The sequence below is a fragment of the Chanodichthys erythropterus genome, chromosome 10 (assembly GCF_024489055.1).
Source record: "Chanodichthys erythropterus isolate Z2021 chromosome 10, ASM2448905v1, whole genome shotgun sequence".
Taxonomy (NCBI): Eukaryota; Metazoa; Chordata; class Actinopteri; order Cypriniformes; family Xenocyprididae; genus Chanodichthys; species Chanodichthys erythropterus.
In genome coordinates this window covers 17917533-18040000 of record NC_090230.1, presented here as the reverse complement: position 1 = coordinate 18040000, position 122468 = coordinate 17917533, and the positions used below count along the sequence as shown (strand labels likewise).

The following is a 122468-nucleotide window of genomic DNA, read 5'->3' as shown; positions in this document are numbered from 1 at the left end:
TGTAAAATCATTCCACTCCAATCATGCCACTATTTGAGGTAAAATCATTCCATATATATTGTATTGTCATATATTATGTTGACAAATCATCTTCCATCTTATATTCTGCATAATTGTGTGTTTTAACCCTTTGATGCGCAAGCTACGAAAACCCTTTCTAATGCGCAACATGGGTCAAAAAGGACCCGTATTCATTTCCTATGTAATTTCAATCATGGTTGAGTGTTTCTTTGCTGAATCTTTGAAATAAATGTATTTTATCATTAATTTATTCCAGGTATTCTTTAAATATCTTGTTTTTGATTGTCAAAAATCATTATGTTCATTTTTTCTTTTTTACTTTATTAACAAACAGTTTTTGTATGTCTACATCAATTTTACACACATGGGTCAAAAATATTTTCAATCATGACTGAGTGTTTCTTCGCTGAATCTTTGAAAGAAATGTAATTTGTCATTTATTTATTCCAGGTATTCCTTAAATATCTTGTTTTTGATTTTCACAAATCATAGCTTTTGTATAGATATTTAATGAATACCTGGAATAAATAAATGAGAGAATACATTTCTTTCAAAGATTCAGCGAAGAAACACTTCATAGGAAATGAATACGGGTCATTTTTGACCCTTGTGTGTAAAATTGATGTAGACATACAAAAACTGTGTTTGTTAATAAAGTAAAAAAGAAAAAAATGAACAATAATTTTTGACAATCAAAAACAAGATATTTAAGGAATACCTGGAATAAATGAATGATAAAATACATTTCTTTCTGAAGGAGCGTGCTTTCGGCGGGAAAGTGACGTCGATGCATACCCTCGCGCCGCGCTGAAACGTGTGTCGCAGGCTATGACGCAAATCTTCGTTGACAGAAATGTTGAAATGTAATATTATACACATTTTTACAGCATTGGAAAACGCTAAGAATGTGTCATGTTTGTCCTCTTACAGATGTGAAAACAAAAAATATTTTTCCATTTTCATACATTTTTGAAAAAGCTCCAGGGCATAGCTGTCATTGAACACTGAAAATAAGTGAGATTTCCCGGAATCCATCCCCCACATAAGGGATTTGTTAGCTGATTGGCTGGTTCAGGTGTGTTTGATTAGGGTTGGAGCTAAACTCTGCTGGACACTGGCCCTCCAGGACCGGAGTTGTCCATCCCTGGTCTAAAGAGTCTATAACTAACGTTACACAATATAAAGAATGACCAATGGATATGTTTAAAGGGCTTTTTATGAACAAAGTAAACATTACTTACACATTTTCATTTGCTACACTGTGTTTTAGCTTAATGTTGGGGGTAGGAGTGAGAAAGAGACAGACAGACAGACATAAATGTGTGTAAGAGGCAGTTAAACAAATGGATAGAGACAGTAAAGACAACCTTGTCACCCTTCCTGGTGTGAAGCATGAGCCCTATTACATAATGTGGCTGATTTTGCATTTCTTAACACTTTCTGTGAGCGAGTGTAAACTAGGTGAACCGCTACTTTTTCCCTCTTGCTCCCGCCCGCCGCTGCAAATGTCTTCTTCTTTGATAGTAGCCTAAGCTACTGTCTGTATACTGCCACCTGCTTGCCTGGAGGTCTAGCAACCCAAGTGCAAGCCACTTCACAGACACAGAAAGTTGCGTGTTCTGAGGTAACACAGTCAGAGCGTAAAAATACGGGATATTTTACGGGAAAATACTAAAACGGGAAGACAGCGGGAAAAGAGCCAAATACGTGAGAAACCCGGAAAAACGGGAGGGTTGACAGCTATGCTCCAGGGAGCCACTAGGGGGGCGCTAAAGAGCAGCGGGTTGCCGACCTCCGATCCAGAGGAAGGACCAAACTAAAGGTAAATTGGCTAAATTGTCATGAAAACCCAATTACAACACCTAACGTTATGTTTAACAACTGAGAAAAATAAATGATGTTCTCATTGGAGAACTTAGTGAAATGCTGCCTGAAACTGTTCAAATGAACTAAGTAATTTTAGTCTGCTATTTACAATATGTTTTCAACATTAAAGCGGTTTTATATTATAGTCTCATTGACTGCTACTTGTTATCAACGTACATAACCATTGTATTATCGCGGTCTTGTGGTTCAATCTGGTGATGCTTCAATGAGTGAAAGCAGTAGATTCTGGCCAGCAGGGCGGCGCTCTGACACATCGACGGTTTAACCCTCTATGGTACGGTGTTGCCTCCAGGCAACATGGTCTATTTTAATTTGTTTTTATTAAATAAGGCACCAAATGATTGATCAAGCATATCTCAGGACAGAATAACTCAAATACTAATCAATAAAAGTGCAAAAAAGACCAAAACATGACCAACAGGGGGCCATTTTGTGTCCTGTTTCAGCACATGTCACATGACTCCATATTCTCCATTGAAAAGTGCTTTTTGCACTTTTTTGTAACCATTTAATCATCCACAAAAATATAAGTCACCTTCACTGGCAAGTAAAGAAGTATTTTTAAGAACTTTGCATTATATATCATCAAATGTTTTAGAGAAAATATCAAAAAACTGTATGTTGCCTCAAGGCAACATTGTACCATAATGGAATCACATATGGCCATACAGCCATAATAGGTTTGAATACAAATGTATCATATTTGTAAGGAAAAGAGTTAGAAATATCTAAATATGTTGGCATTTTCATATGATTTTGTAATGTACTTATAAGAATAGTGATTCACATACTCTATCTGCATATATCATGATCTGCACATTTTTATAGCACTTCAAAAAGGTATAAAACACAGGTAGAAAAGCCAGTTGATGAGGGTGGGATTAGGGGTCATACTGTGATGAGGAAGACAAAATCATAGTGACAGTCCTTCAGGGAGAGAGTGAGGGTGAGAGAGAAGATGGAGATGAAGATGGATAAGATAACTTGATATAATAACATAATAATATGATTGTTTAGTAATAAATGTGTTCCACTATGGTACAGTGTTGCCTGAGGGCAACAGCTGGATATAAAATGTTACTTTTTATTAAATATGAAACTTTTAATACATTAAAAAACTAGATAAATTAGTTAGTTAAAGAAATTGATGTTTTCAATAAATATATTTATTTTTTTGTACATGAAAATGGCAAGTTTAAATTTTTCCATTGTGGTACAATGTTGCCTCGAGGCAACAAACTTATAAAAATTAAAAAAATTAAAAAATTAAAAACGCTTTAACAATATCAATAAACATTTTTATACGCAGGAAAAACAATACAAATATTTTTTTTTCATTGATATCATATTGCATACCATAGAGGGTTAAAAGCATTTACTCGTGAATTCATCCAGACAACGAGCAAAACTAAAAGTAATATGGTTACTGAAAGAAAGAAAGAAAGAAAGAAAGAAAGAAAGAAAGAAAGAAAGAAAGAAAGAGCAATTTATTGATAATGACTAAAAACATATTGACACATTTTACTGTTTTGAATTTAAAAGTTTTAAAGGCAGGCAAAGTGTAGCCTACCCATGAAGCAGAAAAATAATTAAGTGTTTAGGCACAATTTAATTCCAATACACATTTCTTCCAATATTTTCAGGTTTTTTATTTTTATTTACTCTTAATTTAAAAGAATCGTGAAGCAGATCTGGGGAAGTCGGAATTATGGTTATGCGCATCTTATTTGCATATCTTTAGAAGTCAATATTTTGGTTGCAGGGTTAATACTATACATATAGCCTATATTTATATATATCAGATGTATTAATTTATACAAAAATAAGTTGAAAATGGAATTCATACGTATAATGACTTGGATACACCACTTTAAATTTGAGCATTTCATTTTTAAATTACATTTTTTTTTTTTAAGGGAGTATAAAGACAAACATATCAGGGTGATATTTTTGTCACATTTTGCCAGAACTCTATTATCTGCTTCGGTGACCTTGCAATTGTTGTAATGACCTTGGAAAGGTTGTGACTTTTAGAATCCTTCATAAAGGTCCGAAACTGAGAAGGATCTGGTGCACGTGAGGGTTTAATGCCCAAACGTTTCAGACAAACACCCACAAATGCATCTTCCATGTTAAAGGGCTTCAAGTCCTTGGAAGCCTCAACTATTTTTTCTGGCAGGTCGTTGGAGAAAACATATCCCATTCCCAGCAGGTACGTGGGGTAGTTCGGTTCGGGGTACAGCTCCTCTGACACGTACCATTTTGAGTTTTGGTTTCTGACGACAGGCCGGTTCCACATCACCATTCCAGTGATGTAGTTCTGTCTGGGTGTGTTGGGTGCCAATAGGAGGGTCATCAGGTTTTCCAGGTTTAAGAACATGTCAGAATCAACTTTCATACTGAAAGTCGCTTGAGGGCAACGAGTGGCCAGCCAGTCCATGATCACCATCGTCTTTATGGTCAGGTTGAAGTACGAGTCCACAAAGTTGCTCTGCAGTAAGTCTCTGTATTGTCGGCTCTCTTCCTCCAGCTGCTGTTGAACTTTTTCAGAGTCGGATCCTCCAGTCAAACCCACCAAGAACAGAGTAATCACTGCTTTTCCCTGGACTGTGCTCTCATTCCCCCACGTGCTCCGGATGGCGTTACGAGCTGCTAACTGATTGGGCGCCACAGGGACCATCAAGACCAGGAACGGACTCTGCTTACATTTATCAGGTTCATCCAGGATGAAATTATAGTTGCTTGGATGAGCTACATAGTGAAGAACTAATATGGGTTTTGTGCTAATGGATGCTGTGAGTTTTTTCAGTGCTCTAGGTGTTTGCATGATCTTCCAGACAAAATTTTTGTCAGACAAGCCTTCAGTATAGGACTGAGTATGATTTACAACATTAAACTTGGTGTGATGGTGCATAACTGGCTTGAGAGAGAAATAGACATAAGCAATGGTAGACAATGATAATGTCAATGTGAGCATCAGAGCGAATCTTGTTTTAATGTGACACATTAAAACATTATCCGGAGTCAAACCACATCTGAAGAAGGAGAAAGAGAAATGTTAAAAGATTAAGTCATCTCCCTTGAACTAGTCCTAATTATTTCTGAATATATAAATCTTTAATTTCCCATGCGTTTTCGCTAGTTGTATTCATTATTTCGCTCGTTGTAGGCCTAATCATCATTTGTCAAGTCACCTAGCTAAATAAACAAATGTACAAGTTATCTGTTTGTCTGGCAACATTTAAATATAAAGGTGAACATCTTGAGACTTTAAAACAAATGTAAGTTTAAGAGCCAGACACACACAGCCAGTGAGAATAACACCATCATTCTCATAAATATACCAAAGACCAAAACAAACCAATGACCATTATGTGTGCAGTTTTTGTGGGTATTTGACATTCAAATATGTTTATCTGATCCATCTTCTGATAAGGTGTACATTCATTGCCAAAAGTGACCGTGCTGGTTTTCCCTGTCTTTCACTAAAACTTCTTTCACAATGTGTGCCGAAATATTTAATTATAGTATTCTACAGAACAACATACATTTTCAAAACAAAGACATTTTTTTTTTTTTTATTTTGGGAATCATACACAGCAAAAACTGCAGTGTTAAATTAATTCTCCTGGGAGTATATGTGAGACCATACTACACCACACCAAATAAGAGTGTTAAATGAATTAGGGTTAGGGTTATTCTTGATGTCTGATAATTGATGTCTGTGTGTGCCTAAAATAACTTTTTTTTTTTTTTTTTTTTTTTTTAAATCAGAACAATTTATGATAAATCCTTCAGATTATATTGATAAAGCTGATCTTGTGCTGTAGGATCACAGTGCTGCTGTAATCAATTATGTCAATCTAACTCAGAGATTGGGCTTTAAATGAGTTCAGTGATTCAGATCAAATAATGATTATGTAAAAACATAACCAACACCTGATTATCTTTTCCATTTGTTTGTCTGGATGTTATTACTCAGTTAAAACCAAATTTTATTTTAAAAAGTCAAGGGTCAAGAGTCCAACTAAAGCAAACGCTGATCTCCATGATGGTAACTTAAAAATTGTGATTTTCTCCTTTGGTGATTCTGCTTGTTATCATCAGGTATCTTCAATAATGCTCAATCATCACTGTTAATCACTTAATTAACTCGTTAAATTTAACACCACTTCAGTGTTCATTTAACACTCTTATTTTAACACTTTAACACTCTTGAGTATGGTCTCACATGTACTCCCAGGAGAGTTAATTTAACACTGCAGTTTTTGCTGTATAGTTAATCTTTACAATATTTTAAGCACTTTGTCCAGTTGTTTCCACTGTTGTTATTGTTAACTATAATTGAAATTATTAAAATTCATTTTTGTGATTGTGATAAAATATAATATGGACATTTTAGTTGAAGTACTAAAATTACTACACCTAAAACTGAACTAAAACAATAATATATATACACACTATATATATATATATATATATATATATATATATATATATATATATATATATATATATATATATACACACACACAACTAAAAGCAGGGGTGAACATACCTTTTCCTTATGCTTCCAAATGCCATGACTGCGTTCTTGACTTTTTATATGTAAATGAACTACTCTAACATGAATCAATTATTTTGTTTGTCTTAACTGGGGGTGGAGCTGTGCATGAAAATGACTGCATTTGTGATGCAAAGCAATTGCACAGCCAGCTGAAACTCCTTCCAATACTATTATAAGAGGAACTTTCCACAAATTCATTGTTTTATGGAGAATATTTGCTGTTTGATTACTTATTACTTAACATAAAACTGCAAAATTACTAGGCTCATATAGAATTGTTCTCACATATTTGCCAGTTTCACAGTATATGATGGGGTTATTAAATTGAAACAGTATCAAATCATCACTAGAACCAGATATTCTGGTTGAAAAAACATTTGGCAGATCTTGAACTCTTGGGTTACTGTGATGACAAAATGAAAAACAAAAGAAAAATGCTGCTCTGCCACTTTTCTATGCCACTTTTCAACATGTCTCTCCCTCACAGAGGTGCACTTCTAATTAACATGCAAGAATGTATTTTCCTTGAGACACAGACGAGACCAAGACTTTGAGCAACAGCACTTCATTAATTCATCTAAATGATCCACATTTACTGCCTGAGAAATTTCATATTTAATTAATAAATATAATTCGAATTAAAGCTGAAAGCAGCGATGAAAGGGCCCTTGCACCCGGGCTCACCACCACCCGTGGATTAGGAAAACAGTGAACAGTGGGTGACATACAGGAGAATTATGGCAAAGTCATTTTGACGTGCCACACTTCCTGCTGCCAACAGGTGGCGCTTTGACTATTATTGAATATTGCCATGTAGATGTCTTTATGCCAGGACTATTATCAAACATGTGAAGTTTGGGGCAGATCAGACATTGTATGCCTGAGTTACAACAACTTCCTGAAGCAGTGTTTTGAAATCGGCCATCACTAAATAAGTCGTTATTCAGTTTTTTTTTTTGGCGCTCCAAAAATATTCTCGTCACTTTATAATATTAATATTGAACATGAACCGATTTAAATATGTTTTTAGTACCTTTTTGGATCTTGAGAGAGGAAATGTCATTGATGCCTATGCAGGCCTCACGGAGTCATCGGATTTCAACAAAAATATCTTCATTTGTGTTCCGAAGATGAACGGGGTCTTACGGGTGTGGAACAACATGAGGGTAAGTAATAAATGACAGAATTTTCATTTTTGGGTGAACTAACCCTTTAAGCGAGGTGAGAATTCAGTGTGTCTGGTGTCTATCGGATGTGCGCGTGCATGGTGTCTGTGACAGCAACCTATAAATACCTGCCATGTAAATCAAACAATAAAACACAGCTTTAACAAAGATTAATCTATATTAAATTTATACAGTGAACAGTGCCATTTTATATGTAAATATTACATTTCTATACATGAAAATTAATACTACAGTTAGACCTTATACTTTATTTGTAACTTTATGTTGTATTTATCTATGCTTGTACTTGGTGTACAGTATTTGTTCCTTGTATAGTATGTTCACTTGCCTTTAATAATGTATTAGTTAGGCTAGTAGTTTCTGCTGTGGTATTGGAGTAGTTGAAGTGGACTAAATAATAAATGGAAAGTTACCCCCCACCCCACAAATTTTTTTCATATGTCATACACACAATGCACATTAAAACTCAATTGAAATATCACAGACGAGTCAATGAAAACAGCAGCGTAGAAGTGCAACTCAGCAGGAAAACACTGAGAGTAGACTATGTCTATAAAGTGTCAGGAGAATTTCAATGAGGAATTTGAGGTGATTTCAGTTTGTATATAGGCATCAGTTTGTAGTGCGAGTCTTTAAAGCATTTTTTCTCCCTCTGTTGACTGAATACTGTGATTCTCTGATGAAGGATAATAGAAGATTCGCTCTGACAAAATGAACAAAGATAAATGCAATAATCATGTATGCAATAAATCAGACAGACACATTAGATAGTCTGAATCATGTATTCATTTTTTTTTTTTTTTTTTTTTGTATTTACAAATTTTACAGAGCCATTTCTTTAATTCAAAAACATTCTCTTGAACCAAACCTACTACATAAAGTGTACCCCAAACAGAGGAATAATTTAATATTTAATACTATATATATTTTATTTTGATATATGTCCTACCCTTTTAAAACAAAGGAACAGGATCATAAAATATCCTCATTTTTAAGGATGCATATCCATTGTGGTGTGCTGGTCCTATGTGTCAATGATTATCCAACATTAGTCTGTTCAGGATGCATTTCTGATTTTGTTGTGAGCAAATTCTTCAGCCCACTGCAGGATCTCTGTAACATCTGCATCTTTGGCTGGATTTCCCACACCTTTAGCAACCTCGTTTGAGCCATCTGCGTTTCCACCCAAGCGTGTGCAAACATGAAGAGCCCATTCGATCGCTGAACCACCAGTGGAGCCCTAAGAAGAGAGTACGAAAGCAATCTCAAACCTGTGTGATTACAGTGCACAGCATAAATTAGTACACCCCCTCTGAAACTTCTGAAAGTCAGCAATTACTCAAGTACTTTGAAGACATGTTAGGGTTCTTTAGAGATATAATGTTCCAGCAAGTCTGCCTAATCACTTACCAAAGAAGAATGTCAAAATTATTCAGGAAAATAAGATTTTCTTATCAAGGTGATTAAATGTTGTATAGCAAAAATGAGTACACCCTCCTAAAAGTTACAAATAATACAAAATAAAAATTTTCTGGTGTAAGTTTAAGGCAATGTTTGATCAACAGGTAAGTATGATGAACCAAAACATTTAAAGAGAAGTAATTTCTTAAAAATTAAGTGTTATATAGCCCACTGAATCATTCTCAGATGTAATGCTGACAACAATGGAAGCACATGGGAGAGAAATGTCAGGAGACTTATTTCCTCAAAAGAGGACAGTGGTACAAGAGGATGACCAAATCATTGTTTTAAGTGTGAAAATATAGCAAAAGTAACACAGAAATTCAAAAACAATGGACTTGTGACAAGGCCCTTGAAATAATCAGGCCTTCCTTTTAAGCTTTCATTTAGTGATGAGGGATTTTTTTGCTAGACAAAGAGCAGGAGAAATGCCAAGCGAGTGTCTCAGAGCCAGCAAAAGCTATGAAAAGAGTGACTGTTGATCTCACAGAGTAAGATGCAGCCTGCGGAAATGACATGCATGGTTATTGTTCTCACTGGAACTACCTACTGTAGCCAAAGCACAATAAAGTCAGTTAGCCATTTCCAAAGCCCATATTTACAAAATATAGATTCTGGGAATCAAAACTCTGGTCTCATGAGACCAAATCAATCATTTTGGATCTAACAGCATCCAAAATGTTATAGTGTTGCTAGAGGAGGAGTACAGTGAGAAGTGCCTGGTTCCCACAGTAAAGTTCAGTGGTAGTAAAGGTCTTATATACTGTAGGGATGTATGAGTACTGAAGGTGTAAGGGAGTTGTGAGTTAATGCTGTCATGAATTCCCACACCACTGTGTAATTTAATATACATGCTTGAAACAGAAGTTGTTACCCTTTCCTCATTCCTTGCATTGTTGGGCATTCTTTCAACATGACAATGAGGATATGCATTCTCCCAAGGTAAAAAACCTTCTGTGGACATGTACTGCACTCAGTCTTAACACTCTTGAGCACCTGTGGGGGATTCTGTAGAGACGAGTTGAGCAACACTCCCCATTAAAGATCAGGGCATTTAAAGAGCTCATCATCCAGGAGTTAAACAGGACAGATGTGACAAATTTGTCATGAACTTGTACACTCCGTGCCAAGAAGGGTTAGAGCAGTATATTACAAATTATGGAGGGCATACTAGGTGCTAGAATATTATACATTTGTTGAATTAAATCTAGGGTGTACTCATTTCTGCAATCCTTAATTTAAACAAAATTGGCTAATTCAATTATTTTAATGGAAATTAATGTAATATATTTCTCTGCTTTTATTATGTATATGTTTAATACATTTTAATTTTGCTATCTTTCCATGAATTGTATTAGTGATCATAAAGAAAATACATCTTTTATATTTGTTCAGAGAGGGTGTACTCATTTATGCTGTGCACTGTATATTATAGTTGTGTGATTTTGTGCGTGCTGTACCTTGGGTACTTGACAGGCAAAAATCAGCTTCCCTGATAGCTGCAGTTGAGAAAACAACATGACCAGGGAATCTGGAGTGCTCTTGCTCAGCTTGAGCACAGTCTTCATCAGCACCTAAACATGATCACATGTATACCAATTGTGTACATTTAATAAAAATATAATCATCAAAGATCATCACAAAACATACTAATTACCGACATCGAGTCCGTCTGGATCAAGTCCACCAGCACAGTTTTATTGGAGTGTTTGTTCAGCAGCTCTTTGGCTTTCAAGTTAGCCTGAAGCAGAAGAAACAATAAGCCATAACAGATAACATATCAACAAATGCCTCAGAGAGCAGATGTGACATACATTACTACCCAGTGAACTAAGACAACTTATAGACATGTCTACCTCATTGATCTCCAATTTTCTGATGGCGGTGTTGCTACTCTTCTGCATCGCTTTCAGGCGAGTCTGCAACCCTCTTCTGTGCCACTGTGGTATAGGGGTGTTATCAACCACCTAAAACACATCACACATGATATAGACAAGTGAAATTCATACATCATGAACTGACTTGCCAATGACGTTTTGAAGAGCTACATACATTCATAAGGAGGCCAATCTCTTTGGAGAGCCTCTGAGCTGCTGGAATAGATGGGACGCTTGGAACTCCTACCCGTACTGCCAAAGACTCCAACTCCTCCTCCATGGCTTGGCCCGCCTCACGAGCCTGGGTCACAGGAACAGTTAGCATTACAGAAACTGGACTGCTACCCAATGGTAGATTTCGATTTTCAAACCTTTTTGGCTTCATCTCCAGTAACAGCAATGATACGGCTAATGCCTTTCACCATCTGTCGCTCAGACACAATGACGAAGTCTCCAATTGCTCCCGTCCTTAATAAATGCCTGAAAAAAGCAACAACATACTGATCAGCTTGGCTTAGAGGTGGGTGATATGCCAAAATATCATATATGACAATTTTTTCAGATTTTATCATGATTCTTTTTTTTTATGTCGGCATTTAAGACTATTTTGCAAGTTACTTGGCAATACTGTCAAACTAATTTCCATATTAAAACATATAACCCTACAAGGTAAGAAAACATGAAAAAATAAGGTATACTACGAAAAGAATAAGGTATATTAGGCTGCTGTCACTTTAAGACCTAATGCACAGATACAATTTACTGATCTAAATGCGATTTCTTTCCCAGCTGTTTACATTCACTTAACACATAACTGATTGTGTTTATGTGGACCTTGTGTGTTTTTGGCAGCATAATAAGACACAAAAGTGACCGGCTGCATTCCTTTTCGTCAAAGACCGGCAAAGTGACATGAGAATAATCACAATAGAGTTGATTATCAAAAATCTGCAACTGCAACTAATAGAATGTGCAGTGTAGCAAGATATGCAAGATCTCTCTCTACTGGCAGATCGTGAAGACATTTTAATCATTCACGATCTAATACTGTCTTATCGCACACCCCTACCATGGCTGCATCTTGGAAAATGGTCAGATGTATAATTAGTGGTTCGCCCAAAGCAAAGATAACCAACCCAGCTCCTGGAGGGCTATCCTGCAGAGTTTAGCACCAACCCTAAGCAAACACATCTGTACTAGCCAATTAAGGTGTTCAAGAATATTTGAAAATTACATGCAGATGCAAAACTGGAATTGAAATCTGCAGGAAGTAGCAGTCCTCCAGGAGCAGGGTTGGCAACCTCTGGTCCAAAGAGTTCCAGCAGTTTCAGAAGAACCTTACGTGCCACAGCAAAGCTCCACTGAAGATTGCCCGCCGGTGTTTGAGGTAAGCAGATCCGAAATAGGTACAGCCACAGATACCACTCGCACTGGATCTGGATACACCTGAAACAAACAACATGGTCAACACCTTACATATACCCGTTTCCACCAACAAGGTGTGTTCTGGCCACGTTACCCCCAAAGAATTGGAAGTTCTAGGGTGCAAAGTCAGTCATTTCAACCTACATCTGGGTTGTACAATCCTGCTCCTTGAAGGCCACTCTGCTGCGGTGTTTATCTCCAATTCTACTTGAACACACCTGAACCAGGTAATCAAGATCTTCAGGATCACTAGGAGTTTCACGTCGACTGTTTTAACAATGTCTTTAGTACCTTTCTGGACCTTGAAAGTGTCCGTTAAATTGGATGTCTATGAACGTGTCATATACATCTCGGATTTCATTAAAAAAATCGTAATTTGTGTTCTGAAGATGAACGAAGGTCTTACGGGTGTAGAACGACATGAGAGTGAGTAATTGACCCTTCGCCGTGAGATTGATTGACAAGCGATCTAACCAATCAGAATGCCGATTCCGCCATTTTGTCCGACAAAGCAGCCAGTAGTTAGAAGATAATCTCGGTGGAGTTAAACTTGAAAAATTGAAAAAGTTTTTTATTGTTTGAATTTCTTTAATAACTAAACAGTTTGAAAGCTTGGACTTTGTTTAATATCATGAGTAACCTGCTCTGTCTTGTCTATTGACGTGTTCTCAGTGTCCTCTTTGCTCCACGATGTATTTTTCACTGCGTGTGGCATGACAGCGCCACGGCTTGTCGGACAAAGCAACAGTAACTAAAGGGGGCGGGTCTTTGCAAAGGGTCAATTAATGACAGAATTTTCATTTTTGGGTGAACTAACACTTTTACTCAAGGTTCTGGTTCAGAAATAAAAAAGTGGTATCAAGTCATCCTCATTTACCTCATCTACAGTTCTCAGACCTGGAATCTGTTTAGCTCTGGACAGAGGGACCTCCTCTATGTGCACCTCTGCATTTTGACGGATGATGTTCTGGACCAACCCCTCAACTTGCTGTAGCTCAGATACACTCAGGGAGCCCTTTACACAAGCACATACACATATTAGCCATTTTGGAAATGATTAAATCACTGAGGCAGCCACACAGTCATCGTACCTTCACACTGAAGTCAAAGCGGAGGCGACTGGCAGTGCAGTGAGACCCTCGCTGGCTAACAGAGGGTCCTAGCAGCTCTCGCAGGGCGAAGTTTAGGACATGTGTGGCAGTGTGCTTAACCATGCAGCCCAGACGCTGAGCCTACATTTGGAAAAGCAACACTTACCAAAAGGTATCTGCATGATGTGTTACTATGCTACTTTTACTCCTACTACACCCACCTCATCCACATGAAGATGCACTTGGTCTCCAGTTCTCAAAGTCTCTGCTGCCGTGACTTGATGTACCACGTAACCCCCAGCCAGACGGACACAATTCACAGGGAACAGCACATCCTGAAAAGCATAACCACAAATGGTGACTTACTCTTTTATGCTTATCAAATACATAAAAATAAGATGAGATGGGACATGATCAATAACCTGTAATCCATCCTTGGTGAAGTAACCCTGGTCGTGCGCCTGTCCGCCCTGCTCTGCATAAAAGCAGGTCCGGTCCAGAATCACACCACAGCGCTGACCTTCACGCACCTCTGAAACCAAAGACCCCTCATGGTAGAGTGCCAGGACTGATGCTCTGCAAGGCTCAAAATCTGAGAGAGGAAAAGAGTCAGTATCCTTGTTCAGTCTTGTACCGTGTCCCAACCTGGCATGATGCAATAAAGCGACAAGCAATAAATCCTATTACTTCCATATTAACTAGAGTTTTTGTCCAAATCAACTGAAATGAGATGTCGTGAGTGTTCAGAGTGGTATTTGGTGTTTTCAGTGTTCTTTAGAATGTGGGTTTTTTTAGTGTGTTGCTGTGCGGTTACGAAGGTGTTCTGAGTGTTGTTTAACATGTTGCGATGCAGTTACTGAGGTGTTCTGAGTATTTTTAGCTTGTTACTATGTGTTTACTAAGGTCTTTTAACTTGTTTTACTAAGATCTTTTAACTTGTGTATTGCTGTCTGGTTATTGAGGTGTTCTGAGTGTTGTTTAACATGTTTCTATGCAGTTGCTAAGGTGTTTTGGTGTTCTTTAGAATGTTACTATGTGGTTACTCAGGTGTTCTGAGTGTTTTTAGAATGCTGATATTGGTTGCTAAAGTGTTCAGAGTGTTTCTGAGTGTTCTTTAGAATGTTGTTTTTTTTTTTAGTGTGTTGCTATGCGGTTACTAAAGTGTTGTTTTTCATGTTACTATCATAGACTGTAAAAAACTATGGACGTAGTGTCCGTGACGTCACCCATAGAGTTCTGAACAGCAGTTTTGACGCGAAAATGAGGCCGCTGCCATCTTAGCAGCACGTGAGCGCACGTCACTCCCGGATAAGTGAAAATGGGCAAAGAGGCGGGACGAAGTTGGAGCCCATGCGACTTGTTGCTGAAACCACGCCCGCCCTAGCTATCCATCTTAGCAGAGCCGAAATGTTATGGTGTTGCTAGAGGAGGAGTACAGTGAGAAGTGCCTGGTTCCCACAGTAAAGTTCAGTGATAGTAAAGCTCTTATATAGGTATGTATGAGTGCTGAAAGTGTGAGGGAGTTGTGCTTTATCAATGCTGTCATGAATTCCCACACCACTGTGTAATTTAATACACAAACTTGAAACAGAAGTTGTTACCCTTTCCTCAATCCCTGCATTGTTGGGCATTTTTTCAATATGACAATGAGGACATGCATTCTCCCAAGGTGAAAAACCTTCTGTGGACACGTACTGCACTCAATCTTAACACTCTTGAGCACCTGTGGGGGATTCTGTAGAGACAACTCTTTAATGGGCAACACTCCCCATTAAAGATCAAGGCATTTAAGGAGCTCATCATCCAGGAGTTAAACAGGACAGATGTGACAATTTGTCATGAACTTGTAAACTCTGTGCCAAGAAGGGTTAGAGCAGTATATTAAAAATTATGGAGGGCATAATATTATTAGAATATTATACATTTGTTGAATTAAATCTAGGGTGTACTCATTTCAAGTTAAACAACATTGGCTAATTTACTTATTTTATGGCTATTAATGACATTTCTCAGTTTTTATTATGTATATGTTTAATACATTTTAATTTTGCCATCTTTCCATGAATTGTATTAATGTTCATAAAGAAAATACATCTTTTGTATTTGTTAAGAGGGGATGTACTCATTTATGCTGTCCACTGTAATAGTTGCGTTGGATCTCTATGGAAGGACAGTAATCTCTCAGACTTCATCAAAAAAATCTTAATTTATGTTCTGAAGATGAACGAAGGTCTTACGGATGTGGAATGACACAAGAGTGAGTAATAAATGACAGAATTGTCATTTATTGGTTACCAAGGTATTCTGAGTTCATTTTTAGCATGTTGCTATGTAGTTGCTGAGATGTTCTGAGTGTTTTTAGAATGTTAATATTCAGTTGCCAAAGTCATCAGAGTGTTTTTTTAGTATTCCGAGTGTTCTTTAGAATGTGAGGTACTTTATTTTTAGTGTGTTGCTGTGCAGTTACTAAGGTGTTCTGAGAGTTACTCATGTTGCTATGCAGTTACTGAGGTGTTCTGAGTGTTTTTAGAATGTTACTATGTGGTTACTAAGGGCTTTTAACTTTTGTTTTAGTGTGTTGTTATTGAGATGTTCTTGGTGTTCTTTAGAATGTTGCTATGTGGTTAAAGTGTTCTGAGTATTTATTAGTTGCTATGAGGTAGCTAAGGTATTCTGGGTAATTTTGGTGTTCCGAGTGTTCTTTAGTGTGTTGCTTACTTCATGATATAAACTTTTAGTGTCACGTCTGGTCAGGACAGATTTAACAATTAAACTGCTTCACAAACTCATGCACAAATGATCTTTTCACTCTACTGTACCATACTGTCCATCAGACCCCAGACTGTAACAGTATTTCAGCGAGTCATCAGTGTGAGGAACTCCTCGGCTTTGTAGCTCCGCCAGACTATGAAGATCCAGCTGGTCCACCCTATCTCCATCATCCTCCTCTGACTGAAACCTCAACTGAGAAAAGAAAAAAAAACAAGTTAGTCCATATACCCACAATAACAGAGATCTTATTAATAATGAGCAAATCAGATGCTGGATTAAGAAAAATCACATGCTAATACCAGTACCTTCTCATATTCATCTTCAAGCACCTCTATTTCTTTTTTATCAACCATCTTGCCCCTCTCCTCCAGCATCAGGTCAATGAGATCGAGAGGGAAGCCTAGGTTACGATGTAGCGACCAGGCAACCGAGGCTGATTAATAGATACAACACAATGGACACAAGACGGTAGAACAAATCAAACACACAAAAAGAAATATTCATGCAGGTGCGATTCACTGAACTGGGGTAGTGTAGTGTGGTGTGGTAGTTAAAGATCAGGGCTAGTCAATGAAAGGTTGCTGGTTTGAATCCTACAGGAGACATTCCAATTATCATTATGCCCCAAACAAGTTTCTTGGGATAAAAATGTCAATGAAATGCACTTAACATATAGAATAAAGAAAAGTGAACTGCACCGCTTGTTGGGTTTTACCTGGAAAAACAGCTGAGTCTTCATCCATATTGCTGAGAGTCCTGTCAATCACCCTCCTGCCCTGCTTCAGCGAGGACAGAAACTGGGCTTCATTTTGATTAATGAGATCCATGATCTACAGAAGAAGAACGCAAATGTTTCACAAAATTAATAATTGAGTTCCTGGACTTTGTTCATGGCAGGTTTTGAAAAAAAAATTCACGGTACACTGATATATACCATAATCCCCAGTTTTCAATATTCAATTTTAAAATTTAAGCTAATGCAGAAAAACCATGAACTATTTTTTATATTAAGGCCGATAACTGATGTTAAAATTCCAATATTAAAATGATGAAAATAAAACATTAAATATACTGTCTGAAATGCATGTAATTTTAAGCTTAATTTTGAGATTTGCTAAATATTACATTTAACAGTGTTATTAAATTATTAGTATTTTTAAAGATTCACTTTAATTGCTTTTTTTTTTTTTGAAAATGGTAGTACACTACTACCGTTCAAAAGTTTAGGGTTGGTACATTTTTTATGATTTCAAAGAGGCTGCAAGACTGCATTTATTTGATCAAAAAAAAAAACAGCAAAAACAGTAATACTGTGAAATATTATTACTATTCAAAAACTTTTCTATTTTAATGTATTTTAAAATGTAAATAATTCCTGTGATGTTAAAGCTGGATTTTCAGCATCATTACTCCAGTCTTCATTGTCACATGATCCTTCAGAAATCATTCTAATGTGCTGATTTGGAAACATTTCTTATTTATATTAATGTTGAAATCAGTTTTGTGCTGCTTAATAGTTTTTGTGGAAACTGTGATACATTTTTCTGGATTTTTGATGGATAGAAAGTTAAAAAGAACAGCTTTTATTAAAACAAAAATAATTCGCAACAAAGTAAAAAGTCTTTACTGTCACTTTTGAACAATTTAATTCATCCTTGCTAAATAATAATAAAAAGTATCAAAGTAGTGTATCTTTTTGTAATAAATGTAATACTAAGGTGTTTTGTAACATGCTTACCCTCTGAGACTCTGTTTTCAGCTCAGGATAGGCATCACCCTGAGAAAAGGGAAAAGTATTTATATCATTTATATCATTATCAGTATTTATATCATTTTTTACCTCTAATACACCACTATGTCCAACAGCCTTGAGCATCCGGTGTGTGAGGTCTGAAAATGTGCTCTGATGTCAGAAGTGATCTCTCATGCTTATACTTCAATGAGTGCAAGACATCACTTCTGGCGTCAGAGTGCATTTAGACCTCAAACACCAGATGCTCAAGGCAGTTGGACATAGTGGTGTATTAGAGGTAAAAAATGATATAAATACTGTTCGGTTTCTCGCACAAACTGATTGTTTTGTGTCTTAGGACATCAATGTGTCGTCATGAGCCGCAGGGTTTAATTTGGATTTGTCTGTGCATGTTTTTTTTAACTCTTATAGATTGTGTTGCCATTGACACGCATTATACGACTGACAGACCGCAACGGTTGGAGTTAAAAATCATCATTTGTTCTACTGAAGAAACAAAGTCAACTTCAAATTTTCATTTTTGGGTGAACTATCCCTTTAAGACACAATGCAGTGATTACAGTAATAAACTGATGGACATCTCACCAGTATATGAGCGACAGTAGGCACCAGGCTTGCCAGCGCACCCTCAGGGGCTTGCAGCACTTCTGTAGAAAACCTTACGGCACGTCTCAAGATACGTCTTAACACCAGTCTATCAGAAAGAGGCCATATTTCAGGAATTTTATGTTTTAAATTACTCTGCATACTTTGATAAAGTCAAACTCACTCAGCGCCTGTCATGCCTGGATAAACGCCATCAGCGATACACACGCAGATTGTGCGAATATGGTCCGCCACGACCCGATAGGCCATGTCTACCTGACCCGCATCGGCCTCTCCAGCCTTGCCCTGATATGCAGGAGCCTTAGAGCACTGCAGAACAAACAATAGAGAAAATGGGGCTTAATTTGTATTGAACCTGGAATATTATTCTTTTAAAAGGTTGAATGAAGGTTAGAGACCTGGTGGATGGCGGACAACAGAGGTGTGAAAAGATCTGTGTCATAGTTGGAGCGCTTTCCCTGCAGTACGGTCACCAGTCGCTCTAAACCCATCCCAGTGTCCACGCTGCACTGGGGCAGAGCTCGCAGGCTACCACTGCCCTCCCTGTAACACAAAGAGAGTCCATGGACATATTCAAATCCTCATAGTGTGTGTTAGTGTATTATTCCACAAACACATGCAGGCACCAGGAAGGTTATTACGGTTAACTAAAACTATTTAAAACATTTTTGTTAACTGAAATAGAGCTGAAATAAATTCCATTTGGAAATATTGCCTTGTTAAAGGTGCAATATGTAAGAATTTTGCAGTAAAATATCCAAAAACCACTAGGCCAGTGTTATATATTTTGTTCACTTGAGTACTTACAACATCCCAAATGTTTGGGACTATTTACAACTATTTGTAAATCGTGAGAAAATTGCAATTTTAACCAAAGCTCTGGGACGTGTGAGGAGTCGCCTGTCAAATACCCGCATTTTCTCCATCATACAATATGTTTTAAAATTAATTGCATGCCATTTATCAACACAAGAAATCCAATATTTCATATGATATTCTTAAAATCGATCTAGCTTACTGCAGTGAGCAACAGTGCAGCCACCAAACGAACACACAGAGTAATGTTATCACACAATTTTTAACACATTCAAATGTATCTAATATGATAAACAGAGCTGTGTTACCTCATACTCATGACCGGAAAAGCAGAAGCGGCGCCTGCTCGTGAGGCGTGTGTTGTGCAATCGCTCCGGCAGCCTGGTTCAGCTCCCACAACACTCGCCCTGCTCTGCTTCATACTACAGTAACGTTAATAATCGCATCCATGAACATGATTTGTTCCCGAGTCCTATCCCTATTCTTTTGCACTGACCGTTGAGATGAAGACCACATGTCCCAAGATTCCGTGCTTAAACTTGGCGTCATCAAGCTATGCCTTTGTTTTGAATAGGCCTCTAGTGACCTCTGGCAGCAGAGAATATTACATAGTGCACCTTTAACTAACTGAAATAAGTTTAAGCTGAAGCACTAAAATTACTAACAGGAAATAAATAAAAACTAAAACTTGAATTAAAATAAAATAAAATAAATGTAAAAATAAAATGAAAAAAAATATTTTTTAAAGTCTTTTTATTATAATTTTGGTAATATCTACAGAGTGAACAATTCCATCCCCACAGAACAAGCTTCCACTGCACATTTAAATAAATAAATAAATAACAATAAATCTGAAAATCATATTTCATTAAATTACAAAAAAAAAATGAAAAAGAAAAGTGAAAATATAAAAGTAAAAGCCAATTCAAAATATATAAGGGATAGCTCATCCAAAAATGAAAATTCTGTCATAAATTACTCACCTTCATGTCATTACAAAACTGTAAGACTTTCATTCATCTTCAGAACACAAATTAAGATATTTTTGATAAAATGAAAAAAAAAAAAGAAGATGAATGAAAGTCTTATGGCTGTGGTCATTTCTGGATGGACTATCCCTTTAATAAAGACTACAATAATATATATAAAACAATGAAAAATAACACTAGAAGTAACTTTTCTAACCTGTTATACTGCATAAAAACTAGATTCCAGATTTCCACCACATCCGGACTGTCTGCATTGACCAGCGAGGCGGCGTTCCGATTCCCAACATGATCATAGTGAATCTCCGTGCAGGGGCCACATGGACCTGTCTCCCCCATTTCCCAGAAATTATCCTTCATTCCAAACGGCAACAGGTGATCCGGCTGCACTCTGCATGGGAATGTCACAACAATCCAGTGAATCTCCGACAGAAAACGAATCAATTTTGCTTTGCACTGCTTTGAACGTACCCTATGCTGAGCCAGATTTGCCGCGTTTCCTCATCAGCAGGGAGACCATTTGCCAGATCTCCAGAGAAGTACGAGACGTACAAGCGCTCCGCAGGAATGCCGTACTCTTCCGTTAAAAGACGCCAGGCCATTGCACAGGCTTCCACCTGGATTTTGAATCATACATTTATTCAAGAATACATTCAGATGCTACAGAGCCCCTAAATGGACATAGTGATGGGAAAATTGACAAATAAGGTGGGAGAAAAAAAATTATATTTCAATGCTTTTGCAGTCACTCTACAAACATTTGCGTCCCCTCAGAAAAATTGCATTTGCTTGCAAAACTTTTGTGGTGAAAAAAATATGAGGTGGGGGGAAAACTATGTTAGTGCTTTTGTTTTTCTCTGGAAATGCATTACTTTTGCAAAAAAAACAAAGGGGACCTCAATACTTTTGTGAGAGAACGCGAATGTTTTGCGAAAGTATGCCAAGTTTCTCTGGGGACCTCAATACTTCTGCAAGAGAACGCAAATGTTTTTAGAAAGTGAACATCAAGTTTCTCTAAGGAACGCAATACTTTTGCGAGAAAACAAATTTTTTGCAAGAGAACACCAAGTTTCTCTGAGGAATGCAAGGAAACTCTAAGTTATCCCTCTCTCTCATATTTATAATTTTTTAGGGTCATAAAGTGTCCTGATGTCACAATGAAGAAAAAAAAGCCTCATTAAAAGAATTAAATTATCGACCAAACCTTGAAGTAATCACCAAACGACCAGTTCCCCAGCATCTCGAAGAAGGTGTGATGGTACATGTCCTTCCCCACATCCTCCAGGTCATTGTGTTTGCCTCCGGCACGGACACACTTCTGACTGTTTACCACCCGCCTGTATGATGCCATCTCACTGCGGGGGTCCACACAGCCCAGGAGAATTGGCTTAAACTATGAGACCACACAGACCATGACAATCTAACATCAAAATGATCATTACAGAGGACAGTGGGCCCCCAAAAAAACACTTAAATCACACTTAAAAAAATAAAATAATAGGGGTTACTGTAAATAGAAGCATCTCAATTTCCATTTTCTACTATTAATTCAATTGTATTAATCTTTTAAATATAAATAATAAGAATACGATGGCCTACTATTACTCTAGCTAAAGAGGTAAACATTATATATATACTATAATAAAAAAAAAGAATTTATAACTTCAACTTTAAAGTTACTCATCTATTGTTTGCTTTTTTTTCTTTTTTTTTTGTTAATTATACTCTTTTAAAGTGTAAATCCTACATTTTCCTTACAGTATTACCACGGTACGTGTCCCAAAACATAGCAGTACCACTGCAATTTGACATGGCTGTTCGTTGTTATATATTTAATATCTTGCATGTGTCATTATTGTTTACCTGGTTCATTCCTGCATTGACGAACAGAAGACTCGGGTCTCCTCTCGGACGCACGGAGGAGGACGGCACCACTCGGTGTTCATAACCTTCCTTGAAAAAGTCGATAAACTTCCGCCGTACTCTTTTAGATGTGAATTCTTCATGAGATCTTGAGTAGGACAGGGCCCAACAGCTTCTTATTCCCGTCAAAAAAGTGCTTAATTTTGCATTTAAAAGTGCACAGTGGAGCTGCTTCTGCAGCACTATGCGCGCAGCCATCTTGCCGAGTCACAGCGTCAAACAGCAGCGTCCAATCAGCAACGAGAATGAAATGAAACTGAAGCGATATATTCCAAATATATTTAGATTTAATTTATATATGAATATTATGTAAATAAATATTGTTATATAATGTGTAAGTATTATACATCATACACATATTAATCTAAAATATCTTAAAATCTATAAAAATGTATATTTACATAGAATTTCTATAATGTATTGATAAGTACATTAAGCACTTGTTACTAATGTAATGTAAATGAAGCACTCCAACAACCAAACAGGTTGCTTAATATCTTGTGGTAACCATATGAGACCCCAGGCAACAAAATGTATTTTTTTAACTAAATAAAAAAAAATTAACAAATGTAATTTTACTCTGTTTATTAATGTTTTTACTCCACATTTGTGCAGTCTTTGGAGGATTTATCATATTTTTTAAATTTATATAAATAAAAAAAAATATTTTGTTGAGTTGAGTTTCATACAAAAACAGTTTATGTCAAATTCACTTTATAAAAGACCCAAATTTCTAACTTTCATTCATGGGGATAACATGGATCATTTGAAATGGTTCAGTGTAAGATTTTTGCCCATTTTTGGAAAATGCAGTTTTAAAAGTAAAAAAAACTATCACTTTTACCAGTAAATGGCTGCAGGGATCCACTATTTGCTATTCGACTATCTGAAAGACATCTTTTCACAAGTATTTTTCAGTTGGATTCATATCTAAATATTATGAAATCACTATTATAACAATAAAAGTTCATTTTTGTCAAAGTTTAGCATTTTTTGTAATGAAAAAAAAAAAAAAAAAAAATCAGTTTTTCAATATTGTTACATTATGATGAGACCCCACTTAGAAAAAGGACAAAATTCATCCTCAAAATCAACATTGAAAAACTTATTTTCAGTACATTTAAAAAAAAAAAAAAAAAAAAAAAAAAATCTAAACTTTGACAAAAAGTAATTTGTCATAATTATGATTTCATAATATGTATATATGAATCCAACTGAAAAATACTTGTGAAAAGAGGTCTTTCAGTTAGTCGAATAGCACATAGCAAATAGTGGAGCTCGGCAGCCATCTACTGGTAAAAGTGATTTTTTTTATTTTTTTTATTTATTTATTTTTTTAAATTAGCCATGTTATCCCCATGAATCAAAGTTAGAAATGTGGGTCTTTCATAAAGTGAGTTTTACATAACCTGTTTTTGTATAAAAACCTATTCAACAAAATATTTTTGTTATTTATATAAATTTAAACGATATGATAAATCCTCCAAAAACTGCACAAATATGAAGTAAAAACATTAATAAACAGTGAAATTACATTTGTTTTAAAAAAAATTATTTTGTTACAAAATTACATTTTGTTGCCTGGGGTCTCTGGAGACCCAAAAGACCCCAAGTGTGACTTTTTTTTCTTTTTAAACTAACATAAAAAGATATCACTCCATTTCCATTTTCCATCCATCATCATGTTAACCACTGTACAAAGTTTCATGTCATTTGGACAAAGAGAACTTTTATTTTAGCAAACGTCGTTTGGGATCCAAAAAGACCCCAAAGACCCTATAAGGGTTAAGTAAAGAAGACCAAACCCACAAGTCAAAGTACATATTTTATTATTATATCATCACCTTTGTTAAAAGGCAACTACAAGTGTAGTAGCTTGTACTGCATTTCTGCAACATGAAATGTTCCTTCCTTTGACTCTTATGAGAACATGCAAACAAAAGATAAAAAGAGTGATTGCACAAATGATCATGTGCTTTATCTTCCACTCAACCACTTCTCCCTTTTCAACACTGACTGGTTCTGTGATACCTTTAGGAGGTGTTCAGTCACCTAATAATGGCTCCAACAAAATGTAAAAAATATATTAGGCTTCCTCCCTTAAAAATCCTCACTGGCTAATAACAGTCGGCACATTTAATACAGTAGCAGAGAATACAAAAGCAAATAATGCATAAGAATAATTAAGGCACAAGGTTGTTGGATTTATTCTGTCAAACAGATGTTCCTTCTTTTGACTCTTCAGTTTCCTGTAGAGAAAATAAAACGGATTAGACATTACACAATCAATCTCCATTTAAAGTCACCATGAGATCAAAATTGACAATTCTTGTTTTTTTGGGGGAATATTGCATTATTTATTTATTATAAATGATTGATTTGTGTACAATATTTTTTAAAATTCATATGCCCTCATAATTTTTAATCAAAATAACATCCCCTCCCTCTTCTCTGATGAAGTGTTTACTGGCGCGAGGGCGGGGCAACCTGTCACTCACATGAGATCACCAATAGCAAACCACAAGAATCCAACCCATTCCCCATGGACAAAATCAAGTCCTGCCCTACATTTGTTCTTGTTCAAGAAGGCGTTTAACTCAGATATTCATCACAATAGGAAAGAAAAGACTAAATCGCATTCATGCCAGCTTTAAATTTTACATATAATATACATACGTTTAGCATAGTAGGCCTTATATTTTTGGTGTTTTACTCTTGTGATTGTATGGAGAGTGTTTACCTTGTCCTGTAACTGTTCCTGCAGGTTCTTCACACTCTCTTTCTCTTTGTCCAGCTCTTCCTGAGAGCTCTTCAGGAGTTCAGAGGTGGCCTGGGCGAGGTCTTGCGTCAGCTTCTTCTCTTTCTCCAGTCTCTCCTGACATAGACACACACAAAACACACTGTCAGAGAGCGTGGTTCATGTGTATGCTGGTTTAAACCTGAGATTGTGAAGGTGTTGTAGGAACCTTTAGCTCTTCAGTTGGTCCTTCTCCAGCAGCTTTCAACTCTTCTAGCTGAGCCTCGAGATCCCTGACGCACATCTGCGCCTGAGCGGAAAAACATGTGTGAACACCCCAAGAATCTCTATATATAAACTCTATATATGCTATATATAAACAGTTAATATTCTAATTAAAACATAATATTTTAGTTTTTATTTAATATTAATTTTTAATTACATTTCTTTTTAAATATATTATATTATATTATTTTTTTAATTAAACAAAAAAGAACAACAAAAACTAAAATTCAACTTGTACTTTAAAATAAAATGAATCCAAAATAAATTGAAATCAACTGAAATTGAATGAAGTGAAAATTAAATTCAAAAATATAAAAAAAATAAAATAAAAAAAAATCAAACCACAAACCCAAATAAATAAAAATCAATCAACACAAAATGAAAAATCAAAATAAGGCTTTTTTTTTTTTTAAACAAAATCAACTCAAACTTAATCAGATAAAACAAATAATATAAACAAAAACAAAAAAATTCAGTTGTGTAAAAATAAAATATTAAAAGTAAAAATAAATTAAGTGTAAATGGAATGAAGTTAAAAAAACAATATATTTTTTTTTATTTAAAATAAAAATTTAAATATAAAATTAAAATAAATAAAATACCCCCACAAAAAAAAAAATCAATTAAAACATAAAAATTAATTCAATTGATAAATGTAAATAAAATAAAACCAAATTAATAATGGAAGAAAGGCCAAAAAGGGCCTAAAAAAAATTTAATTAATTAATATAAACAAAAAAAAAGTAAAATAAAAAAGATAAAATACAAATTTTATTTAAAATAAAAATCACTTAATGGAATTAAGAATAAATGGAAATGAAATTCAAAAGAAATCTCAGCATTTTAAAATAAAATAAAAATAAAATTAACCAAATTTAAAAAAAACTAAAATTAATAAAACAGTTTAAATCAAAATAGATTAAATTTAATCCTTTAAATAAAATATATAACAATAATACATTTTAATTTAAAATGAAATTATTAAATTAAATTAAAAGCATACCAAAAAAACAAAAACAAAAGACAAAAGAGCCAAAATCAGAGTCCATAATACTAAATGGGCTAGCTTCGGTCTTGTCATCCAGCATTAAGACAGCCCTCTAAATAGTCACCTGTTCATAGTTGTTTGCAACCTGCTGTCGAGTGTCCTCTTTTGTCAGCGGTTTATTTGTTGCCTCCTCCAGCTGTGTTTTCACCTGTAATTTTACACATTAAGGAGTAGAGATTCAAGTTTAGCCACAGTTACAATACAGGATGCACGAAACGCACAATGGGAGATGAAAAAGACTGAAGGCCACTGCAGTAGATACAGTTAATACACATTAACACACGCACAACCAGTAATGACCTCTATTCGCCGAGTCACTTCCTGTAGTTCCTGCTTGACCTGTAATGCACAGCTGTCACTCAAAGTAGAAAGCCTCATGTGCAACATAAGACAAAGCAATGTTAAACTTACCAGTGAAAGTTCTGCTCTCTGTTCCTGAGCCTCTGCTTTGGCTGATACCAGCTGGACCTGAGTTTCTGATAACAATGCCTTCAGCTGAGAAGAATATGACAGCATATTCAAATGTTAACCCTTACGAAAAACTAGCATACTTCAAGTTCATTTGATCAAGTATACTAAAGTAATGTTCAAGTATATTTTTAAGTATACTTTATGTAGTAAGTATAATATCAATGTACTAGTAGTAAACTTGTAAGTGTACTATTTTAATACCGCTTGGGACTAAATTGGCCCAATTGAAGTATACGTTTAAGTGTACTATAAGTGTAACAGTAGTAAACTTTAACTAGTTCACAGCTACTTTTCTCATTTGTACTGCATCTGTACTAAAAGTGAACTTATACTAGTATACTAGTAGTTTACTATTTTAATACTAGTAATAGCTACATTTTTAGAATACGAAAGTACACTTTGAAATATACTCTCAGTAAACTGCTAGTTTAGTGCAAGTATACTTTTACGTTTTCTTTAAATGAATATGACATCACACTTATAGTTTACTTTTTATATATTCTTTTTGCACTTTAAGCATACTTCTATGTTCCTATATTTAGGTATTTTTTATACTTGAAATACCTTGAACTGTACTTTAACTCTTTCCATTTTAAAAACATTTTATTCTAGCTTCATGAATCCTTTTTATCAACACTTAAATATAAGTAAGTTTAATTTTTTTTTTTTTTTTTTTTTTTTTATTATTTAAAGTAGATCGAGTCCATAAACAAGTCCACGTATAGGCCAAATATACTTAGACTTTTGTCAAGTATACTTCCGTGCAGTTTTGAGTATATATCTCAGAAGTACATAAAGTATATTTCTGAGCAGTATATAAAGAGTAGACTGAAAGTATACTTTCTTATTTTTAGTTTAAAAGAAGTATACTAATTGCACACTTGAATAAACTTCTTTTTCGTAAGGGAATATAAACATCAGTGAGACGTTTAGACATGTCTTCTCTTTTTAAATAAAACTCATTTAAAATTTAAACAAACAAATATACAAGACTTTACATTTCCATTCAAAATGGAAAAACAAGTAAGCCAGCGAGTCATTTACCTGAGACATTTCGTCTGCGTACGTCTGACTGATGGTTATGGACTCCAGTTGTTTCTCCAGCTGGGCTTCTAAAAGCATCATCTGCCCCTTCAGCTAGAGAGAACCGAAGAACAGTAAGTTTCTACAAGAGCAGCGTGAATATTCCTCAAAGCTTCTCCTTTTGCATTTCACAGAAAGAAAGAAACTTTGTAGGAACAACATGAGTCAGAAACCTGATAAGTTCCCAAAACTAAAGAACCATGGTAAATGAAAGCACAAACCTGATCCGTGTCCTGTCTTTCCGCATTTATCGTCTCCTCCAGCACCTTCACCTGATCCAGAGCCTGTGGGAGATCCACACTTCAGCACAACCGAAATGTAGCAAACAATCCAGCGTCAGTGAAGGATGTTCTTACCGTCTGTTTTTGCTGCTCAGCATCTGAAATCTTTGCCTTCCACATGAGCTCACCGTCCTCCACACTCTTCTGCAGAACTAGCAGCATGCTCTCCTGTACAAAACCCACAACATTCAGCCAAAAATCTTTTTACGTTAAGGATTTTCAGACTGGAATCCACAGACCTTGAGGTGACAATAATGGGGGGGGGGGTTCCTAAAAATATGCCATTAAAGGGATAGTTCACCCTAAAATGAAAGTTATCCTATGATTTACTCATCCTCAAGCCATCCTACGCGTTTATGATAGGGCTGTCGAACGATTAACAAATTAATCGCGATTAATCACATACAAAATAAAAGTTTGAGTTTGCCTAATATATGTGGGAGTACTGTGTGTAATTATTATGTATAAATAAATACAAACATTCATGTATATATTTAATATATAAAAATATAATACATATACTTGTAAATAATTTATATTATATATAAATAAAAATATTTTGTTCATAAATAAGATATTTCTCTTAACTATACACATTAATTTGTTTGTATTATATATATATATATATATACATATTCATTGCACACAGTACTCACACATATATTAGGCAAACTCAAACTTTTATTTTGTATACAGCCCTAGTTTATGACTATCTTTTTTCAGAAGAAAACAATCGGAGATATATTTAAAAATATCCTGGCTCTTCCAAGCTTTATAATGGCCCAAAAAAGTGCATGCATCCATTATAAAAGATATCCACACGTCTCCGGGGAGGGAATAAAGGCCTTCTGAAGCGAAGCGGTGGGTTTTTGTGAGAAAAATTTACATATTTAGAACTTTAGAACATATTTAGATATTTTTTAATATATCTCTGATTGTGTTTGTCTGAAAGAAGATATCACTGAAAGTCATATACACCTAGGATGGCTAAAGGGTGAGTAAATCATGAGATAATTTTTGGGTGAACTATCCCTTTAAGTCATTTACCCTGGTTTTCTTCAAATGCCGTACGCCCTTCTTTCTTTTATGGGCCACAAAAGGAGAAGTTTAAATGTCCCACTGGAGCTCGTCCATATAATGGCAGTGAATAGTGACCAGCATCAAGCTTTCTTTTAGAAAGATGTAAAAGGATTTTTTTTTTTTTTTTAATTCTCCTTGTTTATTAAAAAAAAAATCATATTTGATTAATAATTAATGTTACCACAAGTTAATCACTTCTTTTTGCAAAGTGCTTTGGAACAATATTTTTCCTCTTCAGATTTATACTTCTCTTTTGGCTTGGATGTATATGTGTATGTATATGAAGGTTTTGTTTTTGGTTTTCATTACAACATGGCAGCCATCAAGAAGGGGGCCACTTCTAAATCTCATTCCAGTGTAAAGGCCAGTTTACACCAAGAACGATGAAGATAACTATAACGATAACTATATTTGCATCCACAACATGTTTTTGCCGTTCTTGTTGCATTTACACATCTTTAACCAGCAGATGTCCTCAGCATGCTATGTTTCGAGTGAATAGCCAGTGTAATCGATCTAATCTAACAATGAATTTGGCTGACAAAGTCAATATAGTGGAATAAAATTAACACCTAGTCTTTTTCACTGCAACTTCAAAAGGAAGCAAGACAATGTTGCTAGCCTGGCATAATTATCTCATCATTCATACTTTTCACCATTTATTCTGAGGGTATGACATTGTTTTCTATATGTCGATTTTCTTTAAAGTATCCTTGAAAAGGGTGTTTGACTTGTCAAACAGTGGTGGCTTTTTTTGGACATCGTTGATTAACTTCTCTGCAATGTCATCTGCCATTTTAAATGCACAAGCCAATAAATTAGAATGGATTAAGATTGGCTGTCAGTGTTTTATCATTCAACAGCTGGAAAAAAAGTTTTGAAAGTGATCCCAACAATATAATTTCTCTATATCGTTATAGCTGTGGTGCGGACAGAGCTATTCTTTTATATTTAGAATGATTTTTGAAACTAGATCTTTATCGTTACCTTTATAGTTATTGTTCTTGGTGTAAGAACATATCTGTCAGTTTCTTAGATGAATTGTGGTCTATGTTTTCATGCCACCGTACCGTTTCACTGAGAGTTGACCTGTACTGCTCACACTCAGCCTGAAGTGTCCTCTGTCTCTCCTCTGATTGGGCGAGTTTCTGCTGCAGATCCTGACACATATTCAGATAAACATGAGACATGAGAAGAGAATAACCGTGCATTGCAGGTGTGTATCCATAGAGATGATCTCTCACCGTTACATCTGAGCTTGACATTATGTGCTGCTGTTCTGCTGGACTCTGCTGATTTTGTGTCAGGGTCGTCTGTGCTTCATGTGTGAATGTTTCCAGCCAGTTTGTCTACAACATACATGGGTTCATTGCAAATAATAATAATAATAATAATAATAATAAAAATAATATACAAAGTACAATTTAATTTAATTTAATTTAAATTTAATTTAATTTAATTTAATTTAATTTAATTTAATTTAATTTAATTTAATTTAATTTAATTTAATTTAATTTAATTTAATTTAATTTAATTTAATTTAATTTAATATTTAATATTAAATTGCCTGTGCTCTAAAGTTATTCACATTCAATTTAAATCACAGGTTTACTTTTCACACAAAAAAGAAAAGAAAAAAGAAACAGGAATTCTAACCTGATGCATTTCTATGCTGATGTGAGGGAAGAGCGTCTGGAAAGCGTTTCTGGTGTCTGTCTGGAAAGAGCTCAGCTGCTGCTCAACTTCACTCTACACACAGATAAGCCTTTGATCACCAAATTAAATTATACCACACAAAATGTTTCATAGTCTTAGCCAACTACAGCATTTTTATGATAATGAACACATAATTTATCATAGTTTGTGTGTATTGTGTATATATACACAAGTAAGTGCATGTTTATACTGTGCGTGTTTACATTAGGGTTACCTGTGCGGCCTTGGCTTGGCTCAGTCTTTCTTCACTCAGCCTCTCAGCAGCAGCTAGGGCCTCCACCGCAGCATAGTTTTTATCTCGCAGTTCCTGAACACATCACAATAAGATGTGGATGGATGTGTAGTTAGAGATGAATGGACTGAGGGATAGTTAGAAAGGTAGTTAAAAGGGATAGTTCACCCCAAAATGAAGATTATCCCATAATTTACTCACTCTCAAGCCATCCTAGTGAATGGTGCCAAAAAAGCGCATCATCCATCATAAAAGTAATCCGGCTGCAGGGGGGTTAATAAAAGTCTTCTGAAGCAAAGCGATGGGTTTTGTAAGAAAAATGACCATAATTATAACTTTATAAACTGCAATTACTAGCTTCCGGTAACATCCGTCCTCGCATTCACAAGAGAGTCAAGTTCTGTTGTATGACAGCTTTAGTGAAAGTAGACTGCTCTCGCGGTTCAAACGAATAGGGCTGGACAACAAACTCTCGTTTTAGACTTCTAATTCAAGACCGGTGTTTTGATTTGCTCTATCCTCTGCACTTGCATGTTCATCAATATGTCTTGCGTTGGTTCAGAGGTCACTCTTTGACCTGAACTAGACGGCCATTACCGGAAGCCAGTTATTATAGTTTATAAAGTTATAAAAATTGATATTTTTCTTTCAAAAAAAAAAAAAAATCCATTGCTTCATTTCACAAGGCCTTTATTAACCCCCTGGAGCCATATGGATGACTTATGATGAATGGATGTGCTTTTTTGGGCTTCAAAAAAATGAAAAAAAAAACTCACATTATAAAGCTTGGAAGAGCCAGGATATTTTTTAATATAACTCCAATTGTGTTTGACTGAAAGAATAAAGACATACACCTAAGATGGCTTAAGGAGTAAATTAAGGGATAATTTTCATTTTTGGGTGAACTATTCCTTTAAATAGGAACTGACAGGTAATCGGTTTGGATGAACGAGCGGGTTAGATATGGATAAATGGGTCGGGCAGATATGCATGGATGGCCAAATAGGTATGGATGAATGAGTAGATATATGTATGACAGGTTGAGATGGTAGATAAGGATGGACAAATTAAGATATACCAGTATGTAGATATGGACAGTTTGGGTAGATGGATGTATGAATGGGTTGGGTAGATATGGTCAGACTGGCTGGGTAGATATGGGCAGATATGTAGGTAGGCATGGACAGACCAGTTGGATAGATTTGAGGCAGTTAGATATATGGACAGGTAGATGAAGACAGACAAGTAGATATGGACAAACTGGGTAGATATGAATGGACACATACATAGGTAGAACAGTAAGGTAGTTAGATGTATACAGTATTGACAGGTTGAATACATATGGATGGACGTGTAGGGTAGAGATGAACTCACGTTGCTCTTGGCCTTTACTCGCTCCATCTCTTCTTTAATCTGTTGAAGTTCCTCCTCCAGCGAGATCATGCGTGCGTCCTTCTCCAGACTGAAGGACACAAAAACAAAAGTCTGTCATTATCAGAAGCATCCAGGGGGGAAAAAAAGACAATAAATATCTGAAGGTATTGACAAAAGAAATCTCTCTTACTTCTCAAATGGTGGCTCGGCTTCAACTGTATCAGCCTGTGGATTATATATAAAATTATAAACCAATTCACATTGTATTACTACACACATGTAAATATTAATAAGTCATAATATGCTTCACTCACACTTTCCATCTTTTCCAGCTGAGCCTGTAGAGAAGCCACCAAATCTTCCTTTTCTTTCAGACTAATGCATAGAGAGAAATAAATGCATTTAATCCAAATTGTCTACAAAATGTTTCTTAAAAGAAAGCACCAGCTATATTGTATACCTAGTTTTAAGTTGGTCGATCTCAGCTGTGTATTCCCTCCGTTCTGTGTCCGCCTCATTTACCCTGGAAAAACGAGTCCATGTTTAGATCAGACACCAGAGTGGCACATTCACAACACAACTGGTGTGATTGAATCCATTTTTAGTTTGAAGATAAATTAAATTCATATAAATAAAGTACCTATTCTGAGTTTCCTCAGCCTGAGCTCTCTTTGCTGTGTCAAGCTCCTCCTTTAGCTGACTAAGCTCCGCCTCCAGTGATGTCAGCTGGTTCTCCCTCTCTTTCAGACTACACACAGTACATCAAAACACTATGAGTGTGATTTCACCAACATGTTCCTGGATCAACATCTTTGTTGATTCTAAAACAACTTTGCAATCAACCAATAGGAATTAAGGGACAAGTTTACAATTTATGTCAAGTTTAGGCTTAGAACCAGGGTTAGGTGCTTCTACATCAGTGTTATTCACCTATCATTTCCCTCAGATTTTATGGGAAGCGTTAGGTTTAGGACTAAATTCTCAGGCAGGAATGTTGTTCCAAGAACATGGACACTCACATTACCATTAAAGGTGCCCTAGATTCAAAAATTGAATTTACCTCGGCATAGTTAAATAACAAGAGTTCAGTACATGGAAATGACATACAGTGAGTCTCAAACTCCATTGTTTCCTCCTCCTTATATAAATCTCATTTGTTTAAAAGACCTCCGAATCTCAACATAACACCGACTGTTACATAACAGTCGGGGTGTACGCCCCAATATTTGCATATGCCTGCCCATGTTCCAAACATTATGAAAGGCATTAGACAAGGGCAGCCAGTATTAAGGTCTGGATGTGCACAGCTGAATCAACAGACTAGGTAAGCAAGAACAACAGCAAAAAAAAAAAAAAAAAAATGGCAGATGGAGCAATAATAACTGACATGATAACATGATATTTTTAGTGATATTTATAAATTGTCTTTCTAAATGTTTCGTTAGCATGTTGCTAATGTACTGTTAAATGTGGTTAAAGTTACCATTGTTTCTTACTGTATTCACGGAGACAAGAGCCGTCGCTATTTTCATTATTAAACACTTGCAGTCTGTATAATTCATAAACACAACTTCATTCTTTATAAATCTCTCCAACAGTGTAGCATTAGCCGTTAGAAACGGAGCATAGCCTCAAACTCATTCAGAATCAACGTAAACATCCAAATAAACACTGTACTTACGCGATTAGACATGCTGCATGACGAACACTTTGTAAAGATTCATTTTGAGGGTTATATTAGCTGTGTAAACTTTGTTTATGCAGTGATAGAGTCGAGAGCTCGGGAGGGGGCGGAGAGTGCGCGATTTAAAGGGCCACACACCCTGAATCGGCTTATTTCTAATTTTGCCCCAAAACAGGCAGTTAAAAAAAATGAATTAAAAAAAATCTATGGGGTATTTTGAGCTGCTACTTGACAGACACATTCAGGGGACACCTTAGACTTATATTACATCTTTTAAAAAAAGTTCTAGGGCACCTTTAAACTTTGAATATATAAATTAAACCGCAATCATATGAATACAAACAGTTCACAATACCTGCTCCTTAACTGTTCAACCTCCTCGCAGTTGATCTTCTACACATAAACATCAAAAAAAAAAAAAAAAAAGGATGGGAATAGTATCATTTGTCATTCCAAATGTTACATGAAGTACACTATCTGATATTAAAATCTCAAAGATCATGTCAAAAACCTTATTTTAGAGCATTGCACTGGCAACTAGATCACAGTGCCAAATATTCGTACCTGGATCTCAGCCTGTACTGTTGAATCTGTTTCCACAGAGGGCTTTTCCTCAGTAACCTGTTGTGTCTGAGACAGTTGTGCTCTCAATATCTCCAGCTCTTCACATCTGTCTTTCAGCTCTTTTTCTGTAACAAGCATACGCTCCTGGAGTTCTGTAAACGGATGCAATTTCCGTCTTAAAAAGGTACAAAAACAAAATGCTACAAATAGAATATGGCCCCTTTAAGTGTGTTTTTTTTTTTTTTTTACAACTCACTTTTTCCATTTGGGAACTGAGCCAGGGGAATGCATATTAAGTGAAATAAGATGCGTTTGTTTGAGTGTACTGACCAGTAAGGGTCTTGGTTTGCTCTTTTGCTGCCTCTACTTGAGCCTGTAGGGTGGTGCTGCCGTGCTGAGCCTCACGGAGTTCTTCACAGACTCGATCCAACTTCTGCTGCAGAGAATGTTCTGCCTCTACATGGGACGCCTAAACACAGACAAAGGAATGGTTCACCCCAAAACAGCACCTTAAAAGTAGTTCAATACAGCCATATAATACTTTGTGTAAAAAAGAAGTCAAATTCAAAGCTATTGTCCAGATTCACTTAGAATATAGTGCTTTTTTGGAACCTGATTCACCCCCATTCACCATCTACTTTCATTGTATACAATTATGCAAGTCATGCAGGTTTGGAACAACAAATGTAAATCATAACAGAACTTTAATTTTTGGTGAACTGTCCCTTTAATATCAAAGAACGTATTATTGCTAAGCATCCGACATGGGAGTTTTAACCACAGGGGTTTACATTTCTTGCATAGCTAAGCTGGGAAAAAAACCCTAAAAAAAGAAATTTTTTTTTTAAAAATAATTAAAAAAAAATACCCACCCACACACAAACAGACAAAATGTCCGGACAGAAATACGAGTCACCACAAAGACAGATTGCTTCACTTTTAAAGGTTACATATATGGTGAAATTCCTATCTAGGGTAACAAAATTGTCATGGTACAAAGACCACAATCATCTCAGAGAGATGAGATAAAAGGAAAAAGGTCAGGGGTCAGAGCATACTTGTGTTTGCGCTAGCTTTTCTTCAGCAGCGGCCATCTTGGTTTCAAGAGTCTTCCTGCGCTCTTCCTCAGCATGCTGAGTAGCTGTGCGCTCATTCAGCTCTCGGTTTAGGCGCACACAATCCTGACGCAATTTTGCCAACTCTGCATTCTGCCTGTGCATGTGAAAAAGCCACAGATTCACATAAAAGAATTGGTTAGATAAGGTATTTTCTAACTGGAGGCAGGTTTAATGTGTGTTGCTGACTTTTTCCAGCTGAAGAGTGACATAACAGCCAACAGCCAATCAGAATTCGCTCTAATTTAAAGCATTATAAGTGTGCACTTATAATAAACAACGTTATCACCATTGGGGTTGGTATTCATGTCCTTAGAGGGGCGGAAAGAGTTATCCCAAAATATTGATACTCGATTGATACTATTGATTGACATCGGTTACACTGTGAGGGTTATAAAGGGACTGTGCATAATACCTGCTTTCAGCCTGGCTAGTGGCTTGATTGAGGGCATCTCTGAGAATAGAGTTTTCTTGCTGCAGACGGGCCAGCTGAGCATTCGGTCCATTCTCTAACTGCTCTTGCAGGCTTTGGATCTGTGGAACCACACATAAACACCACATTAAATAACCTGACAACACACTACACAGCATAGTGAAAGGGAAAGCGTGAGAGGCTAGGGATTCGTGACCTTGCCGTTGAGCTGTTGTTTTTCGTTGATGTGCTCCTGGTAGGAAGTCTGCATAAGAGTCTGTAAAGCTGCGATCTCCTGGCCACGGGTGCTCAGCTCAGAGCTCATACGGGTCTCTACGGATGTCATCTTGCTCTTTGCAGAGCTCAGCTCCTATTGGCCAGAGCAGTGAGAGTCAGATATACAGTTCATGGTTCAGACCCTCTGATCAACATATCTACCAACCAATCAATTTTTTGAGATCAGGACAGGCTTAGAATTAGGTGCTCAGGGTGGGGTGTTATTAACGAATTGTCGACTTGCATTACGACAGATGTAGGAGTATCGTAAGATTAGACACCGCTTGCGTTTTAAACAAATATGGCTGTGCAATAAACTCAAGCTCCTCTTCTCTTATATCGAAATTCCTTCGACAATTATCATTAAAATTTCTCGTTTTAGTCTTCTAATTCAGGGCCAATGTTTTGTTTTGCTCTATCCTCTGCGCTTCTGCGTTCGTCATTGCGTCAGGTCAGGGGTTACTCTTCCGCCGCAAATCGATGCATAGGGCCAACTGCCAGAAGCTAGTTATCATACTTAAAGTTTTAAAAATGGATATTTTTCTTACAAAGACTTATCGCTTTGCTTCAGAAGGCCTTTATTAACCCGCTGGAGTCATATGGATTATATTCATGATGGATGGATGCCTTTTTTGGGGGCTTCAAAACACCGCTCCCATTAACTGCCATTGTAAAGCTTGGTAGAGCCAGGATATTTTTAAATACATCTCCAATTGTGTTCATCTGAAAGAAGATAAACATATACACCTAGGATGGCTTGAGGGTGAGTAAATCATGGTATAATTTTCATTTTTGGGTGAAGTAAAGGTAGAAACAGGGTTTAGACTAGTTTTCGACATGAACATTGCTCCATCCATTCTCCAAACTGATTGATCTTTGTAGGTTGCAGGGATGCTGGAGCATATCCCAGGCATAGGCAGGGAAACACCCTGGATGGATGGCCAGTCCATCACTGAACATTACTCCAGGACCAATAAAAAGATTTAACAGTCACTCATGGCCTTGGACTGAAGTAGCTTGATCATGAGTAGAAACTAGTTCACTTGATTTACTTGTACCAAAGACTATAGAATAACAAGACGTGTCAACCGTATTGTTTTGAATGGGAGAAAGTGTAACGCGCAATATGGCGGAATAAGTCCCGCCTTCTAAATAAGAGCCAATCGCCGACTGGTAAAGTCATTGCGTCACTTCAGCGGCCGTTAGAATCACCGGTTTCTATAGAAACAGTCAGACGCGCTCCTCAGAAGAGACGCGCATTTAGGTCTGCGCATGCGCATTAGCTTGATCCAGCCTGAAAAATAGTTGTTTTTGTCATGATTCCAGCGTTTAGAAAATAAATTTATGAGCCGGTTGTTGTTAGATTTCATTGGTGATTTCAAATATGAAATTTAATCTTAAGGTTGGCGAACAATTTTGGAGAATTTGATGTTTCCCCATTCAAAGAGATTGCATGATGCCCAGGTTGCCCGAGAGGCTTTTCAAAGATGGCTGCTGAGTGAAATGACTTGTCTTAAAGGGACTTTGCTTGTACATGTTGGCACGGGTTACCTTGGTTAGCTCTTTGACACGGTTTTTGGCTGCAGCTACATTGCCCTGCTCAGCAGTCAACTGCTTTTCCTTCTCCTCCAGCTGCTTCTTCAATGCCGCCAAGGGGTCACCCTTCTGAGATGCCTGACAATGAGACAAGGAAAGATATGTAATTGATTAATTATGAATATTTACCCCTTTGAGCTAACTCGCTACAGAGGCATGAGTGCTAATACGTAGGAGGAGTATTAACAGTTTGAAGACTTCGTACCAGTTGCCAGGAGTCCTTTCCTGCCTTCTTGCTGATGATCTCAAAGAGTTTCTGTGTCTCAGATTCGCTGAACGAAGCACTATTCAGACTGGAGACCAGAGTTTTATATGGTGATGGCTGGGGGACATCGACCGTTTCCGCAGAAACCACTTCAAAGAAACTCAAAATTAGAATGGATTGATGAGGGTATTGCGAGCAGTGCAAGTTTGAACCGCTACTATTACAACTGTCCTCAACAGATATGACCAAGGACACTCACCTGGCTCAGCCTTCTTCTTAGACTTCTTCTTGGTTGGAGCTTCAGTTTTGGGTTCTTCAGCTTTAGGGGGAGCAACAACCTCAGGAGCAACTGCTGCTTTCACCGCCACCTCTGCAACCACTGGTTCCGCCTTGACTACAACTTCTGGGACCTCCACAGGCTTGACGGGGGCCGGTTCCACTTTGGCCACCTTCTTCTTTTTCTTCTCTTTTGGGGAAGGAGCAAGTGGGGCCACCACAGCACTTACAGTGGGAGGGGCAGCACATGCAACAATCTTAGGAGCTGGTTCAGGTACAACTGGCTTGGGCTTAACTTCAGGTTCAGGCTCAGGAACAGGCACAGGTTCAGGTTGGGGTTCTGGTTCAACTTGGGTTAATGCTTTGGGCTCACTGTTATCTACCACAGGTTCAGGGATGGACTCGGGCTCAGGCTCAGAGTCTGGAAGGTTTCCATTTGGTTTCTCCTCCTTCTTTTTGGCCTTGCTTTTCTTTTCAGATGTCTTTTTCTTTTTGTCAGAGCGCTGGGGTTGGGTCTTGCCGGAGTCTTGCCGTTGTTTGGCCAGGGCTTCTTCGTAAGATGTCTCCTTCATGGAAAAAGTTGAAACGAGCGTAATGCCAATGGCGGAGAACACCATGAAGCCACCAAACACCACAATTCCCAAAGTTTGAGGGTCGTACACATCCATCTTTGCTCAGTCCTGTCCCTCCTAATCCTGATCCTACAAAAGTACAAAAGCCATCAGCACCTTGTAAGAAAAAGACTGTTCTGTTGATACACTCAAACATGCAAACAAGGACTATTCAATGCTAATGGACAACAAGATTCTCTGAACATTTCACACAAAAAGTTGTAGTACAGACAAAAGAAAGACAAAAGAAAATGTATCCTGCAAAGTGTTATTTTTGACCATTTTCTAACAGATAAATGCCCCAATTATTAACTCCTGTAGAGTCATAGATGTCTTCAATAAATGCACAAAGATGTTCTTTTTAGAATGTTTTCACATTTAAAATACACTAAAGTTTTGTTAATGTTTCACTGGCTAATACGACTGTTGTCTAGTACTTTATACTGTCACCTATATGGATGGATGCAGAATCGAGAAAAAGAAAAAGCTTTCAGTTACTGACAGTAATATACTATTCACCAGCATATTTGTCGCCTAAGTCTTTTATTCTGCTTGTTCATGTATTATTCATTTGACTGGTCATATATTCGGCTTCCATGAGGAGGCAAAAAAGAAAAATAAATAATAAAAAGGCCCTTTGTTGCAGAGTGCTGAGTGGATGTCAGAAAAAAAATTATGCCTTGAGACAGTGTGAAAAATCTCTCCCTCTTGCAAATTTTGAAAAAAAGAAAAGTTATTTTCACTGAAAACAGCACCTCCATATCTTTGCCCACTAGAGTTCATGTTATGCAACACCCCGCTGAGACCACACTCTTCAGCATTCCCTCACACAGAGAGGGGCATACATGCAGTTTCCAGGGGACAGGTCTGTGTGCAGCAGACCACAATAACCTTCCCCCAACCTCACGTTTGTACTAGCCTGTGAAACTCTTGCCTGGAATTTCTAGAGAGAGGGGTCTCTAAATATCAGCCTGAGGCACTCAGGTAAGGGGGAGTATATGGACCGGAGTTGAATGAAATACTCTTAACAGCATATGCATTATAATATATGCACTGCTTTGCTTTTTAGTGAATAGCCTAAAGCAACCTATTACATAAAAAGCAATGGCTGTAATGATGGCACAGTGATATCAGATTGTAATCCCACAGTACTTGTACTGAACAATTACCGTGGTATTTATGGGGTACTGCAAAGAACTCTGTAGTATTGCCATGGTGCATATCCAAAATCATTGTAATACTTCTGGTTTGTTAGTAAAAACAAAAAAAAAAATCATGAACCATGTCATGAACCCCTCAGATCTAGCCTAGCTGTAATCATAATATAATATAATATAATATAATATAATATAATATAATATAATATAATATAATATAATATATTTTCCTAAAATGATTGATATGGCTCTACTAACATGGATCCATGTGACAAACAGAAGACAGGAAATGCAGAGCTCCTATATGCAGGACACACTGCACATTTGAGCGAAAGGGGGCTGCTTTCCTACGTCGGACATTAACCCTTTCTGCAACGTCGCCGACGTTACATAATAACGTCTAAAAGAATTCTGTCTTTAAAACGTATTTCAGGGAACATTGTCATATGGTTATTTCTCCTCCATTTATCCCCTTAATTATATTTCTTTTCTTTGCTCTACTCTAAAAGTTTATAATTTATATATATATATATATATATATATGTGTATATATTATATTATATTATATTATATTATATTATATTATATTATATTATATTATATATATATATATAATATAATATAATATAATATAATATAATATATACACATATATATATACATATATATATATATATATAGCTCTTTTAACTTCCTCCTGAAGAAAAAAAAAATCATTTTCATGCTGCTTACAAAAAACGCAAATGTAAAGTTTGTAAAAAGTTAATGTAAATAGACATTTTGGATGGTTATTAACATGATTCATTCATTATTATTATTCTTTTTTTTTTTTTTTAGGAAGATACAATTAACTTTTGGCTAATTTTAAAATTGTTAAAATCTTACTGCTCTTACGGTTGATGATGAAGCAACTCCAAACTCTAAAAGCATATTAAATCAAATGTAAAATACACAAAACCACTACTCAGAACGGTACAGTAAGCACAACAAGACATAAAGAAAGACTAAAACTATAAAGTGACAAAGTCAATGAAAGCATCAGTAAGGACACGTACTCCTGAGCAGAAGACAAATGCTTTGAATTAGACTGCTAAAATACACAAGTTCAAACCATCTGAGAATACAAATCATTTTCAAATACAACCTAAACAAGCAATATTTCAACAAAACAGTTTGTCAAACTGACAAACCTTAGCCAAATAATAAAGCAACTGCATTGGTGGTGGGAAAAAAACACTTGAGGGTGATAAAAAGCGTGCGCTTACCTGCGTTCAAACTCACAGTGATAAAGAATCGCCGCTGACTTTTGGAGTCGTGGCACTTTTGCGAGTTGGCTCGGCGCCCGCTTCTGGAGCTTATACGCGACCTGATGCTGACATCTGATTGGATAAACGCCTGTCAATCAACGCCCTTTAAACCAACCGCGTCACGCGTAGTATCCAAAAGCACACGGTGGGAAGCGTAGAGGGCTGCGAGTATTCGGTGGGACGTCGAATGATAAAACTATTTAAAATATAAACATAAAGTATTATAGTAATCAGTTTTCTAATACTACCCTTACAAACGTACTTTAGTGTTATCACAGTTACTGTTGTGGTATTTTGATGTCAGGAACACCGGGCTAGTCACACTTTTTACTCAAGGGAATATTTTTTTAAGTCTGTTTTTGTTGATACAAAAGAGAATTATCATTATATTCATAATCAGTCATTATTATTGATTTTGATTATACTAGTTTTCTTTCTTTTTTTTTTTTTCTCTCTCAGTCTGAAACACTTCAGTGATCATGTCCTTGACATGTATTTGCCTGAAAGTCAGTCAAATATGGTTTGACCCAAGTCAATGGGGGTAACACTCAGTTCCCTTCTTCAAATTAAGTCCAAGAGTACCCCCATACCCCCCACCCCCAGCTAGCAATTGCAAAACCCCATTATCTTTTCCCTGTCAGGTTGAATAAAGTTTAAATGACAAGGTGTTCCTCTCAAACATGTGTAGGTGATGTAATTATTAGCTCTGGAAAGACTTCCAGTAATCTGAGATAACTACAGTTTACGCTGAGTGCAACGAAATGTCACAGTTACTGTTTGCAAAATCAATATTACTCATGCATGAGTCTTACTCTTCCCAAAAAGCATGTTTTACCCCAGTTATTCATTAAGTAAACAAGCGGGGTTCTTGGCTGCAGTCTGTTTGCTAAGGATTAAAGTCTTTGCTAACAAGCTTCTACGATATTTGTAATGTTTGTATGAGTGGTGCTTTCTAAGGTGCAACTATTATTTAAGGTTAAATATCTGAACAAACCCGTAAGATTGAGTTTAAACTTCAGTGCGCAACTCATCTGCACTGTTTTTGCTACAGGTTTAATTGACAGCTCAAAACATATAGCTTATTGATGAGATGTGTAATTACCAAATTATGTATGATGATGTAATCTCTTCCTTTTAAACCGTGTATCAGTTCATGTTCACCCAAAGCTTTGCTCCAAAGTTCATTGAACGTTTGAAGATACATCTAAAACACTGTCCACCCACTCACACAAACACAGAATGTTTCTTTTTCTCAGAAACTGTAAAATGAGGCAAGGTAAAATAATGTAGCTCATCTGGAGGGAGGAGGTTCACACATCATTTCCAGACATGATAAAGAAAAGGACAGTCTACAGATAAACAAACAGCCAGGGAATCTGTTTCCTTAGTAGCAAGACATTTATTCCCATGCTGATTTCTTACAGGATGCTGCTGAGTAGCACCCAGCTGATAAGTCTACTTCACTTTCAAGGTGTGCGACCGAAAAAATAATGAGACAGGAGCCACTCATAAACCGGTTTCTGTTAAAAGTAATGTGCCCATACACACAACAACAGTATTTCCAAGATAAAATTCCCTCTGTTCAAAGCTAGAACGAAAGTGTCAATCCAACATGTTTAGGGTTCTTCACTTCCAAAATCACTGTTTGAGCCCAAGCAGTTTATGGCCTTTGGGAACAACCACATCTGCCAACAGCAGTAAGCACAATTACAGAGCTGTGGAGGTGAGGGGGTGGAGTACAGCATGCTTGGGACAGCTGGATGTTTGCTTTAGCTGTCACTGACGAGGGGTGTTCCATCAAACAAACCTTTATGGCAACCCCACAGCTGAGGAACTCTGAGCACCAGATGTGCATGTTCATCCTTCTGACTTAGGCTTTGACTATCGCACAGGCACATACATATTTTCCACATTAAAACACTTAAAAATAAAGGTTCTTTGGTAACACTTTACAATAAGGTTTATTAGTTAAATTTTTTACAGAAAAATATCCAAAAACCACTAGGCCAGTGTTATATATTTTGTTCACTTGAGTACTTACAATATCCCAAATGTTTCCAACTATTTGTAATTCGTGAGAAAATTGCAATTTTAACCAAAGCTCTCAAAATTTTAACCGCACTCTCAAATGTATCTAATATGATAAACAGAGCTGCGTTACCTCATACTCATGACCGGAAAAGCGGAAGCAGCACCGGAGACTGTGGCATAATAAAAGTTCCGCCGCTCGCGAGGCGTGTGTTGTGCAATCGCTCCAGCGGTCTTGTTCAGCTCCCAAAACACTCGTTCCTGCTCTGCTTCATACTACAGTAACGTTAATAATCGCATCCATGAACATTATTTCTTCCCGAGTCCTATCCCAATTATTTTGCACCAGCTGTGAGATGAAGACCACATGTCCCAAGATTCCGCGCTCAAACTTGGTGTCATACGCCTTTGTTTTGAATAGGCCTCTGGCGGACAGAAAATCTTACATATTGCACCTTTAACTACATTAGTTAACATGAACTAATAAGGAATTGCACTTATAAAACATTTATTAATCTTTGTTAATGTAAATTTCAACATTTACTAATACATTGTTAAAATCATGTTAACATTAGTTAATGCACTGTGAACTAACATGAACAAACAATGAACAACTGTATTTTCATTAACTAACGTTAACGAAGATTAGTAAATACAGTATCAAATGTATTGCTCATAGTTAGTTCATGTTAGTTAATACATTAAGTAATGTTTAACTAATGACCCTTATTGTGAAGTGTTACTGGTTCTTTATTGGAATTTATGGTTCCTTGAAGTACCTTTGACATCAATGGACCTTTCAAATGCACAAAATGTTCTTTATTTTGGAAAAAGTTTTAGATTTTAAAAATGTTCTTCTAAGTAAGAAAAAGGTTCTTTGGGGAACCAAAAATGGTTCTTATCCGGCATTGCTGCGAAATACACCTTTTGGAACCTTTCCATCCAAAGATGCGAATTTAACTTGGCGCAAAACTTTCGGATGAAGAACCGTTTTCATCCCATGTGTTCAAGAGAACAAAATCATCACTTCCTGGGAAATTTGGGCAAAATATCAGTAATAAAAATGGAAGTTGCTGCAATTGGGGAAACCACTGTAACTCTTTTTTCCTCCATCATAAATGACTTGAGCGCGTAGACGAAACACAATGTTATCTGCCTGGTGTTTGTGAACACAATCATGTGAGACGGTTCTTGGAGGTCATTGTACCAATTCATTCTGATGACAGACTTTGGCTCAGGCATTTCAGAATGATTAAACCATCATTTGAGATGCTATGAAATTCAAAAGGGGGTCTTCACAGCGATGCCATGGAAGAACCATTTTGGGTTCCACAAAGAACCTTTCAGTGAACAGTTCTTAAAAGAAACATTTTATCTTAGTGTAAAGAACACTAAGATGAAAAGTGTGAAGAACTTTTAATCTAAAGAACCATTTTCCAATAGAACTTATACAGTAGAAAAGGTTTCATGGATGTTAAAGGTTTTTCATAAGAGTGTAACATGTTCATGGGTGGTTCATACTAAAAAAAATTTTACAATTTAATTTTGGAAATACACAGTTGAATTCATTCTGTTTTAACTCTACTTTATCGAATATGAATTAGAATTCTGCATTCTGTTTTCTCCCACAGTTGAAAAGGGAAAAGTGATTCAAAAGGGATTCTCAGCTTGGTTCACAACCTTTGCTATTTATCTGAGCAGCGACAAAATTTCTCATTCATAACACACACACTGTGCTTCAGAAACTGTTCTGTCCAGTACAATGTGTGGACTGAGGAGTCCAACTCACTTCTGCAGGAGAGGGAGGAGATGATGTGCAGAATACATTATGACTCTTAACATGTGGATTCAGACTTCAGGGCAAGAGAGAAAGAGGAAATGAAAAATGAAGAAATAAGTGAGGAACCAAAAATGTTATTCCACAAAATCTCCCTCGTGTATTTTTACATTAGTGAAGACTTTCAGTCAAACCCACTGCCCTTTTATTGATGTTTAGTGACAGATCAATAGCCTATAATCACCAGTCTTTGCACCAGACTTGTGACTTTTGATAAAAGTTGATAAAAACATGTTGGACTATTGCAAGTAGTGCTAAAGATAACTAGTCAAATGCAGTCACTGCAAATCAACAGAATTACCATATTTCTGCACAGTAGTATGAAGTATTATGCAAATTGTACAAATTTCTAAAATGTGCAGTATACAACTAGTGGAATATATCACAAAAAAAAAGGAAAAAAAGCTAAACATGACTTTCATTATGTGATTAATCAAGGATGGGCAGTATTTATGATACAAATACGTATTTCAAATACAAAATAGTATTTTGTAATTTGTATTTGATAGGGTTGATGAAAATGACTGTATCAAAATACTTTAGTGTTTTGTATTTTTGTAGTTTTAAAATACTGTAAAATACTTTGTGAGAAGTCTCATAAAAATCATAAAAATGCAACCTCTGATTGGTCCTTACTCAATAATTTGCCCAGACTTGTTGAGTTCAGAACAGATGTTAAGTTTTGGTGTTCGTTTTAGTAGTCTGTAGGTTAAATGGTTTACCAATTTACATAATGTTCTTGAAAACTATTATACCGAGCAGCAGCCCTCTATATTTATGATTAACATTCAGTTGATTAATTAGTTATAAATAGTTGCCATGAATACAGGTGCCAGTAGGCCCTTCATTACCAAACACCAAGTAACTAAATTAGGATACAATTATGAGTCATTCGCAAACTGTTAAAAATTAAACTTCTGGTTACTTTAAAACTAACCTTCTTCTGGAAGATCACAGGGATATGTGAATATTTTATCTGTTAAATCCACAATATGTAAATTTTCGCCGCTAGAGGTCGCTTATTCAGTCGCTTATCCTTGATTTTGTGGAATCATATGGTTTTATTAGACAGATGAGGAAAATATTTGGTGTTTCTATGGTTTCTACCAAATAAAACCGGAAATCGAGGGTAACGCTGGCATGATGTCATTGATAGGTGACGTGTCCTGGTTAAAATTGCATATTTCTCTGGATTTAAACATTTTTGGAAACATTTGGGATAAGGTAAATACACAAGTCAACAAAATATATAACATTGTTCTAGTGGTTATATATATATATATATATATATATATATATATATATATATATATATATATATATATATATATATATATATATATATATATATATATATATATATATATATCCAAAAATCCTTTAACTGGTTGCATATGTCAGATTTATGGATTGACTCGGGCAGAGAAAAGCTCTTGCTATCAAACATTGTTTACTGATTCAGTGTAATGGTGAAGAGATAGATCAAATAGGCCAATTGATGTCATGCTCCCTTGTAAAAGTATTTTTTTGTATTTTTAAAATACAAAAATACAGTAGTTTATTTTGATACATGGTGTGGCTGCTGTATTTTGTAGTTTATTTTGATACACTTAAAATTGAGGTATTTGGTATTTTATTTTAAAATACATTTTGATGTATTTTTGCCCAACCCTGTGACTAATGATATTTTTGACAATTTCAGTCATTATTTCATAACATAGTTGGGCTACTTAAAATATTTGGTTATGTTGTATTGAAATATTGTAGGCTATACTGTACACTGGAAATCAAAAGTATTTTTAATTCAATACTGCGCAAAATATTCTAACAATTTCTCAGTCCGATCAAATTTGAGAGTATGTGAATACTGCGCATGCGCAGTGAGCGTGTCAACCTTCGACTACATTGCTGCTCCTGGCCGGTAGGCGGCAGAAAAGCGCCTGATATCCTCTTGAAACCACCACAAAGGAATCCGCTCCATTCTGTTATCAAAGTGCTCTAGCCATCTATCATCCTACTGTAGTTTTATTCACAGTAATGCTTCATAACTATGTCTGCGACCTCTAAGGTTATTTTGGGATTATCGATAGCGCTCACTATCAGCACAGTTGCAGGCGTTCATATCAAGCAGAACTGGGACAGACAGGTAAAAACACTCTTGCCCTACAAGCCAAATCAACACCATGCCTTTATGAGGCAGTTATTGAAGTATTCATTCTTGTTTACCATGTTTGTACAGTATGCATGGCATCAAAATAAGTACAGATGTGCAAGACAATCGGTTTTTACTGTTTTATCTAATGCAGAAACATAACTTACTATAGTATACATTTTACTATAGTAACAGTAGGTATTTTGGCTGAAATATTATGTTCAGAGGGAATCGTTTTATTCCAACTCTGGCAGCTGCTGTTTTTACAGTTTATAAGTGTGTTATCAAATACTTTTATAGAAACTAAACACAGTTACATCTTACCAGTGTAATGAGGAGCTATTTGTAGTTTTACCTTTCATTATTACTTCAAATGCCACATCAGAGTAGTATAAAATATGCCGTTTATATGTTAAATCATCTGTCACATTCGCAGAGGCTGCGCGAGGGAGTACTGCGGGATCTGGAGCGCGTGGAGCGGAAGCGCGAGAACCTGCGCGTCCTCGAGGAACAGATCCAGCTGACAAGAGAGCTCGTGGCCGAGCGAGAACGACGAGAGGCTGACACGGCGGGGACACACAGCTCATAAGTCCGACTAGTTACACTGGTACAACAAATCTTTATTATTTACAATTAATTTACAGTTGGACAACTATTACTTGTGTTTTTCTCGCGAAATACCTCGGTTTCTACAATGGTAAATTGTGGTAACTAATCGTCACTGTCACCAAAAAAAAACAAAAAACGAACATTTGATAAATAATAATATTAATAAATGTTATTGTTTTCGTTGTTTCTGACCCATGTAATAAAGTTGTTATGATACCACCATTTTAGATACCAGTGAAATTTCACTATACCACCACAACTACTAGCATAGCTAATAAGAAGTTCAGACATTATTAAAGACAAGTACACAGTCAGTAATAAAATATGAACAATTAAACAAAACAATGCAATAGAACAAAGATACAAATGAAATAAGTAATAAATTAATGATTTGTTTTTTTGGATAGTTCTAACCGCAGTATACAGGTAAGAAATACCTGTAATCAATTGTAAAATAACACTGCATAGACTTCAGAGTACAAATTAAATACAGATTAATCCTTATTAAACCTACAAAATGTATTCAGTCAAGATCAGTGAGTGATTTTCTTTTGATTAAAGTTAACAACAGAGACAGCAGCAGATTTATTATCTGTTTACATTCACTTAAGACATAACTGACTTCGAGGATACTCTCCAACTCAAGCATTTTAATATCATTTTTGTGTAATTATCCATTCAAGCATGATAAGAGAACTCTGTTTGGTAATTGGCTTTTTTCTTTGGGTGCACGCACACAGAAAACCTTCTATCATGCAGTGCATGAGTACTGAATTGAGTTCTTTTTTTTGCATCTTCCTGCGCTTAGGAAAGACTTAAAAAATTGGAAATTCAAAACAATTCTGTCTGTCCCAAGTGTCTTGCATGCTGATCTCAGTCCATTGGGCAGTCCTTATTGTCGAGCCCTTTATCTAATCACTTCCTCTTATCTATTAGGTGGAAGAATGGACAGTGGGGACCAGAGGGGTCTCACGGCACAGGACGAGGAGACCATGTGCACGTCAGCGTCTGAGGGTCTGGAGGAAGGCGAGGTGGAGGGAGAAACTCTCCTCATTGTGGAATCGGAGGACCAGGCATCTGTGGATCTGTCTCACGACCAGAGCGGAGACTCTCTGAACAGCGACGTCGGTGAGGACGGCGAGGGAAGCTGGAATGAGGACATGTCATTCTACTGCGACAAATGCCACAAATGGATCCCGGCCGGTGAGAAGACCATTAGCAAGGGACGACATGTCTGATACACCCATATGTGACCAGTTTAAGATGTGATGTCCAACTTGTGCTGCCTTTGTTGACTCAATAAAGAATTGTCTGAAAAAAGTGTGCTTGGTCTCAGAGCTGTCTTTCCTTTATTTTTCTCCTTGTATGGTTCAGCCCAGCTACGTGGAGAGCAGCCCAGCTACCTGAAAGGAGACAATTTCTTCAAGTTCACCTGCTCGGACTGTGCGGAAGACGGAAAGGAGAGTTTTGAGAGGATGAGGCTGACATGGCAGCAGGTAAAAACTCGGAACAAATTAAAATAAACAAAACCGTATTTAGTTAGCTAGGCAAAAGTATCTGAAAGCACATTTCAGCATCTGTCCTCGAAAAAATCTTTACAACAAAATAGCATTACAACAATGAAAAAAATCAAAAACTTATGAGATGAGATTTATCAAAAGATTTGATTGTGTATTCCAGTAAAAAAGGTCTCTGAATTGTTTGATTTTATGTTTATAGGTGGTTATGTTGGCCATGTATAACCTGTCTTTAGAGGGCACCGGACGACAAGGTTACTTCAGATGGAAGGAAGATATTTGTGCATTTATTAGTCGGCATTGGACCTTCCTACTTGGTTCCAGGTGAGACTGAGTATCAAAACTACCTTATACTTTGTTTTAGAATCTCTAACCTGATTTTTAAAAGCAAGTTTGTTTACATTTTATGATTATACATGCTCAGAAAGAAGACGTCCACATGGTGGAGCACCGTGGCAGGGTGTCTGTCTGTTGGCAGCCCGACGTTTTTCCGCTCCGGTGCACAGGAATTCGGAGAACCCGGCTGGTGGAAGCTAGTCCAGAACCGCCCACCTACTCTACGGCCTGAGGGGGAGAAAAGCTCTGCGGCCTCAATTAAGGCCAAAGGTAGTAGTAGTTTACACCAGAATGACCAGCATAATTTAAATAATGGTTAACTGATTAAGGTTTTTAAAAATTCAAGTCGCGATGTAACGGAAGTAGCGACAGATACATTTTTACTGTATTGTATGTACATCCAGATGAGAAGGTTTTATTGAAAAGAAAAAATATAGGTTGAGACATGGTTCTGTCCATCGGTTGTTGATTGGAAGGAGGCAGATCTGAATGCAAGCTTACAGTCGATTGTTAAAAAGGGGTGGGGTTTATAAAGTCCAGCACACATCACCAGAGAGAAGTTTTTAGTTTTACCGAAACATCGAGTTATGACATTTTGATTAAAAATTACAAGGTAAAAGAAAAATGTAATATAGAGTGAATTTCCATTTCATGCTGATTTTAAATGTAGGGATGCACAATATGAGTACTATATTGGTTTTCATACTTAGTTAATATTTAAAAAAAAACAATTAATTTATTAACCTTAACTGAAATTGAATGAGAAAATCTAAAAATACATATATTTTCATTTTCAAATCATGTTTTTCATTTATTTAGATAAAATTGAATTTTAGTATAACTGCGATAAAATGAAAATATTTATCGGCTTATTGGTATCAGAAATTTTAAAGGAACACTCCACTTTTTTTGAAAATAGGCTAATTTTCCAACTCCCCTAAAATTAAACAGTTGAGTTTTACCGTTTTTGAATCCATTCAGCCGATCTCCGGTTCTGGCGGTACCACTTTTAGCATAGCTTAGCATAGTTCATTGAATCTGATTAGACCGTTAGCATCTTGCTCAAAAATGGCCAAAGAGTTTCAATATTTTTCCTATTTAAAACTTGACTCTTCTGTAGTTACATTGTGTACTAAGACCAACAGAAAATGAAAAGTTGTGATTTTCTAGGTATGTATAGGTATACGATATATCTAGGTATACGATTTTCTGCGATTTTCCGATATGGCTAGGAACTATACTCTCATTTCGGTGTAATAATCAAGGAACTTTGCTGCCGTACCATGGGTGCAGCAGTGCAATGATATTACACAATATTGAAACTCTTTGGTCATTTTTGAGCGAGATGCTAATGGTCTAATCAGATTCAATGAACTATGCTAAGCTATGCTCAAAGTGCTACCACCAGACCCGGAGATCGGCTGAATGGATTCGAAAACGGTAAAACTTAACTGTTTAATTTTAGTGGAGTTGGAAAATTAGCCTATTTTCAAAAAAAGTGGAGTGTTCCTTTAATGTCTGTGCATTGCAAGTTAAAATGTGATTTTGAAATGCAGTATTTTTCCTTCATTTTAAATGTAACTTTTTGGGGTCTGCATGTTGTTCTTCCAGCTGTGTCGAAGCCATCTCTCGACCCCATAATCACCGTGGAGGGTTTGAGGAAGCGCGGAAGTCGGAACCCAGTGGAAAGCGCCATGCAATTGAAAGAAAAGCGTTCCCGAACACAGGAGGCAAAAGAGATCCGGCGTGCACAGAAGGAGGCGGCCGGGTTTCTTGACCGCAGTGCCTCATCCACTCCTGTAAAACTGGGCAGCCGTGCACGACGGTCTGAGCCGTATCTGGAGAAGGGTGAAGTCATTGACTTTTCCTCTCTTAGCTCATCAGACAGAACCCCACTCACCTCTCCCTCCCCCTCCCCTTCGCCTGACTTCTCCGCCCCTGGAACGCCCGCCTCACACTCTGCTACGCCCAGTCTGCTGTCAGAGGCCGATCTCATCCCAGATGTCATGCCCCCTCAAGCTCTGTTCCACGGTAAGATGTTGCACTTGCTTACTGACCAAACACCTGTTTATAGTTACTTTTCTAAACAATCAGACTTGGTTTCCACTTGATTGATGGTAAGATGGGCAAAAAGATGCCATAAGCCGTGTTTCCACTGCAGGAACTTCCCCAGGAACTAGGGACTTTGGGGTGGCACTCTGTTTCTCGACCGCAGGGACCAGGGTCTAAATTAAGTTCCGGGTATAAATACTGCATGTGAGGTAGTGCTTTTTTATAATTCAGGAACTTGCGGGGGTGGGACTTGGGCACTGAACATGCTGATTGGGGACGCAGCATTTTGATTGGTTGACATCATGCAGCGTTTTATTTCAACCACCACTTTAAAAGTCTATTGCGGTGTGTGCAGTAGGAGTTGTTCGAATCAACAATGGAGTTTAAAAATTACGACCAATGGACTGATGACGAGGATCAGGCTTTATTAAGCTTGTATGCGGAGGATGAAATCCAGCAGGAACTGGAATGTTGCGCACAGTCCTGCGTCATCGGACTAAAATGCCTAATCTTCACAGTAGTTTAGACTGTGATGAAAACACAGACAGCAACAGGTCTGGGGAAAAAGTTCCTGGGGGAAAAAAGTTCCTGGGACAAATAGTTCCGGGTAATTTCGTGGAAACTCGGCTATAGAGTTACCTTTAAGAGATTCACTCATAACACGCTTGCAATCACATGGCAACATCCTATTGATGACCACCCTAAGCACCCCAGAACTTGAAACCACTATTAGTTCCCTAGCAATTTCTTAGTGCCCAACCAGAACACCTTTGCAACACCCTACTCCTAGCAACCACTCCTTGTTTTGTAGTTTATATTTTTTATATTATTGATATTTTAAACATATGTTTGGCAAAATTCACTTAATCTCTAATCATTGTATTACTTTCCATCAGACGATGAAGAATTGGATGCCGAGGGTGTTATCGACCCCGGGATGGAGTATATTCCCCCTCCCAGCATGCCTTTGGCCACTGGCACCATCATGGTCAGGAAAAAGCTACGTCCGGCCGAGCTGATCAAACAAGAACTGGAGAGTGAAGATGAGGAGCGGGGCAGAGATGGCGAGGAAGACGAGGGCCAGGACGAAGGCTTGTTGCCGGCGGGACGGGGGCGCGGTATAGAGCGGAGGAAGGTTCTCCAGGATAAGGGTGAGGGCTGCGTGTCTCTGCCCGCCCCTCGTTACACGTTCATCAGCCTTTACGAAGAGCGCATGCTGCTCCACAGACTGGAGGCCTGTCCGCAAGCGCTGGCCGTCACGCCGCAGGCCAAAAGGCTGCATCGCAAGCTACTCGTGAGGCAGGCAAAAAGAGAGCGAGGGCTTCCCCTGCTAGATGTGGATCAGGCCGTGAGTGCTACACTGAGCCTGGTGGGGGGTGTGTATGGGGCGCAAGGGGGTTTGGCCAGCCTCAGGACGAGCAGAGAGGAGAAATACAGAACCACCAGCCAGGACCTTCGAATACTCGATCGCTTTCAAGTAAGCCATAAGAAAATGTGTACAGTACGTAATGTACGTTCTACTGAGAATCTCGTATAAATGTCTATATTTTAAATGTCTATAAATATTTTGTTCCTCAGTCAACAGTGTCCATAAGGAAAGGGTTCTATCAGCCCACAGTGTCCTTCTGGCACAGGCTGATGGGTTCTGATGCCTGCATGGATCAGACCATCAAGAGTCCCTACACATCCAGAGTGCTCAAGCCATACATCAGGTACAACCAGATTTTCTTGCTCTTTTAAAAGAGATAAAAGGGGGAAAAAAGTGTCAAGTCTGTCTTGAAATTAAGCAAATTTTGTATACCTCAGGATCATGAAATGGTCTAGCATAAAGATCCATAGTTTTTAGTAAACTTTGGAATTGGCTTAAGTCTATCAGTATACACATTATTTATTTATTTGTTTTTTTATATATATATATATATATATAATGTTATTGTTTTTATCTTTAAGGTTATTTAAAAGTTTATGCTACCATTCAAAAGTTTGGGCTCAGTAATTTTTTTAAAAAATGTTTTGAAGGTTGCATTTATTTGATCAAATATACAGTGAAAACAGTAATATTGTGAAAAAATATTATAATTTAAAAGAACTGTTCTATTTTAATATTTAAGATTTAGTTTAGTTTATTCCTGTGTTCTGTGATGTCAAAGCTACATTTTCAGCATCACATGATCCTTCAGAAATAATTTTAATTTGATTTTCTTCTCAATAAACATTTATTATTTTCAATGTTGTTGTTTCATATTTTTTGGTAAACGGGTTTAAAAGAACAGTATTTTGTTGAATTAGAAATATTTTACTTTACTTTGATCAGATTAATGCATGCTTGCAAAATAAAAGGATTCATTTCTTAAAAAATAACCTTATCAACAGTAGTGTATTTTTTTAAATACTTTTAAAAAATTGTATATTCTTAATTATAAGGTTTTTAGAAATTAGTGTTGTCAAAAGTACTGACTTCGGTACCAAGTCGGTACTGAAATTTTAAAAATGTGATACTTTGAGAGCTGTTGAACGGATTTGTAAACACCTTTTGAAAGAATTTTGGAAGCGGAAACGTGAGCGGGAGTGTCTGTGTAAGCACTCAGTAAAGAGTGTCAAAGATGTCTATTTACAACATGTTTTTGAAGCGTTGATCATTGAAGCCAAACACAGACATATCTGATGAGTGCGTGAACACAATGGCCAATCACAGGTGTTTACAAATCTGCTCAACAGCGCTCAAAGCGGCACATTTTTTAAATTTCAGTACCGACTTCTGTACTTTTGACAACACTATTACAGATACATCCCTAGTTGATGTGCTTTAAAGTTCAGTACACCAAAGAATTTATGAAAAATAAGCTGCAAAACCGACTAGTTCAAAAAGAGTCACGGTTATGAGCTGTGAGGACATTAACACATGACTGACCAAGTGACCATGTTTACAGAATCCTGCCTGGTAGCTTTGTGTATGTTTCTAATAATGTGTATTATTGTGCGTAGGCGAGACTACGAGAGTCGGCCACTGAAGATGCGTTTACTCTCAGAGATCCGTGCGTACCATCACAGGAAGGACCCGACTTGGGTTGCTGAACCCGACGCACCTATAGACTACTGCTACGTACGGCCCAATCACATCCCTTCTGTCAACTCCATGTGTCAGGACATCTTCTGGCCTGGTAATCATCATTTCTTCTTGTCAGATACAGATTTTGGATAAAACTAGTTCCTGTAGGAATAAAAATGGGGTGTTTTGCCCATCAGGTATCGACCTATCAGAGTGCCTCCAGTACCCAGACTTCAGCGTAGTGGTGCTTTACAAGAAAATTGTGATCGGTTTTGGCTTCATGGTGCCAGATGTGAAGTACAACGAAGCCTACATCTCCTTCCTGCTGGTGCATCCGGAATGGAGGCGAGCTGGTATCGCCACATTCATGATTTACCATCTCATTCAGGTGAGTCGCAATTAACCACAAAGAGTTTACTAGCTTCAGTTGATAGGGCTGCACGGTTAATCGAAATAAAACTGAAATCATGATATGGTGTAGTGTTGTCAAAAGTACTGACTTTGGTACCAAGCCGGTACTGAAACTTACGTGACAGTTTGAGCGCTGTTGAGCGGATTCATAAACACCTCTAATTGGCCACACGCTCATCAGATATGTCTGTGATTGGCTACAATGATCAACGCACAGGAGTGTTTGAAAGCACATGGAAATGTTTGAATATGAAAGTGTTTTGAAAGCAAAAGCATTTGAAAGTATCAGCAGTCGAAACGCTTCTGTGTATATCTGTGTATGCGCACGGTGAAGAGCATTATTGATGTTTATTTATAACATGTTTCTGAAGCATTGATTATTGTAGCCAATCTCAGATATATCTGATGAGCACGTGAACACAATGACCAACGAGATGTGTTTATGAATTTGCTCAACAGCATCGGTACTTTTGACACTAGTTTAGGCTGTGATTTAATTGAATAAAAACATGCCCTGCATGTTTCAGAGTGAAGCACAGCAGTGTGTTCATTTACATGCAAGCATCTCATAATTTTTAGCGCATTTTTAATCGCTTCAATTTTTTTCTATAAATGCAGCACTAGTTGATACAGCAATCCCTTTTCTGTCTCATCTCTGTAGACATGTATGGGAAAGGATGTGACTCTACATGTGTCGGCGAGCAACCCTGCCATGCTGCTGTACCAGAAGTTCGGCTTCAAGACAGAGGAGTACATCCTGGACTTTTATGATAAATACTACCCGGTGGACAGCAAAGAGTGTAGACATGCATTCTTCCTGCGCTTGCGCCGCTGAGGATGTCACATGATGCACAGCACAAACCGGAAACAGTCTGAAATGTCAGTCAGGGAGAGTTTTTTGTGTTTTCACAGTCATATTTGTTGTGTTATGTCCCATTTGAGGCTTATTATGACATGCTATTTCATTTTTTATTTGGTTCGATGTTTAAACCGAAGCGAAGGATATATTGTTTCTCTGTATACACAGTGACATTTCTTGTTCGTAGTTTAAAAAAGTAATGTTTATTTTTAACACTCAAGTTTTTGTATGCACACACATTATAAAAATGTGGCCACCTGTTAATTAAATATTTAAATGTTCAATATTGTGTCGGTTTTTATTTTGCATTTAGTAATTAGGTGATTAAGTAATTAAGAAATAAATCGCCTTTTTGTGAAGATTCATCTGAATGGTGAGATGAAGACCACTCATAGTTTTCTATTGAACATGTAGTAAGAGTACAGTAAGCATGTTTAAATTATACAGTATATGGGTCGGAGAAAATCCTCATGCTCATTGGCTTACACCTCTGTATATACACTAATAGTGTAGTTTGGTGATGTGAAAATTGGACAACAGAACACAATTAACATCTTGCTTCATCAGCAGAATCAATGAGTGAATCATTGTCTCATGAGAAGGTATCCAGTCCTGACATGCTCCTGGCCTTGGTGTGGCGCTGTAGCAGACCCTGTCCCATGTGAGCCGCCATCAGAGAGACCACGGAGCTGCTCCCGGCGGCAACGGCAATATCATACGGTGTCTGGCCCCGATCATTCTGCTTTCTGATACTTGCGTTACACCTATACAAGACCAAGATATATTTTAAAACAAGCCTTTGTAACTTCAACACCATTCCTGTTTGTGAATCTCACCCCAGGAGTATCTCAACGCTCTTCAGACCTTCATTTCCCAGAGCTGCAGCCTCATGCAGGGCCGTGTTATTCAACCTGTGACCAACACAGATGATAAAAATATTAATTTAGCTCAGATTATTACTGGGAATATCAAAAGGAGCTTGAAGCTTGTTTTCGAACTCACGGTCCATATGATTGGTTAACGTCGGCTTCTCTCTGCACCAGCACAGGAATGACATCGTGATGCCCATTTAGCACTGCAGCAACCAGAGCAGGACGCCCATCACTTCCCAAACATGCTGGATCAGCACCCTGCAGATGCACCCTCAATAACAACACACCTTTTCCAAATGTATACAGCTACCCCCTAGCTATAGGGAGATCCCTAAGGATCTGTTATAACTTGCAATTCTGACTGTTTGTAATTGCAGGGGGGAAAAGTCAGAATTCTGAGATATAGACTTGTTTATAAATTTTGGTAATTTTGACTTTTTCTCACAATTGCGAGTTTATTTCAAAATTCTTGATTCTGTGGATTCCTATTTAAATGACTGGATTTGTGACCGCATCTTTAGTCATCTGAAGCTATGAGCTTTGCTGTTGTTTGGAGTGCTGTGATTGGTTCTTTAGCCTCACCTCATCCAATAGCTGCTGCACCATTGAGATCCGGCCCCGGCCCTCAGACCCCACCTCCTTTAGGAGAAGCCTGTCTTTAGACTCCTGAGAAAGACATTAACCATCCAGATGAAATCTTTCTTTGTCTTATTAATATAAAAAGGATTATTATGTCAGTGTATGTGTGTGTGATACTCACTGGCTGCTTTTCTGTAGAGTCTGATGTCCAGATCTTTTTCTGCTTCCTTCTGTTGGCTGAGGATGCTGCGGTGTTAATGTTACTCTCTGTAAAATAGAGGAATACAGGAAAATAATTATAATCAGAACTTTGAACATTTTCTGTTAATGAATACATAATAAATGTATCAAAAAAGAGTAAGAAAAACTAATGCATGGTTAATATTCATTAAAATATATATTATGAATAAAATATAAGCTATTTTTGTTTTGTTTTTACGCACAAAAAGTATTCTCGTCACTTCAAAAAATTAAGGTTGAACCACTGCAGTCACATTGACTGTTTTAATGATGTCTTTAGTACCTTTCTGGACCTTGAAAGTGGTGATTATATTGCCATCTATGGACGAGTCATATACATCTCGAATTTCATCAAAAATATCTTAATTTGTGTTCTGATGATGAAGGAAGGTCTTACAGGTGTGGAACGACACCTGAGATGTACTAAAAAATGGAAAAGTTTTTCCTTTGAGTTTTTCACGTACAGACAACAACGTTTTCAAAACGGCCCCCGTTCACACTTATTATCGAAAGCGTCTAAAAACACTGTATTATTCATGCCAGGCCAGTAGTTGGCGATGTCACTTAGTAAAGAAATACTTTGCACCTATAGACTGAACGTGTAATACGCATACGCATGAAGTCACCGTTTTCACAAATTCATGTTTTTGTAGTTTACATGGAGATGATAAAAGTATCGTTTTCAAAAACTTTGAAACCCGTTTTCATTTTCAGTCCCCCAAAACACCATTGTCGTGTAAATGAACGACCAAAACGCATTAAAAAAAAAAGTTTCCTGTTTTTGGTTGAAAATGGTCTCGTGTAAACAGCCCCTTAATGACATTTGTTTAAAGTTTAGTAGGCAATCGAAAATATCATTAGTTCAGTATAACAGCAGTAGAAGTCAACGGAAAGGCCTGATCATGACAGAAACAAAACATGTTTGTACCCGGGCTGGCTGAATTCCTGCCTTCTGTCACAGCACTGAGGTTCTGACTCTCTGATGCCCCAGATCGGCTCTGCTGTCCTGCAGATGACAACTGGAAAAAAACAACATGTATGATCACACACGCTGAAAAACATGCAATACCCAAGAGACACATCAGACTCAATATAAAAGCCCTCAGGAGTGTTTCTTACCCTGGATCCCTCCGGTGAGGCAGAGATGAAATTGATGCGCAGACTGACTTCATAGCTGTCCTCCTGAATAACAGCAGAGATCATCTAGAGAGCAGATTGACAAAATGCGAACATGTTCAGGATACGCAAATACCCTCTAATAATAATACAGGAATAAAGCAAAAAACAATAAAAAGTATATAAAATTAATAATAATAGTGGTATAATTAAATAAATGTAAAAAAAAATTCAATGTATAATTTTTAGTGGTCCTACTCTGCCCAGCCGAGGTTCTCCAATCAGAGCTCTGAACTCATTATTATTCTGAGTGTAACTGCGCAGATGAGCGCAGATGTGATCCAGCTGCTTCCTCCAGAACCCTGAATTATACATACAATAAAAACAAATATAAAAGTCAGGCATATTTATTTGTTTAAAAAAAAAAAATCGTATCATATTGTACAGTAGCCTACCTCGACCTGGACTAATGGCAGTGAGGAGGGGCTTCCTGTCACTCATCTGTTCCTGTTTGCTAATCTCCGCCTCCCTCTGCTGGCTCCGTTTTTTCAGCTCAGTGCTGGATGGGAAAAACAGACCCACTGTCTGCGTCTGTGCATCTGCACACATGCGCAAACCCACAGCTGGAGGCACAGTTGTAGATTCTGGTGCAGGAACGGCTTGCCAAGTGGCTGAGGACTGTATGAGAAAGAGCGGGCGAGAGGAAGATATAATACTGTATGTTTTATGAGCACCAAACAGGCCATGTGCTGTACCTGATCAGCTTCCAGTGCGTCCTGTCCTTGGATTACTTGTGAGGGCGTCCTGGGTGGGCCGTCCAGGAAGACACCACAGCTACCACAGTAATTAGCATATGGGTGGCTGCTAGCTCCACACCGAGAACACGTCACAGTGCTGGCTTTGTGGCCGGGCTGCAAGTATAAACACAGAACCACACAGCATTTAGTTTATATAATACCAATTTTGTTAAATATACACAATGATATTTTGATTAAAGGTGCCATCGAATGGAAAATTGAATTTACCTCGGCATAGTTGAATAACAAGAGTTCAGTACATGGAAATGACATACAGTGAGTCTCAAACTCCATTGTTTCCTCCTTCTTGTGTAAATTTCATTTGTTTAAAAGAGCTCTGAAGAACAGGTGAATCTCAACATAACACCGAGTGTTATGTAACAGTCAGGATCATTAATATGTATGACCCCAATATTTGCATATGCCAGCCCATGTTCAAGGTATTAGACAAGGGCAGCCAGTATTAACGTCTGGATCTGTGCACAGCTGAATCATCAGACTAGGTAAGCAAGCAAGAACAACAGCGAAAAATGGCAGATGGAGCAATAATAACTGACATGATCCATGATGTCATGTTATTTTTAGTGATATTTGTAAATTGTCTTTCTAAATGTTTCGTTAGCATGTTGCTAATGTACTGTTAAATGTGGTTAAAGTTACCATCGTTTCTTACTGTATTCACGGAGACAAGAGCCATTGCTATTTTCATTTTTAAACACTTGCAGTCTGTATAATTCATAAACGCAACTTGTAATGTTAACGTGTGTAATGTTAGCTTTAGCCACAGAGAACTATCAAACTCATTCAGAATCAAATGTAAACATCCAAATAAATACTATACTCACATGATCTGATGTATGCATGCAGCATGTATGACAAACACTTTGTAAAGATCCATTTTGAGGGTTATATTAGCTGTGTGAACTTTGTTTATGCTGTTAAAGGCAAGCGCGAGCTCCGTGGGCGGGGAGCGTGAGGAATTAAAGGGGAAGCAGCCTGAATCGGTGCATATTTAATGATGCCCCAAAATAGGCAGTTAAAATAATTAATAAAAAAAAAATCTATCGGGTATTTTGAGCTGAAACTTCACAGACACATTCAGGGGACACCTTAGACTTATATTACATCTTGTAAAAAAACATTCGATGGCACCTTTAAAAAATCTACATATTATAATGTACACCGAATATAGTCTGGTAAAAAAGTTATGTGAGTAAACAGTCTGAAAAGGACAAAGAACCCATGAAACCACTTCATGACGCAGTTCCCTGCTGAAAAATCCAGCTAAAACCAGCCTAAGCTCGATTTTTCAGCAAGGTTACTTTCCAGTTTTGATGTATTTCCTATTTATGTATTTCCGATTCATTTAGATTAGCAAGTTGTAGTCTAAATTCGTAATAGCATACCAGCATATGGTGCATTTGAGTCCTTCTGGGAAGTTTTGCACAGCTAAAAATAACACCGGAAGCCTTGCACACTGAATTTACAAATGGCTGTAAAAATGTGTCTTCAACAGTTCAAGTTTGTCACCTTTGCCCCACACCAGTCGCAGAATCGTGCATCCGAGTGGTTGACTCTATTGCACTTGGAGCAGGAAACCATTTTGCCCTGTGAACTGGGTACAGGTGCAGCTCTCTGTCCACTTAAAACAGGCTGTGGAATAATAAAGCACCATTATAACCACTGTAGTGTCCTATCACAATCTTAGCAATTATTCAGCAGACCTCTAATTGGCTAAGGCATCCTACGCTGATTTCTGGTAAGCGGAGCTCTTACTGTGGTTTGCTGAAGCAGCTGGGATTCACAAGTGACACAATGTGTGATGTGAGAGGGGTTTCCTGTCCCACACGAGCCACAGATTAACTTATCCTAGAATAATAGTGATATAATGTACTGAATTGATTTCATTAATACAGTTAATTGACTAAGGAGTGATCCACAGATAGACATTTACCTGTAGTCTCAGACTAGCCTGCGGCTGCAGTTGTTGAGCCAGTGGAGACTCGCACACCACACATGTGGCCGTATTGAGAGGCACCATTGTTTTACAGTGCACACATAGACCCATCTGTGAAAAAGCACAGCAAATACTCATATTATTGGGAAATGATTACCGATTATCTGAATATCATGATATTGTGTAGTAACAAAGTATGTAGTACCTGTCCTCCTTCAGTAGGGGGGAGTCTTTGACCAGGTATTGGGGGCACTGGTGATCCACAGTGCAGACAGAATTGGGCAAAAGGGTCTGAAGGGCGATGACTCAAGCACTTTGGACATCTTCAGAAAGATATATGATTCTTCAGAAATTCTAAAATGCTGATTTGCTACTCAAGAAACATTTATTTATTATTATCAATGATGAAAACGGTTGTGCTGCTTAACATTTTTGTGGAAACCGTGATACAATACCATTCAAAAGTTTGGGGCAAGTATGATTTAAATAAAATAGATAAATAAAATAAAATAAAAACAAGAAAGAAAGAAAGGATGCATTAAATTGATCAAAGGTGTCAGTAATGGCATTTATAATGTTACAAAAGATTTCTATTTCAAATAAACGCTGTTCTTTGGAACTTTCTATTCATCAAAGAATCCTGAAAAAATATATATATCACAGAATTCAACGTTGATAATAATATGAACCATTATTAGTAATTGAGCCCCAATAATATTTTCTAATAATTGAGCACCAAATCAGCATATTAGAATAATTTCTGAAAGATCATGTGACACTGAAAACTGGAGAAATGGTTCTGATGCTTTGCATTACAGGAATAATTATTTTAAATTGTAATAATATCTCACAATATTCATTTTAGCTGTATTTTTTATTAAATAGATACAGCCTTGGTGAGCATTCGAGACTTCAAAAACAAAAAAACCTTAAGTGAGGAGTGTAATTTTGAGCATGAAATGATTTAATTGTTAATATATGTATGTAGCTGAGGTCAGCTAATAAAGCTGTGTCAGTAAATCTCACTCCCCTGGCCTCAAGAGGCGCGTCCTTGTTAGTGTGCCAACCTCCCATGCCGGAAACACCAGTTTGAATCCGCTTGGAGTGGTGCGAGTAGAACTAGGGGGGGTTACGTTGGTGCCGTGACCCAGATGGGAGTGAGGTTTAGGGGGTGAGTGTAGTAAAACTGTACGTGTAAACCTCACTCCCCTGGCCTCAAGAGGCACACTAGAGGCTGCAGTTTTTAGTGTCCTTGTTAGTGCACTTAGCCCATGCCGGAAACTCTGTTTGAATCCTGCTCGGAGTAGGGTGAAAGAACCAGAGGGTTTGCAATGGTGCCGTGACCCGGATGGGAGTGAGGTTTTAGGGGGTGAGTGTAAAGAGGCACACTAGAGGCTGCAGTCTTTAGTGTCCTGGTTAATACGCCCGCCTCCCATGCTGGAAACACGGGTTTGAATCTTGTTTGGAGCAGTGCAAGTAGAACTGGAGGGTTTACATATATAATAAAAATAAAATAATAATTTTTGTGCTCAAAATAACATCTCTCCCTCTTGCTTACCTAAGGAAATCTGTTTCTCTCTGGATCCGTGATATCTGAGTGCTTGTCAAATTCCTTAAGGGACTTTCCACAACATCTGGACTCTGGTTCTGGTGGGATTGGGAATGTTAACGTTAAACAGGAAGTGTTCTGTTTCTGTTTTCTGCTTGAGATGACAGTGATCACCATCATATTGAGGGTTGTTGGAGAGTGTTTTGTGTATGTCGTAAACCTTTACTTGTGTGTTTTCAGCTGTCAGCCTTGCAGAAGAACTGGGGCCGAAGCACTGTGAGAGGAATCGAGGGCCTTTCAGAGCTCTGCGAGAGTCACCACTGGGGATATCTGACATAAAAGAATGCAAAAATGGCAGATGAATGTTAAAGGATGTGTAATTGTGTATGAATTCTGAGATTAAATCATGAATCATAAATAATTTTTAAAACTGTCAAGCAATTTTCAGGTCTTACTAAAATCAAAAGAGAAAAATAAAAAATATATTTTGCATAAAGAAAATATAGATGGCTATATGTAAGCTTTTTTTTTTTTGCATTGTGACATTATTTTCATGTCAATTCATAAACTCCCTTCCCCAAATAGCCTACTGAAATGTGAAAAATATCTTTCTCATTACTGGAATGCAGGAATTTAAAAAAATTTTTTTAAAAAATTATATATAAGAATTTTACATATGTACTATGATAATATTTGTTGCACTGAACTTATTTTATCGTAATTAATAACATTTTTACAGTAATGAGAATAGGATTTTTTCATGATTCCGCTTTTATGATTTTGCTTTATAATAATGAAAAATGAAACATTGCCATGATGAAAATGTCAGAATCCGAAAAATTGCAATGGCTTTTTGGCAACATTTTTTTTCATGCAAAATCTTTTTATAATTTGATACACACATTTGTGACAAACGCACGCTGACTAGAACCAAATGCTTTACCTAAATATTTAATAGAGGAAACGCCAGCTCCGTTTTCGCTCCCCTTCAAATTCTTTAATGAATCCTGTTCAACATAAAGTAATATTTATAATACATATTCTTAAAAATATGTAATGTTATGATGGAAAAAAACAATCCATTATGGGTTTAAAACTGACATCCTTGCCATTGATCAGTCTGCCATTCTTCAAAGAGTCATCCTCATGGTCCGCAGTCAGATCCTCATCTGAAGCAAGTGGCTCCACTATGAAAACCTTGGTGACGACAGCACTCTGTCTGCCATCTCTGCATTACATTACAAATGATCTTTATTTGGGTTAATTTGAAGTACAATGTTTTGCTGGGTGTTTCCCCAAATGGGCATTTTTGTCTTTTAAAAATAAACTCTATTTTAACACTCTCACTAGTTGATTTAATTAGTCTATTAACAAAGGACATGCATCAAATGAGAATTCTGAGATTTTTATTAAATTTTTCTGAATATTTTCACCAGATTTTAAATTATGTATTATGTTTAATAGTATTCGGTTAAAGAAATTACATTTTAAACATTTTTGGAATAAAAATAAAAAACTCTTTTGTCCGACATGTCTCCCTGTAGTACGGGGCTTTTAAAGGAACGATGGAAAAAATATATTGCATTCTCTCGCAAACGTTTTGTATTCCCCCGAAAAAAATTGCATTCACTCGCAAATAACTCAAAATGCAAACATTTTGCGAACGAATGCAAAGGTTCTCGGGGGGATGCGATACATTTGCAAAAGCATTGACATACAATTTCTTCCAATGCTTTTCCCATCACCATGTCCCTTTAGGGGCTCCATACTATAGGGGCATGAGGATGGTAAAAAGAATGACGTGGGAGGGCAAAAAATATATACATTTCAATGCTTTTGCACATAAAGAGAAACTTTGTGTTCACTTGCAAAACTTTTGTGATCAAAACAATGTGAGGTGGAAGGAAAAATGCCAAGTTTGACAGGGAAACACAATACTTTTGCTACAGAATGCAATACTTTTGTGAGGAAGCGTAAATGTTTTGCGAGCAAATGCTAAGTTTGTTGGGGGGACGTAATATTTTGAAAGAGGACCAAATATTTTTGAGTTCCAACACAAAGTTTGTCAGAGGAACGCATTACTTTTCTAGACACAAAGTTTCTCTAGATACCACAATACGTTTGTGAGGTGACGCAAATGTTTTGCGAGTGAATGCTAAGTTTGTTGGGGGGAACGTAATGTTTTAAACGTATATTTTGAAAGAGGACTCACTCAAATGTTTTTGCGATCGAATGCAAAGTTTGTCAGGGGAAAGCAATACTTTTCTAGATGCAAAGTTTCTCTAGAGAATGTATTACATTTGTAAGGTAATGCAAATGTTTTGCGAGTAAATGCTAAGTTTGTTGGGGGAACATAATATTTTGAAAGAGGACTCAAATACTTTTGAGATCCAATGCAAAATTTGTCAGCGGAACGCAATACTTTTGAAAGAAGACTCAAATATTTTGCAAGCAAAAGCCAAGTGGAGAATGCAAAGTTTCTCTAGAGAATGCAATACTTTCGTGAGGTAAAGCCAAAGTTTTGCGAGCGAGCGCAAAGTTTGTTTGCAGGAACGTATATTTTGAAAGAGGACTCATTCAAATGTTTTTGCGATCGGATGCAAAGTTTGTCAGGGGAAAGCAATACTTTTCTAGATGCAAAGTTTCTCTAGAGAATATATTGCGTTTGTGAGGTAATGTAAATGTTTTGCGAGTAAATGCTAAGTTTGTTGGGGGAACATAATATTTTGAAAGAGGACTCAAATACTTTTGAGATCCAATGCAAAATTTGTCAGCGGAACGCAATACTTTTGAAAGAAGACTCAAATATTTTGCAAGCAAAAGCCAAGTAGAGAATGCAAAGTTTCTCTAGAGAGCGCAATACTTTCGTGAGGTAATGCCAAAGTTTTGCGATCGGATGCAGAGTTTGTCAGGGGAAAGCAATACTTTTCTAGATGGAAAGTTTCTCTAGAGAATGTATTACGTTTGTGAGGAAACGTAAATGTTTTGCAAGCGAATGCTAAGTTTGTTGGGGGGGGGAAAGAAGACTCAAATATTTTTGAGATCCAACACAAAGTTTGTCAGCGAAACGCAATACTTTTGAAAGAAGACTCAAATATTTTGCAAGCAAATGCCAAGTTTCTCAATGAAAAGCAATACTTTTACTAAAAAATGCAAAGTTTCTCTAGAGAACGCAATACTTTCGTGAGGTAATGCCAAGGTTTTGCGAGCGAGCGCAAGGTTTATTGCGGGAACATAATATTTTGAAAGAGGACTCACTCAAATGTTTTTGCGATCGAATGCAAAGTTTGTCAGGGGAAAGCAATATTTTTCTAGATGCAAAGTTTCTCTAGAGAATGTATTATGTTTGTGAAGTAACGTAAATGTTTTGTGAGCGAATGCTAAGTTTGTTGGGGGGAACGTAATTTTTTGAAAAAGAGGACTCAAATATTTTTGAGATCCAATGCAAAATTTGTCAGCGAAACGCAATAATTTTTGAAAGAAGACTCAAATATTTTGCAAGCAAATGCCAAGTTTCTCAAGGGAAAGCAATACTTTTACAAGGGAATGCAAAGTTTCTCTTTCGTGAGGTAATGCCAAGGTTTTGCGAGCGAGCGCAAAGTTTGTTGCGGGAACGTAATATTTTGAAAGAGGACTCATTCAAATGTTTTTGCGATCGAATGCAAAGTATGTCAGGGGAAAGCAATACTTTTCTAGATGCAAAGTTTCTCTAGAGAATGTAGCCTATTAGTTTTGTGAGGTAACGCAAATGTCTTGCAAAGCAAACTTAAAGTTTGTTGGGGGAACGCAATACTCAAATATTTCTATCACCATGTCCCCTTAGGGGCTCTGTAAGGTTTTTTTGGACAATAAAAAATGCATTCAAGACATTAGTTAGGCGTGGTAAAAACGTTTTAATGTACAAAATATAACAAAAAGAAATCTGTTAGTTTTAATAAAAATCAACCCCTGGCCCTGCACATAATAGTGCCTGTATTTGAAGAAACACCCAGCATACCATCAAATGTACCTACGTGGTGACAGCCATGGCTCTCACAGACACTTTTCCCACAGGTAAGCGAATAGGTTCAGTAAACTTCAGAGTGCTGCCACCAGAGCCCAGCCTCTTCATCGCCTCGGGCTTACTGCCGTCCAGTGTGTACAGCACACTCACATCAGGGGATTCTGGGATATATGCAGTATGAATCACATGACATGAAAGATCAACAAGCAAAGAAGCAGCTTGTGTTAAAACCGCACTGACTCACCTGATTTGATCTCCACAGGAGTGCAGGAGTCAATCTCATGCTTGGCTTTACCAGGAGAAGGCATGCGAATGGGAATGATTTGAGGTGCTGCCACTGAACCTGCTGTCATGTTTCCACTATATAGGAGAGAAAATACATTGGTGAATATTTTACCACCGATTTGTTTAAATCAGAGCATGCATAAAAAGTGAAGTACATAAGACTATAGAAAATATGAGCTTAAAAACGCTACTATCCTGCCTATTTGTGTATTTTAAAGTAGTTCGGACCTTAGCTATGTGAAATGAAACGCTGTATCCAACGACGCTGTAATGACACACTCAACACTGGACGCGCTGTTGATTCAGCACGTATCCCATAGCAACTGAGTAGCCTAGTGCGCATGCGTGATTCCCCCGCCCCCTTATGAATTATGCCCCAAACTTAAAGGGACTTAGCACTTGTGATAGTCCATTCATATTGCGTCATAGAAAAATGAGAAACGCGTGTGAAAATAATGAATGCTCCTCAGAACTTCTTGAGGTATGTCTGTGAAATAACCACTGCTTATTAGTTTTGGATGGAGAGAAATTCTGATCAGACAGTTTACATACATCTCTTCTGTGTTTTCTTTCATGAGCTTTTTTAATTGGGGTCCGGGGAAAACCAGAGGGCCACAAGTGCTAGGGGGTCCTAAAACAACCTTAAAGGGTTAGCTCAACCAAAAATGAATATAATGTCATTTATTACCCACCCTCATGCCGTTCCACACCCGTAAGACCTTCGTTCATCTTCAGAACACAAATTAAGATATTTGTGTTGAAATCCGATAACTCAGCGAGGCCTGCATAGACAGCAATGACACTTCCTCTCTCAAGATCCATTAATGTACTAAAAACATATTTAAATCAGTTCATGTGAGTACAGTGGTTCAATAATATTATACACGACAAGGATATTTCTTGTGCCCCAAAAAATCTTTTGAGTCGAATCAGTGATTCAGATCATGTAACTGCTGAAATCACGTGACTTTGGTGCTCCGATTCACTCATTCGATTCATAAAGCTCCGAAGCTTCATGAAGCAGTGTTATGAAATCGGCCATCACTAGATATTGTTAAAAAGTCACTATTTTGTTTTTGGCGCACAAAAAATATTTTCATTGCTTTATAATATTAAGGTAGAACCACTGAACTCACATGAACTGATTTAAATATGTTTTTAGTATATTTATGGATCTTGAAAGAGGAAGTACCATTGCTGTAATAAATGAAATAAATGAATAAAAATTATATATAAAAATCGTGATCAAAATAAGAGAAAAAATTTAAATAAATGCACAAATAAATCATACATCTAACCGAACAATGCTATAATAAGTAGAAAAAGTGTAATAGGCCTAATTAACTTAATAGAAACGACATATTTTCCAAATAATATTTAGATATATTAATAATTATTATATTTTCTAAATACACAAGAAACAAAATATATGTCTTTAAAATTTTAGGATGGGGTCACTAGCACTAACTAGGATGAATGGATCATAATTTGGGTGTCCATAGCATCTAAAAGATTGAAAACCCCTGCAAAAGACAACCTATCAACTATGAAAAACTGTATTTATTGATATGGTTCAGTTATATTTAAAATGCATATCAGTAGGAGAAGTAATACCAAAGGGTTAAACAACAACAACAACAAAATCTTTCTATGATGCCGAATGAATAAATGACAAATGTTTATGAATTCATCTCGTGCTCTCCAGCACAGTAGGTGGCGATATGAACCTTTTATTTGGTTTGTAATCTGCCAGCTTGTGTTGCCATGTCTTCATTTTATTCGCTACTTTGCACTTGTTTTTGTTATAAATAATGTAAGTCGCGTTTGTGAGATTTATTTGCTTACTTCCATAAAGTGTCGGGTTTCATGATGAATTGATTATTTTCTCTTATTCAGGAGAGGAGAGTCGCTAATTTGTGCTAGTGTTTGATAACCCGGCTGCATGTTTATTTTCCGCGATCTGGCAACCCAGCCTCCTGTAAACTCTCCCCGCCTACCGCAAGACATGAGTGCATGTTGATCTTCTACAGCCGAGCGTTTCACCTTAACTTCACAGTAATATTTGAATGTATTATTATTGACATTTGACTTTCTCCTCAAGCAATTCCTTTCTCATGAGCAATGACAGAAGTTAAAGTCAAAAAAGAGTCAACGGATCCTGTAGACATCGAGAATCGGTGAGTTCGGCGCAGTTTAACATCCTTACCCATGCGAGTCTTGGCCTGTTAACAACATTTGACAACGTTTAGATGGATTTCAGACGCAATTAAAGTTAGCAGTTACGCAATTAAAGTGAGCGTCATGGAAATAAGATGTGAATGTTTCTAATGTTGAGAACTATTTGCTTTTTTTAGTAACGTACGCTTTATGCTTTATCATTATTTTAAGATGAAAATCATTGTGATATAACTTAAATCTAAATGTCTTCCCATTGCATAGTTTTCTGCGTTGAAGTTCGGAAAACGTAATTACATCAATTACGTGCGTTTAATTGATTTGTGTCTGAATGAAATGTTCAGTTTTGATCTTTCATTTTGCACAAACTGAAACAGGAAGATTGTTTTTTTTTTATCACTTATCAACATTATTAAGAGCAAATGAATGTGTTTTTGTCGTGCTGCGCAGAGAATATTGGGAAATGTAGTTGATATTGCTCAAGTATCTTATTTTTCCTCTGTTAAAGGATAAAAGAGCTGTGTCAGCAGTTTCCACAAGGAATCACAGACCAGGTCATCCAGAATGACATGCCGCATGTTGAAGCGCAGCAGCGGGCCACGGCCATCAACAGACTGCTGTCTGTGGTGAGATGTTCAGCACCAGCTGACAGTGTGTGAAACATGTGTATCTGTTCTTTATACTCATGTGTGTTTCTTCATTTTTGTTCTCAGGGTCAATTAGACTTGCTCAGAAACAGCAATGGCCTTTTATACAGGCTTAAAGATCTTCAGTCTGCAAGGTTTGACTCCTTAAATGCAAGCATATCAGCTAAATTTGCTATGTGTATATATACAGCTATGGAAAAAAATTAAGAGACCACTCCAAGTTCAGAAATCAATGTTAAGTGGTCTCTTAATTTTTTCCATAGCTGTATATATATAATATATATACACAAACCCGATTCCAAAAAAGTTGGGACACTGTACAAATTGTGAATAAAAACAGAATGCAATGATGTGGAAGTTTCAAATTTCAATATTTTATTCAGAATACAACATAGATGACATATCAAATGTTTAAACTGAGAAAATGTATAATTTTAAGGGACAAATAAATTTCATGGCATCAACACATCTCAAAAAAGTTGGGACAAGGCCATGTTTACCACTGTGTGGCATCCCCTTTTCTTTTTATAACAGTCTGCAAACGTCTGGGGACTGAGGAGACAAGTTGCTCAAGTTTAGGAATAGGAATGTTGTCCCATTCTTGTCTAACAGGCTTCTAGTTGCTCAACTGTCTTAGATCTTCTTTGTCGCATCTTCCTCTTTATGATGCGCCAAATGTTTTCTATGGGTGAAAGATCTGGACTGCAGGCTGGCCATTTCAGTACCTGGATCCTTCTTCTATGCAGCCATGATGTTGTAATTGATGCAGTATGTGATCTGGCATTGTCATGTTGGAAAATGCAAGGTCTTCCCTGAGACGACGTCTGGATGGGAGCATATGTTGTTCTAGAACTTGGATATACCTTTCAGCATTGATGGTGCCTTTCCAGATGTGTAAGCTGCCCATGCCACACGCACTCATGCAACCCCATACCATCAGAGATGCAGGCTTCTGAACTGAGCTCTGATAACAACTTGGGTTGTCCTTGTCCCTTTTAAGTCCGGATGACATGGTTTCCCAGTTTTCCAAAAAGAACTTCAAGTTTTGATTTGTCTGATCACAGAACAGTTTTCCACTTTGCCACAGTCCATTTTAAATGAGCCTTGGCCCAGAGAAAACGCCTGCGCTTCTGGATCATGTTTAGATATGGCTTCTTTTTTGACCTATAGAGTTTTAGCTGGCAAAGGCGAATGGCACGGTGGATTGTGTTCACCGACAATGTTTTCTGGAAGTATTCCTGAGCCCATGCTGTGATTTTCATTACAGTAGCATTCCTGTATGTGATGCAGTGCCGTCTAAGGGCCCGAAGATCACTGGCATCCAGTATGGTTTTCCGGCCTTGACCCTTACGCACAGAGATTGTTCCAGATTCTCTGAATCTTTGGATGATATTATGCACTGTAGATGATGATAACTTCAAACTCAAAATTTTTCTCTGAGAAACTCCTTTCTGATATTGCTCCACTATTTTTCGCCACAGCATTGGGGGAATTGGTGATCCTCTGCCCATCTTGACTTCTGAGAGACACTGCCACTCTGAGAGGCTCTTTTTATACCCAATCATGTTGCCATTTGACCTCATAAGTTGCAAATCGGTCCTCCAGCTGTTCCTTTATATGTACATTTAAATTTTCCAGTCTCTTATTGCTACCTTTCCCAACTTTTTTGGAATGTGTAGCTCTCATGAAATCCAAAATGAGCCAATATTTGGCATGACATTTCAAAATGTCTCACTTTCAACATCTGATATGTTATCTATATTCTATTGTGAATAAAATATAAGTTCATGAGATTTGTAAATCCCTTTTTTATTCACAATTTGTACAGTGTCCCAACTTTTTTGGAATCGGGTTTATAATATATAATATAATTAAGTGAATATATTTGCAAATATGTGCACACAAATTTAAATCAAAATAAATTTTAATTCATTTAAAATTTTATAATGCACAATTTACATATTTATTTCTTCACAGTAAAGTAAAAGGCTCTGATAACCAAGAAAAACTAGTTTACCAAATCATAGAAGATGCTGGGAATAAAGGTAATCTTCATTTTTTTAAATTGTATTTGTTTAGCATTGTTTTATTAAGCGACTGGTCGATATTGATAAAGAACTTATCTTTAATTGATTTTTTGCTTTCTAAAGGAATTTGGAGCAGAGATATTAGATACAAGAGTAACCTTCCACTCACAGAAATCAATAAAATCCTCAAAAATCTTGAGAGTAAGAAACTCATCAAAGCGGTGAAGTCTGTTGCTGTGAGTTGATCTCTAAACATTATTTAGACATTTAAAATGTTTAATTTGCCTTAGACCTAGTGAAGAGTCTTGGATTTGTCCCATCCAGGCCTCCAAGAAGAAGGTCTACATGCTGTACAACCTGCAGCCGGACCGATCTGTGACAGGAGGTGCCTGGTATAGCGATCAAGATTTTGAGTCAGAGTTTGTTGAGGTTCTCAACCAACAGTGCTTTAAGTTCCTGCAAAGTAAGGTTAGATTGTAATATTTCTTATTCTTCCTAATCTTGAAAGTTTAACGCTCTGAATTTAATGCTTTCCCTGCCAACGCCAGCATTTTTATCATTTTTACACAACTTTCATGGCCCCCAGAATATTTTGTTGTATGAATTTTTGAACATAAAATATATCAAAGGAAAACAACAGAGCCTCTGCTTTTAAAAAACAAAACAACAAAAAACATTATTCTCAATCTAGCTTCTTTTTTTCAACACTGAAATGTGGGTAAGTTTCATTAAAAAAAAGCTTTTTATTTTGAGCAAAAAAAAAAAAAAAAAAACTTGAGAAAAGACTAAGTTCAGATCGGTTTCAGAACGATGATCAAAACAAAAATTAGGTAGATTGAGTCCATCAACACCCCCAAATCTTCAGTCTTGTACTTCTTTCTGGGCTCAATTTCATTCGTTAACGTTAGGTAGTTTTGATTTATATGATGATTAATGTTTGATGATCGCTTTAGTTTATATATGTCTAAGCAATGCTTTTATCATTTGTTTCTTCTGCTTTTTAGTTTTTTGTGCAAGCGTTGTCATAAACAACAGAAAATTCCATCAATGGCGGCGAAGCATTGACATAAATTCTTGAAAATACTTCAAATGGCAGTGCAGCATTGTGCCATAAATGGTGGAAAATTCTGTCAATGATGGGGAAAGAATTAATAGAAATGTGTTTGTTTTTAGGCTGAAGCAGCAAGAGACAGTAAGCAGAGCCCCATGGTGCAAAGAAACAGCTCATTTGCCACGTCTCATGAAGTGTGGAAGTACATCTGTGAGCTCGGCATTAGCAAAGTGAGTGGGAATAATATCTTTAATAATTCAGAGTAATTAAACGTGAACTGAACAGGTTTTTAATATCATTATGTTCCTGTGTGCAGGTAGATCTGTCCATGGAGGACATTGAGACCATCCTAAACACACTGATCTTTGACGGCAAGGTGGAGATGACTATAATCGCTGCTAAAGAGGGGACAGTGGGGAGTGTCGATGGACAGATGAAGCTCTACAGGGGAGTGAATCCCATTATTCAACCCACAGGCCTGGTCAAAACACCATGTGGACTGTGTCCGGTAACGTTTATATATTTAGAGGAAGCTCAAGTCTGAATTCAGTAAAAACTAGGGCTGTAGATTTAACACAATGACTTCAGTTATGGAATAAATATTATGTTAAAATGATTTCAATGCCCACCCCAGACCTATGTAGATCATCTTATATTGCTTACAGTTGATAGGTGATGAACATGATGCAGGGCAACAACTCACTTTGTTATGGAGTCTATAGAATGCAGTTAGAATGTTTCTAAAATTCAAGATATTAGGGCAAAAATGTCCTTAAGTATGTCATTAAGTACTCGCCCTCATGTCGTTCCAAACCTGTAAGACCTTCGTTCAGAAATATACAGTATCTAAATACCAATTCTGATGCAGCTTCCGAAAAAAATCATGGCTGTTGTAGCCTAAAAGTTTGTGTAATAAAGTCCTTCTTGAATCAACAAATTTAATCTTTTTGATGCTTTTCTCATTTAACACAAGAAGGAATTTAAATGATCTTTTGGGGGCAGTTTCTTGGCCAAATTTGATTTGTGATTGATAAGATTAATTAAATAACACATGTAATTAATTAGATCAATAATATTAATTACTTGACAGCCCTAAAAATAATTATTCTAAAGCATTAAAATTATTTTAGTTGATTACATCATGTAATTTAATTTGCTAAGTTAACGCTTTGTCTTCTAGGTGTTTGATGACTGTCATGAAGGGGGCGAAATCTCTCCATCTAACTGTGTTTACATGGTTGAGTGGCTGGACTTCTGACCAGCCAAGCGGATGACTTTGTTTTTCTCTGTGGAGAAAGTATTTTTCATGCAGCGATCTGATGCAGATGAAGATTTCTTTTATTTATACTGAACATTAAACATTAATGGCTTTAATGACACAAGCAGAACTACACTGAGTGAATAAGAAGCAGCTTACAATTGGAGTCATAAAAAGACTGTTGTAATTTTTTCTTTTTTGGTAATGTTTTTTTTTTCACCCATAGATATGTCTTTAAAGATATACCTCAACCACATCAATAAATAAAGGTTTCATATTTGTTGATAGGTAGTCAATGTATTGGACTTTGTGTTTGTGCACCTCCTATCATTTCAATGCACTGCATTCATATATTAGCAGATTGTTAATGACACTTATGTTTTTATAAGACAAATTTTATGTAAAAAAGACTGAGAAATAAATTGAATTTGTGGTTTAAAAAATTGCACAAAAATACAGAAAGCAAAATGTTTTATAATTTAGCACTATATTATATTACATCATTTCACATTTTAGGTAATTGTAAACATTTTTCTGCCATTGTAAGCTCATGGTTAACATGTTGCTTTAAAAAAACACCAAAGCTTATGTATACACAGTGTAATTTGCTTACTTGATCATTTTTAATTATTTCCACATTTTATATTATTTTTGGGACTCTTTATTTTGCATATTTGGATGAGTTAGTTTTCTTTACTGGTATGTTTGAGTATGAATGATTCTAAAGATTTTGTTCATTCTTAACAGGGCAAAGAGGAAATGGTGCACTTAAGGGATGAGTGGGTGTAGGTCATTGGGGAGGGAAGTCATGAATGGCAGTTTAAGCTCTATAGACAATAGTTAGCCACGTAAAGTGGTCACTGGTAGACTCACTTCCACTTTCCACGGTTACAAAACTATATTTGGGGCCTACTTAGGCTAACCTACTGGGACCCAGCTAATTTTGTCTTCTGTTTCCATGGGGTAGCCCAGATGGGTGGATAATGGGCACTTGATTGGTTCCATCGGGCCCAAATGGGTAACCAACGTTTCACCCATTTGGGGCTGATAGGGGTCTGTCCACATGGGTTAATGATTGGAACCAGATAAGTCTCATCTAGGGCTCCACAACGGGTAGAAATGAGTTTTGCAAATAAATGCTATTCTTTTGAACCTTTATAGAAGTTGTGTTATGGTTTTCACAAAAATATTAAGCAGCACAACTGTTTTCAACATTGATAATAATTAGAAATATTTATTGAGCATCAAATCAACATATTAGAATGATTTTGGATCACGTGACACTGAAGACTGGAGTAATGATGCTGAAAATTCAGCTTTCACAACAGGAATAAATTACAATTTAAAATATATTAAAATAGAAAACTGTTATAATATTTCACAATATTTCTGTCTTTGCTGTATTTTTGATCACTCTTGGTGAGCAGAAGAGACTTCTTTCAAGATTAAAGATCTTGCCAACCCCAAATCTTTAAATGTTAAAAATACCACACATAACATGCATTTTTCAGTATGTTATGTACTGAGAGTAAAACGTTTTATCTGTGCTCCATCACAAATCAAGCTGTCCCACATTAGAATAACCAACCTGCACTAGTGTGGGACTAGAAAAAGCTTTCGGAGCCCTTTTTTAGGGAATGTTTACACATCTGATGATCTGTTTGAATGAGATTAAAGGGCAAAACTGTCATTTCCGCAGCTGTTTTTAACAGGAGTGTCACTGTTTAATGCTGCACACTGAGAAAATAACAAAAAACAAGAGGTAATAACTGCATTTTACAAATCAGATTCATTATGAAATGCTTCCAGATCAAGAAAACCTCTGTCTGAAAAATCATAACATTTGGTAACAATGTTAATGCTCTAATTTGCATTTTCAATATCTCAGTCTGTTCCCATGTTCTACCAGAGTAGCCTATTCATAGATGATGAAGAGACCAAAAGGTGTTTACATCAATGTGACACATCACGCATTTTTATCACAGTCTCTCACCGCCCTCTCTCGCGCGCAGTAGCCATAGTAACCGGCCAAGGGAGCGCTTAGCAACACGAGAGGAGGAGGCACAGCATCATCTGCTGAGAGCGGAGGAAAAACAGCCGATGCGATCGACCTTCACTTCATCCAGACCTGCTTCTGATAAGGAAAGCTGAATGCTAAATCGTTTCAATTTGTTTAGTAATTATTAAACACTCACAAAACTACATCTAGCCTTTTACTGAAAATATCAATTGACGCAATGAAGTTCGTCGTGGTTTTAGTCTCCGCCGGCCTCCTGGCTTTTCTTGGCGCGGTTATCTGCATCATCGCCAGCGTGTATTCGCGATCATCGGCCGCCGCGCCCCAGACGCTTTCCGACAACCGCTCGCTCTCGCTCCTGGAGCCGCTGCCTGGATCCGTGGCGCACGCCGGCCCGCTCGGAGCTCTCCATGGTGCTGAATCTTATGAAGGAGGCGGATTGGACATCGGCCTGGAGATGCCGTCGCTTAATGAATTGAGTACTGGAGACGTGACTGGGCCAAGTCCCAAACAGTTCACCCTCAATCGACTCATTTGTACCCCTGTTCCCATCAGTGACTGCAAATCAAGAGATTTGAGACAAGAAGCCGATGACCCTTTTGCCGACGAGGAGGACTGGAGCCTTCGCACCACTGCCGAGGAGCTCCGACAGATCGTCATGCAACAAAACGATCAAATCCTCATGGATCAGAGGACCATCACTGAGCTCACCGGGAAGCTCTCAGAGTGTGAGAACGGACTGGAGGAAAGGAGTCTGCACGAGCGGAGTATGGGAATATGGGCGAGCAACCGGCGCCACATGGCCGGGGATGATGTGAGCAGCTCGGTTGCGGTGCAGCTGCAGACGGCGCGGGCTGTGGAGGAACTAGAGAGAGCGATTCTTCAGCTCAAAGATCGCATAGAGAAGTTGGAGGTTGGTTTTATTAATAATAAACACTTTAAGACTTGACTACAGTTCTCAGTCTGAAAAGGAATTTTCAGAGGGGAAACTTGTAAGCAAGCATCAAAATGTTAAAGAGTTGTGGATTTTGGGGAGAACTCTCACAGATGTTGCAGTATGTCTCTGTTTGTCTTTCTCACCTAGTAGGTGATTCATTTCCCCTACATCTTGTTCATCTCCTGGGTAGAAAGGCATATACATAAATCATGAGGGAGGAGAGAATAGTAAAGGTTCTCAGCTAGCTGGAACATTGTCCCCATCACACCTGAATTGTAGATGTTGTTATATAGACTTAAGGATCAGAGTAGTTATTGTTAACTAAAACTAGCCTATTAAAAATCGTTTTTGTTAATTGAAATAAAGCTGGAATAAAATAATAAATTAATATTTTATGGAAAAGCTTGACTAAAATAAAATGAGTTGAAGTTGAAGTACAAAAAATATTTAAATTAAAACAAATAGAAAAATATTTAAAAAATAAACTATAAAAATGACAAAAACATTAAATTACAAAAAGTTAAATTTAAATAAAAACTTAAAATATAAGCTATTTCAAAATATTAATAAATACTGTGATCATATATAAATACTACTATAACAATGTTTGAATGTAATGTGAAAAGTGCTCTTTTCTATGCAAGGATGTAAAAGAACTATAAGAAATTAAAAATGTAGTTTGAATAACTCATGCATATTCCAAGTCTTCTAAAACCATATAATAGGTTTTTGAGGAACAAAACGATATCTATGTCTTTATTCACTGAAAATGTTGATATCAGCGCGAATGTGAAAAGTATGTGTAATTCAAGAACATTCTTTTGAGTTCTTGTAATGCAGATGAATCTAATATAATCAGACACACATGCTGAACAGGATAAATTATGTTTTGCAATAATGACTTCTTGCACAATTCTCCCTCAGTTGGAAATAGGCCCTGCAGTGATGAACCACACTGAGCATACTGTGAGCACTTTGGGGAGCGTAGTGGTGGGTGAACCTGGCAGGCCTGTGGAGGATCTGGAGGGAGAGCTGGAAAAGAAAATTAGACTGTTGGAGAAGGAGAGGAAGAACCTCCGCAAAGAGACCCAGAGCCACCACCAGCACATCGACCAGGGACTCAATACCCTTCAAGAGCGTATTGCAGAGCTTGAACAGAGTAAGGAGGAGGGTTGGGTCAAAGTCAGGGAAAAGGGGATGAAATTGCCTCTCCATTTTAAACTCTTTCTCTTAACCTTTTCTTCTCAGGTCTTACAGATTACAGTTACCCACAAGGGTATAAACTTTCCTTCCCCGTGCGGACTAACTACATGTATGGGCTTGTCAGGCGGAATATTCCAGAGATGTATGCCTTCACAGTGTGTCTATGGCTCAAGCCTGCCGAGAGTGGGATTGGGACACCATTTTCCTATGCTGTACCAGAACAACCCAATGAAATTGTCCTGTTGCAGGGCATTCATAATCCTGCAGAACTACTCATCAATGATAAGGTAAGACCCAATACACCTTCCATTCGGAGCAACCTTGCACAATACAGTTGATAGACTCTACCGTTCCCTTCATTTACAGGTGGCACAGCTGCCTCTGTCTTTGCCCCAGGGCATCTGGCAGCATATATGTGTGAGCTGGACCCTACGGGATGGAGTTTGGAAAGCATATCAAGGCGGAAAGTTGAGAGGACGGGGTGAAGGGTTGTCCGCATGGCACCCAATCAAATCCGGGGGCGTCTTGGTATTGGGACAGGAACAGGTGAGCAAGACAGTGAATTCTGGAAGAGTCTATTAAGACTCTCAAAGGTGTGCCTTCACTCTTGGAAAAAATTTCAAGAATTGTAACCTTTAGGGGTGCAACAGCTTGTCAATGGGGCAGTACCCTTAAAAGGACATCTTTGCACCCCTAAAAGGTTGATAGTAATACCCTAATAAGGGTACATTTTTCTACACTAAGCTACTAATATGCACATTTTAGGGGTAGGTAAGGTACAAAGTTGTCCATTTAAGTGTACTGCACCAGTGACAAGCTTAAGGTACAACTTTTGCAATTTTTTCCTTGACACTGTTTGCATCCTTCAGGGGTCGTTAAGGTACAAAGGTGTGCCTTTGAGGGTACTACCCCTTTGACAAGGTGTTGTCCCTTAAAGGTACCATTTTTGCACATTATTTTTCATGCAACATTGTGTTACATCGATGCATAACCCTTCGGCTCTCCTTGGCTACACTGCAGGACACCCTTGGTGGGAGGTTTGACGCATCCCAGGCTCTTGTTGGGGAGCTTTCATTGTTTAACCTGTGGGACCGAGTGTTGTCACCAACAGAAGTGGCCGCTATGGCGGCTTGCCCTGAATCACCACGGCTGGGGAACGTGGTACCCTGGACTGACCGAGATGTGGACGTGTTTGGTGGGGCCGTCAAGGACCCCGTGGACCCCTGTGTTCAGAGCTCCCATCCCCGGCAATGAACGGGGCCATGGGTTGATACGTTTTTTTTATGGAGGTGGTAAACGAGACAAAAGAGGCTTGAAAGGTGTGCCGTATGCTGTGCAGTGGTCCCGGTCTATGTATAGAACGTGTTTGTTTCTGCAGGGAAGGGATTTGTCTGTGTGTTTGGTTATGGTAGTTCGGATAGAGCTGCTGCCAAAGGCCTGTTTGCGTCTCGTGTTGCTTGTGATATTTCATGCCCTTCTTCTCAAAGCATTACCACACAGTGGTCCCTTCAGATATAGAGAATGTTTTTCTAATAAGATGGATGTGGCTCATTCTCACAGCACTTGTCTTGCTCTTGTTTCATTATATGTGTAAAGTTGAGCTTTCGCTTCTTTCCCAGAGCAGCCTTTTCCTTTCTTGTTTTTATTACCGGTCCCTTAGCGTCACTTCCCTTGTAATACACTGTTATTTCCATCCGGCAGCACTTAAAGGTGTACAACGTCTTATCTTTATCATAACATGTCTTAAAATTTTTGTATCTTGGCATCTGGTGAAATGGGTCCTTACTCCGCAATGTATTTTCTCTCACGGGTTCAGCGAGATCCAAAAATATTTTAACCAAAATGTGTTATTTGAGGCTTAGTATCTTAAACGTCACACTAAATTTTAAAGATATGATGTGCAGCCCACACACTATAAAAATATGAATGTAAAACAGTATTTAGCATCTTGTCGTGTGTTACCATTGCATTGTACCTAAAGCCCTCCTTGCCCCATCACAGAGGAATGCTTAGGGAAGTGCCTGTCTGTTTATTTGACTCTTGCTATTGGTTGATGATCAGCTGTAATGTCAGTGTAGTGCTTTTTCATATATGCACCACAAAGGATCTACAATGATATTGTGACAAATGTGGATGAAAATATTAAAAAAGGTGAAGAAAATAAATATGAGAGTGCATTGTCTTGATTTCTTGTCTATGTGTTTATTTCATTGATGGACACAAAATGAAAACTAATTATGTATGTGTACATGCACTTATCTATCTATCTATCTATCTATCTATCTATCTATCTATCTATCTATCTATCTATCTATCTATCTATCTATCTATCTATCTATCTATCTATCTATCTATCTATCTATCTATCTATCTATCTATCTATCTATCTATCTATCTGTACACAAAACACACTAAAATTTATGATCACCAGACTAAATTTAATCATGACTGTTATAAGAGTAAATTATATTTATTATCCACTATATAGTCCTCAAACCAATCCAAAACAAAACATAAAATATATACAAAAATAATATTGTACATGCACAATGAGATTATAATTGGATCAGTGTTTTTTTTCTTCTATGCAATTCTGTGCAAATCCTGTTTATTTTCATTCTCATCCTCTCTTTCGCTCTCTTCATACTGCTGCTGCTGTTGAATTATAGATGTATGTTAATCACCCCCTCCATCACACTGACCCCTGCTGCTTCTCTCCCATCACCACCAGCAACCTTTTTTTTTCTTTGTGTGCATTTCCTCCACTGTACAATCTCTATAATTGCCGTATCAATTAATTTAATCTTTTCAAATATGTTCAAAGTTTAATAATCACAAATAAGCCAGCTTGGCATCCTTACAAAAAAAACATAATCACATTAAAAAAAAAAATAAAAAAATTGGTGTACAAAAAAAAGGATGGTGTACAAAATCTGCCCTGCAGCATTTGTTAGACACGTTCATAAAGTGCCACTTTTCTTGGTAGTAACGCTCTTGCGCTGTAAATGTCACTGTGTTCAATGCGCAGCCGGACTGTCATCTGTTGCAAGCCTCTTCTCTTCTCTTCTCTTCTCTTCTCTTCTCTTCTCTTCTCTTCTCTTCTCTTCTCTTCTCTTCTCTTCTCTTCTCTTCTCTTCTCATAAAGTACCATTCTTAACCTCCTTTTATATTCTTGCTCAAATCAGAGGTTAGATTATCCCCTCCCCCTGCTTTTATTTGTAAATCTATCTAGTAACTGAAAATCCCCTAATCCACGAATCAAAGCATGGTCTGTCTGAGAAACTCACGGAAAGCTTTTAGATGATCAAATGCTGTGCCGCAAAATCCTAAAGCATTTACATACTGTATATCCAAACCTACAAATGGCTAGCTTAATGCTGTCCCTGAATACTAAATTGGGATGAGTATTCAGTATTTAAAATCACACACTTGAGCTTTATTGCTGTGTTGTAACGTTTCTCTGTCATTAACTTTTAAAGGTGCCGTAGAACGATGTAATATAAGTCTAAGGTGTCCCCTGAATGTGTCTGTGAAGTTTCAGCTCAAAATACCCCATAGATTTTTTTTTAATTAATTTTTTTAACAGCCTATTTTGGGGCATCATTAAATATGAGCCGATTTAGGCTGCCGCCCCTTTAAATGCTCACACTCCCCGCCAACGGAGCTTGCGCTCGCCTTTAATAGCATAAACAAAGTTCACAGAGCTAATATAACCCTAAAAATGGGTCTTTACAAAGTGTTCGTCATGCAGCATGTCTAATCATGTAAGTATGGTATTTAATTGGATGTTTACATTTGATTCTGAATGAGTTTGATAGTATGCTCTGTTGCTAAAGCTATAATTACACACTGTTGGAGAGATTTATAAAGAATGAAGTTGTGTTTATGAATTATACAGTCTGCAAGTGTTTAATAATGAAAATAACTCAGTCTTGTCTCAGTGAAAACAATAAGAAACGATGGTAACTTTAACCACATTTAACAATACATTAGCAACATGCTAACGAAACATTTAGAAAGACAATTTACAAATATCACTAAAATATCATGTAATTATGGATCATGTCAGTTATTATTGCTCCATCTGCCATTTTTCGCTGTTGTCCTTGCTTGCTTACCTAGTCTGATGATTCAGCTGTGCACAGATCCAGATGTTAATACTGGCTGCCCTTGTCTAATGCCTTGAACATGAGCTGGCATATGCAAATATTGGGGGCATACATATTAATGATCCTGACTGTTACGTAACAGTCGGTGTTATGTTGAGATATATAAATATTTATATTTATATAAATATTTATTATTTATATAATATTATAAGATTATATTTATGTATATATAATTTATAAGATTATATTTATGTGTATATATAAACTATACACATAAATATAAACTCTTGCTGACAGGTCTTAGAACAGTGTGACAGTTATCTGGGGCAAACTCACCAGCTGTGCACAGATGTATCTACAGCTTAATGCAGGTCAGTAAAAAGTGAGAGCGAAAACAACAAAGATGAATGTAGTTTGGGACCAATGCAGCAGCTAGACAGCAGTTTTTATCATGAAGTGGGGTTAAATGGGGATATGACACAGCTGGTGTCTTTGCTCATAAATACTGAGCTTTGCAAAAAACAAACAACAACTACAACCTTATTTTCTTGTGTGGATAAAAGCTGTCAATATGCAGCCTAACATTTGGAATGACATTAAGGCTAGTAAATGATAACAGATTATTCATTTTTGGGTGAATTATTAAAAAAAACAAAAAAACAATAAGACATGATTATTGTATTATATATTTTAAAGTCACTATGAAAGTTGACTATTCTTGTTTTTTTAATCTAATATTGCAGTATTTATTATAAATTATTTATCGCACACATCATTATTGTGCCCTCATAATCTTTAATCAAAATAACTACACCTCCCCATTGCAGCTCATTTCTTCTCTGATGACATGTTTACTGGCGCGAGGGCGGGACAACCTGTCACTCACATGAGATCGACCAATAGCAAAACACAGGCTTCCAGCTACAAAAATCAAGTCCCATCCTACATTTTTCTTGTTTAAGAAGCTGTTTCACTCAGATATACGTCACAATAGGGAAGAAAACTGACTATCGCAACTATCGGAACCTCTGGCTTTGAACATAACAGATGTGATCCGTCGAATGATTTAAAGCAAAATTTTCCAGAATATACCAATGAAATGACCGTTGTTGTTTTTTTTTTATTTTAAGTTTATTCCAAAAGTTTTTTAGTATAAAGTTAAGTATTTATATACAAAGAGCCAGCTTAGCCTTTTATGTATTTGGTATTTTAATAAAATAAATAATTGCATAATGAAGGCTGATAATCTTTACATTCCAAAATATCAATCTGCAAATGAAAAAAGCACATTAAATACACAAATATATCATACACTCCCATTTTTTTCCCCAAAATAATCCTTCCAAAATAATCTTGAGTAAATGCAATGTTAATAAAACAAATGCAATTTTTTTTTTGCAAGCATTTTTAACTGTATACATTCTATATGTGGTATTTCAGGATACTTCTTTAATGTGAATTCTCCATGCTGTGTCCCAACAGATATTGCAAAATAATGAATACCAAAAAATGTTCTTGCTAAATGACCATAGAAATGCTTGACGTGCTCTTGACAGAACGAATTAACGACACGCCCACGGACGAATCACGACGAGCTACACTTTGCGGGAGGCGGGGTTACGCGCACAGCTGACGCGGAGGAGTGGTTGCTATGGTGGACATGTCTCCCTAGCGACGTCGGTTTAAGCACATAGAACTTGAGTTTCCTTTCATTACGGTACGTAAATGTCTCTTCACACTCCCCGCGTTAGTTTATATGTAACGTTAAATACTTAGGTAGCAAAAAAACCTTAAAAGAAATAAAAATTAGAGACCTAGCCATTCAAGTTAGCGAACAATGCTAACAAGCTAGCAGGTTTCCTGATATTATAATGTCCGTTTTCCAAAGAAATGCTAATAATCGCTTTATGAGCATGCACAACTATTAGTAAACACCTTAAAATATGCTTTTATATAACATTTATATTATCAAAAAGCACTATGTTATTAACGCTGTTTGGACAATGTGCCATGGTAATATGCACCCTATAATAGAAATGTAATTGTATTCTTTGAAGTACGTTTGCTGTACTATGGTATCAAAGTACCATGGTGTTAATTATTTCACAGTTTCCCATACCCATGTTAGATTTATTGGATCTGATTTCTGATTTCATGTCTCCTCATCTAGAGCTAAACGTCATGGCAGAGACAGTTGATGGCAAGAAGGACGAGGCAGACTATAAGAGACTACACAGCTTTCCTCTCATACGGGTAAAAACGGTTGTTGAATGGATTTCATTTTTTTTTATGATCTTATTGTATTATGTTCAGATTCTGGGTATGATTTTTATGGTGCTTTGAAAACCACCAAAAAAACAAACAAACAAACAAACAAAAAAACATTAACATTAATACTTACACATTACAAAAATTACAATCAATCAATCAGTCAATAAATAGTGCAATCACAATTAATCACAGCATCTAACAAAAGTTATTTATATATATATATATATACGCAGTGCTCAGCATAAATGTACGGAAGAGGATTAGGGCCAAGCAATAATAAAAAAATAAAACCATTTTGAGATTAAAGTTGTTAAATTTCGAGAAAAAACTCATTAAATTTCGATAAAAAAGTCGAGATAAAATGTTGAGAATAAAGTCATTAAAAATTACAAGAAAAAAGTTGTTATATTACGAGAACAAATTCGTTAAATTATGAGCAAAATGTCATTAAATTTCATGAAAAAGGTCAAGATAAAATGTTGAGAATAAAGTCATTAAATTACAAGAAAAAATGTGTTAAATTACGAATTTGTTCTCATAATTTAACAACTTTTTTTCTCGTAATTTAATGACTTTATTCTCATAATTTAATGAATTTATTCTCAACATTTTATCTTGACTTTTTTCTCTAAATTGAATGACATTTTGCTCATAATTTAACGAATTTGTTCTTGTAATTTAACAACCTTTTTCTCATAATTTAATGAGTTTATTCTCAACATTTTATTTCGACTTTTTTCTCAAAATTTTACGAGTTTTTTCTCGAAATTGAACAACTTTAATCTCGAGATGGTTTTATTTTTTTATTATTGCTTGGCCCTAATCCTCTTCTGTATTAAAGAGTACATCCCCTTTGAAAAGTAACATTTTAAACAATATCTAAATGAACACAAAAACAATTTCCAGAATCTTGTCAAGACTAAGTATTATATAACATATGTTATATAACATGAAAGTAAGGTTAATAATATTATTTAAGAGAACAACATTTTCAGTTTTACTCAAATTAGGGTGATGCAAAAATGAGTACACCCCACTGAAAGTCTCTGGAGCGAAGCTAAATTTTAGACTACAAATGTGTAATTGAACAAGAATTCAACCACAGGTGAGTCTAATTATTCATTACACAGGTGTCCAGCAGACAGTTGACTATAAAAGGGTGTTAAAACCCCTTCCCATTTCATGCTGTCAGCAATGGCACCACATGGAAGAGAAATGTCACAAGACCTGAGAAAGAAAATAATTTCTTTACACCATAAAGTTGAGGGCTACAAGAAGATCAGCAAAGCTTTACTTATCAGTCAGAATACTGTAGCAAAATTTAAAAAAGATGGAACTGCAACCATCTCACAGAGACGTCCAGGTCATCCACGGAAGTTAACACCTCGACAGGAGCGTCTTCTGATGAGAAGGGTTGAAGAAAATCGGCATGCAAGTTCACTGCAGTTATCTAAAGAAGTAGAAAGCCAAACTGGGGTGACTATTTCCCGTGACACAATATGGCGTACACTGCAGAGGAATGGCATTTCGTGCCGTCCACGAAAGAAGCCTTTCCTAAAGCCCAGGCACAAAAAAGCCTGGCTAGAGTTTGCCAGGGCCCAAGCTGACAAACATGAAGACTACTGGGACTCTATACTCTGGAGTGATGAGACCAAGATAAATGTTTTTGGAACTGATGACTTCAAAACTGTATGGCATCGCAAATGTGAGGAATACAAAGAAAAAAGCATGGTGCCTACAGTGAAACATGGTGGTGGCAGTGTCCTTATGTGGGGCTGCATGAGTGCTGCTGGTGTCGGGAGCTGCATTTCATTGATGGCATCATGAATTCACAGATGTACTGCTCTATACTGAAAGAAAAGATGCTACCATCACTCCGTGCCCTTGGTCGTCGTGCACTTTTCCAACATGACAATGATCCTAAACACACATCTAAGGCCACTGTTGGATTTCTGAAGAAGAGCAGGGTGAAAGTGATTCAGTGGCTCCTGATCTGAACCCAATCGAACACCTATGGGGAATTCTGAAAAGACAAGTTGAGCATCACTTGCCATTCAGCATCCAGTCTCTAAAAGGTCATTCTTGAAGAATGGAAAAAGATAGATGTTGCAGGATGTCGCTAACTTGTTCATTCCATGCCTAGAAGACTGTCATTAAAAACCATGGAGGCCATACAAAGTACTAGATGTAGTAGTTTTTGTTGTGGGGTGTGCTCATTTTTGCATCACCTTAATTTGAGTAAAACTGAAAAATGTGTAATCTAAGATATAATATTACCCTTACTTTCATGTTAAACAGATGTTATATAAAAGTTAGTTGTGTCAACATTTTGGAAATTGTTTTTGTGTTCATTGAGATATGAACACAAAATGTGATATGTTACTTTTCAAAGGGGGTGTATATATATATATATATATATATATATATATATATATATATATATATATATATATAATAAATTTCAAAACTATTTTTTTTTTTTAATTTGACAAGTTAGTGATATTATAAACTATGGAAGCTTTTTTTCAGCCACACATAATTGAGATTTTTTTATCTCACAATTCTGAATTGTGAGTTTATATCTTGCAATTCTGACTTTAGCTTGCAATTGTGAGCTAAAGGTCCCGTTTTTTCGTGTTTTTTTGAAGCTTTGATTGTGTTTATAGTGTGCAATATAACATGTGTTCATGTTTCGCGTGTAAAAAAAACCAGTATTTTTCACATAATTTACTTATCTGTATACCGCTGTTTGTCATAAAAACGGGCTGATGACTTCCTTGTTCTATGAAGTACCTCCTTCAGAAATACGTAACGAGTTCTGATTGTGCCAGCGGTTCCTGTGTTGTGATTCGACAGCAACTTAGCGCTCCTTGCCCGGAAAGGTCACGCCTCTTACCATAACGTGTGCTGCACATAGTTTTACATGTGGATTATTGTGGTGTCGTGCCGAATGAACACAAAAGACAATAATTCCCGAGAGACTGAACTCTTTAATCTCCACAAGCAGCGACAGAAAATGTACAACGTTAGCACTCACTCAGAAGGGTACCTCATACAGAAAACAGCCGTATACATAAACATAGTTTATGTGCACTGCAGTCCAACATTAACTATTGCAGTAAGGATACCACAATTATAATTTTCGGGAACCGAGTTAAACATAAATTGTAACCATTGATCTGTAAGTACAGCGTCCCTGGGAAGGCCAAACAAAGGTGATTGGACTGCGGGATGAAAATAACACTGTTTCGACGACATGGCTAGGCGACAAACACACTCTACAAACGCAACTCTTGCTCTTCTCCGTGGGAGCGCAACAAGACCACGCCCCCTTTTTTGTGTATTCCTGTGGGAGGAGGTTAGTCAAAAAACTGTTTTAGTGACATCATTAACGAAGGAAGTAGAGGGATGTAGTCCAAACTGGCCGTTCGATGTAGGCGACTTCTGTTAAATAAAATATCTCGCTTGGCATTGAACTTTGAGCTTTAAAATTTTACAGATTTTATTTATACTCTAACAACAACATTACACACTAACTAAAGTTTGAAACATGGGATCACGAAGAACGGGACCTTTAATATCTCAAAATTCTGAGGGAAAAAATCTGATTTGTGGGATATAAAATTGCAATTGTGACAAAAACGTCGAGATAAAATGTCACAATTACCTGTTTTCTTTTTTTAGAATTTTCAGAATTGTGAAATAAAAATTTGCAATAGTTAGGAAAAACGCAATTCAGATTTTTTTTCTATAATTGTGAGGTATAAACTTGCAATTGAATTGCAAGATAGAGACAATTTTGATGAAAAAAGGTCAGAATTGTGAGATAAAAAGTCACAATTACCTTTTTTATTTCCTGTCGGATACAAACTTCCAAAATTAAACACTTAAAAAAGAAGTATATAAAAGCACTTTTTCAGTGTGCTTTCCTGAACTCAAACAGTAGAGCATAGCAATTGCAACACCATGGTCATAGCCATAGCTTTGATTCCCAGCAAACTGAACATGCATTACCTGATAAAAATGTATGCCGTTAACACGGTATACGTTTCTTTGAATAAAAGCGTCTGCCAAATGCAAAAATGTAAATGTCAGTTAGCTGTATGATTAATCATTAAAATATTGCGATCTCGATGCAAACACCCACGTGATCTTACTCCTAAACAACAATGACCGTCCTGTGTCTATTAAACCTTTAAAGAATTAATTTTAATTAATTAAACATTTTTGTGATCTCTAATATTTGAAAAAATATCCCAAATCATTGCTCTAATGTCAATTGTACCCTCAGACAGTATGTGAGAAACTGATTTAACAAAAAAAGTTTTTTTGTTTTGTGTCTGTCAAATTGACCCCCAAACATAATTGTAACATAAATTTTGCATACACATTCCACAACATGTCAGAGTTTTGACACTCTGCAGGCATGTTCATGACCCTAAATGACAAAAAGTCACAAAACTTAAAGACAAACATCAAAACCACCAAATATCGATGTGGGTCAAATTGACCCGCAGCATATATGTCCTCCACAGCACACAGATATGTCTGAGGAGATGCGGGTGGAGACCATGGAGCTCTGCGTTACGGCGTGCGAGAAGTTTGCCACTAATAATGAGGTTAGCTCACATGACCATCTAGGAGAAGCAGTTCAGATATTAATAAGATCTCCTTTAGGATTTTTTATTCTTAAGGTTCTTTCTTTCTTAACAGAGCGCTGCAAAAATGATTAAGGAGTCGATGGATAAGAAGTTTGGGAACTCCTGGCACGTGGTGATTGGCGAGGGCTTTGGTTTTGAAATTACGCATGAAGTGAAGAACCTTCTTTACATGTTCTTCGGTGGAAGTTTGGCGGTGTGCGTATGGAAGTGTTCCTAACTCAAACACTGTCTGGCAAACTCACTTTTCATGTGCTTTCTGACTTAATAATGGATGCGCCACAAGTACGTATATATGTTTCTTTATTGTTTGATTATTTAACTTACTGAACAGGGTGCATCATTTTATACTTTTTATTTTGAATGTAGCATTTTATGTTTTCATCTCCATTTTAACAGTTGGCTGGCAGGCCATCTGTGGGTTTTATTGTCCATCTTTGCCACTCTTTTTCTCCATCTGTCTCCTTTCTGTCCATCCTGCTTATTATTTCTATCCCTTACATTTTTTTCTGAAGGATAAAGTATTTTTATAAGACAAAATGCTATTTTTTAATGAATATGTGAATATGTATGATCTGTTTTTAAAACTTCAGATATTTTATAAGGGTTGTACATTTTGCACAGCTGCAATGTGTATTTGTTTTTATTAATGACTATTATGTCATTGTCTTGTGTAATAAAACCCCATTAGAAGAGAAACTCTTTTGTACCATTTGTACCTTTTTATCTTGCACTCTTAAAAATAGAGTTCTAAAGGAAGGTTTTTCGCAGCATATGCCATTAAAGAATTTTTTTGGTTCCCCAAAGAACCGTTCAGTGAACAGTTGTTAAAAGAACCATTTTTTTTTTTTTCTTAGATTGAAGAACATTTTAGAAATCTCAAGAACCTTTTCCACGATAAAGAACCTTTTGTGGAATGCAAAGGTTCCATGGATGTTATAAGTCAAAATATACTTTTAATCAGTGTTATGTTAATGCATTACAAGTAACTAAATGTGAATATACATTTACTCATTTCACTTGCACAAAAACACATTCAGTATTCCTCAATATGAATAAAATCAGTGAAATGGAAACTCAGAATAGTATGCAAACCTGCAATAATTAAGTATGTTAAATAACACAAATATACTTTATTTAATCTAAATTTATTAACCAATGTCTTTGCTGCTGAACTTTGATGATCCAGTTCAATCATACTAATAAGCAAAAATGACTATAGGGAAGCAGCACATTTGTGTTTGAGCTGCGCCCTCTACTGTACAGGTATAATTTTGCATTTCCTTTGGCCTGTATCTCAAGGCAGGAACACACCAAGCCGACGCTGACGAACTAGTGGCAACTGAAGCAGACTGCAGGGTTGGCTCACGTCGGCAGCGTGAGCCAAAACCATATTATTACATATAATAATATGTAATTGCGAGAGAACTTTTGCATAAAATCCTGAGTTTACATTTCACTGTTTTTATTCATTTTGAGGAATATTGAATCTGTTTTTTTGCAAGTAAGCAAGTAATATATGCTCTGATTTACTCTAGAACATCATGTTCACAGCGCACACATCTCTGATCTAATGAAGTAATGTGTTACTTTACTAGTTACTTGGGAAAAGTAATCTGATTATATAACTTGCATTATTTGCAATGCATTACCCCCAACACTGTATTTCAATGCTTTTGCGTTTCCTCGCATTAATTAAATGTTAAATAACACAAATATACTTTATGTATTTAATCTCACTTTATTAACCAATGTCTTTGCTGCTGACATTTGATGATCCAATTCAACCATACTAATAAGCAAAAATGACTTTAGATAACATCACATTTGTGTTTCTTTTTTGTACTTTCCATAAAGAGTAACTAAGTAACACAATTAGTTACTTTTTTAAGGAGTAACACAATACTGTAATGCATTACTCGTAAAAGTACCTTTCCCCAACACTGCTTATAAATGGCAGTCAGTGGAGAAAAATACCATGATCCTTTGCTCTAAACCACATCCTGTGTCTGGGCAGTTAATTTATTTAATGTTTATGAATGTATTAAGGAAGGAAGCGGTTTTAAAGAGCATGGGTTCAAATGTTGAGTTGTTGAGGCACATTTTATTGACAGGTTATTGCACAAGGGAGTGTAGAAATCTGGCTCAGAGCATCTGTTTACACACACACACACTGACCTGCTGTCAGGTTACTGTGCCCTTCATATCCATAAACACACATTAACCTTTCTATGCTCACCTTTTTCACTTTTAAATATACCTACAGCAAAAGTACATTTATCTGTGCATCAGATATTGTACATTATGATTAATAAGTAATACTTTACTCAGTTTTGTCATCATTTACTAATTTCATGCTGTTCCAAAAACATTTTTCTTCTTCTGTGGAACACATACACACACACAAACAAACAAACAGATGTTTAGCAGAATGTTCATGCTGCTCTTTTCCTTCAAATGAAATTGGGCACAGGTGCTGTCAAGACCCAAAACATTAAAACAAGTAACTTAATAAAAATAGTTCATAAACTGTGCGCTATATTTCGAGCACTATTATTCACTGAAATCTCTGCTGCAGCTTTCAAATCTTATTTGCATTCATGGACATTCAAATATTAATGAAACTGCATCACCACATTGTAAAAAAAGTAAATATTCTACAGTATACATGTTAAATAACTGTAACTGTGCATATAATTTTACCGTAAAATACTGCCAAATGTTTTTTGCAAGTAAAAACTATAAATTACTGAACAATATTTGATGAAAACACTAAGTTCCTGCTTGAAAGATTTTGATAGCCAAGGATTGGTATGTTAACATATAATTTAATGAAATATACAGTTATGATTTGTAAAAGTGCAGGTACCAATATGACATCCTGTAATATCAGAAAACATATTGTCATTTGCACAGAGTAATTGTTCACAATAAGATTTATAGCATGCATTTAGAAAGTACATGTGAAGTTTGATTTGATTTGATTTGATTTCACACCATGTTTCTTTCTGCATTCCAGCAAAAAGAAAAAAAAAAAAGTTAAATTTAGGTTTGTAAAAAATATTATAAAACAAATAGCATATTATAAAACCACATTCAATCTTTTGGTCTGCAGCACTTAATGAAACTCTTGAAAAGGCTTTAAGCAGCCTCCCACACTCTAAACAACTCTGCTTTAAATGTTTGGTCTTCTGGCATTTCCCTTTTGATCAGCTTCATTTCAAAACTGTTACTTAGCAACCCACACAAACATCAAAAACCATCCACTGATGAATACTAAATGATAACTAAATATGTGTACACTTCTATCATCTATCTATCTATCTATCTATCTATCTATCTATCTATCTATCTATCTATCTATCTATCTATCTATCTATCTATCTATCTATCTATCTATCTATCTATCTATCTATCTATCTATCTATCTATCTATCTATCTATCTACTTATCATTTGCTGTGTATCTGATTTCTTATTGCATGTCACGATTAGCAAACATCCAGATTTGATCACAAAAGCACCAGGCGGTGTGTGGTGTTCTCCGGGTTATTCATCTGCTGGGGCGCAATTAGATGTGTGGTTAATGTGGGCGTATGTGTGCTTGAGAGATGCACATGCCAATCTGTTGCCATGGTGAGGAGGTCCCCCATCAGATGTACAGTGTGAGATTATGAGAACCAAAAGGGCATTTGTGCACCTGTCTCACCTGATTCAAAATGGTGTTGTATGTAGAATTCATAGTTAAAACGGAATTCTCTGCAACTTTTATATAATAATTCCTTAGTTTTTTCAGTCCATCCAATGATTTTTGCCACACTTTTAGGAATGCAATTTTTTATGTTTATAAAAATGGAAAACCAGATTGTTTTATAATAAATAATATAGAATAAAAACAATAAAATATCAATATTGTTTTTTTAATTTTCAATGTTTTTTTATTTTAAAATTAATATTTTTATATATTACATTTGCATATTTAGTTTTTTAAAAAAAATATCTTTTATTAAGTTTCATTTAGATTCATATTAAATTAATTTTATTAATATTAGCATTTTTTTAACCAAATTTCTGTTTTTCTTTCAGGATTTGTTTTTCCATTATAATTTATTATAAAATATTATACAAAATAAAATATTAATTTTATTACATTTTATTAATTTTATTTTATTTTAATAATAATATTTCATTAAAATATTAATAGTTTTATTTTTTCATTTTATTTGGATAATTTTTGATCATATTAATTAAATTATTTTCACATATTTTCAAATATTTTCAATATTAATATTAGTGTTGTCCTGGCTGATTTGGGATACAGTTGGAATGGGATAATTTGTTATTAAATTGTTTCTTGTCTAATCTTACATAATTATAGTTTTGCATTATATGAATTATAGAGCATTTGAAACATTTGACAAAAATGTATAACTAATGAATAAATAATATTAAATAAAAAATAATAATAGATCATTCGAAATTAATGTCAACAATTTTTTTAAGTAAAAATTTAATTTTTCAAGGCCAAACCCCCAAACATTTAGTATCACTGTAAAAACCTCTTTAAGATGCTCCTGGACTAAAATGCGGCACAAATGGTTTATTTTCCGATGTGAAAAAAAAATTAAAAAATTTGGTCACAGGAGGCTAGAGGACAACTTTGGTAAAAAGTGGCAGTTTATCCCACTCTCCCCTATCAGTCGAAACATGTTCTTCTGAGAAGAGAATACTCTGCCACTCTGATGTGTGCTAGACGTTGCAGGGGGGAAAGTAAACAGATCAGCCTAACCTGGCACCTCTCCTCTGTAATGTTTGAGAGATACAGGGAGTGCAAGAGAGCAAACAGGGGAATGAAGGTCTAAAGGACAAAGAAAACTTCCTTTTAGTCCAGGCAGACAGAGATGAAAACACGTTACACTGGAAGCCGGGTATGTTTTGCTCTATATTCTTTGTTACTGTAATGACTGTAGATTTGAAATTAATTCTCTTTGCTCTTATTTCTCATTTCAGAACAATGCGAGTATGCACACGTCGACGTTTACAGACTTTGCGTATGTGGCTGTTAATTGTGTTCCTGAGTCTGCATTTGCTTGTGGTTTCACTTGTCCTGTCCATGTACCACTCTTCTTGTGAGCCCCACTCACACCCTGACATCCAGACCTCCATTAGCTTCTTCATTCAGAATACATCTACTTCAACAAACACAATGGCTGCTGCAGAAAGTGTTACCCACAAAGTGGAAATAGACAGTGCAGCAGATGACCTTTCCAAACTGGAGGCTCTGTTCTCTCACCCGCTGTACAACATGCCCACCCCACCTGTGCCTGATGGTGATTGGTTGCTAAAAGTCAGAACAAAAAGAAAAGACGAAGAGCGTAGCACTCAGCAGTGGTGAGAACTTCATGACATCAGTCATTTTTGCTTCATGTGGATTTGTTTGTTCTTCTAATCCAGGCTATATATGTGTGTACAGACAGCCTACATATTAAGACCTACTGTACAGAACAGATCTAATATAATGTTATATATCAGATGTTTTCCACCAACGGTTAACCAAACGTTCACTTAAGATATAACAGATAATGTCTGCATGAATACTCACCAAGACATATTTTTTTTGAAATACCGTAATTCTGTGTATGTATGTGTATATCGGGATCACGCCCCGTCTGAGGCGTCAGACTCATACCATTGAGAATTCGCTATGAATATACACAAAGTTGGAATGCTGCACTTTAAAATGATACCAAACTTGTGCTGAGCGGAAGCACCAGTCATCGAGAAGTAAGCAGAGAAAAATTTAGGTAAAAAAAAAGGTACTCCTCTCAGAAAAAATACAAATAAAGATCCTTTTTAGATGTTTAATTGTTATTTGGAGCTTTGGGATCACTAGACGAAGGCTTAATGAACAAATTTTTGTTAAAAGTTCAATTTTGACCGAAATTGACAGTCTTCACTTGTTTTGCCTGTTGCTCGAAATTAGCCTATGCACATTCCGGCTTATTTTGCCAGCACAGGTCATATATATATATATATATATATATATATATATATATATATATATATATATATATATATATATATATATATATATATATACGTAACCTAAATCATAGTGATGATTCATTTGTGAGTGAATTTTCAATGATTCAGTATATCATCGCTGTCCGATGAAAACCACGTATGTCCATTTTGCAGATTTTGAGATTTTTCAACGGATTGAATGTCCAGGTTCATTTCCGTATACAGTATGCTTCACATATCTAAATGGCCAATGAAAAGTTGTGAAATCACGCTGCGTATCTCCTGCCCTGTGGAAGCATCTCGCCGGTCTCGTGAAGTTTCATCGAAGCTCAGCACTGGATAGCCGAATAACACTGTGAGGTAAAGTATCAGCAAACGTTTGTTTTTGACAACTGTTCTCAAGTAAACGTTTCCCCCCTGATGCCACACATACGTCTAGGAGTGACAAAATTACGGTAGGACTGTGCGTACAAAGTATCTGTCTAGCATTACCATGTCAGTGTATTGATTCATTGTCCCTTCATAGTTTGAAAGAGAAATTTAATAAATTTATAATTAATATTAAATAAACTAAGTGTATTTAATAAACTAAGACGTAGGCTATTTAATAAACTGAGCGTATTCATCTGTCAATATGAAACGCGACTTGGCCATTCTAATTAATGATCGGAAGAACGCGTATCGACCACCGTTATTGTAAAATATGCACGTATGTCCATTTAAACTAAATTTTGGTCAAATGTGGATTATATCATTACACTGACAAGAATATGGTTACATGTAAAGATGCCGTACCAAGTATGACAACGCTACATTCAACTGCTTTTGAAATACTGTGTTTTTTTTACTTCCTGAAAAGTAACCGTTTTGGACATACGTGAGTTTCATCGGGCAGCGACGATAACTGGATCAAGATAATCCCGATGAAAACATTCTTTTTTTTTTTGTGATGCTGCATCCTAGCCTCTAGATGGCAGTAAAGTTCAAGACTCCTGCCATATCAGCCTAATTACTTAATTACTTGGTGCACCTTTAATTATGACTACTATACAGTCAAAACAGTGATTCCCATCCCATAAGTGATTCCCATCCTTAGGCTGAGTGCTAATGAGGACGGCTATGACCCTATCCTCTGGAACGCCAGTGCTGAGACACATCCGCCTTGGCTCCGGTTTCACCTTGGTATATCTCGGTGGCAGATGTATCAGCACAAAGATCCCAATCTGTCAGCGCTGACTCAGCAACTGGCATCCCACCGCATTGTCAGTGCAGGTAGGTGACCTTAAATTTTGCAAAGCAAGGCCTTTATATGAGAAAGAAGGAGGGAGGAGGAAGTTTCCACCTCCCAGTAATTGTGAGACAAAGTGTAAAGTAAAATCACATTGTAAGATTTAAAAAGCAGTTCAACCATGAAAACTCTCAAAATAGATTTAATGGCATTTTATTGATAAGAATGGAGTGTAGGTAGAATTGAACATGGCGGACTAGATCTGCTACACTACAGCTAGCACATTATTTTTTTCTGACATGATGTTTTCTTCTGAAACATTCTCAGAATTACAGGGATTAGGAAAGTAATGTAGGGAAAGCTCTGTTGAAGATCTAGACAGGTGGTGCTGGGGAGGAGGATGGCTAAAGAAAATTCTCTTGGCACAGTACTGTACTGCACCAGGTTGAGACGAAAATAAGTAAGATTGTGTATAGATAGTAAAAAGAGATGAATTGGTTGCATTTATGAAAAATTAAGAGGTCACAACAGTGAGACATGAAATTATGAGAAATAAAGTCAAAATTATGAGAACAAATGTTGCAATTGTGAGATATAAAGTTAATATTACATATAAGAAATAAAGTTGTAATTGTGAGATATACATTTTAATTTACAGGTTTTTGTGGTACTTTTCAGTGCAAAAATCAGGTGGGACGCAGCTGAAGTTGGTGATGTCATTTCGTAATTATGGAAAGGCGCTCTTCAAACCCATGAAGTGAGACCCAAGCATGTGCCTCTTAGTATAACAAATCATTATATTTGGCTATTTGTGTTTTGTGAATTAGTATAGTTTAGGTGACTAATTGATAGACATTTTATATTTGCTTATGTAAGCAAAAAAGGTACGAGAGGCTATGCTGTATTATGAATAAGTCATGGCTAAAGGGCGTTGTTAGGCATGATGCGAAACGGAGTGCCTGCAACCCCTTCAGCCGTGACTTATTCATGATACAGCACTAGCCGCGAGTATCTTATTGCTTTTATAAAATGGTTACCACATAATACAAATATTAAAGCAAACATATGTATCACTGCAACTTTCATGAAGTAAACTTTCACTAAAAGCTTCCTTCCGCATGAAAAAATAGTCCCTGACAGTGAACAGCAACAGAAGTTACATTATTATGCCATTAGATGGCGGCAAAGACTCCCTTTATGATTGTGTCAGTCAGTAGCGAAGACTATTACATTGAAAAGACTGAATTGTTGTGAACACGGAGCAAGACGCAACTAACAAATGCTTTGACTAGCGCTGTCAGTCACAGGAACCCCTTAACTGTTAAAAGGACAAGATAATACATCGGACATTTAAACATATTTTTATAATGAACATAGGACTGACCTGAAAGAAAATGCTACATCTGAATGCAGGTAATAAACTCGCTCACTCTATCTTTTTCTCACAACATTATTCTACATAATACAGTAAACTAAACTGCAATGAACAATATCAATTGAGAACATACAGTTTACCCTACTAAGAGTGGTTGCTAAGGGTGTTGTGTAGTGATACATAGAACCGTTGGGTGAAGCGGTCATATCCGTGTTTTATCCTGAATAAAACACAGCTATTGACCAATCAGAATCAAGGACAGGAACTCATTTAGTGCTATAATGAACATTCTGATTTGAACCACTTTTAGATCACTTTACACTAAGAACTAAAGGGCAGTTCATACAGAACATGTTTTTGCATTCCACTGTGCTGCTTTTCCATTGTTTTTGGACATAAACACGTGCTAGACAGACATGTTTGACCACTGTGGTGGTCTAAAAAACACAATGCCCACGTTAAAATGTATTTGCACTTTTTCAATCTGACTGACCTGCGTCTCACATTTTTATATGCAAAAATGTGTTCTGTGTAAACAGGCCCCAACCGGTATTTAAAACCATGACACAAAGAGCAGTGAAATGAAAAAATGCAAGTGGAATGAAAATGCAAGGTATAGAGATGCATTTTTTTTTAAAGGATTAACTACTATTAACTTGAGCTGTGCATTTTTTTAACGTATGTCATGTGCAACAGACAAACAATGGAATCTGTTGAACTAGACATTGTAACATTGAAACAGTGAAACAGTTCAGATACAGTATGTTAATGTAATTCAAGATCATTCTCATTCAACTGAAGACAGGAACGACATGAGGAGACCAATGTAAATCTGTATTATTTCTCTGACTTTGAGAGGCACAATGCTGAAATCGCAGCCTTCCACCTGGACAGGTAAGAGAGACATGTACAACCATATAATTCATTTGTAAGTGAATTGAAGTTTATATGAGTCAGTTCTTTTCAATGAATCAATCAAACCGGTTCACAAATCACTCTGAATCAAAATAATTAAAAAAAAAATCCTTAATTACAGCTATTTGAAAGGTTTACCTTTGAATGTTTTCTGCTATTTCATATACTGTTTTTTTTTTTTTTAATATTTGGCATTATATTGCTACATTCTTTCTCTTTCACAATAAGGATACTGGGTTTCAGAAGGGTTCCTCCAGTGGTTGGGAGGCTTATTAATGTAATAAAAGAGATCAAAGACATCACCACTGACCATAAACTGGCAACAACATTTTTCACTTCCCCAGGTTCGTCCCACTTGGCTCTTATGTTCCTCTATCACTTCCTCTGAAACATGGTGTATTTGTAAGTCACAGTCTTCTTGCTCTTTCTGCAGTGGGGAATGCATGTTTTTACGGCCAGTGTTCCTATTACTGCTCCACAGAGCATGCCCTCTGTGGACGTCCCGTCATGATAGAGGGGTCTTTGGCTGCTATGCTGCCAGACCTGTCGTTGGCTCAGCGCCGCTCATGGAAAAGCCCCTGGAGGCGGTCCTACAGCCGAAGCAAGCTGGCTCTGTGGGTGGAGTGTGTGTTTTGTTATTTAAAGTGATAGTTTACCCCAAAATGAAAACGTTGTCATCATTTACTCACCCTTATGTCATTTAAAACGGTATGATTCTTCTGTGAAAGTCAATCAAAGTTGCTTTCTGGATCCCACTGACTTTCAAAGTATCTTCTTTTTGCAGTATGTGATTCACAATAAAGAAACCACAGTAACTAACCAGTGATTATTTCTGTAACAGGTGGGAGACAGATAACAACTACTGTGACTCAATAAGAAAGGTTCCTCCCTACGACCGAGGCACTCGATTGGTGGATCTGATTGACATGAGCATTCTAGACTTCCTCATGAGTGAGTAATGGAATAGTACAGATGCCTCAAAAGTGAACACTTATAAAAAAAAAGTACCATGGTTTTCTATATATACCATGTTTTTGTACTCAAACCATGGCATGGTTTCAAATACCTTGGTGAAGCATGTCAGTACCAGGGTATATGTAATGAATATGGAAATAATTCAATATGGTAGGCCAGTACTCTTCATGTTTTCCTGATACTTTCCATCTACCATCTTCAGGTAACATGGATAGGCACCATTATGAAACATTTGAGAAGTTTGGCAATGACACATTTCTCATACACTTAGACAACGGAAGAGCGTGAGTATTCAAAATCAATATTCCAAGAGGTTTTCAGATGATGTTTTGTTGGATCAGTTTGAATGGGCTTGATGCTTCTGTGTGCAAATGATGTGCGTGTTATAGGTTTGGACGTCACTCCAAAGATGAACCTTCTATTTTGGCTCCTCTTGTGCAGTGCTGCAGGTAGAGTGAACATAAGACACAATTTGTTACTTTTTTTTATCTGCGTATTATTTCCTTGCTCTTTCCCTCAGGGTCCGTCGTTCCACGTTGCTTCGTTTACGTCTGCTCTCTCTCCCGGCGTATCGGTTGAGTGATGTCGTGCGTGCATCTTTGTCTCAGGATCCCCTTGCAGCGGTGGCACCTCTCCTTACTGAGTCACATCTTTCCGCTCTTGATCGTCGCCTAGCAACAGTCATTCAGACTATCCAGGACTGTCTGGAGCAGCATCAACATCACAGTGATGTCATATATGATGACATCACTGATTACCCTTGGGCTTGATTATTTAGATGTCGTGATGTATAATCACACTGTAAACAATCAATTACACATTATTTGGTTGTAAAATAATGTTAAATAAAGTGTATTATTGCCATCTGTGACCAGTACTTGAGGCATGATTTGTGACAAAATTGAAGACAAAATGTTTGCAAGTAATATAAATCATAAATATTATGTACCAAACTCTCAGAGCTTCTATCTCAGTTGGCATAACAGGTAGGCATATTTGAAAGCCCATAGAAGTGCCTTGGAATATGCAGCATTTTTCAATGTGATTGTCATCAGTCTTGATTTGACTCAACTAGGAAATGTAAAGCATCAAAAGTGAACTTGGAGATGTTCATGTAGTGGGTAGTTAACTGCCACTCCCTGACAAAGAGTGAGTAAAAAAGGCTTCATAAAAAGGAAGGAAATAAGATCATCTATTTGCCTGGTCAACTTCAGACGTTGACAGCACTTTTGCAACAGAGCTCAAATTAGTAAGTGTGAGTGTACATGTAATTGTTTTAAAAATTAGCAAATTATCATTTCATTAAACATGTTATAACTGTAAATAAGTACAGTTCATATAGGAGTTATTGAGATGATTTAAAAATAATGTGTGCCTCTCTCTACTTTTTTTTTAAATTCTGGACAAACAAGTAAATTATTTTCAAAGTTAAAGCATGGACTTCAGACTCATCACTGATCGTACTAATACACATTTCAGGTAAGATCGTTGTGTTAATGGATTATAGTGTATTAATGTCTTGTCAAAATGTATTTCTATATACTACAGTCATTTTAGACATGAAGGAGAGTTGCCTCACTGCTGTTATAGTGTCTCATGTGGTTTGTCATATGACAATCTTTCTTTCATCAGTGCAAACGTTTTAGTCTGAGTGTTAACTTTTCATCAGGCGGTCTATCATTGGACCTTCTCTCTGTGACCTGTGAAGATGTTTGTGCTCTGAGGGAAAACACTGTGCAGCTGAGATGTTCTTATTCTGAAATCAACATCAAAACTGTGTCCTGGTTCAGCCGGAAACAGAGTTCAAACTGGAGAAAGAAAGATGAACCTGAAGATTTGACTTTAGACTGGGACTACTCAGGGCGGGTGAAGCAGAGGGTCACAAACCACCATTCAACACTCACAATTTCAGACCTGAGAGAGAGAGACTCTGGAGAATATCAGCTCATGTTCATGAAAGATGGAGTTAAACATCTCGGCTCAGTCGCTGTCAATCTAACAGTCACAGGTGAAACTGAGTCTAGATTCTGGTCAGTTCAGCTCTTTTCATTTGTCATGTGATGAAGTGTTTAATTTTTACTTTAATTCAGACCTGCAGGTGAAGATGAATCCTGCAACTACAAACCAGAGAGATCAGAGAGTGATACTGACCTGTGGTTCTTCCTGTGATTTGCCATCCAGACCACAGAATTACTACTGGAAACAAAATGGACAATATTTAAATTTAGGAGATAATATATTCAGAGGCACTAGTTTTCAAACCAATGAAGCTGGAAGTTACTCCTGTTCTCTTACTTCAGACCATAAGATTTCCTCCTCTCCTGTGTGTGAGTGACACTTGATATGTTTATGTGATATATTCAAATCAAAGTGTGCCATTTAAGACATGGTGCCAGTCCCAATACACACACTTGCAGATGTTGCACTTGACCCCTCATCTGTTTGCATGATGTTTCTTCTTATTTTGTGACAAACATTCATCTTGGTGTAAACAGGCCATAATTATGACTTTCACAGCAGGATTCTGTGTCTCTTTCAGGTATTTCTAAGGATCTCTGCTGGGATGTGACTTACACCTCTAGAAGAGTCTGTGCTTTGATGGGATCAACAGTAGACATTTCCTGCACATACTCACATCCCTCTGGTTATACTGTAAATAAAACATTCTGGCATTACGTTCAGTCTGGTGACTTCAAGGATCTGCGTGAGAAACATGAGTTTGCTGGTCGTGTGGAGTATGTGGGGAACACACTGAGAATCAAAGAGCTCAAGATGAACGACTCTGGAGAATATCGATTCAGGATCATCACTGACACAACAGGAGGAAAATACTCTGGATCACCTGGAGTCATTCTTACTGTGACAGGTAACTGATAATGATGAATCAAAATCAAATTTTAATGATTTTAATGCCACTAATTGTGGCAAGCTGTTCACAAGTAAAACTATACTGTGCCATTATAGAAAAGTTTTTGTTTTATATATGATTTATTTATTTATTTTTTTTGCAATTGTGACAGGTTTTAAATTTTAGTACTGATTTGGGTGTATTCAAACCCATGTAGACAGTTGGTCAGAGATATATAATGACATCTAATTTGAAGAATTCACCCAAGACTCAAATCTCATTAAAGCTTTTACTGAAGGCAAAGCTGTGGTTTTTATATGCACACACAACTATATTACATCAGTAACTTTGGGATACTGCAGCCAAATGTGAGAAGCGGATTACTCATGAAGAGTTTTCACATTCTGTATGTCTGCTCAATGTACCTGCTCCACTTCCTGACAGCACGTGATGCACATGATGGTGTAAAGTTGAAATATACAAAGATATTTTAAAATGAACAAAGACTGTTTCAACCCCCTCTCTCTTGCTACAAGGGCCATTTGTAAGGCAAAGAGGTGTTGATAGTGATCAAGCCTTATAGGCCAAGATGTACATTGGGGGTCTACAAATTGTCACACGTTTACAGTGGGGGAAGTTTTAATCTTCTGATTGGGCAGTCTGAATGTCTCACATTTGGATTTCAGTCACATGGTCAAGGAAGGGATAAAAGAAGATTTTAACTGTTGCTCACTCTCTTTTTTTGGGCTCTTTCTATCTTTCAGGTAACTTTTTACATGCTGGGTACGATTAATGGTATATGATTTTATTATCTCATACATCTATTTTAAGTGTAACCATAACCAAATATTGTCATTAAACCCTTTCTATTACAAATGATGTGCTAACTAGTTTTGATTTAGTATTAACATTAATGTGCTCCCTATTGCAATACAATATTGTCACACTATAGCAATGCTCTCCCACATATTTAGGGCCCGAGCACCAATGGTGTGAGGACCCTATTGGAATTACTCAGCCAATTATTCTTCTTCTCCAAAATGAATCGCATTTTTGAGGGCCTAAACGTTCTCAAAAACTCATGAAACTTTGCACACATGTCAGAAGTGGTGAAAATTTACATCTGATATGGGTTTCAGAATTAGGTGTGGCAAAATGGCTCGATAGCGCCACCTACAAAATTTCAATTAAGCGCCCTTTGTGCTACATTTCACGTACAGTTATGAAACTCGGTAGACAGATGTAACAGCCCAATACCTACAAAAAAGCCCCTGGGAGCAAAGTTTGTAAACCCAACAGGAAGTGAGATATTTTGAATTTTCTCTACAAAATTTTGGCAGTTTTTGCCATGTCCACATGTTGTACTTTAACGAACTCCTCCTAGAGCTTTAATCAGATCAACATCATATTTGGTCAGTCTAATCTAAAGGCTTTTGAGACGTTAAATTGCGAAGATCTAGAGTTTTCGCTGAATGGCGTGTCTGTGGCGGCCTGGCAAAGTTCGATGTTTCGCCATGAAACAGGAAGTTGTTGTAACTCGGGCATACAATGTCTAATCTGCCCCAAACTTCACATGTTTTATTAGAGTCCTGACCTGAAGACATCTATATGACAATATTCAGTTACAGTCATAGCGCCACCTGGGGGCAACAGGAAATGACATGTTTTACACTGTGATTAACTCCACATAGAGATTAAACCAGATCAACATCATATATGGCCAGTCTAATCTTAAGACCTTAGCAATGATAAATATCAAAGATCTTGAGTTTTCGGTGAAGGGCGTGTCCGTGGCGGCCTGACAAAGTCTGATGTTTCGCCATGAAAGAGGAAACTGTTGTAACTCAGGCATACTATGTCCGATCTGCTCCAAACTTCACATGTGTGATAAGAGTCCTAGCCTAAAGATGTCTATATGATAATATTCAGTTAGTCATAGCGCCACCTGCTGGCAACAGGAAGTGGCATGCTTTATACTGTAATTCACTACCAGATTCACATTTCATCATGCCACGAAGTACCAGACATGCTAGAAACAGGTTAAATCATGCAACACTTGGCTGAGTGCTACTGTATGCGATTAACGCCACGAAAGAAACAGGAAGTTGTTGTAACTCAGGCATACAATGTCCGATCTGCTTCAAACTTCACGTGTTCAATGATAGTCCTGGCCTGAAGACATCAACATGGCAAAATTCAGTTACGGTAAAAGCGCCACCTGTTGGCAGCAGGAAGTGTGGCACTTTTACATGATTTTGCCATAATTCTCCTGTTTTTACTCGCTTACATGCATGTTGCCCACTGTTCGCTGTTTTCCTGAGGCCAACGGGTGGCGGTGAGCCCGGGTGCGAGGGCCCTCTCAACGCTGCTTGCAGCTTTAATTTGTTATTATAACTGTGCTTATTTCTGATGTTGGTATAAGTTGCAGTGGGTGGTAATAGAGAAATTTACAGTATTCTAACATCTTGCTGATAAAATTTCTTTAGTCATTCAGCAACCCTACAGCCTGAACCCCTGTAGGCGGACCACCCTTACAATGGTTACATTGAAAATGTTGATTGGTCACATGAAGAAAGTTCAAGAAGCCTTTTGAACAGTAATGTTTGGCCCTTACATTTCTTAATTCAGTTCTGTTTTTCAGATACGATGGTAACAAGCAGCCCAAACATTACATCAGAGGGACAGGAAGTGATATTAATCTGTTCAACTAAATGCACTCTGAGCGACAAACACACTTACATCTGGTACAAGAACGGACGGCAGGTAACGGATGGATTCACTAAAGACAACAAGCTGTACCTGGACTCAGTCAGCGATGAAGAGCTTCAAGAGTATTCCTGTGCTGTAGGAGGTAACACATCTCTCATGATACATGTGCTTCAGTGTGAAATGATCTCTGAATTCAGATGGTTTCTTTGATAGTCATGATTCACTTCTTTGTGTTGTGAAGATCCAGTGGACAGCACAGCGTTCAGCCATTATACAGTCATTCTGCTGGTGTTTTTACCTCAGTTTCTCATAATAGCAGCTCTGTGGATGTGGTGAGTAAAACATCCACTGAAATTCACAACTGCGTGATGAACAGTGAATATAATAAATTGAAATGTGAATTATGATTCAACAGGTTTTTTATCAGAATGCATCTAATATCAAAACCAAGCTGAAAACAAAAGGGAAGGTGAGAAATTATGCTTTACTCTAAGAAATGCAACGACAAAAAACTGTTGTAAATGTATTTAATATCTTTCTATTTGTCTGTCTCAGACTCTGGTGTCCCACATCTGTTCATCTGCTGTTTGTCCATCAGAGCTGGTGATGTCATTGTGAGCTCATCACCTAGCAACAGTCAGAACTTCTCAGCTGCACCATGTGATACAGTGATGTCATGAATGTCTGAATAATCAAACCAAGCGGCAACCTCCCCCTTTCTCTCGTGAAGCCAATACGGAAGTAACTTAAACTGTGATTCATCGACTGGCCGCTAGAGACAGGCTTCAAAAGAGAGCAGAATCTCATAGAGTCATGTTAAATTGGCCAAGTTTATCAGAAAAAAAACATGTTTACAAGTTGGTTCAAATTGTGGTTTTGGTCTATACTGCTATTTTTGCCCTTCATGACAACTCTGAGGGGGGTGAATTTTTTTATTACTTATCCGTTTAAATTATATTAAGCCTTAATGTTCTGCATAATTAAGGGCGTGGTCACTTGAGTGACAGGTAGATTGCGCTGCTGTCTGTGAGCCGTCATGTTACTTCAGCTGTCGCTGAATTTGGCATCTCAACCCTTTTTGTGCTTTTTTTTCTCGATTGTTTTATACAATTATAAAATATGGCTTGCTGCATAATATTCGAGACTGATGTGTGTCTGTGTGCGTGCATGGGGAAGAAACAGAACACACGTTGTTGGATCGTGGCATTGGCTGAAAGTTTTGATTGCGAGATTTACTACAATGACAATACCAGGAGGATATGCAACTCTGACAGCACTGCTTGGATATTATAACTAAAACTGCTGAACTATTTTGAAAAAAAAAATATACTTTGGACACAGGCTCATTTGTTTGTTAGATACGATCGCTGCTCAGATTGCATCCTTTCTTGAAGAACGATGACAGAGAGCAGATCATTCAGAAGAAATGTGAAATGTTTTTTTTTGTTTTGCAATGGACATTTATATTTTACCCAAGTGCCACAGATTGGATTCATCTTGCGATCTCTGTTATAAAGGTATGAAGTCCCATTTGATGTTCCATGTTGTTATTTGCACACCCAACACAAATTACTGGTGTTGGAGCATCTATATCTTAAAAAAACACCGTAAATTGACAGTAAACCTTTATAACTTTCTGATGTTAAAACTTATCTTTATTAATAATTTAGATAGTATCTAGATAGATAGCTCCTTTGCTTGCTAACGTGGTCACGTCGAGCTAGGCGGGCGTGGTTTCAGCAACCAATCACATCAGCTCAAACCACCTCCCCGCCTCTTTGCCCATTTTCAGTTATCCGGGAGTGACGTGCGGTGACGCGCAGCTAAGATGGCCGCGGACTCATTTTCGCTTCAAAACTGCTGTTCAGAACTCTATGGGTGACGTCACGGATGCTACGTCCATATTTTTTTTACAGTCTATGAATCAAACACAACAATAATACAAGTTTTTCTGCTTATGCTTAGTATAAGAAGAAACTTTTTATTCTTTAAAACTCCTTCAAAGATCCACTTTAATGAGGTGGTGCCAACTTTGTGTTCTGTTAACTTATGATTTCCCACACAGCAGGAGCCTCCTAGGTGGATCCGCATTCAAGTCTCCAAATCCGCGTGACTGTCACATTCGTTTTGACGCCGCCCAGACGATCAGGTCCGCATCCGGGCGACGCCATAAATTCTACTGTCAATCAGCGGGTCTTGAGCGGACCCATGTGGGATCCACGGACGCACACGCGCCTTTACCGTAACGGTTGTATCAATTTGCGGGTCCCAAACGGACCCGCCGCGGAGGAAAGGTTTTAATCGCGGACGCGGAGCGGATGCAGCGCGGAGCCAAGGCGGGGTCCACGATCCACCTTCGTTACAGATCTGTCACTGCGCGCAAGTGGACTCCGATACGGGTCCGTTCGCAGCAGAGGTGTAGCCTATAGTCCAGGGGTCAGAAAGTAAAAGTCCTGCTATATTATTGAAGACACCTGATGATAACAAGCAAAATCACCAAAGGAGAAAATCACAGTTTTTAAGCCACCATCACAGAGGTCAGGGTTTGCTTTAGTTGGGCTCTTGACCCTTCACTTTTTAATGTTGGAATTTGTTTGGGCTGCTGTAACCTAGTTGTAATAGCCAGACAAGCAAAGTTAAAAGATGATCAGGTGGTGTTGGTTATGTTTTCTCATAATCATTGTCTGACCTGAACTCATTTAGAGCCCAATCTCTGAGTTAGATTTACGTTATTGATTACAGCAGCTCTGTGATTATACAGAAGATCAGTTTTATCAATAAAATATGAAGGTTTTCTTAAAAGTTGTTCTGATCAACAACAACAAAAAAAAGCCTTTTTTTAGGCACACACAGACATCATGAATCAGCGTATGAATTTCAACGACGGTGACAAGCAACATATTCTGATAAACTGATCAACTCTGAACATTAGAAAACAAGCTACTAAAAAGTATTTAATTTATTCATACAGCAATGCACGATGGGAGCCATGGATGAATTTTGATTGGTGGCACCCAAAATGCACTGCAACATGCTTTATTATTAAAAAAAAAAAAAAAAACTGGATGATCTTCTGTAGAATCACAGTGCTGCTGTAATCAATAATGTAAATCTAACTCAGAGATTGAACTTTAAATGAGTTCAGTGACTCAGATCAAATAATGATTATGTGAAAACATAACCAACACCAGGGGCGGCGCCAGCCGATTTTGCCGGGGCTTCAGCTCCGAATGTTTTGAGTCAAGCCCCGAATGTAATGACTGTCACTGAGAAAATATGAAACTGGACAATAGCCAATGTAAACCCCCGAAATCATAAGTTGCTTTATTTCATTGCGCTTTGGCTTTGCATATACTGCATACAGCCTGTAAAAATAGACCTTAAAAATAATCTAGCTTATAGAATACATTTCTTTGCTGTCGGTAGCCTATGGGCTACTCCGTTTCTTCCTCTCTGTTGAATATGCAGCAGGTAGGGGAGGAGCTAGCACAGTCAACCGCAAGAGTGCGAGACAGTCAGCAAGCAGGAATTTCAGGTTAGAGGTTTCTTAACAGTGCTCTCAAAATATAATTTTTCTTAACACATCTCTCTATTAAAATACGTTAAGCAGTTCAATACCGCTTTTCTACAGTATCCGACCATACACCGGCCGCGCTTTCTCTCTCTCTCGCACATTTGCGCACACGATCAGCTGGTGATGATCAAAATAAAAGCTCAAGGATTTATCTTTTAAAAAGAAATGAGTACAAAAGTATTGTAAAAAAAGATGTTTGAACCCTTTTTAATGTCCAGGTACAAGTCAATGCTGTTTCTTTGTTCAATTTGCACACTGTACATGTGTTGAAGCTCTTAAATTTGAGTTTCCAGAGTGCACCAGATTGATGCATTTAACCTTGAAATGTACAAAATTTTATCCCAGAGGAGCATGCCCCCGGACCCCCCTAGAGCTGGTTCGTTCAATAAAGTTTTACAAATTACACTGTCAAATAATGTACATTTTCTGAACAAGAATACGACAACAAAAGCTCCTTTCATGTCAGTAAAGCTGTTAATAGAAAATTAAAATGTCTTTGGACAAACATAGATTTGGGCTAAGCCCCGAATGTTTACAATGTCTGGCTCCGCCCCTGACCAACACCACCTGATCTTTTAACTTTGCTTGTCTGGTTGGTTTTAATGCAGTTAAAACTGCCCAAATAAATTTTAATATTAAAAAGTCAAGGGTCAAGAGCTCAACTAAAGCAAACCCTGACCTCTGTGATGGTATCTTAAAAATTGTGATTTTCTCCTTTGGTGATTCTGCTTGTTATCATCAGGTGTCTTCAATAATGCTCAATCATCACTCAATTAATCACTTATTTATCTCATTAACTTTAACACCGTTTCAGTGGGTGGAAAAAAAATATGGCAGGACTTTTACTTTTTGATCCCTGGACTTTCCACCTCTGGCCGATACCTCCGCGGTGGATCCGCCACGGAGTCCTTTTGCTGTGTGGGTTATTTCTTTCTCTTTTAGTGCACACTTTTATATTTTATATTTCATTTAAGCTTTGTGGACTTTATTGCTTCATAATCTGTGCTTAACTGTAAATGTTTTAGTTTGCTACAAAAATGGAAAGGATGTTTTTATTGGTACTGTAATTACTTTGCAGGTTTTCCTTTTTGTTAATTGTTTACAGTAGGCGTGCTGAAGTTTGTCATTGACTGAAGTTCACATTTTTCTTTTTTTATTGGTGGTTTTGTCAGTTTGCAAGGGTTTTATTTTGTTTATTTAGCTACTTTTTAATGCCTGTGGTTAGGTGGTAATGACGTAAAGCACTGTAAAATAATATCCGTGGGGTGCCAATATTTGTTAAGATGTCACATGAAAACACATTGAAGGTCCAGACTTCAAATTCAGTGACAAATCAATAACTATTCAGTATTCACTTCAGCATTTAATAGTTCCCCCTTTTCTTTTAAACTAATTGTAGCTTTAGAGAAGCATTTACTCTAATCAGAAACATTACAACATCTTTGGTCTACAGGAAACAGTGGTAACAGCAGTCAAGTAAACAAAATATAACAAACACTATTGTGGATTAGTATAGTAATAGTAGGAGGTGTTAGCTTTATTTTTGGGAAGAAACTGCATTCTGATATACACTATATTGCCAGAAGTATTGGTACACCCCTCCAAATCATTGAATTCAGGTGTTCCAATCACCTCCATGGCCACAGGTGTATAAAATCAAGCACCTAGTGCACAGAAGTCATCAACTTTCTGCAGAGTCAGTAGCTACATACCTCCAAACTTCATGTGTTTTAAACAAGATTTGTCATTGATTCAACTGGGAAAAGTAAAGCCTAAAAATGAACTTGATGCTAGTGGTTAGTTAACTGCCACTCCCTGACAAAGAGTGGGTAAAAAAAGCTTCATAAAAGGAAGGAAATAAGATCATCTGTTTGCCTGTCAACTTCAGACATTGACAGCACTTTTGCAACAGAGCTCAAATTCTTCATAACTGGAGAAATCTGCAACTTGTAAGTATACATGTAATTGTTTTAAGAAAATTGTCAAATTAACATTTCGTTAACCATGTTATAACTTTCAATAAATAAATTCATGTAGGAGTTATTGAGGCGATTTAAAAATCTGTGCCTCTCTATACTTTTTTTTTTTTTTTTTTCATTCTGGACAAACAAGTAAATTTATTTTCAAAGTTAAAACATGGACTTCAGACTCATATCACTGATCCTACTTATACACATTTCAGGTAAGATCGTTGTGTTAATGGATTATAGTGTATTAATGTCTTGTCAAAATGTATTTCTATATACTACAGTCATTTTAGACATGAAGGAGAGTTGCCTCACTGCTGTTATAGTGTCTCATGTGGTTTGTCATATGAGGATCTTTCCTTCATCGGTGCAAACGTTTTAGTCTGAGTGTTAACTTTTCATCAGGCGGTCTATCATTGGACCTTCTCTCTGTGACCTGTGAAGATGTTTGTGCTCTGAGGGAAAACACTGTGCAGCTAAGATGTTCTTATTCTGAAATCAGCATCAAAACTGTGTCCTGGTTCAGCCGGAAACAGAGTTCAAACTGGAGAAAGAAAGATGAACCTGAAGATTTGACTTTAGACTGGGACTACTCAGGACGGGTGAAGCATGAGGCCGCAAACAACCATTCAACACTCATAATTTCAGACCTGAGAGAGAGAGACTCTGGAGAATATCAGCTCATGTTCATGAAGGATGGAGTTAAACATCTCGGCTCAGTCGCTGTCAATTTAACAGTCACAGGTGAAACTGAGTCTAGATTCTGGTCAGTTCAGCTCTTTTCATTTGTCATGTGATGAAGTGTTTCATAATTTTTACTTTAATTCAGATCTGCAGGTGAGGATGAATCCTGCAACTACAAACCCGAGAGATCAGAGAGTGATACTGACCTGTGGTTCTTCCTGTGATTTGCCATCCAGACCACAGAATTACTACTGGAAACAAAATGGACAATATTTAAATTTAGGAGATAATATATTCAGAGGCACTAGTTTTCAAACCAATGAAGCTGGAAGTTACTCCTGTTCTCTTACTTCAGACCATAAGATTTCCTCCTCTCCTGTGTGTGAGTGACACTTGATATGTTTATTTTATGAACAATAATTTAATATCAGTTTTTATATATGAGTGTATTTGGACACGTTTAAAGTTTTTTTGTTTTTTATTATGAAAATTGTTTGTGATTTCCTCATGCAATTTGACTGTGGTGCCAGTCCCAATACACACACTTGCAGATGTTGCACTTGACCCCTCATCTGTTTGCATGATGTTTCTTCTTATTTTGTGACAAATTCATCTTGGTGTAAACAGGCCGTAATTATGACTTTCACAGCAGGATTCTGTGTCTCTTTCAGGTATTTCTAAGGATCTCTGCTGGGATGTGACTTACACCTCTAGAAGAGTCTGTGCTTTGATGGGATCAACAGTAGACATTTCCTGCACATACTCACATCCCTCTGGTTATACTGTAAATGAAACATTCTGGCATTACGTTCAGTCTGGTGACTTCAAGGATCTGCGTGAGAAACATGAGTTTGCTGGTCGTGTGGAGTATGTGGGGAACACACTGAGAATCAAAGAGCTCAAGATGAACGACTCTGGAGAATATCGATTCAGGATCGTCACTGATACAACAGGAGGACAATACTCTGGATCACGAGTCATTCTTACTGTGACAGGTAACATCTTATTCAAAACTGAGTTAAAAATGTTTCCTATATAATTTCTAATAGGCTTTTGTTTTCAGAAACGATGGTGAAACACAGTCCAAACATTATATCAGAGGGACAGGAAGTGATATTAATCTGTTCAACTAAATGCACTCTGAGCGACAAACACACTTACATCTGGTACAAGAACGGACGGCAGGTAACGGATGGATTCACTAAAGACAACAAGCTGTACCTGGACTCAGTCAGCGATGAAGAGCTTCAAGATTATTCCTGTGCTGTAGGAGGTAACACATCTCTCATGATACATGTTGTTACGCCCCGTCTAGGGGTAAGGGCACCACATGAAAGAGTACACGGACACAGCGAATTTGGGAAAAGAATGAACAGTATTGTAATGAGCACAAAGATTTAATCCGCACGATTTGGGGGTACTTTAACTTCAGGAGCCGACAAGGCCAAAATAACAAACAGAAAGCAACTAGTTTTCAACCCTCTAAGTTCCCTAATACACAAAAGAAAAATGAAATAAAATACATCTCTTACCCTACCTACCTGTCCAATAAACAATCAAAAAGTTCAAACAAAAATGGCTTCGGTCTCCCTACCTCCCCAAAGTGTTCCTATATACAATTATTTACAGAGTTAGCAAACCAGTCCAAACATGGGCATTCCAGAATCAAGGTCAAATAACAGGCGGTGGTCAGTATTACGAACAAATGGCAGAGCAAACTAACAGATAACAGTTGACTTCTCACAAGCAACCACACAACTAAACATACACAGAATCTCAGTCTAACTTAAAACAGTTTGTATCCAGGAAGCAAACACAGCAAGTGAGCAAAAAAGCTAAACCAGGAAGTGATGGTGGAGACTTTATAGGCAGCAAGGAGTCAGCTGACCAGGCAGGGCGTGGCACCAATTAGATTGCAGGAACCAATCGGTCTTCTTCCTGGAAAGAAGACACACACACACACACACACAACACAAACCCTTCCCAACAAAGGAAAACATAAAAGTAGAACAAAAAGGGACGTAACACCCCCATACACAAGAGTAAACATGTTTCATGTTTATGAACAAATTCTTGACAGAGAATCAGCAATAATGTTATCTTTACCCTTTTTATACTTGATGTCCAAGTTAAAATCTTGACAGATTAAAGCCCAAAGCATTAATCTCTGGTTTTTGTTACAGAACTTCTGCAAAAATACAAGAGGGTTGTAATCAGTAAAAACTTCAATGGGTTGTGAACTTGAACCAACATAAACTTCGAATTGTTGCAAAGCTAGCAAGAGGGCAAGGGCTTCTTTCTCAATAGTACTGTAGTTACATTGATGGCGATTGAACTTTTTAGAAAAAAAAACACAAGGGGTGATCAATTCCGTTATCGTCCTCTTGTAACAGTACAGCACCTGCACCAGTACCACTAGCATCAACCTCCAGCTTGAAGGCCTTGGGGAAGTCAGGGGTAGCCAAGATTGGGGCACTACATAGTAAATTCCTTAAAGAATCAAAAGCAACTTGACACTGAGGAGACCACACGAACAGAACAGCTTTTCGGAGGTTGTCAGTAAGAGGTTTCACTACATCAGAAAAATTACGACAGAAACTTCTGTAATAACCTGCCATGCCCAGGAAGCGACGAAGTTCTCTCTTTGTCTGAGGTACAGGGAAATTAACGATGGCACTAACCTTGGCTTCTATTGGTCTTACAATACCCTGGCCGACTTCCTTTCCTAAGTATCTAATAGTAGCATGACAAAATTCACATTTGGCAAGGTTTAGAGTGAGATTTGAATACTGAATACTTCCTCTAATGTTTTCAAATGACCTTCCCAGGTTTCTGAATAACATACAACATCATCAAGATACGCTTCACAATTTTGCACATTGGACAGTACTTTACACATCAAACGTTGAAACGTTGCTGGAGCATTTCGAAGACCAAATGCTAACACCTTATACTGTAAGAAGGCATCTGGGGTAGCGAATGCTAAAACTTCTGAGATACGTTCTGTAAGTGGCACTTGCCAATAACCCTTGAGTAAGTCTAATTTGGTTACAAACTTAATCTACCAATTCTGTCAATACAATCTTCGATTCGTGGAAGTGGATAGGAATCTGCTTTAGTGACTTGGTTAACTTTTCTGTAGTCTGTGCAGAAACGGGAGGACCCATCTGACTTGGGGACCAACAAGCATGGTAAGCACCAGGGACTTGAACTAGGCACAGCTAAACTATGTTTAACAAGATAGTCTGTTTCTTGTTTCATTATCTCACGTTTGACAGGGTTAACACGATAAGCATTCTGTTTGATTGGACGATGATCAGCAACATCAATGTCATGCTTTAACACAGAAGTTACAGTAGGCACGTCAGAGAAAAGTGATGAAAAATTTCCGATTAACTGTATCAACTCACTTTGAGACGAGTCAGACAGATAGGAAAGTTTTGAACTTAAGGTTGCAATGGTTTCTGAATTCTGTAACCGGGCACCAGATATGGCAGAACTGCCCAAACAAAGACCATCCACACATGGAGAATCAACTGACGAAACAACTTCCACAGGAATTGCTACAGAGGAAGAAGTTTGTAGGGTAGATCTAGAATTTTCAGAGTCTGAACGAGAAACGTATGCCTTTAACATGTTTATGTGGCAAACACGGGACTTTTGGTGCCTCTCAGGGGTTCGCACAACATAGTCTGTATCACTTAATTTCTCCTCTATTTCATATGGGCCTGCAAATTTTGCTTGCAGTGAGGAACCTGGCAAAGGCAGCAACACAAGCACTTTATCACCAGTCTTAAATAAACGTTTGACGGACTTTTTGTCATAATTAACTTTCATTTTCAACTGTGATGAGACTAGATTCTGACGAGCTAGCTTCCAAGCAGAATGCAACCTATCACGAAATGTACTGGCATAATCTAGCACATAGGTGGGAGACTTAGAGGAAGGGGTCTCAGCAAGAAGGTGCTCTTGGAGTAACTTTAATGGTCCACGAAGGGAGTGTCCGAAGACTAATTCAGCTGGACTGAATCCCAAGGACTCTTGCACTGTGTTACGAACTGCAAACAACAAAAGTGGTAACTGCTCATCCCAATCCTTCTGGTGCTCTACACAATAAGTACGAATCATAGACTTTAAGGTTTGGTGGAATCGTTCAATAACACCTTGAGATTGAGGATGGTAAGCACTAGACACAGTATGGGTAATGTTCAATTCGTGCATTGCTTTATAAAATACACGTGAAGTGAAATTTGTTCCTTGGTCAGACTGAATAACCTTTGGTAGACCAAAAGTGGTGCAAAATTTCACGAGGGCTTTCACAATGTTGGGGGACTTCAGAGACCGTAATGGAACGGCTTCAGGAAATCTGGTAGCACAGCACATTAACGTCAACAAATACACATGTCCTGATTTAGTCTTGGGCAAAGGTCCCACACAATCTATCACAAGCTTTTCAAATGGTTCATTTACAACTGGAACTGGCTTTAAAGGTGCTGGAGACACAACCTGATTGGACTTTTCTGTAATTTGACAAGAGTGACATGAACGGCAATATTGTGACACAGAGGATTTCATTCCTGGCCAGAAGAAATGTTTTAAGAGATTGTGATAGGTCTTCCTGACTCCTAGGTGTCCTGAAAGTTCATGGTCATGGGCTAACCTTAGTACATACTCACGGTAGGGCTGTGGAACAACCACTTGAAATACAGAACTCCAATCATGTTTTACTTGCTCAGGACTCCACTTCCGCATGAGTACCCCATCATCTAGAAAATATGCAATAGCATGTTTAGGCAAATCAGACTTATCTTTCACAGAGGATCGGCATATCAACAGTGTTTCATCAGCTTGTTGAACACTGATTAATTGTTTCTTACTGAAAGGAAAATCAAAGATAGGCTGAACAATCAAATTTGCAGAACAATCATTTTCAACTGCGGCCTTCGTGTCTGAAAGATCAATGTCATCGTCAAATTTACGGGCTTGTGCTTGAGTGACAACACATGACTGAAATACATTGGGAAATTCCTATGCTAACACATCATCTTCAGAAGCACAGGGTACATCAGTAACCTCTGGCAGAGAATTAACCTTACTTCCAGCCAGATCATTTCCAAGAATAAGGGAAATCCCTTTTACTGGCAATTGAGAACGTACAGCGACCTTTACTACACCAGTCACAATTTTAGAATGCAAGTAAATGGTGTGTAAAGGAACCCTCACTATTCCCAACTCAATTCCTTGGACTAACACATCAGAGCCACAACTGGTCTGAGGAGAGAATGGTAGCGTACTTGCTAAAATGAATGACTGCGAGGCACCCGTATCTCGCAGGATGCGCACTGGTTTGGAATCTGGGTCTAATTCAGAAAATGCCACTACACCCTCACACACAAACGGCTCAAAAGAGGGATCAATGGAGAGCAGAGAATCAGAAGAGTGAGCATGCACTAAAGCCACACTTTTATACGTGTTTTGAGCTTTCCTTTGATTTTTCCGCTGTAGCACAGGACAGGCAGCAATCAAAAGTCCCATCTCATGACAATAAAAACAGTCCTTTGACATCATTGAAGAATCAGAACTACGATCATCGTTTGGAGAAGCGACCATTGTTTTAGGCCTATAACTGCATTCTACAATAGTGCGACGTGACGAACGTGGGGAAGGAAAAGCAACTTTGTGTGTGAGCACAAACTCATCAGCAAAGACGGCAGCCTCAGACAGTGATGAAGCTTTCTGTTCATTCAAATAAACTATCTTCTCCGAAATACAATTCTTGAACTCCTCCACTAAAACGAGCTCTTTCAGCTGATCAAATGTTGTGGTTTTACTAGCAGCACACCACTTTTCAAACAGGGTAGTTTTCTCACGTGCAAATTCAACAAATGTTTGACTGGGGTTTTTCACATGCTTTCTAAATTTTTGTCGATAAGCCTCCGGAACAAGTTCATAAGCTCTTAACACGGCTGCTTTAACGGAATCATAATCCAAACTTTGTTCAATTGTCAGCGCAGAACACACTTCTTGTGTCTTGTCAACGAGTTTGCATTGTAACAATAAAGGCCAAATGTTTCTCAGCCACTTTAATGTGACTGCAATACGCTCAAAAACAGTGAAATACGTGTCCACTTCACTCTCTCTAAATGTGGGAACCAACGAAATTTGTCTACTAATATCGAAATCAATGTCAGGACTTACCGGCAACACAGGCAACGCTGCAGAAAGAGGAGAGGAGGCATTCACTGGAGTCCCCACTGGAGTACTTCCCCGTGACACGGGAGAAGGTGAACGCCGAGCTCGCCCAGTCTTTAGTTCAAGCTCCAGCTCTTTCAGCCGGATGTCTCGTTGTGTCTCAAGCTCAACTGCCCGGACATGCAAGAGCTGATTCTGGTATTGCTGTCGGCATAATTCCACTTCCAGCTCTTTCAACCGGATTGGCGACAACGGGTTTCTTGGCGAAGGATTAACGGGATCTATGCAAGCAACATCTTCAGATTTAAATTCTGCCTCCACAGCCTCCAAATCATTGGATGAAGCTGTATTTGCAACACCCATAACCACACTCGCACCAGCACCAGATAAGACATTTTGCTTCACAAGCTCTCTGTGCAGTGCCTCCTTAATCTCCCTTTTTAGCGCATTACGAGGTACGGCTATATCATAAAAATCAGCGATCAACAACAAATCGTCTTTACGACATTGTTCAAATTGCTCCTTGGTTGGTGCGATCGCAAACTTATCAAGTTCAAATTTTGATGTCATGCCAATATCTATATTTCCTCCCCTACTAAAAGAAAAACCCCAGGCAAACACTAACAAAAATACATGGGCAAAATAAATTTGGCTCACAGAATATTTAGCCAACGGACGAGCCCCCAATTTCATGTTACGCCCCGTCTAGGGGTAAGGGCACCACATGAAAGAGTACACGGACACAGCGAATTTGGGAAAAGAATGAACAGTATTTTAATGAGCACAAAGATTTAATCCGCACGATTTGGGGGTACTTTAACTTCAGGAGCCGACAAGGCCAAAATAACAAACAGAAAGCAACTAGTTTTCAACCCTCTAAATTCCCTAATACACAAAAGAAAAATGAAATAAAATACAATACTTACCCTACCTCCCTGTCCAATAAACAATCAAAAAGTTAAAACAAAAATGGCGTCGTCTCCCTACCTCCCCAAAGTGTTCCTATATACAATTATTTACAGAGTTAGCAAACCAGTCCAAACATGGGCATTCCAGAATCAAGGTCAAATAACAGGTGGTGGTCAGTATTACGAACAGATGGCAGAGCAAACTAACAGATAACAGTTGACTTCTCACAAGCAACCACACAACTAAACATACACAGAATCTCAGTCTAACTTAACACAGTTTGTATCCAGGAAGCAAACACAGCAAGTGAGCAAAAAAACTAAACCAGGAAGTGATGGTGGAGACTTTATAGGCAGCAAGGAGTCAGCTGACCAGGCAGGGCGTGGCACCAATTAGATAGCAGGAACCAATCGGTCTTCTTCCTGGAAAGAAGACACACACACACACACACACACTTCCCAACAAAGGAAAACAGAAAAAGAGAAAAACAAAAAGGGACGTAACACATGTGCTTCAGTGTGAAATGATCTCTGAATTCAGATGAAGTACTTGATATTTAATAAGTGTTTTAATGTCATAAGTGTATTTCTCATGTTTTCTGTATCTGTAACTCGTCTTATGCTAGAAATCCAGATCACCCCAAATCAAGAGGAGAGCACAGCTTTACGGAACGCCGTAATCACACTGTCCGTGATTCTGGTTCTTGCACTCATAGGAGTCGTGTGGTATAGGTAAATATTTGTTATTATGTATTCTATTTTCCCCTGAGGTCCATTTGTAATATTTGTCAAGAGGAATATTATCTCCGTATCTTTGCATACAAGCAACTATGCTTTCTCATGGGCTTTGCAAATGCTGCAGGCTCTAGTTGTTAGTCAGACTGAAATAATCAGAGACCATATTAACTACTGAGATACTTCAGAATGATCTGCAGAGCAGTAGGTGCTACACAGCAGAAACATCACAAGTTTTAACAGATTGTCTCTATTCTACTTAGGTCCTCTAGTTTTTAAAGGATTAAAGGATTAGTCCACTTTTAAATAAACTTTTCCTGATAATTTACCCATGCATCCAAGATGTTCATGTCTTTCTTCAGTCGAAAAGAAATTAAGGTTTTTGATGAAAAAAATGCAGGATTATTCTCCTTCTAGTGGACTTCAATGGCCTGCAAACAGTTGAAGGTCAAAATTACAGTTTCAGTGCAGCTTCAAAGGGCTTTAAACGATACCAGACGAGGAATAAGGGTCTTATCTAGTGAAACGATTGGTCATTTTCGAAACAAAATACAAAATATCACCTTGAACATACTTTCGGTTTCCTTATTCTTCAAAACGCTTATGCTGTATGTCCTACGCCTTCCCTATTCTACTTGCTGAACGAACAGCACCAGTTTCGTTTTTTTTCCATAAGTAGAATAGGGAAGGCGTAGGACATAGCACAAGCGTTTTGAAGAATGCGGAAACCGGAAGTACATTCAAGGCGATACTTTGTGTTTATAAAGCATATATCGTATTTCTTTCTTTCTTTCTTTTTTTTTTTAAATGACAGATCGTTTTTCTAGATAAGACATTTTATTCCTCGTCTGGTATTGTTTAAAGCCTTTTGAAGCTGCACTGAAACTGTAATTTTGACCTTCAACCGTTTGGGGTCCATTGAAGTCCACTATAAGGAGAATAATCCTGGAATGTTTTCATCAAAAACCTTACTTTCTTTTCGACTGACAAAAGAAAGACATGAACATCTTGGATGACATTGGGGAGGGTAAATTATCAGGAAAAGTTTATTTAAAAGTGGACTAATCCTTTAATCAGTCTTCCTCATTGTTTTATCATGATTGTGTTGGCCAATTTGCTGAGCTTCAGAAAGTCGTCGAAAGTCGGTTAATGTGTCGTTGTTTTGAAACGAGCCGTTTTTGCAGCTTAGTTTCAGTAGGTCTGTTTGGATTGAGAGGAAGATTTGAGTTTTAAAATATGTTCATTACAAAATCATTACAGAATGGCTTTCGTTTGACATGATGCATTTTAAACAGGAGGAGAAGGAATAATTCATCTCAGCAGCATGAAGAGAGAAAGGAGGATGTACAGGTGAGGGCATCAACCAAACTGATTATTTTATATATATATATATATATATATATATATATATATATATATATATATATATATATATATATATATATAATATATATATATAATATATATAATAATTATAATACATTTTGTGTTCTGTCACTGATATTTTGTATTCTGCCCAACCCTCAGTCAGGTTCTGTTACACTGTATGATAATGCTGAAGCCTTGTATACAGTCTGCACACAGGACGTAAAGGATCAGGACGTTCATTATTCGACTATTAATTTCAAGCAGTCTCACATAAAGGACTCATCTTTGACAACTGCTGTGCATTCAACCTCAGATGATGTTCATTATGCCTCTGTGAAGTTCAGCTAACACTCAGTTTAGACCTAAAAAAAAACTACTGACCAATTCAACTGCTGTCGTCTGCTGCCATATTGTAACAAGCTTTTGCTCTTGTCAAATGTCTATTGATGTCATATGTGTAGTGTGAAACATAATTTTACTGAAA

General features: G+C 37.2%; 11 protein-coding genes across 13 annotated transcripts in view; 8 read left to right on the top strand and 3 right to left on the bottom strand.

Annotated features, from left to right (window-relative positions):
• Positions 1-3844: 3844 nt before the first annotated feature.
• Positions 3845-4915, bottom strand: LOC137028145 (beta-1,3-galactosyltransferase 2). Its single transcript, XM_067396906.1, has one exon. It carries the CDS (start codon positions 4913-4915, stop codon positions 3845-3847), a length of 1071 nt encoding a protein of 356 aa, XP_067253007.1.
• A 3581-nt stretch (positions 4916-8496) lies between these two features.
• On the bottom strand, positions 8497-42303 carry rrbp1b (ribosome binding protein 1b). Its single transcript, XM_067396905.1, has 49 exons — positions 41841-42303; positions 38791-39508; positions 38532-38680; positions 38282-38404; positions 36672-36824; positions 36458-36576; positions 35986-36139; positions 35258-35396; positions 34928-35079; positions 34719-34756; positions 33320-33427; positions 33140-33202; positions 32994-33054; positions 32870-32904; positions 32680-32767; positions 31288-31380; positions 31014-31106; positions 30602-30706; positions 30428-30517; positions 28353-28445; positions 28218-28280; positions 27958-28050; positions 26854-26937; positions 26507-26590; positions 25339-25419; positions 25113-25247; positions 24592-24621; positions 22313-22570; positions 21654-21842; positions 20921-21066; positions 20649-20840; positions 19046-19190; positions 18811-18956; positions 18627-18735; positions 18027-18065; positions 17004-17118; positions 16594-16721; positions 16336-16480; positions 13939-14108; positions 13738-13851; positions 13517-13657; positions 13303-13440; positions 12343-12446; positions 11372-11480; positions 11176-11301; positions 10980-11090; positions 10781-10864; positions 10584-10697; positions 8497-8902 (listed from the first exon to the last, which is right to left on the bottom strand). The coding sequence occupies exons 2-49, from the start codon at positions 39473-39475 to the stop codon at positions 8720-8722; spliced, it is 6117 nt and encodes a 2038-aa protein (XP_067253006.1). The 5' UTR covers positions 39476-39508; positions 41841-42303; the 3' UTR covers positions 8497-8719.
• A 5395-nt stretch (positions 42304-47698) lies between these two features.
• Positions 47699-48488, top strand: pet117 (protein PET117 homolog, mitochondrial). Its single transcript, XM_067396354.1, has 2 exons — positions 47699-47893; positions 48336-48488. Exons 1-2 carry the CDS (start codon positions 47798-47800, stop codon positions 48486-48488), a joined length of 249 nt encoding a protein of 82 aa, XP_067252455.1. The 5' UTR covers positions 47699-47797.
• Positions 48489-49452: 964 nt separating this feature from the next.
• Positions 49453-56987, top strand: kat14 (lysine acetyltransferase 14). The gene is made up of 10 exons (XM_067396351.1): positions 49453-49711; positions 49883-50004; positions 50228-50349; positions 50450-50631; positions 51973-52392; positions 53310-53890; positions 53992-54125; positions 55399-55574; positions 55660-55850; positions 56535-56987. The coding sequence occupies exons 1-10, from the start codon at positions 49453-49455 to the stop codon at positions 56706-56708; spliced, it is 2361 nt and encodes a 786-aa protein (XP_067252452.1). The 3' UTR covers positions 56709-56987.
• Positions 56988-57165: 178 nt separating this feature from the next.
• On the bottom strand, positions 57166-68379 carry dzank1 (double zinc ribbon and ankyrin repeat domains 1). Its single transcript, XM_067396353.1, has 21 exons — positions 68359-68379; positions 68090-68205; positions 67856-68006; positions 64944-65070; positions 64786-64849; positions 64069-64172; positions 63852-63940; positions 62499-62616; positions 62291-62404; positions 62113-62205; positions 61867-61989; positions 60256-60450; positions 59995-60217; positions 59798-59901; positions 59543-59626; positions 59352-59442; positions 58365-58450; positions 58187-58270; positions 57735-57862; positions 57569-57643; positions 57166-57496 (listed from the first exon to the last, which is right to left on the bottom strand). The coding sequence occupies exons 2-21, from the start codon at positions 68196-68198 to the stop codon at positions 57325-57327; spliced, it is 2334 nt and encodes a 777-aa protein (XP_067252454.1). The 5' UTR covers positions 68199-68205; positions 68359-68379; the 3' UTR covers positions 57166-57324.
• A 1745-nt stretch (positions 68380-70124) lies between these two features.
• polr3f (polymerase (RNA) III (DNA directed) polypeptide F) lies at positions 70125-76260 on the top strand. The gene is made up of 9 exons (XM_067398745.1): positions 70125-70307; positions 70814-70931; positions 71019-71086; positions 72930-72997; positions 73103-73215; positions 73304-73447; positions 74153-74260; positions 74347-74538; positions 75211-76260. Exons 1-9 carry the CDS (start codon positions 70252-70254, stop codon positions 75286-75288), a joined length of 945 nt encoding a protein of 314 aa, XP_067254846.1. The 5' UTR covers positions 70125-70251; the 3' UTR covers positions 75289-76260.
• Positions 76261-77509: 1249 nt separating this feature from the next.
• nptxrb (neuronal pentraxin receptor b) lies at positions 77510-80699 on the top strand. The gene is made up of 5 exons (XM_067398744.1): positions 77510-78218; positions 79167-79401; positions 79491-79732; positions 79812-79991; positions 80466-80699. The coding sequence occupies exons 1-5, from the start codon at positions 77526-77528 to the stop codon at positions 80697-80699; spliced, it is 1584 nt and encodes a 527-aa protein (XP_067254845.1). The 5' UTR covers positions 77510-77525.
• A 4460-nt stretch (positions 80700-85159) lies between these two features.
• dnal4b (dynein, axonemal, light chain 4b) lies at positions 85160-91173 on the top strand. Its single transcript, XM_067398743.1, has 4 exons — positions 85160-85271; positions 85725-85807; positions 90361-90444; positions 90539-91173. Exons 2-4 carry the CDS (start codon positions 85736-85738, stop codon positions 90701-90703), a joined length of 321 nt encoding a protein of 106 aa, XP_067254844.1. The 5' UTR covers positions 85160-85271; positions 85725-85735; the 3' UTR covers positions 90704-91173.
• A 4205-nt stretch (positions 91174-95378) lies between these two features.
• Positions 95379-101859, top strand: fam20cl (family with sequence similarity 20 member C, like). Of its 2 annotated transcripts, XM_067398741.1 has the most exons (12): positions 95379-95410; positions 95493-95873; positions 97603-97778; positions 98413-98491; positions 99112-99147; positions 99911-100003; positions 100253-100368; positions 100458-100638; positions 100866-100975; positions 101202-101283; positions 101389-101448; positions 101520-101859. In XM_067398741.1, the coding sequence occupies exons 2-12, from the start codon at positions 95497-95499 to the stop codon at positions 101767-101769; spliced, it is 1560 nt and encodes a 519-aa protein (XP_067254842.1). In that variant the 5' UTR covers positions 95379-95410; positions 95493-95496; the 3' UTR covers positions 101770-101859. The 2 variants fall into 2 exon arrangements, with proteins under 2 accessions (XP_067254842.1, XP_067254843.1); XM_067398742.1 differs by lacking the exon at positions 99112-99147.
• A 288-nt stretch (positions 101860-102147) lies between these two features.
• LOC137029192 (sialoadhesin) lies at positions 102148-108080 on the top strand. The gene is made up of 9 exons (XM_067398740.1): positions 102148-102248; positions 102412-102478; positions 102669-103007; positions 103090-103326; positions 103539-103865; positions 106489-106698; positions 106798-106888; positions 106972-107025; positions 107112-108080. Exons 3-8 carry the CDS (start codon positions 102947-102949, stop codon positions 107009-107011), a joined length of 966 nt encoding a protein of 321 aa, XP_067254841.1. The 5' UTR covers positions 102148-102248; positions 102412-102478; positions 102669-102946; the 3' UTR covers positions 107012-107025; positions 107112-108080.
• A 3950-nt stretch (positions 108081-112030) lies between these two features.
• The window catches only part of LOC137029191 (sialoadhesin-like), an 11172-nt gene continuing 734 nt past the window's right edge, over positions 112031-122468 (top strand). Inside the window, exons 1-9 of one of the 2 annotated variants that reach the window (XM_067398737.1) lie at positions 112031-112079; positions 112243-112312; positions 112503-112841; positions 112927-113163; positions 113453-113776; positions 113845-114054; positions 120508-120613; positions 121912-121966; positions 122144-122468. The exon at positions 122144-122468 is cut by the window's right edge and continues 734 nt beyond it. In XM_067398737.1, the coding sequence (XP_067254838.1) occupies positions 112267-112312; positions 112503-112841; positions 112927-113163; positions 113453-113776; positions 113845-114054; positions 120508-120613; positions 121912-121966; positions 122144-122332 (1506 nt within the window). In that variant the 5' untranslated portion in view covers positions 112031-112079; positions 112243-112266 and the 3' untranslated portion in view covers positions 122333-122468. Of the gene's footprint in view, positions 112080-112242; positions 112313-112502; positions 112842-112926; positions 113164-113452; positions 113777-113844; positions 114055-120507; positions 120614-121876; positions 121967-122143 lie in introns of those variants that run through there. The other variant, XM_067398739.1, reaches the window with a different exon arrangement.

What these genes read in the sequence shown, in the direction of transcription:
- LOC137028145 (XM_067396906.1), bottom strand. Translation starts at nt 4,915, where the DNA reads ATGTGTCACATTAAAACAAGATTCGCTCTGATGCTCACATTGACATTA.
- rrbp1b (XM_067396905.1), bottom strand. Translation starts at nt 39,475, where the DNA reads ATGGATGTGTACGACCCTCAAACTTTGGGAATTGTGGTGTTTGGTGGC. An exon ending in CAAATCTGGCTCAGCATAGG is followed by an intron (nt 20,841 to 20,920) that starts GTACGTTCAAAG and finishes ATTCCCATGCAG; the next exon opens with AGTGCAGCCGGATCACCTGT. An exon ending in GTCTGAGAACTGTAGATGAG is followed by an intron (nt 12,447 to 13,302) that starts GTAAATGAGGAT and finishes TGTTTGTTTCAG; the next exon opens with GTGTATCCAGATCCAGTGCG.
- pet117 (XM_067396354.1), top strand. Translation starts at nt 47,798, where the DNA reads ATGTCTGCGACCTCTAAGGTTATTTTGGGATTATCGATAGCGCTCACT. An exon ending in AGCAGAACTGGGACAGACAG is followed by an intron (nt 47,894 to 48,335) that starts GTAAAAACACTC and finishes TCACATTCGCAG; the next exon opens with AGGCTGCGCGAGGGAGTACT.
- kat14 (XM_067396351.1), top strand. Translation starts at nt 49,453, where the DNA reads ATGGACAGTGGGGACCAGAGGGGTCTCACGGCACAGGACGAGGAGACC. An exon ending in ACCTTCCTACTTGGTTCCAG is followed by an intron (nt 50,350 to 50,449) that starts GTGAGACTGAGT and finishes ATACATGCTCAG; the next exon opens with AAAGAAGACGTCCACATGGT. An exon ending in GGCCTCAATTAAGGCCAAAG is followed by an intron (nt 50,632 to 51,972) that starts GTAGTAGTAGTT and finishes TTGTTCTTCCAG; the next exon opens with CTGTGTCGAAGCCATCTCTC.
- dzank1 (XM_067396353.1), bottom strand. Translation starts at nt 68,198, where the DNA reads ATGACAGCAGGTTCAGTGGCAGCACCTCAAATCATTCCCATTCGCATG. An exon ending in TGACAGCTGAAAACACACAA is followed by an intron (nt 63,941 to 64,068) that starts GTAAAGGTTTAC and finishes CAATCCCACCAG; the next exon opens with AACCAGAGTCCAGATGTTGT. An exon ending in AGCTGCTTCAGCAAACCACA is followed by an intron (nt 61,990 to 62,112) that starts GTAAGAGCTCCG and finishes ATTATTCCACAG; the next exon opens with CCTGTTTTAAGTGGACAGAG.
- polr3f (XM_067398745.1), top strand. Translation starts at nt 70,252, where the DNA reads ATGACAGAAGTTAAAGTCAAAAAAGAGTCAACGGATCCTGTAGACATC. An exon ending in GTGAGCTCGGCATTAGCAAA is followed by an intron (nt 74,261 to 74,346) that starts GTGAGTGGGAAT and finishes TCCTGTGTGCAG; the next exon opens with GTAGATCTGTCCATGGAGGA. An exon ending in CACCATGTGGACTGTGTCCG is followed by an intron (nt 74,539 to 75,210) that starts GTAACGTTTATA and finishes TTTGTCTTCTAG; the next exon opens with GTGTTTGATGACTGTCATGA.
- nptxrb (XM_067398744.1), top strand. Translation starts at nt 77,526, where the DNA reads ATGAAGTTCGTCGTGGTTTTAGTCTCCGCCGGCCTCCTGGCTTTTCTT. An exon ending in TATTGCAGAGCTTGAACAGA is followed by an intron (nt 79,402 to 79,490) that starts GTAAGGAGGAGG and finishes TTTTCTTCTCAG; the next exon opens with GTCTTACAGATTACAGTTAC. An exon ending in AACTACTCATCAATGATAAG is followed by an intron (nt 79,733 to 79,811) that starts GTAAGACCCAAT and finishes CTTCATTTACAG; the next exon opens with GTGGCACAGCTGCCTCTGTC.
- dnal4b (XM_067398743.1), top strand. Translation starts at nt 85,736, where the DNA reads ATGGCAGAGACAGTTGATGGCAAGAAGGACGAGGCAGACTATAAGAGA. An exon ending in ACAGCTTTCCTCTCATACGG is followed by an intron (nt 85,808 to 90,360) that starts GTAAAAACGGTT and finishes TGTCCTCCACAG; the next exon opens with CACACAGATATGTCTGAGGA. An exon ending in AGTTTGCCACTAATAATGAG is followed by an intron (nt 90,445 to 90,538) that starts GTTAGCTCACAT and finishes CTTTCTTAACAG; the next exon opens with AGCGCTGCAAAAATGATTAA.
- fam20cl (XM_067398741.1), top strand. Translation starts at nt 95,497, where the DNA reads ATGCGAGTATGCACACGTCGACGTTTACAGACTTTGCGTATGTGGCTG. An exon ending in AACATTTTTCACTTCCCCAG is followed by an intron (nt 100,369 to 100,457) that starts GTTCGTCCCACT and finishes CTCTTTCTGCAG; the next exon opens with TGGGGAATGCATGTTTTTAC. An exon ending in CACTTAGACAACGGAAGAGC is followed by an intron (nt 101,284 to 101,388) that starts GTGAGTATTCAA and finishes TGCGTGTTATAG; the next exon opens with GTTTGGACGTCACTCCAAAG.
- LOC137029192 (XM_067398740.1), top strand. Translation starts at nt 102,947, where the DNA reads ATGTTCATGAAAGATGGAGTTAAACATCTCGGCTCAGTCGCTGTCAAT. An exon ending in AGTCATTCTTACTGTGACAG is followed by an intron (nt 103,866 to 106,488) that starts GTAACTGATAAT and finishes TCTGTTTTTCAG; the next exon opens with ATACGATGGTAACAAGCAGC. An exon ending in GTATTCCTGTGCTGTAGGAG is followed by an intron (nt 106,699 to 106,797) that starts GTAACACATCTC and finishes TGTGTTGTGAAG; the next exon opens with ATCCAGTGGACAGCACAGCG.